We start from the raw sequence: 144,179 nt of genomic DNA on the forward strand, positions 1-144,179 counted from the left end.
CTTTGTGTTACTGCGGCCTGGGTTTGTTCTGGTTTTGTGTTGTTTTTTGGGGGATGGGCTAGGAGGTGTTGGGGCTTGGTTTTGATTTGGTTTGTTTGTTGGGGGTTATTCTTACTGTGAAATCATATTCCATAAACCTCAAGACAGCTTCTCTCTGCCCAAGTATAAAGATCTGACTATAAAGAGAGCACAGAGATCAGAGGTTGTGAAGAAATACAGTTCTTTTTCTAGTCAACAGGTTCTGGCAGGTTTCCAGTAAAACCTCAAAGACCGGCATAGCTGAAGGTAAACCAAATAACATGGGTGACAATACTGGGAAAGGTTTGAGTTTGCAAGGATCACTCAACAAACCACAGCTTCTGTCCTATTTAGCAGGACCCTTTCTCTAGGGTCCTGCTAAATAGGACCCTAGAGAAATAGAGTATTCGTTAAACAAAAACAACAACAAAAAAGAGATTATGTTAATTGGAACAAGAGTGATTGGAATGAACACCATGCTAGACACACATAGTAAAAAACACTGCAGCAGGTAAACCTGGCTATTGTGAACATTCTAATTTATGCATTTAAAAATAACCAATATAAGTCTGTATAGTTCTATTTTGAGCCAATAAGCATTGTCTTCTGATTATATATATTTACTAGTTTCAGGGAAAAAAAAAAATACTGTTTTACAGATCATCTGGAACCAACTATTTTTTCCTGAGCTTTCTATTTAAAAATTCTGTACTTAAAAAAAAAAGTAGATATAACAAAGGATTCCCTGATCTCATGTGAATTCAAGTCAATGTTCTGAGAACTTAAATTCTGATGAATTTATTTTTCCTAGTGATTCCTATTGAATTGGAGAAACAACCCACTACGCCCAACTTCAAAGATTCTTCAAGACATAGCAAAAGAAAGAAGGATACTATTCTGAATTACCTTAGCCCCAAACCTTTAAAACCATTTGCACGTTTCAGTACTGAGCCAAGTTGTCCCAGTGAGGATTCCATTGATAGAACTGAAAGTTAAATACAGCAACAAAAAGAAAAATCTGCACTCAGGTGGAAGAGCTTGCCACTGCCCTGCTGTTATCAATGGTGTGAGGTTTGACTTGGTAGGATTATTTTTTTCCCCACCAAGGAAGGTAGAATATTTCTAGAGAAATAGTCCTGCCCCACTTCATGTGGTGGTTCAGCTGTTTCGCACTCCCAATTGTCTCTGTCAGCTTTGCTCTCTAGCCCTGACTATGTAACAGCAGGGAGGGAGCTGCTGTGGTTTGACCCCAGCTGGAAGCTGAGCACCACACGGCAGTTTGCCCGCTCTCCCTGCAGTGGGATAGAAAAGGAAAGAGGGAACTGGAACTGTAAGAGCGAGAAAATTCATGGGTTGAGGCATAGACAGCTTAATAGGTAAAACAAAAGCCATGCACGCAAGCAAAGGAAAACATGGACTTCATTCCCCACTCCCCATGGGCCCACAGGTGCTCAGCCATCCCCAGGAAAGCAGGGCTCTGTCACCCACAATGGTTGCTTGGGAAGACCCTTATTTGCTGGGTATGACATCACACGGTACAGAATATGCCTTTGGTCAGCTGGGCTGAGCTGTCCTGCCTGTGTCCCCTCCCGATTCCTTGTGCACCTCCAGTCTCCTCGCTGGTGGGGTGGGGGGAGAAGCAGCACAGGCCTTGGCTCTCTGTAAGCACTGCTCAGCAGTAATGAAAACACCCCTGTGTTATCAGTGCCATGGTCAGCACAAGTCCAAAACTCAGCCCCATGGCAGCTGCTGTGAAGAGAATTAACTCCACCCCTGCAAAAAATAGCACAGGAGCAAAACATCAGGGTACCTTGCCACAGGATACCCTGGGGAGGACTATCCCACTTACAGAGCAGAGTCTGTAGCGGAGCATGGAAACCAACAGAAAAAGACTTGAGCTGCAATTCTCAGGGGTCGTAGCAGCAAGACTGAGACACAAGCATTGGATTTTGAGTTGAGGAAAAAAACCCAGGATTATACCTTTGGTCACCTGATTTTGTTTTGTTTGGAGTTTTTTTTTCATAAAATATCCTGAAGCAGCATGCTTTTTGGGGAGGTGGAAATTCATTGAAAACCCAATGGCCTCAGAATAATAACAGCAAAACAGTCTTAACTAACCCCAGTTAATCCCCCAAACATATAATAAATTGTTTGATGAACTTCCTCAAGGGTATGTAAAATTTTTCTGCCAATTTTGTTTGAAGGAAAAAGACGCTTTTGTATATTTCATACTATGTTATTTTTCAGTCATTTTTGCTCATAGTGTGGAAATACCAGTACTTCAGGCAAGCAAAAATAAGGAGACAGTTATTTTGTTGTTTCATTGCTACTTCTGCCTTGTAAAAGCCAAAATTTCTCAAGTCTCTTTGCAGACATGGAACTAGGCACATTTCCCACAAAAACCCTATCTTTTGTCACAGTTTTCTGAGGTGTTAACCAAAGGAAAAGAATATAGAAGATATATTTGTAATTTACCATAGTTTAAAAAAATTCACCTAAAAGGAGAAAATTGGGGTGGTTTAAGCAAATAAAACAAAACCAATCCCTGTAAAACAATGGGCTTAAGTTGTTTGTAGCTTCATTGTGAAATATTGTTCTTCTGAACTAAGAAAAAGGAAAATGGTAAGAATTAAGGTTTTCAGCTGCACGCTTCCCATGTTACTATGTTGATAGTTAATGGCACAGTATTACTATATCAGTTTGCAGTTAACTCTAGCTGTTGCTGCTAAGGTAAGCGTAGCAGGAGAAGTATGTTGAGGGAGATCAACATCCCTGCAAATAGCAACATTTAATATAACTTAATGCTTTAGCCCTGAAAATATTGCTCATTCCCATGTGCAACAATGGCAAATCAAGGTACTGTAAATATAGAACCTTGATTTGGGGGTTGGACTCAGTCTCTTTAGGTCCCTTCCAACTCCTACAATTCTGTGATCTCTAATAATCATTAATAAACCCCTGGACAGATACGGTGAACATACCTCTGAAACAAATTCAGAAAAGTCTGACCACATCCTGAGATTCAGGTAACTTTTGTTATTAGTGCACCTGTAATTCATCTGCAGCAGAGACACATTCATAGGCAGAGACACACATACATTCACAAATGTCCAAGTGGTTTGACTATACTGCAAATAAGCGCGACTGAAGCTTTCTGTGGGCACACCTACAGTAACTCTGGTATCAGTAACCACACAGCCACAGCAGCAGAGCTCAGCATGAACTGCAAAAGCCTGCCAACAAACCCCAGCTACCATACAGGGAAGAGATCATCTAGTCCAACCTCCCTGCTAAAGCAGGAGCAGCTATTGCACAGGATTGTGTCCACGTGTTTTTTTAATATCTCCAGAGATAAAAATTACTTGGCAACTTATTTTTAATATGGATGCTTTGAATTTGCTGGGCTCCCTTATATGTGAGGCTTTATGAAACTATTAAAAAAAGAATCCTAATTTTGTATTATCGATGAGATATATGGCATTATGTATAGATATCTATTCATTGGCTCCATAAGTCTCTAGGGTATATTGCACATCTACACAGTATATCTGACTGGTAGACCTGTTTTTTTTTTAAGCCAGAAAATGAGAAAAAGAGTCTGCATGAATCCAACAACTCTCAGTTGGATAAATTTCTCAGAGGTTTTTACAAAGGAATTTTCATTCCCACTATGAGTTGAGAGAAATGCATACCTCATTAAATTTTTGCCATATAAAAAAAAGTCCCCTCCCCTGTCCCTCAGATTTACCATACAGACAACTGCAGATTCAGGCAGGAAATGATATTTCAAACCCAAGTCATCTAGCTCTAGAAGGAGGAAAAAAGGGATGTAGAAAAAATGCATAGCCTGGAAGTTCAGTCCCTTGCTCAATCGCACTAGGGAAAGCTTCTACTATACATGAAGAAAGAAAATATAATCTCCATACAGTCCTGCTGGACCTGCATGCAGATCTTAGTTGAAGGCTGGTATTTCTACCTCCTCATTTTGTTTGTTTTTTTTTTTACCCGAAGTGCATGAAGAGGCTCTCACAGAACTGCATATCACCATGGAAGGCCACAGTAACCACAGGCTCAATGAGACCACTTCAGCATGAAGCTGTATGAAGCTACTGTCCCTCTGATGGGCACAGGATGGCACAGTTTTGCTAATTGTTTTTACATAAAAGGTTTCAGTGTCAACTCAATAAATCACTTCTCAGTGGTGGTATTTCAGCCATCATTCCTCTTTCAAGAATCTTTTCATTCAGGGCTGTTACCATATGGAGATCACCAATTAGCTTTTTTTCCATGTAGTTTCAGGACTGTGGTATGGCATAAAAACAATTTTTTCTCTTTTCAACTGCAGAAGGGTAAATACATCAAGAATGAACATTACTTTTGGCCTACCAGCCACTTATCTGGGATTATTTGGATTTTGTCAGCTGAAGTAGCAGCAAACCCAGAGCAAGAATGCAAACTTCTCCCTGTTTGCTCACCATGCTCAATGGGGCTTCCATTCGGAGAGAGAAATGTAGCTTCCTTGATCAAACTGTTCTTGGGAACAATGGAGCAGGCTGGAAGCTTCCCAATGAAGCCACATCCACACCAGCACAGCCCTCCTTGCTCCACTGAGCACCAAGCCAGCAAACATTTTGTCTGCAAGCCCACAGTGCAACCCCCTGTTTCAGGGGCAACACCACCTCCAGCACAGAGGCACATTTCACATAGCAGCCTACACCTTCTGCAGTACTCCCTCTACCCTGGACATCTTTGTGCTGCTGACCTGGCCTTGTACAGCTTTGTCCCCAGCCATCTCCATCCTCAGGCTAGCCAGACACCTGGAACACACTGCTGAAGGCAGCCACCCTTGCACCTCTCCCCAGGGCAGCCCAGGCCCTACAGCCCAGGGTGTCTCCTGAAAAGGCTGGTCCTAGAAGGGTCCTGTCAGCTTTTTTGTTTATTGAACTTAATCAAACACCGTGAGGCTTTGGCTGTTATCTTGTTGTAGGGTGGAAGCACTTTTGCTCAGTAGAATGGGAAAAGGCAGGTGTCTGGCTCAGGTCTGATCACAGAGTCAGAGTATCCTGAAGTGAAGGGACCCATAAGAATCACTGAGTCTGACTCCTGACTCCACACAGGCCCAGCCAAGACAGAGCACAGGACTGAGTGCAGTATCCAAACGCTTCTTGAACTCAGCCAAGCTCAGTGCTGTGACCACTTCCCTGGGGAGCCCGTTCCAGTGCCTGACCACCCACTCAATAGAAGAACCTCTTTCTAACATACAACCTAACCCTCTCCATCTCAACTTCATGCTGTTCCCTTGGGTTCTATCACTAGTCAACACAGATGAGGTGGGTGCCTGCTTCTTTGTTTCCCCCTTCATCAGGAAGCCATAGACAATGATGAGGTCTCCCCTCAGCATCCTCTTCTCCAGGATAAGCAAATCAAGGGACTTCACACACACCATGCAAAATTTTCCCCCCTACCCCAATTCAGCCTTGTTGTCACTTTGTATTTAGTGCCATGTCTTCTCCTTATAACTGGACAGCAAGTAAGTATCAGAAACAATACTAATACTACTTACTGATTTTGCAGTTAGCACCAACTGAATGGCCTGCCATGGTGGTATTTCTCCGGCGTTAGGCAGGACATGACAGCTCTTGTTTGTCAAGGAATGCGAATTGTGTGCTTGTACTATTTTTTCACTGTCCATCTGGTCAGTTTGAAGAGAACGGAATTTATTATTTTAATACCTAAAAACTGATTTCTGCCCACTGTCTTTGGGACAACATGAAAATACATCAGAAGGCAAGAAGGCAGCTGGCGAGTCACTCGTGATAAAATAAACCAAACAATCTGTAAATGCAACTGGATGTGAATTTTTGCACCTGTAAGCATCCTTTAGGATAAGTTAAATATGCTAGAAGGTGATTGACAATTTTCATCAGTCCTAAAGCCTGAATAATTTAAATGCAGGACTTCTCCTCTTCTAGTACAAAGTGCTGAGCACAGAATCCTAAACAAACAGAGTTGAATTTAAATCTGGTCTGCACAGAATCAGAAATGGAGGAAACAGTTTAACCCAAGCTGAGCCTTCAAACTCCATGTCGACAGTACCACCTGATTACTGGGAAAGCAACAGGAAAATCTTCCTCCACTGCAGAGAGAAAAATAGGATATGTTAAACTTGTCTGAAAAATCCAAGAACAACAAAAATCCAAAGTTGCATAACTGTACTAGTGCTAGAGCATGACTTGTGCTTGGCCTTAACTCTCATTACAGCAAAGTGCTGTGTTAGTGAGAGATGAGCCCAGGTCCTCATGTGTCCCAGTAGGCACTATCTTGCTGAAGAATTGAGTTAGAGCCTGATAAACCCTACTGTCATTTACAGAAAGCTTCAGAAGAGCTTCAGGACTACAGAAAATGCTTTAACTTTGGGAGGAACCTTCATGAATACAGGCAGGCCAGCTGTGCTTGGGGCTCTGTTGGTGCTGAAAAAGCTCATAGAGATCTGCTTCCTTCAATGTCCCAGATCATGCTACATTATACAAGCTGTTACTCTACCTCCATCAACCAGCTCTTTCCAAAAACCCCAGCATAAGACAATTTCATCGGCTCCTCCCATCAATATTCTCAGAACTGAATTTCCGTAATTTCTTCTGCAATTTAATCCTAGGGGTACTTTACATAGGCATTCTTAAAAATGGGCATCGCTGTCATTAATTCCACCAGTGGGATCTCTGGGATTTAACCATCTCCCTCTGTTTTGTTTTTTCATAAAACTGGGTCAACCCCCCCTCCCCTATCCAAGGCTTCAGAACACTGAGGTTTAATTTTGCCTTCTCTATCTTTTCTCATCTCTGCAAGAGCCTTGCAACTCTCACACTATTTTCTTACAGTCAAAACATCTCTGCCTCCAGCCCTCCCGTGCACAGTGCCAACAGTGATAAAGTCAGATTTCATTGGTCTTGTGCTGTGATTTAACACAAAACGCAGGTTGATGTAGCACTTTCTTTAAATTTAAATATGTCAGTAATGATTAACCCACCTACTTACTAGGCTAGGATTACACACTCAGTTTTGCACTTTACAACACCATGCTTAAATGTGGCCTATATTTTTGCAGCACAATCCTGACAGCTTTATACAAAACTGCATCTAGTACAGGCAGCTAGTCCTTCCATTAATGATGAAGACTAGAAACTTGCTGCTATGGGTGAGCTGTCCAAATAACCCTAATTGCTTTTTTTGCCAGAGGTCTGTCTCAGAAATAACTGACAGTCCCATTCCTGCCCCTTTCTTCCCTCATCCCCATCAAACTGACATTCTTTACAATCTAGATATGATTAGCTAGAAATAGCTAATTTCTACAGCTATGCTTCTGACAAGTGTTCCAAAGAGGATGTTTGCATTCATCCAGTTTCTCCTAGGAGAGTATTCAGTTTGCAGCTACTGAAGTGTTCTCCACTGTTGGGTGAGACTCCTCTCATAAAAGGGAATCTATTTCAACCAACTTAACCTCCAGTAAATAAGATATGAACTTTTACTGATACTCTGTGCAGACTACTAAATGTACACTTAAAGAGCATTCAGCTTTTCTTAGGAGCAAGATCAATAAGCCACTGATAAGTTAAAACCATACTAGTTGAGGATCAGTGTCCTCCTAAGGCATGATCACAAATAAAACTGTTTGGTGTTTGTGGCTTCTAGACAAAATATTCTCTTCTTCTGTCCTGATTTTCATAAGAACACATGAAAAAGCATGGTAAATTCTTAGGAGGATCACAATATGCCTCAATAAGAAAAGTGACTTACACATGTATCTCTAATAATTGAAATATCTCCAACATTAACTTTAAAGCACATATGTAAGGAATATAATTACTTCTTAAGTAACTATAATAACCAAAGTATGAAACATTTATCTGATTATGGGATTTCACTGAAGCCATTAAAGCTTCAGTGAAAAGGAGAACTTTTTCATTTTACAATGTATTGCTACATTTTTCTTCAGTTTTTAATCCAGATGCAATCTGGCATGAAAAAAACTGCTGGCTTCCCAGACTCAGTGTGATAAGCCAAATTCCACGCTGATTCAAACCCTGCTTCAGCAGGAGTATGTAGGCTTCAAAGACAGCATACAACAGTTGTCATTGTTGCGAAACTTCTGAAGAGACATGAATCACCACAGACAAAATAAAATTACAGATTACTAGGATTTCTTTTATGGAACAAGGATCTCACCCATTTCCATCTCTGCATTCATCTAATGCATGAGCTTTTCTGTTTTTCTTTCTGATAGTACATGAATTCACAGTGGTCAGTTCCTGCTTTCATGGCTACTGTATCAAACAATAACATTTCCATGCACATAGCCCATTTCACTGGAAATTTAACAAATAAAACAGACATTTTTTCTTCTGTATAATCCTAAGTGGAACCAATGCTTTCTGGTGCTCCCTTACTTTCATTCCTAATAATGAAAGGCACGGGGATTTGTTTGGGGTTTGGTGGTTTTGTTTGGGTTTGGGGGGGGAGGGAGGCAGGGGAAGGGTGGTATAGATGCGTGAGTGTTTTTAAAATTAACATTTCCATTTGTGCTGTCACAGTTGGTACTAAAATTCTTTGCTCTATTACAAATGCAACAGAACAAAAAAGCAGATTAGAAGTCACACTCTGCTTCTATTTAAACTATGAGACTGAGATACATTGTCACTAATGCCAACAGAATAACCCAGATACAGATGTACAAGAATAAAAGACTGAATAATCTAAATTTAAATTTGGAGCAGAAATCAGGTTTTCCTTCACATAAAAGGATCTGATACTATTGCAATTGGCAAAGGACGTTTAGCTAAATATGTATGGGTACAGATAAATATGTATATAGTCTATGTTCATAGCTGCAAAAATGTGTACAGAGATGAAACCTGTTTAAGGAGAGAGAGCAAGTGAGAAAATCAAATTGGAACCTGGAATACTTTCACAAAAATATTCTTTTAGATCATAAAATACTCTTTTATAGACACATATGCATGCAGGCAAACTTACTGAAATCTAGCTAATATTGCTTCTTTCAGCACCTGATGCAGCAGCAACATGTGCCTGTTTTGTCCAGGAAGATGATTTTCCCCAGTAAGTTAATGTTCTCAATTATAGTTTATCATAAAACACTGATGTTAATATTCACTCTGAGCAGAAGAATAGTTCTGATTATGTCATCATCCATTTCACTTCTCTCTACACATGGTCCACATTGGTTTATCGTGTTTGTTGCTGATTAACAGAGAACAAGTCTTGGGTATAGCAGTCTATATTAAGAGTATGTTTTATACCAACTAAACACATTTGAAGCAATTATTAAAAAAAATTAAAACAAGCTCAAAACTATGGTATTTCTAGTGTATATGAGAGAAAATACCAACAACAAGAGTTGAATCTTCCTTCAAATTCTTATATCTGGAGTCACATCACTCAGCTTAATCCTTAAAGCACCAGGACAAAAAACAAGGGCAAAGTGTAAAGTCCCATTTTGGGGGAGGGAGGGAGCGAGGGGATAAAAAGAAAGATGGTAATCCTCTGAAGTCCTAGAATAGTAATTCAACATCTGCTCAGATGATAGCGCGGAAGCTGATGCAGTTAGTGCACAACTATTACCCCTCTTTTTTCCTAACCTTCTCCATCATCTTGAGAAGCAACATCTTTTAGTGACTTTGAGAAGGAATCACTAACTTGCCCTTTTGCCAGTAGTCTAGGGCTGTCCATGGCAGGGGTATCGTTCTTACTAACCACCTCAGTAGAGGACTCAGCAGCAGAAGTCATAAAATGTGTCCTGGTGGCTCTTTATAATAGCCAAAAATGACAACAGTGGTAAGAGCTTGAACTTGTCATTCTTAACTGTCCTGTCTGACTACTGCTAAGTTTACATGTGCATGCTGGAAATGAAGAGGAAAGAAGTTAGCCCAAAAAGATGTAGAAAGGCAAGAATTCACAGAAAGTTGGAGAGTTAGTCTGATCAGATTTTGAACATTGAAGACTGTCTAAAAGCCACCATATAATTTAAAAAATAAGAATAGTGCCCCTTCCAAGAGGCAGTTCGTCTAAATTTAGAGGCTCACCATCCTAGTTGGAAAGAGTCCACTTGGCAATTAGATCTTCTATGACAAGGTGGTCTGCTTAATGGACAAGGGGAAGGCTGTGGATGTGTCTACCTGGACTTCAACAAAGCCTTTGACATGGTTTCTCACAGCATTCTGACTGAGAAACTGGCTGCCACTGGCCATGACAGGTGAACCCTCAGCTGGGTTAAAAACTGGCTGGATGGCTGGGCCCAAAGGGTGGTGGTGAATGGAACCAAATCCAGCTGGAGGCCGGTCACCAGTGGTGTCCCCCAGGGCTCAGTCCTGGGTCCAGTCTTACTCAACATCTTTATCAATGACCTCGATGAAGGGATTGAATGCTCCCTCAGTAAGTTTGGAGATGACACTAAACTAGGAGGAAGTGTTGATCTGCCTGAGGGTAGGGAGGCTCTTCAGAGGGATCTGAACAGACTGGACCGATGGGCTGAGGCCAACAGGATGAAGTTTAACAAGGCCAAGTGCAGAGTGCTGCACATGGGACATAACAACCCCGTGCAGTGCTACAGGCTTGGGGGAGGTTGGCTGGAGAACTGTCAGGCAGAGAAGGACCTGGGGGTATTGGTTGACTGCAGGCTGAATATGAGCCAGCAGTGTGCCCAGGCAGCCAAGAAGGCCGATGGCTTCTTGGCTTGTATCAAAACCAGTGTGGCCAGTAGGTCTAGGGAGGTGATTGTGCCCCCGTACTCGACATTGGTGAGGCCACACCTCAAGTACTGTGTCCAGTTCTGGGCTCCCCACCATAAGAAGGTCATTGAGGTCCTGGAGCAAGTGCAGAGAAGGGCAGCCAGGCTGGTGAAGGGGCTGGAGGGCAAATCATATGAGGAGTGGCTGAAGGAGCTGGGGCTGTTTAGCTTGGAGAAGAGGAGGCTGAGGGGAGACCTTATCACCACCTGAGGGGAAGTTGTAGAGAGGTGGGAGATGGTCTCTTCAGCCAGGTGACAGGAGATAGAACAAGGGGAAATGGCATGAAGCTGTGCAAGGGCAGGTTCAGATTGGACATTAGAAAAAAAAAAAAACATTATTGAAAGAGTTGTCAGGGCCTGGAACAGGCTGCCCAGGGAGGGGGTTGAGTCACCTTCCCTGGTTGTGTTCAAAAAAAGGGTAGATGAGGAGCTTAGGGATATGGTTTAGCTTAGGGTGGGAATGGTTGGACTTGATGATCTTCAAAGTTCTCTTCCAACCCTGTGATTCTGCGGTCTCCATCTCCATGTATGCTACATCACACTGAGGCTTTTACGTAGCACCCTTTGCACCTAAATTTCCAAATCAATTTGAAAAGCATTCTTTTGAACTCATACACAAAAAAGGCAGGAAAAAACATTAAGTGATCTATCCAAGGCAGCTTCTCAACCTGCATCTGTTTTCAGTGCAAACCGGTCAAGGCTGAGCACATCTACATGCAACACACAGACACAGATACCCAAGCTAGGCTTGAACATGCCACCAGCAACACTGCCAGCAAGATAAAGTTATCAGCACAATGCTCAAGGCAATGTTGAGAAACAGGGAATAGCAGCCCCTAGAGCACCACCCTAACATAGCCATGCTGACTAAACATGCAAGCAATGTTAGCTGTGGGCACGGTGCCCACAAACCTACCCATTCTTAGGCATAGCATTAATTTGCCTGTAGGTGGAGCTCAAGAATACCTTTATAGTTCCTGCATGTAGGATGAATAACCAAACTCTCTCACACACCCTTCTCTAGAAGCTTCACAAGCTTTACATCAGAAGCTAACACAGAAATTTTTAATAGAAATTACTATAGAGAATCAAAGCCACATAAGTGCATATTCAGAATCGTGCATATCTGACTGAAAAGATGGGCTGTTCTTACTTTGATTTAAAGTTATGGAGTATTGCATCATTACCCATCCTATTAATCTAATCATTGAAGCAACCATATCTTCCAGGAACACCTTTCTTCTCTTGTCCCCAGCTTGGCTCAAGCCCTTTCCTGTATGTCACTGAGGAACAGCCTACAAGCACGCCTCCCAAAAGACACGACAACCCAAGTGTTACCAGCCAAGTCTTTTTCATTTATCCTGATTTCACAGCAGCAAAACTGTGTTCTTCAGAGCGCCCTATGCCATGAGCACAGAGATAAGCATCTCATGTGTTTGTTTGATTCCCTGATATCAGATAAGAGGAGAGGCACTAGAAACATTAGCTGCTTCATATAACGTGCTCTGTCATTGAAAAGTCAGAATTTAATAATCCATTCTGTTATTAATTGCTAGTATTTAAATTTCTGTCAAATCTGAACAAGCTTCTTAATTTTTGTTTAATTGTCTACACATGCAACAAAAATCGTGAAATGTTAGGAGGCATCCCTATAGGAGTTCACAGATTATGTGGTAAATATTTCAAACGACAAATATTGAAATAAGTTTCTCTTAGTAATAAGAAAGTAGATCTCAAATTCTGCTCTGAGTTATACTCTCTGTCATCTCTTAAGAACAAAGCCAAGCACTGCTCCAAGTTACTCCTCTGCAATGCTATCTGAACGTAACTGGGAACAAAGTTTAATGAATGTGCTAAAACCGCAACTTCACAAGGTACATAAGCCAGGATCATATTTCCAAAGGCAGGATCAGCCAGCTGTAACCTAAAGGTATGCTGTGCATTGTCAGTCTCAAACTTCATAAGGCAAATATGGCCAGAGTGCTCCCACCTGAGAAAACTCAGCATTGATAAAATCCCTGTTAGCCTAGTAAACCTGTTTAAGATGCAAAGCCAATATGCAGCTGGCCCAATCCTGATTCCATTTAAAAACAGAGTTAATCTATATGAAAGCCACTAATGGATATAAAGTGATTCTGGATTTACACCAACACAAATAAGACCAACGTATGTCTCTTGCTGAGGATCTTGAAGGGCAGATGATTGCATCACATTTTTATCATAACGGAGTGCCTGAAATGACTCACTAAGCTAGTGTCCACTAGGGATTAGTGGGCACATGCATGATCACATTTGGATGGTGGATATGTTTGGGGATGTTATTTTAAGAAGTCCTTGAGAAAATTAGGAGCTAGACAAAAAGCAAAACTCTGGCACTTAAGCAAGTAAAACAGGAACAGGGATGTCCAGGAAGATCAGAACAGCAAGTACAATAGAAGCCAGCAGAGAACCACATCAAGATTAATAATTTTTTGTTTCTGACATTCCTATGAACAGTTTCTAATCATTTCACAGAAGTTACAGCATCATTGTAACAGGCTTCCCAGAGGAGCTGTGTTTGCCTCCTTCCCTGGCAGAGTTCAAAGGCAGGTTGCATGGGGCTTAGGGAAACCTGGTCTAGTGGAGGGTGTCCCTACCCATGGCAGAGAGGCTGGAATTAGATGACCTTTAACGTCCTTTACAACCTAAACAATTCTATCATCTGTGGCAAAAAAGGTTTAAAAATTAAGGAAGCCCAAGGTGCATATAACCACAGAACCAACCTCAGAAGGGTTTGATAAGCCATCCACGGCACACTAGCCAGTGTAAGGAAGAAATCCAAGAACCAACAGGGCAGAATTTGCCCTGTTTTAGGCTTTTCTTTTTGGTAGCAGTAAGCAGCCAAGCCAATGCCACCGAAAAGATAAACACACAGAGGAAAACAGTAAGGGTAATCGAAGAGTAAAAGGCAAAATTCTCTCTCCTGGCATTAAAAACAACACGGTGACATTCAAAACTGGGATTACAAAACAATCTTCAGAAAGTAGCATCCCTCAAACGGTACTCCCACAATTAGGCATCTGACCTCATCGCTGCTGGGATTTTGATGAGATTTCTCTGTGTGCAATTCACATAAATTTAAAAGTTAAGGGCCCAAATAAACACATATAGTGCTACTCTAAAATGTGTAAAGACCAGATTGCAAAGGAATTACATGCCCACCCTTTATAACAGAGTTGCATTTCATGACATTTTTGTATTAATTACCTGATTTTGAATTTTTGTTTTAAAGTCACTCCAGTTGCCAAAAATTCAAAACTAAGCTTATAAAAAGCTCCAAAATGTACATCAACCCATTACATGTTTCAAGTATATTACAGAAGAAAATAAGCCACACCAGTTCAGTAACAGATGCAAAACATATATAAAGCCTTTGACAGTCTCCCACAGTATTCTCCAGCTTGGACAAGTACACCCTTTGCTCAGTTAAAATCTGGCTGGATGGCCAGCCCCAGAGAATGGTGGTGAAGTTAAATCCAACTGACGACTGGTCACTAGTGGTGTTCCCCAGGGGTCGGTATCGGGGCCCATCCTCTTTAACTTTATTGATGATCTGGATGAGGGAATTGAGCATGCCCTCAGTAAGTTTGCAGACAACACCAAGTTGGGGGAAAACGTTGATCTGCTGGAGAGTAGGAAGGCTTTACAGACCTGGACAGATTGGGCAGAGGCCAATGGGATGAAGTTCAACATGGCTAAGTACTGGGTCCTGCACTTCAGTCATAACAACAGGCCTGGGCCAGGGTGGGTGGTAAGCTGTACAGAGGAAAAGGAGCTTGGGGTGTTGTTTGACATTTGCCTGAACATGAGCTGGCAGTGTGCAGATAACTAATGATAGGACAAAAGGGGAATGATTGCAAATTATGCCAGGGGAGGTTCAGTTTAGAAATTAGGAGAGATTTCTTCTCAGAAAGAGTGGTCAGGCATTGGAATGTGTTGCCCAGGGAGGCGGTGGAGTCACCGTCCCTTAGGGTGTTTAAGGAAAGGTTGGATGAGATACTGCCTATATTACTTACTAAACTATGTCCCTGGGTATGTGGACTGTTGGACTAGATCTTGGAGGCCCTTTCCAACCTTAATGATTCTCTGATTCTATAATTTTATAATAAAAATATTAAAATTATGGGAATACTGTGATATCTCTGTTGTCCCTGTCAATTAGTAGTAAGAACTCCAAGGGTTCTGATATTCTCTATGAGCTAGTTTGTGCATACCAGCACAAGATAACCAACAGACACAATAAAGGCTAAGGAGTGGGTACAGACAGTAGCAATAAGCATTAAAAGCAAGTAATAAACATCACATCAAGAGTGGAAGGGAGAGAAAAAAACCAAGAACAGAAGAGGACATTGGCAGAAAGTGAGCTTGGCACATTAGCTGAAATGCTATCCCCTACGTAATGCTAATGGGAGCACTTAACCGTATACCCCTTCCTCAAGCCTTGCTTTTCCTACTACGCAAGAGCAGCAGCAGGACTTCCATTAGCACAGGATGGGGTCCTCCTTAGCAGCTTTCACAAAATTTGAAACACATACTGATCACTCCACATTTGTGTCATGGAAAATTAAGTTTTCATGAGTCAAAATGGAGCAGCTCAAATCCCAGATCAGTTACCAGTAACTGAATTAACAAAGTATGAGTTAGCTCAAAATAAACAGCACCTCCCTCACTGGCTGCAAAAACTCCTGTGCAAAATTAATTCCACTGCAGTCTGTTTGCTACTTTGTTCACACGTTTTTGCCTCCATCTTTGTGCACTAAGATTGAACTGCACAGTCTGGTGAATATATGTTAAGTCATCCAAAGCAGTATGTTTCATGTGGATACTTTCTTTTTCTATAACACTTTCAGCAACATTAGTTTTTAGGAGCAAGAAAAAAAAGCAAAGCCAGGTATCATAGGCTGGGATGCTGGAAGCTCATGTTCAAGTGGCTGAGCTCTGTCTCAATGAGTGATACAGGATGCAAAAGCATTTTGAAAACCTGAGGTAGGGTACCTCATATCCTACCAGACAGCCTCTCACCACAGACCAAGTTACTTCTTTCTAAACCAATACTCACAGGCTTTCTGTTTGAAAAGGAAGATGAACTGACATTCAGACACCAAATCAGTGCAAAAAACCCTTAGTAACACTTCATTGTCCTCGTAGTATGACAGAAGGAATTTCACCTTGGGGATGAGGTAAAATGGCAGCAGCATCCCCCAGTCAGCCAGGGCCTGCCTTTGCATTGTAGGCATTGGCAGTTGCTCAGAGACTGACTCTTCCATCCTAATACTTTGCATGTCTCATGTTATGCCAAAACACCTAGATGAGGGTGTGGGTTTGGTCCTCCCAGGAAAGCTGTAAACCTTTGTTACCTTTTCATTATGCTGAAGAGAAAAAAATCATTGAAAATTAAGTGCCAGAATATTCCTCAATAAACAGCTGCAATTCATCCAGAAATTAGAGTTGGACATAAATTAATTGATGCCAATTACTACATTTTTACATCTTTTAAATTGCTAGGGGTAGCTGTAATTGTCCCTCAAAGCACCCTAACAACTAAGCACAATAAATCAAGTTAAACATACCGAGTGAGCTGCAGTATCAAGTGGCATTGTTCTAACGTTTACTGTAATAATAGTTTGAATGACAGGAACAACTGACCAGAAAAAAACAATGTGGAGTTGAATGGCCCTTGAATAGCAAAATAGCAGTTCACTTCATCACTGCTGACACATCACAGCCATCACTTCTATTTCATCCACTGTCCAACAGCAACTAGTTGGACAGACAGAGAAAGAGAAAAATAAACAAGGGAAAATTGAAATGATGGGTTGTGTCTGTCTCCCCCCATCCCCCCCCACCCCCCACCCCCCCCACCCCCAGTTCTGCAGAAGTCAGTTGCTCTAGGCAACACGTCATTTTATTTTCTTCAGGGAATACATTATTTTTAATCTAAACTAATTCAAACCAAAATCATTATAGCTTACTGGCTACCTAGCTACTCCATCTATCAAAACCGTAACTTTTCTGGTCTAGATGAACTGCATCAAACATGGTATGAGAGGCCAGGGGGCTAAGAGAGAAAAGAGGAAATGATTATATGCAAAGAATCTCCTACTACCCCGAGTTTTGAAGGAGGAAAAAACCAAAACCAATAGAAATTAAATTTTGCATTTGTAAAGCTTTGAGATTTATCACTGACATCTGGGATGAGGACTGAAAGGAGCAATGCACAAGGGTAAGGAAACAGACTGGAATTTACAGTTTGCTTTTTTTAAAGAAAGGAAGAAGAGAAGAATAAGCATTTAGAAGAGATCCCATTCTTGAAAATCTTAAACAACGGTCTCTAGTTTTGTTAACTTCTTCAGCTTCCAACATTTATCTGATGAAGTGCAATAGGGACACTTCCAGTGGTCAGCACACCAGTGCTTTATAGGATAAACTTGGATCATTTTTTCATTTATACATGAAGTGAGGATGAAAGGATCATTCACTAACAATGTAAAAAAAAAAATACCACATGCTGTATTTTTAAAAGCAAAGACACGAGATATTTTTAACCAAAATACTTTTGTTATGCTAACATGCCCACTAACAAAGGGGGAAAAAAACAACTGAAAAACAACCAACTAGCAAAATGAAAGCCCAGAACTAAATCAGGACCAGGTACCTGATCCACAAGCTTTGATGGAAAACCTTCTTAATGCTGTAAGTACACTCACAAACTTCACTGACAATTGTGGTTCTAAGCACCACTGAACATCAAGCTATTTTCAATTAGCAATAATTTATGAAAGGGGAGTTCGCAAGAGGTACTGAGTCCCTCAGACTCTAGCTGAATTCCAACATGTACCACTATCATGTATAATTTATCATAATGGGACTTTCTCCAGTGTCCAGCAGCAGGCAGCTGGAAGGGCTGCTGAACAAGTAGCCTCTAAGAAGTTTTTTGGCTACCACAGTTCCCTTGAACTGAAAGCTCCCCATGCTGCTGGCAAGGGCAGCAGAGGGGCTTTTCATTACTGTTTGATGTCATTTTGGCCTCTGAATTAAAGACTGAATTTGTGGTGTGGGGGCAGTATGAATTTCCTCTGAACTCAGAGTTGCGGTAAGATATTTAAGTAATTCCCCTGGAATAGAAGCCACTTTCTGCATGAGTTATTAAGTCTTTTCAAGTCACTTGTAGAACACAGCTGGAAGCAAAATCTGTCCTTCTGGGAGATATTTTAATTGCTATTGATGCTGGGAAAGACACTGAAACCTTCTGGGAAAACCAAAGGTAAAAGTCTACTGGGAAAGCCAACATGCACTGCATACAGACAGACAGACACACACAGTGCCTAATGAAAAGTCATTTGCAGCTACAGATAGCATTTGAAAACAAAATCAGAGGGGCAAAAATGATATAGTATAAAGTACAGAGTTTTCCTTAAATTATTCTCTTTTTTTTGATATAAATTATGTCTTAGAAAATTATAAAACCTTAGAAAGAAACAGAATAAAGAATCACTGGCTTTAATTTATAAAGATATTAATAAAACCAATTTTGCCTTAAGATAGTTTCTTCCAGTATTATACCCCGTAATTACAGACACGTATCCAACAGCAAAATTTTGCTGGAGTATTTGAGCCAAATCAAAGTACAAAGTAATTAGTCCTTTAAACTAGAGACCTTATTCAGCACCACTTGAACAGTCAAAACTCCTGCTGAAGCCCCAGGGACTTCTGCATAATTAAGACACAAATAAATCATCTCTGGAATTGCATCTGAAGAAATCTGGCTAGAGACAGGCTCTTTTGAATTATGGCACCTTGTCCAGTATTTATCACAATGATATGTTGCAAATCAGAATGTAAGGCTGGGTAGATATCATGGTTTAACCCAACAGGCACCTGGAACAACCACACAGACATTTGTTCACTTCCCCATTCTGAGTGGGAGAACTGAAAAGAAAAAAAAAGATCCCACAAACAAACAACACACCCAAAAACTTGTGAGTTGAGCTAAAACCATATTCATAGGGTAGAAAAGGAAGATAATACTAGTAGTAGTAATGAAATATACAAAACAAGTGATGGACAGCACAATTTCTCACCACCCAAACTGCATGTTACATAAGATGCTGAGCTGCCTGCCTCCTAACCAACTCCAAGTTGTGTAGAACATGACATCATACAGTATAGAATATACTTTTTAGCCCATTTGTATCAGCTTTTCTGGCTGTGTCCCCTCACCGATTCGTGGGTGCTCCCCACCTCATTGGCAGGACAGTATGAAAGGCTGAATAATCCTTGACTGCTTGGCAGCAACTGAAACATCAGTGTGTTGCTCTCATCCTAAAACCAAACCGTAGCATTAACTTGCAATATGTCAGTTTAAACATATGCATGGCCATATTTTACTTTATTTCTCTAACAAAATGTGTATATATGTGTACACACACAAAAACCTACGAGCCAGAGCATGTGATGAACTAGCCTAAAAAGGTCTGAGTACTTATGATAGATGCATCTTTCAATGAGTTTTATTGTGCCTGATTACACTTACATAATAAGGCAGCAATCAACTGGCAAAAATCCCTACTGCTGAGGCTAGATAATAAATAGAGCAAGGGGAAGCATGCGTGTCCGTTTCATGAAAACTAAAGTTTCCTAGGATGTGCTTAATAGCACTAAGAGAAAGTAGGATATGGAGATGAGCAAGGATTATGGAACAGAGAATGGAAGAAGCTCTAACCACATCAGAAATGTGACTAGAAAGGCCACCTTCAGTGTTATTTTATTCTAAGAGGCAACATCTCTGTCCTGCTGCCAACTAATACATTTCCTTTGAAGTTAATTATAGTAGTGCACATTACAAAAGATGTTGTTCTGCTGATGATGCTCATATCCATTTCCAAGAGCCATTTTTGTTCTCAAGTTTGCTTTGATAAAAAAGGGTTAGGTTAAAAAAAGAATAAGGTTTGAAACACTGACATGACTGGTTCACTTCTGCCTGGATTGCATTTATAAAAAACATTCTCCTGCCTTTCTTCTTAAAGCAAGCCATCAACTCAGTCTAACGGGACTCTTGGTTGCATTCAAAGTGTCAGTTTTGGTCAAATGCCATATTCTAGCAAGAAACAATTCATATTTGGAGTGTGGGACATAGCTTATTGCATGTCAGACTAGATATGCCCAAAAAGTACTTATCTGGAAGACTGTCATGCTCCTAACAGTGAAGATTAATTTATGCCTCTCTTCATGTAAAAACACCATGCACTTCAAGCAGGGTAGAAGCTACATACCTAGAACATTTACCAAAATGCTATGTTTTGCAGGAGAAGATAGCCAGAAGATTTACCAGAACCCCTGCATAAGCAAATGCTTCTGATGCTTATTTCTGGGTAAGGGAGTATACATATACCGACTCCACATCCAGAATTCCTACACCACTTGATGACAGAAGGATCAACTTGACAAGCAGCTGATACTGCACACACAGGAACTCAAATAACCATGGTAAGTTATATTAATGGAGTATAAGTTTACTAATAAAAATATCTAAATACAAGATTCCTTAATAGATATTAACCAGGCAGGTAACTTATCTAGGCCGACGGATGTAGGTGGTGGTGGTTAGGGTGGTGGTTGGACTTGATGATCTAAAGGGTCCCTTCCAACCAAGACAACAATATGACTCTATGATGTAACATGCTAATCAAAACCAGCATCTCCGTGCAAAACTGACTGTTAATTAAAGATTCATCATTAGGAGAAATGAACTCTTGAATAAGAGCACTGCTTGAAACCTCAAAATAAAAAATTTAGACAATATTAATATGAGTTAGGACAGCAGGTGCCAGTTGGGAATCTCTGCTTTGTTGAGCAAGATGCTGTACTGCGTGCATGTTAGTAAGAAAAAAACAAGTCTGACTTAGCCAAAGACTTTTTTCTTGCTGAAAGAAGAAAACAAATTAATCAGAGCTCCTGAGAATAAAAATGGCTGTGTTACAGGACAGAATTCCTCTTCGACTGCCCACAGAGACTGTGGAGTCTTCTTCTCTAGAGACATTCAAAACCCACCTGGACAAGTTTTTCTGTGATCTAATCTAAGTGATCCTGCTTGGGCAGGGGAGTTGGACTAGGTGATCTTTCAAAGTCCCTTCCAACCACTGACATTCTCTGCTTGGACAAATAACAAATCACAGAACAAAGACAAAAACTTTGAATAGGCACGTTTTAGAAACATTAACATTACACATTTTATTTTTGGGTTTCTAAGGAATAGTCATTAGCATGAACTCTCTCATATAAGGATAGCCTCCAGCAAAAAGACACTGTGGGCAGTTGAGACTGTAACTATTACAACTTCTCCAGCTATATCTGTTGTTAAATACAAGTCATCAATCCAGCACCAGATGAATTACCTGAGCCTTAAATACTGTTTAGCTGCAAAGTCCTCCAAGGATCTCCAATTAAAATAGATGATCCCTGGTGAGCACTAATGTGGAACTGCCTAGTTCCTTCCACTTTATTTAAAATGGTCATACACATGATGCACATGCAGAATAATAAGAAAAAATGAATAGTATGCCAGCAGCAGATGAAATTTAACAAAGTATGACTGTCATGGAGTAGTCCCAAATATAACATTTGAGAAAATTCCAGTTTTTTGTAGATGAAAAATCCATCTGTATATTATGTTTTATTGTGGTACAGTAGATGTAATCCAATACTGAATTTATTGGAATTGTTGAGGCAACAGAAAGATACAGTAGGAACTAAGCACTAAGGCTCAAAGGTGAAACATCTTTTTGATGCTGTGTGGCAAGCTTACTTAATAAAGCATGGCAACTTACCTGGTTTCAGTTCATATCACTCAGCATCAGACTTTGTACTGAGGCTAGTGATTCACCAGTAATACTAAAGACAGTCAGGAAAATTTATTTTTAGCACCTTCCGGCCTAGAAAGGGTGTACTCAATAGTCTTTTTAAGTCTGAGTCTTGTCCTTAGACCTTGAGGACAAAGACAGAACTAGCAAGGTATTGCTTTATCAGTCTAAAACAAGCAGTAAGATTTCAGAACAGAGAAGAAAATTAAGAAACTCAGGAAAGAGCAGAACACTTGCTCAGAAAAGAATGATAAACTATCCTATAAATGTCTTGCTATTTTCCTTTGTTGTGAACTTAGGAAAAAAAAAAATCAATTAGACAACAGACAGGAATTTTTAAATTACACTGTGACTTCAGAAACGCACACCTGGTTCTCCTTTGCCAAACTCACATTTACCAGAATTTCAGAGAAGATACTTGGAAAGAAAAAGACCTATTAGGACACTTGGAAGCCCTAGGTATTTTTTCAGCATCAAAGATTTATTTTTTCTTTTCCCCCTTTGGTAAGCTGAAACTGTGGTGTCCCAAGTATTTACCTGAGGGCTGAACATACTGAAAATCAATGAAAAAAATGGATACTTTGAGGTAAAAATCTTTTATGCTACTTTGTAGTTTTAAAAGAAAGGAGCTATGGCAATCACACTACAAATACACACTTTCATACAGGTATCTCTCAGATGTTGCCTCTGAAGTCTCATTGAAAATGAAAATGGAAAATGATTCAAACACGCTGTTTTCCTACTGTCACCCCAACTACTTACAAGCCCTTAGTCATCATATCCAGTGAACAAAAATTAAGCCAGCCCTCAGGCTGCTCTAACCTGAGCTGTGACAGTGAATCACAGACACATAACCATCTGTTGGATCTCGGGTTCCTCTGCTCACACTATTCCTGAGCTCTTGGAGAAGGTTACCTCCCAAACCAGCTTTTTCTAGGCACATACTTTGGCTCACGCAGAGCCTTTGATTTTCTACCTAGTCATCCCTGAGGACCATACACACCATTGTACTGAGGAATACTACAGTTTCAGAACTAGAAGGAGGTGGAAAACAACTCTTGCTTTCAGAAAAAGTATACATTTTCTCAGAATTGTGCAAAAGCCAGGGTGTGAAGCCTCAAGATCCAAAGCTTGTTTTAAAGCCGCAGGAAAAATTACCAGACTACAAATAGTTTTAAAGATAGCAGGTCTGTTTGTCAAGCTTTGTATAAATTTCAAACTTGGTTTTCACTGATCCTTGCTCATTTGTCAGCAAGAGTAAACTCCTTTTCAACATTCTAGCCACCCATCAATTCTGTAAAACTGTATTCCTTAGAGGATCAAACCCACTCCTGATTACTGGGAAAGCTAAAACCAAAATATGTCTCCATAGTTCATTTCCATCTCTCTTCTACCACAAGTACTCTCAATATAAATCTTAACTGCATCCAACCTAAAATACCACCACTGAATATATGACACTACATGACACTCTAGTCATGATCCTCCCTCCCAATAACAGATAGAAATAAAGGCAAAAAGTAACTAGGCCACGATATTTATGCTCTATTTGCCCTTTTTTTTACTGATGGCTCAGAGCTGTCATGGTATGAAACAGTCTACATACGAACATAGGTGCATCTGTGAGAGACTTCAGGAGTCAGCAAGCCAGAAGTGTAAGGGCACTGTCTCAGGATTATGGCAAATACTTTGCTCTTGTTGGGTAACATTAAAACAGAATAACTCCAGAGAGTGAAAGGGACTGTGCATGGGAGAGGGAGATGTTGAAAAAAAAATTATAGGGTAGTACGCTGTAGTACGTTACATATTTCAAACTCCTGCTACAGTTTTAAAGGCAAAGCTTAATGCTGCAAACAAACATTATAGAAATAAGTCAGTTTACCCTAAAATCACCCCAGAGAAGGAAGTATTTCTAGCCATATTTTACACATAAGGGACCCGAGAGCACAAGAATTAAGTCTCAAAACAACACTAATAGCAGCAATAGGAAATGATCCTTGACTTTAAATCAGCCTGTTGTGTCATGATTACTTTATCATCCTATTCTCCCATGAATAAGCCTGAATACTAGGAAGGGTTCAGAGGATTGTTAAATATTTTTAAAATAAAATTAGAAGCATGTTCATTCGTCACTTCTTGTTCACGCGACTGACTATATGAAAGTCTTACTTTCACATTGCATAGTGGAAGTGGTAAATAAAAAAACATGAGGCAATGGAAAACAACATCTGTACCATTACTGTGCATTAAACTTCATTAATGAAGTCAGATGTTATGAAAGCAAAGGCATAACAATACTAACCAACTCTAAAATGCATGTGCAGCGAGTACAATACGAAGCTGAGACTGCAGCTGAGATGATGGCATGATCTCATTTTTTAATCAGAGTTACTGATGTAACCCTACGAGCTTCAGTGGAGGGTGCTTGATTTCATACTTCCAGTCAATCAAAACAGAGTTTCAGCTACTAATAACATCAGCTCTCAGAATTATTTCTAAGCTGTTTATGAGCCTGCCAGGCATCAGCAAAAAGGTTTATTTTGGGGTGTAAAAATAAGCACATTTTCATGCAGGCGTACAGAATTTTAAAAGCAAAATACTAGAGTGAATCCTCAGCTGGAACAAGCTGTCCATTCATTTCAGTAGTTGCCTTCTCACATTTACATATTTCAAATTCACCCTGTCAGAGGCATTGGCAACTATTGCTTTTAACAGCCAAGCATCTCAAACTATTTTTTTTTTGTTTTATTGATCTTAAGAGCCCCACCTCCCCACCCCTACTCCCCCAAAACCCCCTGCCAAACAATCCACTGCACAAAACCAACACCCCATAGAAAGCCAGAATACTGGTATCTATGCATCCCATTATGCACCCAAGTTGCCATGCTCTGCCCCAGAAAGCAGAATAGCTAATTACAATATCTTGTGTATATTTTTTAAGGTCAAGGATCTCACCGTTCATACTTCTGTGACAAGGCGGGGGAGGGTAGGAAGACAAAAATAAATTTGGAAGTTTTCATGAGTACACAAGAAGAGGTAAAATTCCTTCATAAGTTGCCTGCTAAAATTGAGTACATCACAGTCCATAGTTTTTTTTTTTTTTTTAAAAAAAGTATGTTGTCCTATTTTTCAGTCATGCCCATTCTAGCTTAAATTTAGAATTGACCAGACACAAGCAAAAGCCCTGTTTCCCATTCTGGGAAGGATAAGCTTTTAATTTTGCTGCCTCTGTAGAAGTTCAGTACCCAAATGTCTTGCAGTACCACCTGAAGAGGCTAAGCCTGATGTTTTCACTTACTGTAATCCACTACTTACCTAAATTGAGCAAGAGCTTTAGAGATCACAGCTCTAAAATGCTTAAAATTGACCGTAACCAGCAACAGGCGAGATTCAACATCCTTAGGGCAGCAAAAACCCTTAGTGGAACTTCTGCTAAGTATTATTTACTTGAGGTCCAAGATCTCTTCTGACTCAAGCCTCAGGCAAGGGGACACTACCTGAAGAAGCTCCAAGTCACTGAGCCTTTCTAGAACTGAAAGGCCAGTGAGAACCTTTTGGTTGCAACTTGTCCATTCTCTAGAAGTATATTTTGTAGTACAAGGACAGAGATGCTTTGGGATTGGGAGAGAAGTTTGAGATACCACAGCCATTGTTCCTTTTGTTTACTAGAGGCAATTACAACTTTTTTAAATACAGTAATTTAAAAAACCCACTGTGATACATTTAAAACAAAGGGATTAATTAAAAATTCCTTAGTATGTAGATGTGTAAATATATCATTGCACTTAAAGTAGATCAACTAATATTTGAAATAAATCATTACCCAAAAAATGCAAATGAGTTTTCCACTGCAATAATATTTTAGTCACATTTTACAATATTTATAGCTGTTTCTGTACGTATCAACAAATACTTTTATGAGAACAAAGGTATCTAGATTAATTCCATGTTATTTAAGAGGGGTTTATGGTGTTTTCTAGATACCTATGCAATTTTAAAAGAGCACTTCTCTCTGGAAGCAGGAAAAGTAAACAGGAAAGATGAAGACAAATATCTTAACTTTCAGTTTTTCCACAAGAACCTTGTTGCCTATGTGTAGTCTGCAAGATGTAAAACTAAAGAAGATCCTGAAATTGGCCCAAAGGCATAATGTTTTACAATACTAGACAGGTGTTGTATTCAAGAGCAAATATACCCAAACGAAACTCCTCCCACCCCTCCCCCCCAATAAAACCCCCCATGAAGACAAATAGGTTTCTAATCCTTCTAACTCCAAAGATTATTTTCCCACCCACCCCCCAAATTCCACTAGTTTAAATGCAAACGGTAATTTTAATCAATTTGGCAGCACTTCATAAAACATAACCCAATTCCCAGGTGGTAAGAATTTAAAAAGCCCCCATTTCCTTTTAACAGCTATTAAAAAGAGTATATGGGCTGTCCTGGATGAATTGAAGTATCTGAAATTAACAACAAAAACACACAGCCATTTAATGTTTCCTTCTCTCTTTTCTACATCTTCAGTGTCTGAACCTTCTCACCCTCACAGTCCAGAGTCCAGGAAAAATCTTCTTTCAGCTACAGGACGTAGCACATGCACATGTACACAATCCAGTCAATGTGAACAATGGGTAAAAGTTCTAAGAAATCTCTGCACTCTCACTCTTGTCATCAGCATGATGTTTCTTTGGTTATCAGACTCTCTGATATTGCTACAAAACCGTATCTCTTGCGATCTGTGACTGCATGTCTCAGCTTCCCTATGAGCACCTTCATCTTCCTTCCAAAAAACACAAGCTGAACTTGCTATAGCAAGCCCAGAGATGAGACAGTCTGCTCATGAGCACCTAGGAACTTAGACCATGAAGTTTTTCCACATTAGCAACAATTAATTCTATCCAGCATATTTTGTCAAGTGTGATTAAACCCCAAACCAGTTGAAATCTTGCTATATAGCAATAGTAATTGCATTCAATAGCATTTGAAATTCATAATTTAAGTAAACACAGACTTAACACTTAGTCCACATATGAATTTTCCTTTTTTTATTCCATTTGTTTCTTTCATAGTGCCCCAGCATATCCAGCTAATTCCTGGGCACAGAAATTAAGCTTTGATCCTGTATTTCCAGTATTTCAGGTAATAGCAACTCTGAGATGAGGTCTTCTTTATACCATCCATTATAGCAGAAGTGTTAGAATTTATGTCAACATTTCATGCATAATAAAGTTTGCATTGCTCTCTGGCTGTAGGTTCCCCGTCCCCACCCTTTCTTTCTTTAATATACCCAAGTAGGTAGGAATACAAATAGATTGTTAGACTGCATGAGTGTGCACACAGCATCACAGTCATTTTTGTCCCTTTCAGATTTTTTGTAGTCAAATAGATAGGTCAAGAAGACATACAAGACTTTAGGAGGAGTAGTTAGGTTTACCAAAAATATCTTACCCTGATCAAGTTTTTGTTGCCCGAGTTTCAAAGTGAAGAGTCAGTGGGAATTGAATAGGAAGAAAAACCCAAGAGCCCTCAAAAGTGAAAGACCCTGCCTTCACCTAGGAGACCAGAAAACTTACCCAGCTCCTCTCTCAAAAAGGCAGCAGAGCAAGAGAATGTTTGATTCAGAAGCAAGACACAACAAGTTTTTCTGACCTTTCTCTGGGCCACACTACCTGCAAAGTGGTCTCTATGATTCTATGATTTTGCATGGACTTGAAATTAAAGCAACCAATATCTCCACTCATATGTGAGAGATACAGGTAGTCATGGTATCCAGAGTGGATATCTTTATTTTAGAACAAGACAATCAAATGATTTCTCATGAATGGTATTCTACTTTGAGTGAAATTTGCTACTCTTGCTACTGCTCATTGATAACTGAACAGAAGAAAGTATCAAAGAGATTTGGGTTCTGGTCATGGCATTGATCTTGCCAGGAAACAGACATCTTAAGGGCTGAAGGAAAATCTAGAATCTCTGTTGAGTCCTACATAAAACAACAGCTATCATCCAAAAGGTGGATATCTTACCAGGACAGCTGGTATTGTCTAAAAAGGCCATTCCTCCAACTCACATATGCATGTGCAAGTATGAAATAGTGTACATAACTTAAAGCATGCACAGGCCATATAGTACACAAAACTACTGTAAACAAAACCCTTAGCAACCCTTCAGTGAAATTAATTTCCTAATTCTTGTGTTCAGTCTCAATACACTGACAAGAATACCTTTCTCAGAAAACAACATGCCTGAGCAAAAAACCCTTTTTCCAAAGACACAGACTAAAGGCCTTGAAATGTTACAGATACCTACATGCTTCATTGTTCTAACAGCCCTCACTGTTGATAAAATACACCGCATTCCCAATCTGAACTTTCCTTCAGCTTCCAGACACTGGATCTTGCTTTTTCCTCATGATAGAAGGCTTGTTTTTGAGTACAAACTCTTTGTTGTAGGTATTCAGAGGCTTAAGCTAAAAGGCAGTTTCCAAAAAGATTGTGATACCAAACCATTGTTTCACAGAGTTGTTTATCTTAAGTCTTTTAATCAGTGTTACTTGCAAAGAATCACAACATCCCACAGGCCACACAAGGACCATTGTTTGATGTGTACCTCAAAAATCTTTCTCTTTCCAGATACAAATAAGCTTGCAAGGAACAACGTCTGATGGGTGAACATCAGAATGTCATTCTTTCACTGAATGGTTTGACTTCAAGAACAGTTCTGCACTAGGAAAAAGAAACTTGGTGGCACTACACACACTCTACCATACACTTCCCAGCCAGGAATCTGAACAATATCTTTGTGTATTTATCTGGTATTCATTTTGATTGTGTATCCTTGCTATCTCAGCATTTCTCTCAAAGCAGAGCATCTATGTACCAAGAGAGATGTCTTAAAAACCTACACAATACTAGATTTTATTTTCCTATTAAGCAGCAAAGCACTCTATATTTATATGCATGAGGATGCCAGGGACTTTATATATGCATAAGCTGAATATTCATCTGTTAAACATTGCCAGTAATCAAATCCTATACTTCCAACCCTAGCATACAAGACTGGCAAATGATTTTTTACCCCTGTTTTTAGGACACTAATTTTAGCACAATTCATTATTCGCTATTCTCAGTTATATACTGAAATCCTGTACTTCAAGACCACACTCTCTCAACTAAATCAGAAACTGGAAAATGAAGGAATTCCTTGCACGATTTGCCACTGAAATCTCAGGATTCTCACAACTTCTATCCAGATGTCTCTTACTATGTACCATCTTCTTCTCTGTATAAGGAATAGTCCTATGAACCATATGATGTCTCTCCATAAGGAAATAGAAAAGAAAAAATGTAACAGAAAAGGCATACTTACCATAACTCTACTTGAAAAATAACAAAGCTTGCAATAGAAACAAGTTTAATCAGTGACCAAAGATAGGGCAATAAGTGCTAGGCATCTCACTTCCCAAATCACAGAATAGTTTGGGTTTGAAGATACCTCAAAGATCATCTAGTTCCAGCCTCCCTGCCAGGGGCAGGGACACCCTCCATTAAACCATGTTGCTCAAAGCCCATCCAAGCTGGCCTTGAACACTACCAGGGAGGGGGCAACCACAGCTTCTCTGGGAAACCTGTGCCAGGGCCTCGCAATGCACTTAGTAGAATGTCTTCTTTATATCTAATCTAAACCAAACCTCCTTTAGGTTTGTTGTGGTTTCACCCCAACTGAGAGCAGAGATCCACACAGCTGCCTGCTCTTTAAAGGAAAAGAGGAGGGGGAGAAGTGTGTGTGGGGTTGAAGGGAAGGGAAGGGAAAAGGAAGGGGCAAATAACCCCAAAACCAAGAAACCAAAAACCAGTGGGTTGGGATAAGGATAGTTTATTAAAATAGCAGAAAGACACAATATAACAATGCTAACAGGACTTTAGAGCAAAAGATATATGAAACTGTTGATACACAATGCAGTTTCTCACCAAACCCACAACTCAGGCCATGCCACCCAGAGCCATCCCGCAACCTGACCATCCCCCAAACCACACGTCCTGGAGCCACCCCTGCTCCTCCTCCCATCAGCCCCCTTTATACTGGGCAGGATGTAATTGGCGTGGAATACTCTCTTTGGCCAGTTTGGGTCACCTGTCCTGGCTTCGCCCCTCCTTTCCCATGAATAGAGAAATACAAAGAGCTGAGAAAGTCCTTGACTGTCTGACAGCAACTAAAACCATCAGGGTGTTATCAGCACTGCTTTCATTTTAACTCTCAAACACAGCATTCCATCCACTGCTACAAAAGAAGTTAACTCCATCCTGACCAAAACCAGGACAAGGTTAAAATCTTTGTCCCTTGCCCTATTGCTACATGCCCTCCTAAACAGCCCCTCTCTAGCTTTCCTATAGAGCCTTTCACGTACCGGAAGGCCACTGTAAGGTTTCCATGCAACCTTCTCCAGGCTGAATAAACCCAACTCAGCCTTTCCTCATAGGGGTGGTGCTCCCTCTGATCACCTTTGTGGTCCTCCTCTGGACTGCCTCCAACAATTCAATACCTTTCTTGTACTAGGGACCCCAGACTGGGTCTCATGAGAGCAGAGGGGCAGAATCACCTCCCTTAACCTACTGGTCATGCTTCTTTTGATACAGCCCAGGATATGGTTGGCTTTCTGGGCTGCAGGCATGCTTTGCCAGCTCATGTTAAACGTCTCATCAACCAACACCCCCACATTCATCTCCTCAGGGCAGCTCTCAATCCATTCTTTTCCCAGCCTGTAGTCATGCTTGGGATTGTGCCAACCCATATGCAGGACCTTGCACTCAGCTTTGTTGAACTTTGTGAAGCACACACAGGCCCACCTCCCAAGCCTCTCAGGTTCCCTCTGGATGACATCCCTTCCCTGCAGGATGTCAACCACTCCACACATCTTGGCGTCTCTGGAAAGCTTGGGGAGGGTGCACTCATTCCCACTGCCCATGTTGCTGACAAATACATTAAATGGTGCTGGTTCAACACCGAGCCCTAAAGAAAAACACTCGTCACTGGTCTCCACTTGGACATTGAGCAATTGCCCACAATTCAACTGACATTCAACCAATTCCCTATCCACCAAGTGGTCCATCTGTCAAATCCACAACTCTCCAATTTAGACAAGGATCTGTAGTGCATTTGAATCACACCTAGCCTCACAGACCTAAACAAATGAAGTCCTCTTGCTTTTACTACTATCTGAAGGGGAAAAAAATACTGAGGAAGTTCTATAGTGCAGATGTGAAGTCTGACTTAGGCCATTGTATCTTGCATGGATGCACACATGCTCTGGACTGAGCCTCTGCAGCCTGAGACCTTGTCAATTATTTTTGCATGGGAAAAACATGCTGTGTTGTGCATGGGTATCATGCAGTACTCTGAAGCTGTGCCAGGCTGTGGATTCCCCTGTGACAGTCCAGCAGGCACTTCTGCCAGCACCAGTGCTCCTTGGCTCCCTTTTGAATGGAGCTGAAAAACATCGAAGCACCTTCCAGAAAAAAACCCCACAAACACTTCTGAGACCAAGATTGTTCTATATAATACAGAAGAGGTCATGTTTAAGAACTGCTGACATTGAGATGAGACTCAAGGCAGCGGTCACCAGCAAAACTACTTAGAATTAATCTGATGCCTTGAAAGTGATACCTTCAAGCTTTGATAAACTCTTTTAATTAAGATGTCTCTTCAAGTCTCTAAACAAATATCACTGAATGCCAATGTGTTAAACTTTCTCAGGGGTTCTGTTGGGGAACAGCAGACTGCAATCAAAATCTTAAACCAATCTTAGAAAGCAGAAAAATTCCTAATTAGTTTCTCCTACCTACTTCCAGTTTAAGTTATGATGAAAAGGTTTAACTTCCATCACCAATGCTATTTGCACTAAGGCATTTCTTGGTAGGAAAAATCTTTTTCTTCTAAGCAAAAAAAGAGAATAACTATCCAGTTATTCTTCAAAATAAGTGTATGAAGAGCACACTAAAAGCAGCTCAATGATCAAACAACATACGATCATAGAAAAAAATATGAAGATGAGGCACACAATTATGACTTACAGGAAACATTTCTCTGGTTGGAGTTTGTTTTAATGTTATAGTTCCTAGCAATCTTTCATCTGACTTTGTTTCCTAAGTTATTTCCTCCCATAGATATTTGTTCTCTTGCTGAAGATTAAAACAAACACTGTAACATTGTTTCCTTGCTTCAAGGAAAGCTGAATACAGGATTTATTCATGCTTTCATTTAGTGGACCCTTGTAATAGTTACCTTATTTTCTGTCTTTAAATTCAACTAATGGATGGCATTAGGACTGAACAGAACTTTTTTGGATGAAGACTGAGAATTAAATCTGTACAGCATTCAGTTTTGGTTTTAAGTTGGGGGCTTGGTTTCAATAGATACCTTGTGTTTTTTCTGAACTCTAAGATCACTGCTCTGTAAGTCCTGCAAAACTACTAACATCTTGCCATGTTCTCACTTCCCTTGAGCTGTGCAGTTAAAGACATTCTTGATTTAGGCTGGAAACCCAAGATAACATTTGGTGCAGGAGTACACACTAGAGGAAGCTGAATGCAGCTGAGCCTCTTACACTCACTAATCAAAGTGATAGCACATCCATAACGTTAACACAGCATCACTAGTATTAGCTGAGAGTATGATAGTGGCATCCTATAACTCGGCAAAATTAAAGTATTTTGTAGATATGCAACAGCTCAACTTTAGGGAGAGAGGCTCTGGTAGTTCAGATTGAACAACAACTTTACAGATGCTATGACTGCTGACACCTCAACATTTCTAGCCCTAATATCACCAAGCAAGGACAAGGACCCAGCTTAGAGTATATCTCCTCTCTCCGAGCATCCCACAGTCAGACTGCAGACGCAAGCACTCCTTAGGGAACTGAAATGATTCTCTGCCTGTTTCTCACCAATGCAGAAGTGCAGAAGAATATAAAACCAAATGAACAACAACAACAAAAAAAGATATGGGGCGGGGGGGAATGAGATTAAAGCTGCAGCTAAACTCAATTGAGAGGAAGCTGGTCCCTCTAAAAATTAAGCTTGTGCCTCCAGAGAAGAAAATAAACTGTTCAAAGAGAACTGACTCAGGACTCCCGTGGGGGAGAACGAACAAAAAACCCCTCCACCAAAAACGTGCATCTGAAAGCATGGTTACTTGAAGATGAAAAAAATGTATTAGAAACAAACAAAATATTTAGTTGGGAAGCTTTCAAATTTCTCCTGGAAGAGGAAGGTTATCCCCAGTGGCTGGACACACAGCCAAAACACAGCCTGGACTGTTGAGTGTCCACCTGTTGTGGGAGCTGGCTGCAGCCCTCTTAACACCATCCCTCCAGCTCAGGCATGAACCCTGATGCTGCTCCCTCCCTCCCCTCCCTGCCTCCTGTACACACCCCAGCCTCCTTCATGCTCACACCCCCAGGAAGACAGTTGGGCAGAGGCATCAGAAGGAACTGCAGCACTCTCAACTTCTGAAGGACCCCTGATGTGGGCAGGCACCCCAAATATCAGCCCTTCTGCAGGACAGTTTCTGTCACACCAGGACCTGTTGTGAGAGCCAGAGATTGCAGCTTTTGTACCATTCCTTGTAGAGTTCTTCATAAAGGCCCAGTCTTCCTCAAAACTAATAACTCTGTGCTTAGAGATTACCAAGAAAAGAGAGTCAACAGTCGTAACTGCCTCTATTAGCTTTTGTTCTCTTTTCAGAATCTCCTTTCTTTCTTTTCCCAACCCCCAGCCTAACAAGTCAGACAAACACATACAAACACCACATGTGGTATTTATATTTTCTGATACTACATAGGATGGTATCCTCAGATATCAAACACACATATTCATAAAATAGTAAAGTGTCTCACCTGACGGTTGCAGATATTTCACCTCCATAAATACATTGCAAAATCTCTAAATGGGTTAGTCAAATTAGGAAGACAGGAGGAACATCTCAGAAGACTTGTTGCTTATTGCTGGGAGTCTATGCACTACAGTGATGCTTTTATTTCTCTACTCTAGCGCACAGTCTAAATCCAACCTGGAACAAAACAATATCAGATTGGATATTTATGATCATAAACATCCACAGGGTCATATCCTCGACAGTACTAACCTGTAAGGAATGGCTTCCTGGGCAGTATCGTTCTTGAGCATTCCCTCTCATTAGTTGCTCTTTGTGATTATTAATGCCACACACAAGGGAGCTGTCTGCCAGCAGAATCTTACAAGTAGATGCTGTATTGCAGATAAACCTAAGAAACAGGTTCAGCCAGATAAACAGAAACAGGCAAACTCATCTCAGAAGGAACTTCCTCCGGATAAACTTTGCTCTCAATTTTCTGGTGTCATCTGGAGCAGCTTCCTTCCTGTAACAGGATTGCTCTGAGCAGGGACAGCACGACAGAGCAAGAATTTGCTTCCCTCAACAATGCAGTTACTTAATCAAGAAGTAGGACTCTGTCCCTACCACCAAAAGCATACTGTGACTGTGCAAATAGTTCAGCTGGGCTTGAGACATGTCCCCAAGAGTTTTAGCAATTAGTTGGCTAAGCCATGCCATGCGACTGTCCAGCGCTGCTGAGAGGGTGCCAGCCTCAGCTCTGCCACTTGGTATTTCCATCTGCTTACTTTAATAAGGGGAAAGTGGCTTTACCAATGGATTTTAAAGCTTGATTTGCAGTACTGCCTTGGGAGAAAGAGCTGGAAGTTTTCACAAACTGTTAGACAGCACTACAGTACAATAAACTCACTAAACAGCAGCCTGTCATTGAAGGTGGTTGCATTGATTATGTCGTCGAGGTAATTAAGAATACTGCACAGAGGGATTTGCTTGTAGTACATTTAAGATTTTAAATATTCACAAAGTATTCCCCCCTCTCCTTACCTGCCCAGATCTAATCAGTTTTATTGCTGTTCTTTATTACTTGTGAAGTGCTTTCCCTGTACTTGCTGCCTTCAGGATCCTTCCTAGCAGGGTGAAAACGGTATTCAATTTGGAAGGAGCATAAATAGGATCTTTTTCCAGGCTCCAGGGACAGAGTTTCTGGCAACCTCCTTACTCCATCGCTGCTCTATCCTGCTTCACGTCACCAGGCAGGGCCTCTCCCAACTGTGGTCTGACCCACACAGTCCTGGAAGAGACAGAGGACCATGCTGTGCTGGCCCCCCTATCAACAAGAGGGCATCATATGGAGAAGCATCACCCCTCTGGCCCTGGCAGGTGACAACTGCCCTGTCCTCCCCTTGTGAGCAGATCCAGGTGGGTGCAGCCTTACCAGGACATATGAACATGGATTTGGGCAGACAGCTGCCCCAACACTATAAATGATTGTCACCTCTTGTGCATTACAGTCCTACATATTCAGATCTCCCCACACACACTTTATTACTAGCACAGCTGACATAAGACTTTTCACTGTTAAACTCAATTAAGAAACCTGCATAAAGATAACAGTTCTATATAAAGATATTCAAAGCTTTGATCTCTTGGTCATTTTTGCTGGATATAAGACATCATTTTCAACCCAACATTTTAGTCAGCTTGTAGAACTTCAGTTTCCAAAAAGAGAGGTTTATAGGCTTCCATAAACCCAGGTGCTCAGTCCAAGCCTGAAGAAACAAAACCTTAATTTTCTTAATTAAATAATCAAACAAATAAATGATCAGGCATCAGAGGTTTTAGATGCCTGTAAAAGGGCTATTAGAACCTATGAAAGTGTTTTATTTTTATCTTTAAAAATAAAGGGCTCTTACTGGGTTCAAAAGCTTTTTCTTCAAAAATATTTAAAGGTGCTTAGAGTAACATCAAACAAGCTTTATTTCTTGCAGCAGTAGACTGTCAGCCAATGCTGCATACAGATGCTGTGCTTGAGGACATGGTCTAGAGGTGGACTAGGCAGGGTTAGGCTGAAGTTGGACTCAATCTTAAAGCCTCTTCCAACTGAAGTCATTCAAGGATTCTATGCTGCAGAGCACAGAGACTTTGCAATGCCACCCAGGAGAGCAGAGCCTGTGGCAGAGACACTGGTGAAGCAGCCAGTAGGAAAGATTCAAGCAGGGAGCAGAGGTTTGCTTTAGCTTTCGAGAAAAGGATATTCACTACTTCAACTCAGGGGTGGAGCTCACTTACAGCATACTGTATGTATTTCTGCACCTATGGTTGTAAACCAGACCTGGGATAATTCAAAATAACCTGACAAGATCAGGGTTTTTTCCCTGCAGCTGTTGCTTTTGCTCATTGTTCCACACGAAGCCTTTAATTCTTGCAGTGCTAATTGAAAGGTGGGGGGAAGTCTGTCAAAAAGCTAATCACTCCAAACAGATGAATGCCACAATAAATTAACTAGTACTTAAAGTACTCATTCTCTGACAGCCTGTCACACACCAATACAGGATACACACCTGACTGCAGTAGACTGAAAAAATGTAAGCCTGAAATTTTCTTTTGACACAAGCAATTCCCTGGTATTTTCACGTTTCAGAGGTTCTCAGCACAACAGAGGGGGAAATAACTACCCTGTATTCTTCATCAGAAGATTAAGCAATCTGCTTTTTCACAAGCCAGATACAATATATATCCATGCTGTTCCTCTTCTGGATCACATATTGTCAAAGACACACAGGATGACGGTCTCTTTTTCCTTCATCCTTTTATTTTCCTATAGTACCCATCTTCAGACCCCTTCATTGTCTCCACCTCCTTCTGCTCCCCTTGACAATGCTTGGTCGCCTCCTCTCCTCACTGACAGATGCCTCACCTTGGTCTCAAGAGAAATCTTCAGTTTACCCTCTAACCTGTGGTTCCATCTTGCAGTAGAGGCTTGTGATTTTCCCTTCTTTATCTCTTCCACCTCCACCCATTTAGGGAGTGGGGGGGGGGAGGGGGAGCTGTTTAACTGCTGCTATTTATAGGGTTCTTTTCTATAGAAAAGAGTCCTGCCCCTTTTCTTTGTGGCCAGAGGAGACAGCAAACATTTTTGAGTGGTCATTGGAGAAGATATCAAGAGTTTCACCCCTCTTCTGTCTGTCAAATTGCATCTGTGAGCTGTTTTCAGCCCCAGGCATAAAACAAAAGACATTTCTTGTAGATCTGGAGGGACAGTAGACTGGTTAATAAGAGTGTAACTCAGTACATTTACCACATGCTGTATAAAAATAACTACATCAAACACCTGACTTGTGTGAATGCTATACTGAGTTATGCTTCTTGAAAACGTAGTATTTTATCCATGATTTCTTTAGAACAAAAGGCCCCCAAAACTAAGAAGTCCACATCATTTTTGACTCTCACATAATCAGTTCCTGAGAGTAGGCACTATCTACACACCCAGCTATTTGTGACCTCAAGATCCTTCCAAATACCCTTGAGTAAACAGTCCCACCCTAAAGCATGAAATTTTGGCTTGAAATGCCAGAGAACTTGCAGGGTTCTTCATAAAAACTTTGGTATATTGAACATACTACAATAAAGTTCCATTGTCTCCAACCGGAGTGTTTTCCAGGTCTATCCTGTTTATACATTTTGAGTTTTTCTTTTTTATTTATGTAGTTTGACAATTAAATCAGCTTCCAAAAAAACCCAAACAAGCAGACATTTTTCTGAAAAGGATTGAAACCAAGAAATGAGTATGACAACTGTCCCACTGCTCCCTGTCAGATGCATTCTTGCTGTCACTGCCATACATCCCTCCCCTTTTACTATCAGGCCTCCCCAAATCTCTTGTGCATCTTTCAGTGTAGTTCCATAAAAACAACTCTGAATAGGTGTCATCTCTGACCAGCCAGTGTGAAACAGGCTCTGCAAGGTTCTGCTTCTCTAAATTGCTGTAAGATGTTCTCAGGTCTCAGTCATTACAAATCTTCCTTTAAACTCACTTATGGCCAAAGATTCCAAAAAAAGATGTATATACACACACATACCTGTCTTACCCCCGTACATCCAGTGATGTTAGAGCACCTCAGTGACCCATGAATTTTCCCTGTCTTGGCTTCACGTACATAATACAGATACCAGCAATATTCCTCTCCCTTTTCAGCACTGGAACAAGCTGCAATGCTTGGTTTTATTTGCTTCCCTGTTCGTAAAAACGACAGTAGCACATGAAATCTACTAAAACGAAAAACCGAGGTCTCTTTCTAAGGTTCTGCCCAAATTAGATAATGGGCATCTTCCAATTTGAAGGCCATACACAAAGAACAGAGCAGCAACAGGGGAAACAAAACAGCATTTCTGGGCAAGTGCTAAGCTGAATATCATTAATGCCAGCAACCCATCAGAAAACATTCAAAAGCAGAGTTGTTTGTCGCTCAAATGTTACTTTTCTATTGTGGTTCAATAAGTCTTTCAAAGGGCCTGACAGCCGCACAGAGCGGATTAGCATGGAAGTTAGTTTCACTTGAAAGACAACCACAGAAGTTTAATCTGCACAAGAGACTCGTGCACCTTCACGTTTCAGAACAAGAGGCTAAACATAGAACAGAGAGCAGGAAAGCATGCTCCCTCAACAGAGAGCAGGAGTTTCGGATTAGGGAAAGTTATTTGCCCTACAGCTAACGCCACTTGGCTGAAAAGTAATAGGTGCATGAATTAAACACATTGCAGCACCATTTTAGCATGGTAACAGTGATGGCAGTACCCAAACTGCCTTGGTAGTTTCCATAGTCCTTTATCATGATAGCTCGCTCTGATTAGAGAGGAGTGTGCAGTGTATCCTGCTGCTGCCTCAGAAGTTAGAGATAGTTTCTAAGCTAAGTGTATCTATCACTGGCTTTTTATCATTTAGTTCTTCTCATAAGCTCTTTTAAAGCAAAAATAAATTATGAAAATTTTTTAAACAAGTTTAGTGCTCCCATCCAAAAAAACCCAAACTAAACACTTCGAAGGGCAAGTAAGCATTCAGCTAAAAAAAAAAATAAATAGAAAGAGCAAAACCAAAAGCAAAACGCTTTATTTAACTGGGACCAATCTGGGAGAAAAATCTTACTTCAAACTGTTATTTCAATGTTTTAATCCCTGTTTCAGGTGAAGAATTTAGTTAGGTGGGGGGGACATACATAAAAATTTGCAAAGCTGACCTATGTCAATCTTTTCTGCCTGTGACTGTCAACACTTCATGGCAGAAATCTTCTTCCTTCTTCCGTATGTCACTAAAATTGATGACAGACCCTGTTATTGCTATGCATTTTGCATTTCTAAGATTCTGGTCTGAATAATGTCACCACAACACCAGCAATTCTCACACAGAAAAGTTGTGGAGAAAGGAGAACTGAGGCCTTCGCTGCTACCCATAGTGCCCCACCAGTGGGATGGCAGGGGGGACAAGAAGTTTGGGGAGTACACAGCTAGGACCTCTGACCCCAACTGACCAAAGGGACGTTCTGTATCCTATGACATCATGCATAGCATATAAGGTCTCAAGGAAGAGGAAGGATTGGGGGGGGGGGGGGGGAGGGTAGTACGTGTGGTGCATACAGGCCCACAGAATTCAGTTACTCTAAACTGCCTTTACCTCAATCAATGTGTTCTCACTTTCACTCTTCCTATTCTCTCCCCCATGCCATGACTGTGTGGTGCTTAGTTGCCAGCCAGGGGCTAAACCACAACAGTTGTAATAGATAGTACGGGCTTCACATCAGTGGCTGGTTTATCTATAAGAGACAAGAAAGACCAAGAATAGGACAACAAGGAGGAATATGGATTCACGCTGAAAGAGGGTAGGTTTAGATTAGATGTTAGGAAGAAATTCTTTACTATGGGGGTGGGGAGACACCGGCACAGGTGTAAAGATTGACACTACCAATAAATCCCGGTTGAGCTGGAATACATTGGAAGTTATTTCTCTCTATTCAGAAAGGCTAGAAATTGCAAATAAAAAAAAGGAGAGAAATGTAGATCTCTGAGTTGGCAACTTAACCTCCTAGTTCCAACATCTCTAGTTGTGACCATTTCCCTTTCAGAGGCAAAGAAGCACTGTGGCAAGAAGAGAAAATCCTGGGGAACACCATTACACTAACGTATCACCATCAGGCTTCAGTTTTGGAAAATATACTGTAATACAGTACATCTAGTGCCGGTGGGTAGTATTTTAGTGCAGCTCTTACACATTAAGTATGTAAGCAAAGTAGGTATTACCCTGTTTTATGTATGCTTTTCACAGCAGATTGATTGTTATTGAACTCAGATTTTCCCAGAAAGCAACAATAAGCAGCACAAGAAAGAGTCCGGAAGACTTCAACACATGTTCTGATGTTTCTCTTGATTTAGGTACATATTACAGTTCAATGCAACCATTTACCTGCTATCAAGTGGATACTGTCAATTAATATTACAGACACACTGCTATGTGTACCAGCTAAAGACCACTCCTTCCCCTTTCCCCTACTTAACTTGCCCCCCTGGGGAGCTTGAACAAAAGGACAGCAGTATTTTCAATCAGATCAACAGATTTTCACATGAATAATCATCACTGTATTGCTAAATAAGTCTCAGGTATTCTGTCCGTTGCTACATCCTTCAGATACATCCTTATCCAGGCACATAAAGCACCCTGGATTGATATAAAATTAGTAATACCATATTCCATACCTTCTAGGTCCCCAAGCCTTATGATACTGAACTGAGACTGTTAGAGTGCCCCAAGAGAAATGGTTGCCTATCTTCTCTTCCAGGTGATGGACATTTTCCAAGTAGCTTTGAAAAAACTTAAATATTAATGCAGTCATTCCCTTAATACAAACTTTCTTAGTGGCAAAATGCTGATCAGCCTTTGTGCATCACACCCTCTAGAAAACATAAACATTTTATGTTCTGCTGCTTAAGGAAAAAAGAACAAACCTTTTTTGTCACCGGTATACACAAACAGGAGATGGAAGTTAAAAGGGGGACATTTAGATACAGGGTATATATCAGTGCCTCTTACAACGACTTAACGATCAACTAATATTTTATGGCTTGGGACCATTTTCCAGCACGATTCTCTTTTTCCTAATAGCATCTATTTGCAAACAGTACTTTAAACATTAAACTGCCTCACACACATATTCCATTCCTTCAGCCCTTTCTATAGGCCAAACATATTCTTTATTGGCTACAGATTGCAATTAAAGCCATACCTATAGCTAATTAGGCAGTTGCCACGGTTCCCTAAATGAATTCTTATCTGGAAGCTACTCTTCAGTAGTTTAACTGCGCATACAAATGAACAGATTATACCCCCTTTGGCCAAACTATATTCTGTCTACAACAACATTGTAAGCATGTGCTCCACACTTTGGCTGTGACACAGTACATACCACACTTGTTTTTACAGTCTTGACATAGGATGATAACATATATCACATCTGGCAACAACAGACTAAGTAACAAATTGCGTATCACAGAACTGGACCCATGATGGGCACTGACCTACCTGCAAATGAGTAAAAGTTCTGCCATTGTGTGACACCATCTGCTCAGGATCAGACCTCAAGTGACTTCAGGGGGCACAGGCCTGGCCACCACTTAATTTTCTATGACTGGTCCTTGGAAACAAATGTCAAGGACACGACAGCTATGTATCACCTCTGCCCAAGAACTACTACTTTTCTCAAGAGAGAGGCATACTCTTATTGTTTTTCCTATATTCCAGGACACTACGAGCCCTATTGTCTCCTACACACTGGAACCAGGGTAACTCTAGGGGCTGCAGAAGACTCAATTGGAGAGCAAGTGCAGATTCACATCCCTTATATAGAAGCATTCACTAGGACGGTGCAGAACACTTAAGTAAAAATCAAGATCAGAATATTTGCTGGTATGCAACGTGCTTCCTGGGCTACTGAAAGGCTGTCCCACTCCTCTGTTTTTCCCAAAGGCATACCACTGCTGACACAGCACGTCACAGCTGAGAAGCTTATGGTATTCCTTTCATTTCACTTAGAGGCACGCTATGCAATGCGGCAACCCTAACTGCAAAATACCATCACAGATCCCATACATCCATCAAGCGTATAGTGTTACTGGGCTACTTACAATTGCAGCAGCCATGAAAAGGCTAAGAAGCCGGGGGAGGGAAGAATATTCACGTGTCTGTACTTTTTAGGTCGCGCATATGGTGGATTATCTGTGTTTGGCACGTGAACTTTCATGAGAAGGTTACTTATTTCACACTTGCAGTTATGTTAAGCACACTTGTTTCTTGCGCCTACTAAAGAATTGTTTAAAAATCCCCTTCCTGATTAGGCAGCCAAACTGAGACATAGGGAGCTTATATAGAAAGCTTCAGATCGAGAACACTCAGGTTAAACACGGGTCATACACAAGCTACACACAAAGACCAACAACTGCAAAGCCAAATCTCTCTTTAGAGCCACATGAAAACCCTCATCTTGCCGTAACTCAGTGATGAAACTATGAGCATTGCTGGTTCTTTAAGTGTGTTTGTTCAAAGCCCAGCACCCAATGAGGAATGCCCTGCTGCTCTTACTAAATCCTGGCAAAGTTTTCCACAAAAGGCAGCACTTTTCTAACTCAGTTGTCAGGGATAATAGAATAGGATAGCTCAGATTATGAAAGACATCCAAACCAACTAAAACCCTTTCCTGCCAAACTGCCCACCCAGCTGATGCACAACACACAGACAACTTTAGGTGTAAGACATATTCAATACATTCACCTCAGAGTATCCACTTGAGGCTTCCTCTGCTATTTACAGATGGCAACAAGCGCAACCAGGTGAAGCAGAATTGCACATTGTGTTCCACAGATACCAACACTCCACCGCAGCTGGTACTGCTGGGGAAAGCCTCAGTGAATTTGTAACATCAGAGGCAACAGGAAGCTGGCTAGTTTTGTTAGACCCCATCCCCATGATAACACCTCTTCTTATTCCACAAGTTTCCTGCTTCTTATGAAGGAAGCCCCTGTTGGGTTTCTGCCGGTATCACTTCCCACATAGGCAGCTGTTGCTGTACCAAAATCCTCCAAGGAGCAAGGAAGAGAAGGTGGCAAGGTGAGAAGAGCTTCAGATCCACAGGATAAGGATTGCTGCAACGAATTGTGTGGGCAAGAAGTTTTACCAAATCCAAAGCTGAACACATTTTAACAGTGTGACCTGTCCTGCAGCCTAAAACAGGAGTCAAAACCTTTTCATACCCCTGATCCTGAAGAGAGCACTTATGACACCCAGAGAAATAAAAGCTTTATTTTTTTTACTCCCATGACATTCAGTTGAGACTGGGAACACCTACCACCTTGACCTGCCTCACCTACAGATACCCCATCCCCAAAGCCGATAGCCAACTGGCTGGCAGCTAGTGGGAGAAATGCTACAACGTAAAGGAAAGGAAAAAAGTCACAGGTAAAAGCAGAAAGACTAGGAAGTGAAAAAGAAAGAGGAATGTAAGAAAGAGAGAGCATAGAGATGTGGAAAACACCAGTTTTTAATTTTAGTTTTTAATCAGACTGTTCAGGCTCTGCAAGCACCACATTGATAGTTTCTACATTGGATAAGGGTGAATTTTTAAGGGGCCTCAAATATATTTGCTTTGACATATGAAACAGAACTTTTGCAAAAAGCTCATTTCCCTTTAATACTAGTGACCAATTGTGGTTACTACAACATGTGAAAGCTTCACAGGACTTGCACCTTTTCCCTCACAGAAAGTCTTCAGATAAAACACTGACAGATTTGGCAGCAATCTGTGTTCTCAAACATAGCCCGTACTCACTGTAGCCTACAATTAAAACCGTTTCAGTGTCATTGAAAACATTCAAATGAAGCACAGATCAGTGAAGAATTGCTTGCTCACAGGGCTTCTACCATCCAGAAGAAACAAGCCAAGTGAGAGACAGTACCATTCAATCCTGATAGCAGTATGCAAGTAGGGCTTTGATTGTGGTGCTCTTCAAAAGTGGCACATGAGAAAAGCTGCTGAGACTTTAAATGCTGCATATTCACAGATTTCAACAGCTTCTCTACAGAACATCATTAATAAAACCACTCAAACTATTAGAAACTTCCTGTCACCCAGCAGCAGCAGCCCTGAGAAGCAGCATGCACCTCCACTATTTAGAAAGAAAAATCACATGCTTATTTAGCCATAAGAAAAAATAATCCGTTTATAACCCAAATCTTTTTTTTTTCTTTTAAGGTATCAAATATAATCATTAAAGCTTAGTTGTCTTCAATTATTTTCAGAGCAAAAGATGACCCACAGCCAACCAAAGTAATATTTTTTTTACAGCAATGATCAAATAAGTGTTACATTTGATATATAATTTGTGCCACTACATAAAAGAATCTTGTAGGGCCCACACATGCTCACTTCCAAGCTTTGGAAACATTTATGAAGGGGTAGTAAAAAACATCTCATGCTTCAGTTCAACTCTGTCTGTTTTCATAGAGTCACAGAACAGCAGGAGTTGGAAAAGACCTCTGGAGAACATGTAGTCCAACCCTCCTACCAGATTAGGATCACCTAGAACAGGTTACACAGTATCACTTTCAGATAACTCCAAAGGAGGAGACACCATAACCTCTCTGGACCTACTGTACCAGTGCTCTGTCACCCCCAGAGTAAAGAAGTTTTTCCTCATTATGATACGGAGGAGCTCTCTCTCCCACAAGTCTTAAGCAAACATTTAACTTCAGCACCCCTGCTCTGGTTTGGTTACATGAACTCTAGATCAGAGTATCAATCTCTTCAATTCCTTGAACTGAACAGCGTGCTGAACATTAGGTACTTAACCAAAAACAACTCCACAAGAAAGTAAATTCCCATGTATCTTAGAAAAGTATGTGCTACAAAGCATACTGATCAATTCCCTGAAAAAACTAGTTATTTTCTTATATGCTGGAAAACATATATAAGAAGTGTTGTGAGTTTGAAATTAGGTGAGGTACCCATACAAAAAGGTTAGCAGAAACCTTAAAAAGCAGCAATATAACATAACCTGCCATGTGATTTTGTTGATAAATGAGACTATCTGTAAGAGACAAAAAAACTTTAAGGCTGGGCTACTAGGACTGCAATGTGAAAATATCAGCAGGTTTTTTATGTAGGTGTCATAATTGGCACTTATATAAAATATTTATTTAATAATAGTTTGTGTCCCAGCTTTTTAAGGGTAAGCTTTCAATAAACAGTGTGTTATTTCAGCAGCAAATAACACATCTGAAAATAAATCAGCAAGATATATTTGGAGATAAAACAAAACTAATGAGATTGATGAATTAATTTTAACTACTGTCTAAATAAATATCATCAGTTCCATAGATGGGTTTCTTTTTTCCAGACATCTGCAAGTGACTAGTAGCACTGACAGGACACTGAAACTAACAGACAACAAAGCTGGTCTAAATGGTCATTCATAAATCCCTGTTACAGTGATGAGTCTTATTTAAGAGGTTAATCTTACTACCATCCTCGCTCCTGTACATCTGGCTTCGGCAGATTACTGCCAACAAAAATTGCTTTTTCACAATAACGTTCTGTGCAATTTAGTCTTTGCCACTCACAAATCTCCACAGGTCATAAAGAGAAACCATCTTTAGCTTTAAATGATTAATTGGATACTCAAAGTAGCACTTCATGTGAAATATTTAGTAGCTGCATAGGACAACCATGACAAGTGCTGTGTTCAGTCTTACATACACCTCTATAAACAGCGGCCATGACTATTGTCTTCTTCTCAGATTTGAAAGTTTAGTGAGTTCAACAGCTTCCCAGCAATACAACAATCCAGTGAGATTCAGTCAACGAAATCCAGCATAAAGAATCCTGTGTAAATTAGGATTTTTTTTCTCTCTCTACATTTACAAGGATTCCTCCTCAAAACACATAATGTTTCCTTGTGATCAAACGGTACATTGATAAGCACCTGAAACTCCCATCTGGCAGAGTAAATATAAGAACAAGCTCTTCACTCACATGGATTTGTATCTCAGAGAGGGACAGTCCCTGAGGCCCCAAAGTACCGCATTTAGATGTACACTTAAGTCACATGTTAAAATTCTGCAGCAGCCTAAAAGAGCTATAGTTTGACATTATCTGGAACCACCTATTTTATTGTATTCAATTTGAGCCGACATTCACAAGGTCTCCCTAAAACACTAGCTAGAGATTCTGAATCATTTGTCATGATTTGCATTTCTGGATTTAGCATAGGCTAAAAGACTTCTCCCCACCCCCCCAAACAGAAAGAGTAGCCTTTATCTTGTGCAATAGACTCTTTCTTCTTCTTTGTCCACCACTGGAGCTGCAGCAGCTGATAGGGCCAGCTTTCTGGAAGCTCTAGGGAAGCTTTGATTTATCCCAGCATGGATAAAATGCACATACCAAAAAAGGATAGGCTTTTTCCATCTACAAAATATTCTACATGAACCTCGCTAACTCAGCACTGAAGAGACATGCTGCTGTGTCTCATAGGTGCTGGCTGCAGCGAAGCCCCTTTGGAGCTCTCCGAATCCACCCTCCAGTCATCTCTAATCTGTGTGACAGGAACAGTCTGGCACTAAGCACAAAATCACTTCACACAAAACACCTCTCCCTAATCTATTCTGAGCACTTGATCTGGTCCACAGACTATTTCTGCTCATCCTTCCATACTTTTTTAGTGCCCTAACAGCCTGTGACACGTAAGAAGCATAGGTGTACTTAGTATATGTGCAAAGTCTGTAATTTGATGCGCACTTATTCTGAATAATCAATATCAATCCAGTCACCTAAGAAGTGTTCCTGAATATATCCTTCTAATTATGCACCAGACTGCAATTCCATGCTACCCTGACACCACACTGACAGCATAATCCTCTCCATGGCAGCATACGGTGTAATCACAGGTTCTGAAAATGCTAAGTGCAGGCAATACCCGAGCAGATGCTTAGGAGTGTAGTATGCATAACAAGTGTGCAAAAGTACAAAAGAAAGAGAGGACTGGGCATTCCACAAGCATGGAATTTTAAGTTACTGAAGCATAAATTCAGCATTTCCTGCAGTCACTCGCTACAAGGAGTGTCTGCAGTCACTCATCTGTCTTCCCTAACAAGGGTAAGTATTTCTTCATTGTTTGGGGAAAGCAGCACTGTATGAATAATTGATTTTTTTAAACAATTGGTATGATGTACAAGTCCACATAATTAAATTTCCCTTTGTCGAAGCACACCACCAGTAAGTGATTCCTGAAAGGGATTGAAAAAAATAACACAGCATCAAAACTTAACTGGCATTATAATGTCAAAAACCCCACAGCATATTATAGAATTCCCCCCGCCCCAGGTCACAGATACTTACTGCTTATCAATCCCCTCTTCCCTCACCCAGCCCTAATCATAAGTAAGTGTTATCATCTGTTAGAGTCCACGTACAAATCACATGAAATAAAGGCAAACAAAAATTTTGTCATCTAAATCCTACCCCAACTGGAGTCAGTAGCAAGACTCCTATGGACTTCAAAGGCAGCAGGATTTGGCAGGGGTTAAGCGTTCCAAATGGCATTCAAACAACAGATGGACATTTGCTCTAGTTCAAAGGCAGGAGACGTAGCTCATGCCTTATGTTAAAATTTTATCCCAGCTTATATAATTGCAGAAAAAAACACTACTTCTAGAAGTAGGGGACAGGATACGAGAGCGCCTTGCACAAGGCACCATCCATCTAATCTCAAATTGTGCTGAAAGTCAGCTTACTAGGATGAGGAGAAAATAAAACCAAACAGTAAAAGGCAGCTGTACGTGGTCAGGGGATGACTACACTCAGCATCAACCCAGCTGTCCACAGCAGATGCTGGGGAGCAAAGATACATCTCTCCATCCAATGTTTTAGTTCACTCCAGTCATGAATTTATGTTCAATATTTCACTCACACTATGGAAAGATGTGCACATGTACACACTAAGTTTATCATTAAAAGACTTAATTCTGTGAATTTATAAGGCCCTTACTATTCTACAAAGAATCCCATGAGGTTTATTAACAGCCATTAATTAAAAAATTTAAAATGTGTTAACTTTATTAGCAAAAATTTATGAAGAAGCATATTCATGTCCAACTGAATTGGGAAATTCAGACATTTAAGCAAAAGCAGTAACTTCTTGCTGCTCCTTTAATCCCCTGGCACCTCCCCAATTTATCCCATGTTGATAGCTTTCCTACACAATCTGAAAAAAATTGTTCATTGATTTTTTTGTTATGTTTCCTCCAAACAACACTCATATACAATCATGTCTATTCAAAACTGAAATCTTAAGATATCCCCCATCCTGTAGAAAGCAACGTCATGGCCACAAATTCCACCCCAGAGACAGAAAATCACAGAATCACAAATGCCATACTAAATAGAAAAGGTTTTGTTTCCTTAAGAGTGGGTTAAATGCACTGAGCCAAGACTAAAAGCAGTGTTAAAGAACCCAGTAAAGCTCTGGAAAACAAATTTACGTGAAACCCAGCCAACTTGCCACCACCCATGGGCAGAGCACCCAGACACTGGACTACATGGGCTATGGGTGCAGCAGCATCTGTGCTGGCTCCAGGCAGAGCCAGCTTGGACTCTGCAGTCGAATAACCAGGCTCCTATGGTGAGTGCCCAACTGGCACAGGTATTACCTCACCAACATCTCGTCTCCCTCACACTTTTACTGTGTGTTTTTACAGTGCTATTTGCATATGTTTTGTATTATCTGTATTTGTTCCTTTCCACAGCTACCCAGTATCATTGTCTCTCTCTGCTCTGCCTCCTGCCACCACAGATAACCGGGAGCCCCTTGCATAAATGAAGTTTCATTTGGAAAGCAGTGGGGGTAGGGTTGAAGAAACGTCTGTAACATCTCCATGAAACAAACACACTCTACTGAAGTTGAGGGAACCATTCAGTGAGCATAATGCAAACTTCAAGCCATCCTTTGCTCCGATAGTCACATCGGCTTTGCCGTGTTCTCTTTTGTAAGCCTATTCTCATATTCCCGATGCATGGAAGCCAGTTCAAAAGATACTTCAGGCTTTCAGAGAGTAGCCCAAACTGCTTCAGAGTCACCATTCAGCATCTTGCCAGAAAGAATAAAACAAAAGGGTCCTTTTGTTCTGGGTACCTCCGACTGAGCAATGACTTCGCTTTACAAGTGCCTAGTTCACATTCTCTCCGAGCACACACAGTTTGGAACCAAAGTGCTCTACAAACAAGAGAGTTATTAAAGGCTCTTTGGCAAAGTGACAGATCTATGCAAGCAGCCCTGACAGCAAAATGTTTCACCAGCAATTTGACGATTACACTTCAGAACTGAGGGTTAATGGAAGTTTTCATTCATAAATAGCTACTCTAGCCGTTTTTCTTCTAATGCTGTATTCCCAAAGTGTAAATTGAAGATTAGTATTAGAGTTTTATTATGCAATAATTTTCCTGCCCTTGTAGGTACAGTCTGTCTTACACAAGCCGTCCAATGAGCTGTCTAATGAAATCATTGTTACCCTAAAGCTCATACTCTTGAGCTTAATATAAGATGAATCTAAGCAACCATTTGCTCTAGAAGCTGTCCCACACCTCAGCTGGACTCTCTCTAGTAGAAAGACAGATGTGTTACAGCGGCTTAAGATCTTTTAACACTGGTGGTTAACTGCAGTGAGAGCACTCATATTTCCTGCATAACATTGCATCACTGCCTCTGCAAAGAAAGTCAAACATAAGGCTGTGTAGATAACATATTTCTTGTCATCCCTCTGAAGAAACCTTAACAAGGATGCGCAAAACTTCACAAAGCTTTTGTATGAATTCAGATCAAATGAAAGATTCTACCAAATCTAAATTTAAGTATAGGAGTATTAGCATTTTGAAATAAGTGAAGGATCCATATAAATACAAAAGTAGAAAGCAGTAGTCATTCCCTTTTATCCAATATCCCACTGTGCAGAGCATTTCCTTAGCCCAAGGTAGGTTAAGCCCATTATATCCCAGGAGAATGGCTCCCTGCATATCAGCTTTTCAAGGGTGGCATAAAACTCAAGACAGAGTTCCTAATTTTTGTATTATACATGCACTGGAGCAGATGTGTAAAATCAAAGTCTTCATCCTCTCAGACAACATAAACAGTTGCTGTCTTGCTTGATAAATATCCCATTTTTCAATGCAATAGAGATGCAAAATGGGAAAGAAAACCACAGCCAAGAGCATCTTTTCCTTGAAGTACTAAGAAGTCAGAAGACCAACACATATTCAGACTTTCCAGGCACAAGAGGCATTTCAGCTAATGTCTTCTGTACCTCAGACAAAAGCAGTATCCCAAATGTTTTTTCTCCCCATAAACCTAAACAAAACCCCCCAAATTCCAATTCCACTAATAGGATAGACCTGGAATTTTTTGGGCCAAGCTTATTACACCAATTCAGTCCAGATGCACAAGTAACACACAATCACCAAATATAGGAACTCCTGAATTTATTTTGCACTTATTTGGTCAAATATCAGCAATATTTCTTCTCTGAACCCTTTTCAATCAGCAGTTGAAGAACAGAGTATTCCACATCTTACACTGTCTGTCATATTACTATTATTATTTTTAAAAAGTCTTGAAGTTCAAAGATGGAAAATTACAGTTCTACAAATTCTATAAAACCACCATTACATTTTTAATGTTCATTCAGGGAAAGCAAGTGAAACTGGAAGGAGATTTGCAGGAGCAGAGGCATTCGCAAGTGGCAATGAAAATGGATTTTATATTGAGAATGCTAAGTTTAATGCTAGGGCTTCTGCAGAGGAATGAGAGAAGTAACTTAGAGGCAAAACTGAGCAAACCAATTTCCATCCATTAGGGGTTAGGCCAAGTGCTAAAGCACAGAAGAGAGTAAAGGTTAGTCTGTAATGGCTTTATAGAGATATAGTACTTTTCCTACTTTTGCTTCCTATTCTGTCCTCAGCAAATGAATTTTTCATTGCTCTAACTTCCACATGTCTGTACTTACCATCTTTTACACATCACTTGGAAAAATCTCAGTCCTGGACTAACAGTTACACTTGCAATACAACAAAGTAAGGCTATTCAATTCCTACTCTACTATTGTTCAAGTACCAGAATATAGTTTCATGACAACCAATTTTTTTCATAATTAGAACTGAATCCACTAGTGATATTTATGCCCTTGTCGTGGTTTTACCCCGGCTGTGAGCCAAGATCCATGCAGCTGCCTGCTCTTTAAAGGAAAAGAGCAGGGGAAGAGGGAAGGGAGGGGGGGGATGAGAGGCAAGGGAAGGGAAAAGGAAGGGGCAAATAACCCCAAAACCAAGAAACTAAGAGGCCTGTGGGTTGGGAAAAGGATAGTTTACTAAAATAGCAGAAAGATAAAATATAACAATGGTAACAGGACTTTAGAGCAAAAAACCATGAAGCTGTTGATACACAATGCAGTTTCTCACCGAACCCACAACTCAGGTCGTGCCACCCAGAGCCATCCTGGAACCTAACCATCCCCCCAAAAACAGTGCGTCCCAGAGCCGCCCCTGTTCTTCCTCCCATCAGCCCCCTGATATCCTGGGCAGGATGTAATTGACGTGGAATACTCTCTGTGGTCAGTTGGGTCACCTGTCTTGGCTTCACCCCTCCTTTCTCATGAAGAGCTGAGAAAGTCCTTGACTGTCTGACAGCAACTAAAACCATCAGGGTGTTGTCAGCACTACTCCCATTTTAACTCCCAAACACAGCATTCCATCCACTGCTACAAATGAAGTTAACTCCATCCTGACCAAAACCAGGACAGCCCTTTAGTTCTTCCAAAGTGCCCTGAGGAACTAAAGGAGAACCAGTGTGGTCTAGACCAAGAGCTTTTGTCAGAGGAAAGCAAGCCATAAAAAAAAAAAAGTCTTCCATATATCAGGTACAAGCATCAAGTAGCAGTGATGGTACAAAGCACAGAAGCGTAAGAGCAGTTTACATTGATTGTTCTGTGTCACTTGCCCATGCTAGAGTATACATTGTGCTGTACAAGGGGGAAAACCAGGAAATTGTGCCCATTGTAGGTGATTCATGTACTGTTCTGAAACCTGTATTTGACCTCATGTACTCAATTTGTTCTCTGGAGCACCACACTAGGAAGCCCGCCCTCTTTGAATCCCACCTCCAGCAGGAATGAAAGGAACATGACTGAACAGCAAGCTGTCTGAAGAGTGAAAATTTTTTGTGTATTTGAGGTGATGTTACAGGCCTTGGGTCCTCCTATCCATCACAGGATACCACTAAACCTAAACAACACATTTTGAAAAGATGAAGAGACTATTTTACACTTTGATTTTGTTTCATTTCTCCTGTTCCTTCATGACACATAAGAAATACTGGAAAAGAGGAGGCTGTCCAGACTAGGGCCAACATAGATGTACAAATACCTTATGTAAAATACTGAGTGAAAGAAAAAAAAAACCAAAAAAAGAACCTAAAGAAGTTAGTGCGTTGAAAAAAGGCCTCATTATTTTAGTGGTCAGATTCAACACAGCAGCGATGAGGAAACATGTGGAAAAAAAATCCCAGAGGATCTAAGAAAGATAAAATCAATCAACACTAATGATAACAGTGTGTCTGATGGTGAAGGGGAACAATTTTACCCTTTTGGGCTCTGCTCATTTTGAGCTCACAAATAATCTGGGTCTCTGCAATAATTACCTGCTCCTGAAACTATGTGCATCCTGTGTGTGAGGGGAGGAAACACGAAGATGGATGGAAGAGAAAAAAGTCAATGAAAACTCCCATGTTTCTTCCGTTTCAGCAACAAGCCAAAATCTGGTTCTTTTTAAACTGAAACTTTTTTCCAATTTCAAATTAAATACAAAGGTGTAATTAAATTGGTTATCACAGATTATGACAGGTTTTTGAAACACCAGATTGTTTTGATAATACTTGTAAAATTCCCTTCCACAAAATGAGAGTGTACAGCACTGGAGAGACATACCCTCCCTCCTGTTAGAAACAGGATTTCGTATACCCTTATATAGTGTACCTATGCTAATGTGCAGATTATCTTCAGCATATCAGTATAAAAATGAGATATTACTTATCCTGAACCACCTGTTGATTTGGATCCACTTCCACAGAGTTGTTTGGCCAAAACACATCCATGTAACAAGACGCAGCTATCCACAGTGGAGGGACATTGGGAACACGACGTGAAGCAGCATGCCTGCCGCTCGGGATGCGTGAAAGCAACATGGCACTTCAGGAACCCTTGCAATGTTTGTGACCTTGGCCACTGCACCAAAAAGCGTATCATCAGACACAGCACGAGAAGAGTTCATGCAGCTGTTTGGCTTAAACAGGTTGTCCCCTTATTTAACCCTGTACAGCCTCACAACAGCAAGGCACGCGCCCTCTCAGCCACAGAGACCAGCTATTGTCATTCTGCCCACACTGAGCTTCCCTGCACACTTGCCACCAGGACAGACAGCTGCAGGAATCACCTTATAGCCACCCAGCACCACGCCCCACACTCAAGCTAAAGAAAGCCTTCAGGAGAAAGGCATCATACAGGTTCATTCACCACTGGTCACAGAGTTACATTTCTTGACCTTACTCCCCACCCCTACATTTGAACTAACATAAAATAACGTTAAGCACATTTTCCTCCAGGTAGGCATCTTCACTGTAAGAAGTTGTGTGCCTTGGCAGGTCATGGCTGTCTTACACACAGCTCCTCCACACTCAGTCAGCCCTCCTCCAGGTCCACAAATATTTTTGCCTTTCAAAGGGGTTAGCTTTAGTCATTGCCATCAGCTGTACCTTTTCCCTTCAGTCTTATGCCCAGTAAAACCCATTATTTAAAGTTTTATGTTACAGGAAATACTGCATTAAGAACCACTTGAAACAAAGACCACAAGAAGTATAAAATGTAAAAAAAAAGTTAAATGTTTAAATCTACATGCATATATGGAAGAAGGAGACAGCACTAACTACTTTCCTGAGCAGCAGTTGTACCAAGCTTTTTACCCTCAATCTATAGTAGAAAAAACAATTTTAAAGCCACGGCTTTGGATGTCACCTGTGCCACTGACTGGTCCTTCTGAGTAGGGCCCCGTGGTGCTCCCAGGATGGAGAGATGAAGGCCTGATGTGCTTGTAGGATATTATGAGGGCTCTGATGGCACAGTCACTGGATTTGGTGCCACTGCAATACCTGCCCTGGCTGACAGCCCCCTCACCTCTTCTATTCTGATGACATCTTCTTGCTCAGTCATGCTCCAGCAGATGCTGCCCCACATCCCCATGTGTGCACAACTTCACGTGCGTACAAACATGAGCTCACACTGCAAGTCCAAAACAGCATGTAAGGGGCAGACCAAAATCCTTAGGGTCAAACACCACCAAGTTCCCAATTAATTGGAAATGGTTTGTGTTTGGCTGTTTCCAAAAACATATTTGCTTTAGTCCGTGATGCTTTCTAATCTTCCCCTTCAAACCACAGAAGCAAATATTATTTATTACGCCAAAATTCCTGCCTGTTATTGGCATGACTTCACTGAGTTTTTCTTCAGAAGTGTTGTCCAGCTAACAATTATAATACAAAATTTAAGGTTATCTAACTCTAGGAAGTCATCACCACAGGAGATGAGATGCAAATAAATAAAAAAAAAAATATAGATCTGAATTCTTCAATCTACCATCTATTTGTTTATTATAACACAATTTAACAGCCTGTCAAAACCAAAACAATCAGATTTCTAATAATTAACAAGCAGGGCTTGGGTTTTTTTGTTTGGTTTTGGTAGGGGGTTTTGTTTGGTTTTGTTCGGATTTTTTATTTAAAAAAAAAAAATCACATCACTAAATTATTGCAGTTCCCCTGATGAAAGAAGTTTATCAAAGACTGAATATTTTTAGAGACTGTTAGGTCAGGAAAAGAGCACACAAAAGCCTTACCCACCCCACCCCCCAAACCCCCACCCATGAATAGGTACCTTCATTAGCTGTACATCATAGAGCTTTCTGAATCAAATTTCAAAAAATAAAGTTTTATGGCATATAAGCAACACAAACTTGTAAATCTCCCAATGCTGAGAAATTTTTTGCATTCATTGGAGGACACAGGACTCATTAGTGGCAGTGTTTCAACAATCCACTTCAAAAAACAAAATTTAAAGAGAAAAAAAAAGCCCTGCCGTTGTTCTGAAATGGTTACTATCCCTATTAAATATAATTCTTTAAAAATGGGGCAACTGTGGTAACACACTGAACAATGGATCCCTGGCTCTTCCCTCGTCTCCCCCTGCCAAGCATCAAATATTGAGGAGCAGCTTTTGTTTAAATTGCTCATTTATTGCTGAGTTGTTTACTGACCTCTTAAATTTGATATTACAACATGCTGCTGTGGTAAAACTGCAGGCACAGACAAAACAGCTTCTCCCCCCAGCTCTCCTTGGATAAGGAGCACAATTCACTGGAACACCACCCCTGTTCTGTATTTTTAGATGAGGAACAGCTACACTGGGCTAGAAATGAATCATAATGAGGCACAGTGCTCTACTTGAAGGGTAGCTGCCTTCAAGTACATCAATCTGCCAATTACAGTTGCAGAAACACATTCAAGACCAAGACACATGAAAGCCTATAACAAAGAGGAAACAAGGAGACCTCATTGACCCATTGCCACTTCTGCAACTCAGGTGGTGGGCACACTTAGAGGTAACAAGTAGGGCAGGAGGGTCAGATCAACCCAGTGCTGTTTATCTCTCTTGGAGAAAGAGTATGTCATGATGAAGACAGGAGTGCCTTTTACTGTAAAGTTTGTCCAGTTCTTTTATATACTCGTGAATGCTAGGAAGCACCAACATTCCCTATTATTATTTTAAACCAAAGGTGTGATCTGTGCTGTGTATACAGGATGAATTATTAAAACACTTGAAAGTGGACTTGGATTCAGGCTGGCCAGCCTCAGCTTAGGCCCTGGGAAAATGATGGGGCAACTTGTCTTGGAAATACTTCAAACACACATGAAAAGACAAGAAAGTGGTTAGGAGCAATTAGTGTGGATTTATGAAGGAGAAATAATACTCAACCAACCTCATCAACTTCTACAATAATGTGACCAACTTCTTAGGTTTAGTTGGAGCAGTGAACGGTGTTTACCTCAACTTTAGTAAAAAGTTTTCAATACTGCCTCCTGTAACATCCTCAGACAAGCAGACAAAGCACAGTTTAGATGAGTAGGCAGTGAGGTAAGACTGGAAACTGGCTGAACTGTCAGGTTATGATCCGCGACATATATCTCAACTGGAAGAAAGTCACTAGTGGTATACACCAGGTGTTCATACTAGGAACAGTACCATTTTACATCTTCATTAATAACCTTGATGAAGAGGCTGAGTGCACTCAGCAAGTTTATAGACAATATGAATGTAGAAAGAGTTACTGATAGACCAGATTGGTGTGCTGCCATTCAGCAGGACATGGACAGGCTGGAGAAATGGGTGGGGGTGAATGTCATTAACTTCAACAAGAGGCAGTATAAAGTCACACATCTGGTAGGGGGAATAACCCCAAACACCAGTGCATGCTGGGGACCAACCAGCTGGAAAACACCTTTATAGAGGACAGCCTTGTGGTCCCACAGCTGACCATAAGACAAAAATGCACCTCATGGCAAAGGAGTTCAACAGTATGCCAGGCTGCATTAAAAGTATTGTCAGCAGATCCTTGGAAACCTTCACTAGCTGACCTCAAAAAGTTCCTTCAATTGTCAACAACTACATGAGATTGTGTGAATGGAGGTCTAACTTGTATCAGCATAAGTTTACTGATTTACTTCAAATACCACAAGAACCTAGAGTTTTAATTCAGAGATTAGGCCCAGACTGGGAGAGCAGGAGGACTCTATGGTCACCTCATTAGCCACACTGAACACATCAACGTTAGAAGCAAGTCACAGGAGTTACCTCCAAGGAATGCCAGTTAAGACCACGTTGAAACCAAGTCAAGACTTTGCTCAGTTCTTAAATAAACAAGAGTGAACATTCAAAGTCTAATCCACATCATAGGAACAGAATCATTTCCAGAAATATTTCCAAATACTTCACTGCTAAAACCAGTAAAATACTACAGAATCAGCATTTTTCGTTTTCTTCATAGTGCTGTTTTTTCTTATAGTCTGCAAGTATCCAAGGTAAAATTTGTCAAGAACTTCACAGTAACATTGTTATACTCCCTAAAATGATTTGAAATTACTTTTCTGGAAATTGTGATTTGCAGTGTTATGAAACTGATACTTTTCTCCCTGTTTGAGATGGAAACAAATACTCTGTACTTCAGTAAGAAAGTTATTGTGGTGCCATGAAACACATGAAAACATATACCTGCTGGAACAGAGGTAAAGAAAGGATGATACATCCCTGCTGTGAATTGAAATCCCACTGAATCCCAGCCCCATTCTTGTGCTCAGAGGGGAGATATCAGGCTGCTAATTTAGGGCTAAGCCCTTCAATAGGAACAAGGAAGGAAAAAGATGGGGGTCAAAGCCAGGCTCTCTTTTCTGTGTGTGTGAGGAACACATGCTTGTTCTTTACTACACAGCCTATAACTAGCTTACTAGAGAAGTAATTGAGTGATATGGTTATAAAAGAGTCAAATACACATGCAGAGATGACAGTATGAAACTTATTTTCCCTGCAGCCTATGTTAAATACTGTATCTTAAAATTACTGTTAAGCCCACCTAATTTTTCAAGAAATGATGGTATATCTGACTGACATAGAGCAGACAGCTCTGATCTCTGCAGGTGCACATCTGACTAGAGCAGATACAGATACTGCCAGGGAGAGGAAGGAAGAATCCAGGCATAGCTGCTCAGCTCTACAAATTCCCCAAGTGAAGTAAATGATTAATAGAATCACTTGATAGCTGAATAACAGCACCCCGCTCCACATGACATCTTGCCTTAAACAATGCACTAGGAAGCAGCAAAAACGTAGTGTAGAATTGTTCAGTTTACTGGGGGAACACTGACTTCAAAAATTAAGTTCAGGTTAACCTTTATCAATAGAGGCATTTGGTTCCAGAAGTACTCACATTATTCCCTTACAAGGTAGCAAGGGGACATGGCTTCAAAGTTTACTTGAGTAGGAATTATTAGTAAAATAAGATACTCACTGAATTTTCCACAGACAATCTTTATTTCTTCATTATCAAGACAGAAGGAAAGAGAGAAAATTTCAAAGATATATTTGAGTATGGACTGTTTAGCTTACCCCTAGGAAACAAAGCATTGTTATAAAACATCATCTGTGGATCTGAAGATGCAGGATGAAAGGGATAAAAAGAGCCTTCCAATCTTCAGTTTAACAAAGTTAATAGACACTTCCACATCTACCTGAGACTATTTTTATTGGACTGTGTTTTTTAGGAAGATGTTTACAATTAAGTCAAAGAAGGTTACATATGTGTTCAAAGATAAATCAGGACTAAGTCCTTCATCCCTGATGCCTTAAACACAAATCTTCTCTGTAGCAGCAATAACAGAAGGGAAAAAGCCCACATCACAAGAAAAGCACTGAACTAACATTAGACTGTTTTCCCCCCACAAAACGTGTAACAAAGAAGTTGGGCTTCATTTGAGAGTTCTCACACACATTGCATTATACAGTGGTAATAGGCTAAAAATAAGTTACTATGCGCATGTGGTAGGGGAAAAAGATCTGCCGCGCACAAGCACAGAACAGATCTTTCTGGGGGGGGATAGGTTTTAAGCCATACAGGGTAGAAACAGTTCTAAACTTAAACCGAATAGTAATCTGTATTACCAATACATGATGGAAACATCTGGATTCCAGCTCTCATGCTTGAAGGGTATCAGAACTAGTATTGAACATCAAGGGTTGTACTGAGTCTTATGAAGAAACCATTTAAAAAAAGATGATCCTATTACACTTTCAGTTGTGCACGCACAGATCTAAAGTAACAGTTGACATTGATATTATTTTGTACATTCAAGACTTAGAGAAGAATGGTAGAACACAGCTATACTTCCATATATCTTTCATAGATTTTTTTGTATCACCTGGGTTGGAAGAGACCCTTTAGATTGAGCCCAACCATGTAGTTAAGAGATGCTTTATTAAAAGCCTACGAATGTACAGACAGGAACAGCTATTTCACAGTCTTAGAAGATTTAATAACTGTGTGCTAACACTTGTTACATTTATCTCAGAAGATTCCCAGGAAATATAATAATGCCAGAAGGAAAGTGAGAAAATACTATAATTGTTTTCTTTGATATTTAAGAACAAAGAGAAACGCGAACTATCTAATGGAACCCCAAAGTATACCATGTAATATCTATTAACCCCGCCCCCAAAGACCATACCCCACCCCAAAAACACCCACTTCACACCCAAATGCAACCTGTCTATATACTTTGTAAGAATTGCTCCATTATCTAAGGCCGCAATGGAGCTACTTGTTTCTCCTTATGTCTTGTTCCAGAGTCTTCCTGGAAATCCGTAATAAAGGTTAATGGTTTTTCTATCATCTAAACTGCTCATTGAAAAGATAAAAGATGTGGTAGTGTGGACACAAATTGCATCTTAAAAAGATAATTCCATAAGCATTATAAAACCGGGCTTACATTTCCTTAGTGGAGGGAAACCAACAGGGATTAGTTTGAGAAGAGATCCTAGACTGTTTCTGTGGACTAAGTAAACAGCTAACCTACTCTCAACACAAGCTCTCACTTTAGGTCTGCTGACTGGCACTGAGCAAGCCTTTAATAGTTACAGAACATTAGAATCACATGGATATCTTTGAAAAATGCAAAACAAACAAGCCCTGTCAGTGAGAATGAGTCCAAGTCACAGTCAGCTTTGGAAGTTTCCACATAAAACCATTTTTGTTGATATACCATAACATTTAGGAGTTCGAGTGACAGGCCAAGACTTCACCATACTCCAGGCTGTATAAACATGAAACAAAGATGCCACAACTTCACAGGCATCCTTTGTAGATGAAAGCTTTACACTCCGGCTGCAGTTCAGCAGTTTAAAAAAAAAAGAACACAAACCCAACCACACAGCTGGTTGCTCACTGGGGGACAGGCTCAAAAAGGAAAAAATAGTAGAACTTGTGCATTGAGCTAAAGACAGTTTAATAGGCAAAAAAAAAAATGACAATAGTAATGATAGAAAAATATACAAAACAAGTGATGCATAGTACTATTGTTCACCACCTGGAGCCAATTCTCAGCCCCACTTCCCAGGCAACCCCCAGTTATATACAGACCATGATGTCATAAGGTATGGAATACCCCTTTGGCCTGTTTGGGTCGGCTCTCCTGGCTGTGTCCCCTCCCAGCTTCTTGGCCCTCCACCTTCCCATTGGCAGACCAGTACAAGAAGCTGAAGAGTCACAACCAAAGACATCAGTGTGTTGTCAACATTAATCTCATCCTAAGCCAAAAGCACAGCACTAACCAGCTACTAGAAAGAATTAACTCTCTCTCTGCTAAAACCAGGACAACTCCCAACTTTAAGAGCAAAAGGTGGCTGGCTCTTGGTCCTACATCACAGGATCAGAGGTTGCCTTCCTCTGTTTATCCGTTTCTGTCCAGCAGTTAAGTAACACTCCTAAAAATGAGGTTCTGAAATGAACAAGTATGTGATCAGATCATGCAACTCAGAAGGACTTTTTGAACAACATTATGAACTAAAGTAATCAAGGTCACTAGGGTCATGAAGACATGGCACTCCAAAAATATTTTTTACATGAAGAATGGCACACTGTTTCATTCAGCAGAATCCCAGTACTAGCGTGTCCCTTCCTGGTACAGGGAAGCATTGCAGTTTGTTTGCAGAGGTACGGTTTTGGCTGGTGTAGGAGAAGGCACGCAGAGGTTGTAAGCCTCTATAACACATATTTGACCTGCACTGACACCTACATATGCACCAAATGAGGGCATCCATAGTTCAGAATTTCACATATTCAGAAGTTTGGAGGGAGTCTTTTTTATTGTCTTAGTTGTATATTTTTAATTTCTATAGCATTCTACCAATGGTCAGACTACTACTGCAGCCCGTGTCACACAAATAAACAAATTCTCCATAAAAAGCTATAGAACAGCTGCAAAATGTAGTCTTGTATGGTAATAGGAAGGAGAAGAAGGCGAGAAACATTCTGTTCACATATTTTAAATTTCATTCAAGGTATTTTTTACAGTTTGACTAGCTTTTCACTGCACTTTGACAATTTCATTAAAATTTCAATCAGCAAAAAACCAAGTCAGCTGATTGTTTGAGTCTATCCAAAGTAGACCTTAAGGTTCAAATGTAACAAAATATTTTAGCAATTTTTACATTCTTTACTCAGAGTTATTCTTGGATACTACAGTAGCATATGTAAGACTAAGAAAAACAACTTCAAATAGAGTTGTAGAAAAGTTATCAAAAACACATGCAGAGAGATTGCAGTCTAAAGGATCAGATAAAACAAAGCAAACAAGACACATACTAGTCCAGTAGCAGAGAAGTTCACAAATCCATTCCTGGTGTCCTGGCTCAATATGCCTCCAAGTCTTCCATTTGATCTCTACTTCCCCTATACCCTTGGTCCCACCACATAGGGTATCCCAATCCACTTATCAAGTGGAGACAAGAAGCTGGAGTGCTTCGTGTCAGTTTTGCTCTTGCTTTCTCCATCCTTCCCTTATTCCTACCATACCGAGTCTCGTAATAGCTATGTCAGAGACTTTGCCTAGATCACCCCTTGAGAGTATCCCTGTATCCCTGTCACCCAGCACAACTGGAACAACGGAAGCGGTTCCAGTTGTGGTTCCAGTTCATGGTTTAAAAACTCCTTTAATGGAATCCTACACCAAAGCTCCTCCCAGTATCAGCTACTGCAGGTGCCACACAGAGGTAGTAGAGCAACATACTGCAGGAGATCCAAAAAGCTGACAGCGATAAGGAGATTTGTGGAGGAAAACAGTAGATGAAATGGAAAGACTTCCCACTTTCTCCCCTCTCCCCTGAGCCCAATCCAGTCATGATCATTCATTTATGGCAGATGACTCTCTGCCACTAAATTCACTGGGACCTCACAGCTAAGTTATTTTTTACCCCTCCATGTACCATCCAAAAGATGGAAGTCCAACAGATTGTATGGGTCAGTCTTGTAATATAAATATGGTCCTTTGACTTGCTGCTAGAAAGAATAGTTGTAGAGGCTTCTATATAACACACCCTACACACTCAGCAGCACTAATCCAATATATTGTATTTAAACATTTTTCCTCAAAGTATGCAAGATCTAGGGAAAAAAGTGTATTTGTGTTCCAATAATCTACTTTTTAACATTTTCAGACATGGGATTACCTTGGTTACAACAAGCAAATAGCACATACATTTTCCTGAGGAAATGCTATTCTTGCTAGGAAGTTTTGATAGATAGATCCCATACTCCAATCCACCTTGAAGAGATTATTCTTCCTACATACTGTCAAATTTTATTTGATGTATTAAAGTCTATAAATTGAGCTATGACTGTAGGTAAAAATAGTCTTTCACATGGTGCACTCTCAAACATCAGAGAGTATCCACAGTAGTTCCACAAATGACAATTAAAGCAAAAAAAAAAAACCCACTTAGCTACTCTATGTAATCCTGCTCTGGCAGGGTGGTTGGACTAGATGATCTTCTGAGGTCCTTTTCAACCTCTAACACTCTGTGATTCTGAAAACTTGTGTTCCAGATAGATTTTAAATTTTGTAGTAAGAAAAAAGTTACAACACTAATTATCTAATGAACATTCTTAACAAGGAGCTCTTGCTGTTCTCAGCTGATGTACAGTTTACTACTTTTAATTCTGTTTTAAAAGTTAAATCACCCTTAAAGCACCAGCCTGGATATAAAAGAAATAAATCTTCTGGGTTTTAAGTTTATTTGCAACATAATGGGTTGGGGAAGAAAACACAAAAAGTAGGGGATTAACACTAGTTCATATTTTCAAACAAATAAACCAACCCAATTAGGATACTGTCAGAATTTCATCATATAGTCTAATCAAACTATACTGTTGCCTACAACAGTTGTCTAATATTAGACAATTCATTGGTCTTATAACCACAAAGTTCTGGGTAGAAGTTTTGGAATAAATATTCTGTCAAACATGCTGTTTTCTAGAAGTTGAAATCCTTATGTAATATGATAATACCTTGTCCAAAAATTTTGGTGGCTCCAAAACTCAAAAAATCTCAAAGCCCAGTTTAACCAACTGGTACCAATACTGAAATTCAACTTTCTAACACAAAATTTTGTACTGTCTGAACAAGCCAAGAACAGAAAAAAAAAAAATAAAAAAAATCAATCCACAAGAAAGAAGCAGAACATGTGATTTTGGTGAAACTCCTAGAAGACCAAAGAAAGGAGCTCACACGGTCAGACTCAGGACATTACTTTAAGTTTTCCAAAGACTACAGATTTATCAGACTGCATATCACACCTGTATTTTTGTGTCTGTGCGTATGGTCACACTAACACTTAAAATACATGTAACCTGTGGAGATTTAAAATTTTAATAAAAGCTACATGTTCAAAATGAAGCCGTATTTTCACACCTATAGGAGTGCATCCCAATGTATGTATTTCAGATTTGAGAATATTCTATTACATTTTACATATAAGTGCTGCCTGGATTTTTAGTTGATTTTACACATATTAGTCGGATTTTTGGTAATTGCAATACAAGAAGCTCAAATTGGTTGCATTTAGTAATGCAAACAGGAGGTGGAGCCCCTTTTGTAACACCATAGGACAAGGGGTTACTGATGAGGCTTGATTTAAATAAACCAAGGAAAGCATTTCACCTTTGCTGTTCATGAGTGTCTCACCAATCAGTGATTATAAGTTGGGCTCACACTGAGTAGGATGATCTAGGTGAGACCTAGTTTTATAAACACACCCTATAACTTCACTAATAGACTCTGCTTCCCTTCAAGAATTAAGTGCCCTAAAAGCCAGCAAAATAATGCATTATTGTAGGTCTGGAAAGGGCATCAAGGTCAACACCTTATCACTAAGTACAAAGGTGCTCTTCTAAAGGTTGATGGTGAACCTTAGACTGCAAAAAGAGATGATACTGGAGGAGAAGAGATAAATAAACACCAGCATTATTGTCCTGTGAAGCTCCAACCCTTACAATACTTAGAATTAAAACAGGCATTATTCCCAAGGTTAAAAAATATATGCTCAAAATAGCACTATGAAATCCCTAAACAGGTGGTTTCAATGAACCAACAAAAACAGTTGCTTGCCAGAAAACTGTAAAGCTTTCATTCCATGAAAGCAGGTGTAACCAAGTGAGGAAAGAAAAAAAAAAAGAGACTGGGGGGAAGCTGTCATCATTCATAACTGACTTACAAAAGCCTTCAAGTTAGCTGTCAGTGTAGGCTGTAGCTGTGCTCAGGATTGCACTGACCCATGTGCAGGACCTTGCACTTGTCCTTGTTGGACTTCATGCAGTTCACACAGGCCCACCTCTCAGAGCCCCTCTGGATGGCACCCTTTCCCTGCAGTGGGTCAACCACAACCACACAGCTTCATGCCATCGGCAAACTTGGGGAGGGTGCACTCAATCCCACTGTCCATGTCACTGACAAAAGTGTTAAACAGCACTGGTTCCAGTACTGACCCCTGAGGAATACCACTTGCTGATTTTCACTTGGACATTGAGCCATTGACTGCAACTGAGTCCCACTATCCAGTCAATTCCTTATCCATCGAGTGGTCCATCTATCAAACCCCTGTCCATCCAATTTAGAGACAACGTCTTGCAGGACAGTGTCAAATGCTTTACACAAGTCCAGACAGATGACATCTATCTCTCTTCCCTTATCCACCAAGGCTGTAACACTGTCATAAAACCCACCAAATTTTTCAGACACTATTTGCCCTAAGGGAATCCTTGTCAGCAGTCACTGATCACCCCCTTATTTTCTATATGTCTGAGCATAGTTTCCAGAAGAGTCTGCTCCATGATCTTGCCCATCAGAGATGAGACTAGCTGGCCTATAGTTCCTAGGGTCTTCCTTTTTAGCTCTTTTTAAAAAAACAGGGGTTATGTTTCCCCTTTTTCAGTCTGTATGAACTTAATTAACAACTAGATCCTACAGAAGGTCCATAAGGTCCATCTACTATTAGATGAGCCACAGTGCTCTAAAATTAATTCTTCAACCCGTACAACCATAGGAGCAGCTGCCAAGATAAGGGTGTAGAGAAATTCTACAGTGACATCAAAAGGCTCTGGCAACTGCTTCTCAATGGAACACAGACTCCAGACAGCATCACTCAGTTCTGCCCCCCAAACAGCACAACTGCACAGCGAAGTCCATGCAAGCCAAGCCAAACAGCAGAGTGACTTGAGAGTAAGACTGATTTAGTAATAAAATTAGTTTTGTCCTTTCATACACCATCAAGGTGATATACAGGCATCATGGCAGATGCAAACTAGGTAGATGGTATTATCATTTCAAGAAGTGCAATTCCACCATGAAAGTAAGCAAACCAATATTTCAAAGCCTATAAAGTGGAAACACACAAAAGCAATACACTTAATTTTCTGCCTTGACAGAAAAATCTCTAAGTGAGATTTCCATTTACACACAATGGTGTGAACAAGACATAACACCTAAACTAAACCTCTTCTGATGTTTTCCCCACAGTGTTTTGTTCCCTTTATCTTTTACAGCAATAACAGTCTTTCCATTCAGTTTGTATACATGTACCCCCAAACCCAAGTGTTTGCCCTATGCAGAACACCAGCTCACGCAGTGTCTTTGGTCTCTCTTGGCTGAATTAGTTCCTCTTATGTATCTCACCTCTCTGTATCTGAGCAGCTCTGAATAGATACTGTCTGCAGACAAAGGAACATGTTTTCCTTTTCCCCAGCAAAGCTGAAAGTGCTTCCCCAGCCTATACCACCCTCCAGCCCAGAACTAGTAGTCCCTGCTTTAAGGGCCAGTCATTCTGGGTGAGGAATCCCACTTTGGATAAACCTAAGCACATTTTTAATCGTGGGAAGTGTCATCAACTCTCATGATCATCACTGATCACCAGTGTACATTTTGAAGAAGCCAGATTTTGATAACCATGTACGAGCTTTGAGTAGATTTCCCAATACACTCCTTACAAGGCTTGTGGACAACCGTGAAACATTTCCAGATAGACTGTAACAAATAATTCTGAATTACTGTCATTCAGCAAGCCTTTACAGACATTGTTGCCTCCTTAGAAAAAAGATTGACTGAGAACATTTAATCAATACAAGCCCAAGCTGATCCTTGGCTTTAGCATGAGATTGAAAATTGGCCTTCAAGCATTTTGAACAGTTCTGTACCTCTTTCAAGGTCCTCATAGCACTAGCCAACCTTGAATTTTTTCCAAATCCTCATGATATTACTTGAATATTAACTAGTAGGTCAGATTACAGAAAGCGTTATTCAAGTGAAGCCACTAACAAGAAAGTTTCACACTGTCTGAGGTCCTTTTGTCTGCCTTCCTATTCTTTGGCAGCAGCCAAGAAGTCCCACTGCACTATCCAATGTCTAACAACTTTAAGTAGCTGAAAAAAAAAAAAGCATCTTAGTCCAAGAGACTCCTGCTTTGCCAACAGTAAACTACTGCATTCAAGTCTTGGAGACAGTTCAAGGGTCTGTGTGTTTTACAGAACTAAGTGCAGAATCAGCCCTCCATGTCTATTCCAGAAACATTCAGAAAATAGGTCCATTTTTTACAACACCAAGTTACAGCTTTTTTCCTTGTCATTTCATGACATACATTAAGAACTCAGAAGCAGTACCATTATATTCCAGAAGTACATTCCCATTACATACACAAGGACATGTATTTATACCCAGTAACAAAAATTCTCACTATAAACCAGGAGCTAATCTGCCAGTCAGGAGGAATAGGATTTTCTGATCAAATTCAGAAATTCTCATCAGCACAAGACACTTTAGGATTCCATGACTCTCAGAGATTGAGGCTGTAATTCCTTTCTTCCTAAATTATCTGACATATTTTAGGCAGATCAATCTCACCCTAGTGCTCCCCATTTCTTTCCATTGGATATACAGACAGCCCAAGGTGACTAGTTCAGACACTGGATACAAAGCTAGGGGAGATTCATCTTATGTGAGACACATACAAGTTACCAATAAGCAGTCTGAGTAAATGTGCTGGTTTTGGCTGGGATAGAGTTAGTTTTCATAGCAGCTTATGTGGAGCTGTGTTTTGAATATACATCGGAAACAGTATTGTTACAGAGGTGTTTTCATTGCTGCTAAGCGGTGCTTACACAGAGCCAAGGACTTTCCTGCTTCTCATCCCACCCCATCAGCATGTAGGCTGGGGGTGCATAAGCTGTTGAGAGGGGACACATCCAGGACAAGTGACCAAACCATTCCATACCATACAATGTCATGCTCAGCATGTAAGGGGCTGGGAGAAGACAGCCAGCCATTACAAGTGATGGAGCCCTGCTTTCCTGGAGATGGCTAAGCACCTGACTGCCCATGAAAAGTAGCAAATTAATTCCTTGCACATGGAGCTTTCATTTTACCTACTAAACACTTAACACACAAGTTCCGTCACTTTCACTCTTCCAATTTTATCCCCCACCCTAACCAGGTAGGAAGTGAGCAAACAACTGTGTGGTGCTCAGCTGCCAACCAGAGCAAAGCCACAACAGTAGGAGGACCTAGGACAAATGGGAAAGCATCAATCCTTGAGAAATATTATTTGAATTACTTAGTGACCATAGTATTTACACAAAGCGAAGAACAATTAGAAAATAGACAGAACACCTAATCAAAATAGCAAAAAAACCAACAAAACCCACCTCCTTACCCTGCTGACACAGAAAGACACTTTGTAAAGGCTTCATTTTGTTTACTCTCACAAAAACAAAGCCTGAGAAACTTTCACAGTCAACAGAATGGCAATACCATTTAAGCCAAATAACAGTACTGGCAGCAAAACCAATGTGTATAAACTGGCTTTGAACAGTTTTTTCTTGGCCAAAAATTAGAACGCTTCTAATTTTCACAGGAGCTCAGATGGAGAACAACCAGCATATAACAAGGCAAAGAACCCTGGTAAATTGAAGATGGACTATGACCAGCCTTCTCAAAGGGATTTATGTACTACAGCAGCTGTGATGGCAAAAGGAAAAACAAGATGACTCCGAAAGCCCTTTCTAATCCTACACTCCAAATTTAAGCCTCTACTTAATAGCAGAGGCCACACTGACAAAGAACAAACAGCACCAGTGTTCATACAATTTAAGATACAACTTGAAATCTCTCCCCTTCTTCCCCTCTCTCACCAACCTCAACTCTCTCCCTTCAACTGACCTTAAGCTACTAGCGCCAGACTAAGCAGCCCTATTGTTTTCTTCCAGTAGATCACCTCCACCCTAACACTAAAGAAAGAAAACTTATAACTCACTTGCTTCATTACCACAGAGCAGACACTAAATAGCTACATAAAAGAAAATAATTTCAATTCACCCCACCAATACCCTTACAAAATTGCATTTCAAGTCTGAAAGATAAGACAAATACATCCCTCTCATAAAACACCACCTTTAGGAGACCAAAGATTATTTCATGTATTTATCATTACTAACTACAAGATATAATCTTACCTCCTTTTTCAAGACAAGTTTATCTCCCCAACACAGTTTGCTTGCTTTCCCCACTGTAGCACAGCTCCACAAAAAAGATAAACTCTAGTACCAACTGGTAGGTACCAGTTAAGCACTGGCTGTGATGAGAAAACAGCTTTCACTTGGGCCTTCCAAGAAAGCTCTCCTCCTTTTTGGGAGGATAATTGGATATCAGAATTAAGAATGTGATTCAGTAGCACCTGTGGATGTGGCACTGACACTCAGAAAAATGGATCCCTGAGACATTTCCTAAGGAAGTCTGCAAGCATTTTATGAGAGTATATATTACCAAAGTAAAAGAACAGGCACATAAAGCAGCTGCAATGTCCGCGCTGAGGTGTGAACTACCGTAACAGCAGAAACATTTCTGAAAAAAAAAAAAAAGAACATTTATAAGCAACATTTTAAAAACAAAACTCAGACCAAATCCCCTCTCGGAAGAGGCACACCTCATTTTCAAATCCGATGTGGCTAGCTCAGGAGGGGGGTGCTAAGTCACTGCCCACTCCCCACTACACCACTTTACACTCAGGAGGGGAGAGGCCAGGACTTGAGGCACCTGTGGCTGCATGAAACCTGCATGTCAGGGAGATGCATGTGCAAGGGCTGCTGGCAACAAGCTGTAGATGGTCCGTGCAGTGAAGAGTGTGGGTAATGGAAGAGCGGCCCTGGAAAGGAGACGCGGTTGTGCCAGTTGGAGGGAAAGCCGGTAAAGAAGAGAAAAAGCAGTAAAGAACGAGGTGGAGGGTCTTGGAGGGATGCAAATTTGTGCCTTGTTCAGCAGGGAGGTGGCAGGGCGTGCTTTGTAATGTTAAGGAAGGTGTAGACAAAGATGCCTCCACAGACAGACAGACTCCTGCACAGCAGGAGTTCGACAGGGAGGGACAACCCTTTCTATAGGAAAGTTGTGGTTCTTGTGTTAATGAAAAGTCCTGAAACCTGAGGCCTCTGTGGCCTCAGCCATCGAGAGGGTATAAATTTGCTCAGTTGTTATTAAAGTTGTCTTCCATCCATCACAATAGGAGCCCTTGCCTTTCAATACCCCACGAAAAAGGGGTAAGTAGCTCAGCGATCTCTGGCAGGAAAGAGAGGGATGGGTCCAGGGAAATGTGGGTTGGTGCTGGTGGGAGCAGGGGAGTTTTGGGTAGTGTGTAATGTTAAAGTGATGGGTACTGCAAAGTACTGCCTATTCTTGCTGATCCCAGATTGGTTTCGGGGTACAAAGTCCCGTATTGTTCAGCTAAACTCTGTGATGGAAAAAATACAACCGTTCAGTCCTTGTAGATGGAGCCTGGACTTAGTGATCTTGTGGGAAGGTGGTGGAGGACAATTTCCATGAGATGTTATTGAAAGGGGAGCGGTATTTGCATAAATAACCTTTCACCTGATTAAGGACTAAGAGACTCATGGGGGCAAGTCACTGAATCTAGGCAACGTATTGAAAAAGTAAAGAAAATAGGACACAAAATTAAGTAGCTTCATATGGTCCCCTCAGAGCTTGAAGGTGGTCTGAAACTCAATGGAGACTGTTCAAGGGAACCCCATTATGAAGAAAGAACACGATGTTATAAATCAGAAAGGACAAGTAAAGTATCCCCTCCAAAATGCTGCTGTTCCTGGTGAGGAGGTATGTACTGGCAATATAATTTATTTTTGAACTAAACATTTTTTCAAAAATATACGGTTTAAAGTTTTCTGATGCTAAAAGGAATCATTGCTGCTCTTAGCCAAGCTCTTCCCCACTAATTGCCACACAGCTTCTATTAGCCAACTTCCCCAGCCTCTCCAGCTTCTACAGTGATTTGAAACCCTGATAATGTTTTTCATTTTGTTTCTTCTGTAGACAGAAGCAAAAGCATTTCCTTTCCAACAGCATGACACAGGCTACAGACAGCCTGACGCCAAAGCTTTCTGCAGATCAATATATTTAATGCATTTGAAGTCAGTAAAATCTCTCAGCCTAGTCTAGGGTTGCCTGAGGAAAAAGAAAGCCAAGAGGCTAGAGAGCCGTGTGGATATGGATTTAATATTCAATTTGCTTACTTAAGGAACTCTCAATTTTAACAGAAACCCATTTAAGTTGCCTTGGGTTGTAATTTAGAGTATTTTTCTCAGAAGGCTTTGGTGAGTATGGAGAAAAAGTTAATGCAGTGAGTCAGATACTTTCAAATACAAGTGGTCAGAACGTATGAGTAAAGACAAAAGAATGAATAATTCCCAATGACTCTGGGAAAAATTAATGTTACCTATAGCATCACACCAATTCTTTCTTCTCATCTCCCAGATTTATTTTGTTCACTTGCATATTGCTCCAGCCACTCTGGCCTTTCCCACAGACGTTCCTCTTGTACAGAAGATACCTGTCATTTTCATTAACCTTCAACTGTTATTGCTCCAAAAATTCTTTCTTGCCCATCAATGAAGTTTTACTGCCTCTTAAACACAAAAGCCAGAGGCAATCACACAAGTGAGGAAGTTGGTCGTTCTCCTATCAAACCCATCAGAATTGTTCTGCTTCCATTCAGCCTCAAAAATTCCTCAGGGATTCCAATTCATTCTTCCCCACTCCCAATCCAGAAAACTGTGTACCAAGAGAAAAGGAATAAGCCACAAACAGCTGCCATACTTTTCAGTCTTATCTTGTATCCATCAAAAAACATTATTATGTATTAGTCTAGACTGTAAAACTCTGTAATACAGAGTAATACAAAAACATGTAATTGCAACCTTGCTGCTAAATAATGGTACCTCAAGATCACTATTTGTCTTGAAACACAGAAGCGTTTTTATTGCTTGCAATTGGAAAAGCAGCTTAATAAACTTCAGCTCTATGTGCAACCTTGGGCTGCCAGAAAGAGTGAATAAATTAACATATTCCACCTTAATATAGTATTAACTATGATGCTCAAACACACATTGTTTTAAATGCAAATATTAATTATTTCATGCTAACATTTCAGCAAGAATGAATGCAATTATTTTATCAAAGCAGATGCAGTGGGAGGTAGTCAAGGCGAGGTAGCTGTTACTGGTTTGTGGGAAATAAATTGAGTCTTTCAGTCATTTTTTCTTTTATGGATTAGGTGGTTAGAAAGAAAAATGTTGCCTTTCTGTTACATCAAAAGGTCTGACTATGAAGTTCCAGACCATTTGCACTGCTTTCCTGAATACTAACAGTCCTGGTTAACTCAATAATATTTACGAAGTCTTTACAATAATTTTTATAGGGTTTTTATTGAAAATCTGGAAAGTGGGAATCAGTGTGTATCACACAATCATTAAATTTAACATGATTTATTTCTCTCTCTGAGTGCATCTCATTCTGCTACAAATCTTCATCCTGGTACATTATGTTGCTGGAAGAAAGCAGGGCCTCTACCACAAATTGCAGGACAGTATGACTCCAGCAGCTCTTGGGAATGGCATTTTATTCCTCTGCAGCAAATATATGAGGGCAGCATGTGAATTATATCATCTGGGTTCATCACAGCAGATCAGGGGAGAATTAAAGGCACAGCTTCGGTGCCTGCGTTTTGCGCAGTGTTGTCTTGTATTTGAAATGGTAGAAACCAGCTGCGGGCTTTGCACCTTTGGGCCACATCTTCCTAATGCAGTACCAGAGGTGTTGGGTAGCAGCCCAGCTTACTGCGTGTTCCTGCTTACCAAGTTAAATTGCAGATGCACTGCTTCAGCCAGAAGCTTTATGTGATGCCTATCAAAGTTCTTAAAGAACTGGCTAAAGAAAGTGACCAACCCTCTCAGAAAACTGTCCACATGCTGATTCTGAGGCCTTTCATGGCTTGAGGCTCTTGTAATGGGAAAGTTTATTCTTAAAGCAAGTAAGAGATAAAGATTTGCACATGCATCCACATCACCATGCTAACTCTCCTCTGCATAAACTTCTCATTGAACCAACTCTTCCTGGCTGCTTGACCCCACTTTTCAGTAATGCATAATCAAATGCATGCATTTCAGAAAACAAGCTCCATTTCCCTTGTGTCTGCTCTTCCTTGTATTCTATCAAAAGTAGGTTTTGCCCTTAATTTTCTGTAGAAACAGCTGTAATGCCACATAAGAACTGCATGCTAAAAAGGCAGAAAGATGTACGATGAGATACAAAAAAAGGACCTCTTCTGACTTGACAGGACTCATATCTGAGCAACAAAGCTTCTGTTTTGAACTTGTTTTCTCAGAGATCTCGGCTGTAATTTTTGTACCCCCACACCAGAGGCCTCAAACTTTGCACACAATTCCCCAGGCCATGAATATGTCTACTCTGTCTCTTCAATTTAAATATAGCATACATAACGCTGTGCCATCTAGAGAGTCTAACCAATACTAAGTCAGACAGATGACAGAAAATAATGTTCTTCCTGCAAAGTTGTATTCTTTTATATGCCAGCAGTGTAGGTAAGAACTCCAGTATAGTCGATAGGCTTGTGGACCAGGGGCCAAATTCCTCTCTGCTGTATATTGGAACGGCTCAACCAGTTGACTTCAAATAACCCTTGCCATTTCATTCCGGCAAAGAGTTTGCCCCAAGGGTCTTGCTAAGACTTTTGATCGTAAACACTAAAAGGGTAGTAATCCTCAAGCTCAAATGAATTTACACACTAGGTTTCTATGGCTCAGAAAAAGCAAAAGCTGTTCAGTCCGCTGTGAAAAGAAGGCATTTGTCTGATAAAGGAAAAAGAAAACCAACCAGAGTGTTGTCAAAATAAGAGTGTATATGAGGGTTCCAAAATACAAATAATTCACTCCTGAGCATGGACAAAAGTAAATATTATGGATGGTCAGACACAACAATAATCTTCTGGAAGTTTCTCATGAGGAAGGCAGATGCCCCACTCTTTAAACTCCACACAAGGGAAGCCTGGTTAAAACACTGCATCATTCACCTCACTGTGAGGTGATCTTCACCTGCACCCCCTGGTGCAAAACTAGAAATACAGACAACCCCAACCCATCCTAAAGGGTATCTGATAATACACTCTTTTTTTGTACTCATAAAATGAGTTACACTAGGAGACTTTCAGCAACAGCAAGAACAAAATAAGAGAGTACACAATACTGATGAAGACCTGGATTTGCTATACATATTTAATTATTATTCTGAAGGAGTGGTAGTGATGAACTTAGGTTAGTCAGAGCTGAAGTAAGCTGTTAGGAAATTTTGAGACCTCTGATCCAAATGGGTACTCTAATGACAGGGAAAAATGTCAGGCAGCCAATTAAAGGTCTGATGATTGAGGAGTAATAGGAATTTCTCATACAGATTGCTAGATTTAAAACTAGCTATTATCACTCAAGTAAAAATCGCAAAGTTTCACATGAAAAATTCCTTCCCTAAAACAAAACCACATTTGCTCAAAAAGCTGCAATATAATTCCCCCAAAAAAATATTAAGAAAGGCAGCACTGGAGTTATGCCTTCTTATAACTTTCTAGAACATCATGTTCTTCAAAAAAGAAAAAACAGCTTAAAAAATATTAAGTCAATGAAAATCTTGTCCAAAAGACAAAGAGACATACTACAGAAAGACAAAACAGAATTCCTTTTCTACATAACCATTTTTCAAGAAAACTCACTTTTATGCTCTTTTATTCTTCTCCAGTTCCATAGAGATCTCTTCTTAGAAGTTTCAACTATAATTGTTGCAGAGAAGTAAACCAAAATGGCCCAATATTTTCAGTGAGACCAAGAATAACAAGAAACACGGTCACTTTATGCAACGGTATCGAGAATGTAGATTACAATACTTTCAACAGAGCATAATTGAATGGTATTAAACAATGCTGTGAACTGTCAGTAAGTAAATCTATGAGTCATATTTAGGTTAAACGATGAAGACAAGACAATGTATTTTTTCTGGTCAGGTTAACAGCTCTTGGTGAATTTAACATAGGTGTGAATTCAAACTCCCAACCAGAAATAAAACCCAAGCTATTTAATCCTGCAATAGTCTGGAAGAGAACCACAATTCTTCTGTGAAATGACTCTCAGAGAGGAATCTTAGTTCCATATGTCAGTAGAAGAGATCTTATTTCTTTAGCTGGGTTCTTGATCAAGAGGAAGTTAGGATCACCTGCAAATTTATGTGTATGTATATGAAAACGGCCACCAGAAAACACTTGTTCAGTGATTGCTGAAGCTCATTGCTCACTTTGTCTTTCAATTTCAAGTCCTACAAATATCTCCACCTTGGCAACAAGATGGGCATCTCAAATTCAGGAGTCCCTGTGATCCTGAAATAACACCTAAACCCCAAAATCTTAGCCTGCTCAGCGTACACCTACCAGACACAGGCAAATTCTTAGAAAAATACTCCTGTTTTCTAGGGTGCAGCTGAAAGAGGTCATATCCTGTATTACACAAGCATACAACTAGAGCACTCGTTTTGCTGTGAGTGAATCTCCTTTCCAGGCTCTCCCCACCTGAGGTGGACACCTGCTTTCCAGCAGAACTACAAGCTGGTCTGGATAACAGGAGTGGAGTGTGGCCCACTAGTCCCACTACAGCCCTGCCAAAATGAAGTAAGATGCAAATTTCATACAACTGGCAAAAAGCTTTGCAGAAGGATAGCACAGCCCAGTAGCTAGGCAACTTGGAGAGGGAAAGAAGAGCCCTGGGGATCACACAAGTCGTGAGTTTCCACATCTCTGCTGGACTGCAAGGGTGACAATGGAGCCTGATGAGTCCTTTTAAAAAAACCCTGCTATGTGGACCTACCTCTGGAGAAGACCCTGGACTCTGCAGCCTGCAGGCACTGAGCCATGGGCTATTTCAAGGCAGTTTCTGTTGCATTTGTAGGTTTCCACCCAATCCTTGCGTGCACTACAGAGGGAGATCGTGTGTCCCAGCACTATGTCTTTATTGAGCCTTACTGGGACTGACTACTGAAGACACCTGTTTCAGCTCTAAATATGACAACAGAGAAGCAGAGACTACATTCTGACCTTTGTTCTTACACACAACGCATTTCTGGCCCACCATTGTAAACACGTCCCAATTCTCCCACCAACTGCAGTGAGAAGTGAATTGCATCTTCTATGTTTTGATTTAACTCTCCTCTGGACTTTGCAGCTGAGGAAAAAATGTTGTCCTTGTGATAAATTTCCTTAGCATAAGATTACAGACACTAACAACAATGAAGAAAAGAAAAAACACTAGAAAAAAGTGCATTACTTAGACAAAATAATGGAAACCATAAATCACAGCAGTGACAGGATTAAATGTGAAACCTTTAATTATACATTTAATCATTTACCAACTTCTTATTTTCCCTGTAGTAATGTTCATGAAGCTTCAATAAGATTTGGGTTTGAGGATGACAGTATTTTACACGTGAATTGCAAAAGTAATACACATAGAAAAGATTTAAGAATAAAAATAATCTTAACTTTAATCTTCAACTATGTTGACACCTTTCCTGAACACCTTTATTGTTCTCAGTCATGCTGGCCCTCACTTAATGGCATCACTGTGTCAATGAATAGAAAGCCCACCTCAGTTTCACAGATATTACATAAAATAAAGTAGAACTAAGGGGGAAATAAGTGGTGGTTCAGAAAGTACAACACTGTATTAAAACAAGGGAGTTCAACTACTTTGTGGAAGAAGACGCCGAGTTATTTTTGAAGTATGGACAAAGCTGTGCCCACAGGCTGTATGTGCTCCACTGCCTTTTCCACAAGGAGGCAAGAAGCATCTGCTAGAGCAGAAAAGAGACTCCCCAGCCCTTGAGCCCCTTTCCTTATGAATCCCAAATTCTAGCAACAGAGACCAGGGGTGTTGCTTTTGACATCAGGTTCAAAGTGAACAAAAGAATAATCCCATTTCCATAAAAACTCTGTGCACCAGCATAATCTTTCAGCATAGCCAGAATAGTGTTTACTGAAGACTAACAACATCAAAACAGCAAAATTCCTCCTGTTTTAACTGGAGAGCAAGGCAAAGTCCAGACAGCCTTCGTGCTTCCACAGGTCCCCTCAAATATTGTGCAGTAGGAAAAAGCAGACTTTCATCAAAGTCAAAACACTGCTTGTATTCTAAGAAAAACAGCCTGATATTATATTAAACACGTCATCTGGTAGGAGCTGTAAAGGCACTAACACTGGTAGATATTGCTTTGCATATCAGAGAGCTGTCGGCAGGAAAGTACCTGTCCTCTGGAGCAACCTTTGGTTTTTTCTATCATGTTGCAGGCTCTGGAAAATTGCCTTGAGGTTCCTAGCTGGGGTGAGCTGTCACACAGCTAAAACCATAATTCAGCTGCTCTACATTTTCTTTTAAAAAAGGGAAGTGGCCACTGGACACGGGTTGCAGTAAAGATGGGTTTGTTCTACTTAACGCATGTTTTGTTGCCCCAGCTCAGAAGACAGAAGGAGATGAGTCCTTGAAAATGTTTAGGGTGCAGAATTGTGCAGGACCAAATACAGTGGGGAAGCACACACTCGGAGCTTCAGCCATCCCACTTGTAGAGGGAAACATTTTTATTGTCTTCTATAGAGACACAAACCTCCAGATGAAGGACTTTGAGATAATCTTCAGGTTTTGTTTGGATTTTCTGCCATGTTAGCCATCTGTTTTTATTTGGATCATCTTTTTGAAAAATAAATCATCCCCTGTCATGGGACTTTGAATCTGTTGGACTGGTTTATTGATACTTAACAGGACAGACCTCCTGGCTCAGTGCTATGAACTGCTCCAGACTTTTCTGTGGTCTCTGCCTCCACCAATTTTTGGAACAAGCAAACCCAGAAAGAAAAGTTGATTGTATAATTAGGTTCTGACTATCACATAAGTTGACTACACATTTGCTTCCCTGCCAGGTAATTTTTTCCACTGCATTTTGTAAGCAAGAGAGAATTACCTAGGGAAAACAGGGAACACAGGCCTAGATCTCTAGGAGTTGAAGTACAGTCAGCAGTGGGAAAATTAGTTTCTTTCCTTTCTTTCCTCTTTTTAATCTCCTTTTTAATCATGAGGAGTTCGGACTGATTTGGTAATAGCTATTTCTGTTTCACCCACCCAATTTGAAAAGTGCCTCAACAGCACAACATGCATTAAAAACCCCCACGATACAGAACTGCCTAGTCTATTAAATCCATGTCCAAGGCTTAAACTGAAAATACAGAAGGTGTTTGGCTTAGTAATTCTGAATGCATGTGGGGCACGAGTGTCGGAGACCTGGAAGCAGGAAACATTCCTGTCTTTTTCTTCAAAGTTACGGGAGAGGAAATTCCTGAGGCAGCGCTTAAATCAGGATCACTCATTGCGTACCTGACAACGCAGGACTGAGATGCCAGGACATTTACTCACCCTGCCAGCAAGATGATCTGTAGGTCTTTGGAGTTTTTCTCTCTTTCCTTTCTCTAGTCCACTCATGCATCAGGTCCCTTAGAGATATGGGACAGCCAAGTGAATTTACGTTTCTTGCTCTGGCAGTAAGATGGTTTCCTGTGACAGAGAGGATATAGAGACCAAATGTGGCATATGAAGGTGCTGGAAGAATAATTTCCAATAATGCTATAATTCAAATAGTTTTACCTCCTGCCTTCAACAGTAGCCAACATTGAGGGAAAAAAAAAATAACCAAAAGATGCTTTCCAAATAAATAATCTGGGGGGATCATTGCTTAGTAAGTGACAGAATCATTTGTGCTACCCTATTTAGTTGTAGAGAAAGAAAATGTGTGGAGAGAGTTTATGGTGTTTTACTCAATAGTTTCTTATATCAATCAGTTCTGCTAGTTAACTGAGGACATTTCAAAGATTTTCTTTCATGTGTTAAACACATTTAATTTTAAAGTTTCTATCAAACTGTTCAGGTAAAACAGGAATGACCATGATCCTTTCTGAAATACTCATGCAGTCCTATCATTCTATGCATATTCTTTCCTGTACTTTCTCTAAATTTATTCTACCTCTTTTACACTCCAGCATGTCTTCCTTAAAGATTATTCATTGGTTTAGTGGGTTTTTTAGAATACCTATAGACTTCTCATCTTTAAGGATGAACTGGTCAGACCTAAATACATTTCAGAATGGGGAGCGAGTATTTCTGTTCCCCTCTTTTTGTCCCTGTGCCACCAAGTGAGCTGAGCAAGTGCAGTCCAAAGTCAAGCATGATAATCATCTATGGCACTTTTCTGCTCAGTTTCCTTTACAACATCAGTGCATCGAGTAGAGAAGTGGAAGAGGAGAATTCAGAAGACACACACACACAACTCTCAAGCTGTACGACCACTGGGCTGCCACAGGTCAAGTGGAGAAAAGCAAACATGCAGACCTCAAAACATACTGCACTTAATAACATTATTAAAAGCAGAAACAGACAAATATCTAGCTTTAAGGATTTCAGATCTACCCTGAATATTTTTTTCTGATTTAACAACTGAACAGGCAAGAGACTGGAATAATTCAGAAAAAAGAAACCAACCAAGAATGGAAAATTATTTCAATAGTCTCATAAAACCTAAAATACAAAGGGTTTTCACTAGGGGTAACTTTGGAGGTCAATTTGGAAACTTCTTTTCAGATATTTTTCTATTAAAGGTCACAGGTATCAAAATCTATCATCTCACTTTAGATCAATTATAAAGATACTATAAATAAAGCATCCTATGTAGCACCTTGTCATTGATTCCCACTTCAGTTAATCAGACACAAGAAATTCTTAAAATAAACAGCAGTATTCCCTACTTACTGCACTTAAAATGGAGTCAGGAGTCCTGTACTTTATTTTAAGATATTCATTGTAATTGCTCAATGCGAAAACTATTTTATTACTGTTTAGATGAACACAACTACTATATCAAAATACAGTGGAACTATGACGACAATAATTCATAATTTACCAATTTAGCACTAAACAAATGAAGTAATTCTGCTGAATTATTTTTTAGTAATAGAAATATTATAACCTCCAAGCAGCTGTGTTAGCATTTACTGTTCCTAGAAGGAATATGATATCTTCTATGACAATTATAAATACATCAATATATCTTTCTTGGATAAAACCAAAGTATACAATCAGAAAACACAGTGTCTATTCCACTGAAGCTGTCAGAGAACTCTCAGTGACTGTTGCAATGTTCTGGCTGAAAAACAAATAAACAAACAAACCAGGAAAAAGTAAAAAAACTTGGCAACTTCTGAACAAACACTTAAAATCTGTAGTAAATTAACTCACATACAAACTAAAAATTGTGTTAAAAAAAGAAAACTTTGTAGAAATACCATATTTTGCTATCTTTGAGATATATAATATATATCTTGGTGAAAAAAGATTTGCAGGTTTGAAGATGGAAGGGTGGGAAATAAGAAAGATGACCTGAAAAATCCAAACATTTGATCAGTTTTTTGACAGCTGAAAATGAAATGTCTCCTGAAATCCAAGACAGCAGAGGGGCCCAGAAAAGCAAGTTGCTTGCTGAGGACAGCCTCCCCAGTGCACAGGGACTTTCCAGCTTGCCATGTGGAAAGTCACTCAGGCACACCGGAAGGGCAAAGTGGACAGAGGATGGAGAGGCTGGGAGGGTTATTTGGGAGCAGTGCAGAACTTCCTTGTTCTGACCTGCTTGGATGAAGTTGGGAAGTCAGAGCTCGACTTGAAATTGCTGAAGGACAGGAACCTAATGAACTTCTAGGGAAACATCAGCAGTAAAAGGCAGAATGAGGAAGAGGTAGCTGGGAGGAAAAAAGTCACATTTTAGCTCTTATTTAATAATTCTCTTTAAAAAATGATGCTGGATTTGAATAGAAAATACTGTGAAAATAGAATAGAAAATACTGGGTAAAACTGTTAGACCACTACTAATTGCATATTTTTTATCTTTCATTCTTTATTATCAATATTATTTTTAAGCTATTCACTCTGTTCTGCTTTTTTCCTTTTACTGAATTAATGCAGACCGATAAAAGATTAACTGAGAACCTAGTTCTCATCAAATTGATGACTGATCTAGGTAAGCTCCAAGTCTAAGTAGGTACTGGAAGTCATTAACAAAGTTTGGTAGGCAGCTTTCCCTGTGCCAGATACATGTTCACAGTTGACACCATAATAAATGGAAATAAATAGGACGCTGACATCTTGCTTTCATTTCAGTTGATGTTTCCCTGGCCAGAAAGTTTCCCATGTACCATGGGATGGCACCAGAGCATAGGCACTATCAATTTTATGGGTGCCTACTCCATCTACTTCTCTTTCTTTGCCTCTTCATGTTCACCAAAAAAAAAAAAAAAAAACCAAAACCCAAAAACTTTATCACCATATACTTTTCAAGCCTGAGTAAGCAGCTTAATTATTGAGACAAAATACCATTGATTTTAAAGTGTCTGAACAAATGAAATTCAGGCTTGCTGACCTCATTGAGAAGGACAGGTAACCTTCTAGGGGAATTTCCAATTGTATTACTTACAGGTCTTGCTCCTTTCTTTTATTTCAGGGGCATTTAATACAACACGGCACAACTTCTGGTATTGCACACACAGGGCTTCTTTTGAAATCAGAGAAGACTTTGCTCAAGATTCAGACCATTAGCTTCTCCTGAATTCAAGAGCAACCTATGTGCACCCAAAGACAATATATGGATCAGGGAAGCTGACAGAAGTGATAAAAAAATAGAATGGCAAGCTCAATTAAGCATCCACTAAAATAAACAGGATCATATACATCTATGAATGTGCTCCCCTTAAACAAGAAGTAAATTCCACACTCTGTTGTTGGCTTCTTCTTACTGATAAATTCCAATTTCTCTAAAGTCATTCCACAGGGTCATTTTCCAACCAGCCATGCCTTTTTTTTTCTTCAGTCTTTCTAAGAGTAAGAATTTAGACAATGGTCAATCATCTTCTCCATCATTCACATTTAGCACAGTAGGCATGCTACAAAATAGAAACCCTATATACTACATTTACTAAATGTAGATAGGAAGCAACTTCCCAGGCTATATATGGACCATAGTTATTATGTTATTTTCTATAGTAGTTAAATACCAGTGAGTTGCAGATCCAACAGATACCCAAAAATGGCTACCCAAAAAGCCCTCAAATTAAGTACTTGGCTAATAATACGTAATTCTGCATGGCCCTATACTTTATGTTTTGAACAATATGTATACTATACTTATGTAGAAGAAACCAGTATTTAAAACTCTTACATTTATCATAAAAATAGATTTTATTACAGAAAACAGTGCCTTTCCATAAGAGAGTTACAATTGATTAAATAGGATGGCTTGTCCTAAAACACTTACATGATTGCATGCAAAGAAAACAGATGGTCTGTGTAACAGTAATTTGATTTCTTCCAGTAAACATTACTCATGATACAGAAAATGCTTATGTTGATCTCCTCCAGAATGATGTGTGCGCTTTGCTTTTCTCTTTAAATGAAGCCTGTAATTCTGTTCAAGAAACAGCAAGGCAGCTCTGGTTTCCCAACAAATCAAATAAAATCAGGTAGTCTAATGCATCATTCCTCACTTAAGAGCCTGACAACACAGAGATTGATTTTAACTTTTCACTCTCCCAGAAGCACTTAACATAATGCCATGCTCCTTTCTCGTTTACCTCTTCTATTATGCTGCTTCTTACCAACAGAATAACACCATTTTTACGTTCATCGCTTCCTCAGAGAAGCGGCACAAGCCAAAATACAACGGCTACTCTCTTCCGATTGCACCTAACATTCTTCTCCTTTATATAACTGAGGGTGTGTAAGAGGGGAAAAACAGTCTTACTGATAAGTCCCCATCTGAGCACCTCAAATTTTGTTCTGTCTCTTGAGTCACACCAAGAATGCTGCTCAGAACTTCAGCACCCAAATTCTCCTGAAATGACTACTGAAGTTCTATGTTTCCCAAACACTGGATGAAATGTCATCTACCTTTGTAAGGTGGACAGCCCTCATGAGGTCATCTAAATCACTGAAGTGCTTGGGACCAAATTGTGCATGGGAACTTGGTCACTTGCCCCCATAGTGCGGGCTGGTAAAGGACTCATGTTGCCTTTTACAGATCTTTTGCATAGGGTGTGTACAGGCAGATCTTTCTCAAAGGCACAAATGTAACCCCTAAGAGTGCACCCTTAAATATGGCCCTAATTTTTACAGGGGCCTCACAGTGGGGTATGTTCCATCATCTGCAAGTAATAATATTCCTGCTGGGATGTAACCCTATTTGTCATTATCTTGTCTGGTTTGATTACCGTCGCTTCACCTGACTGGCCTGGACTTCCCCCAGCCAAATGAAGTAAGGGCACAATCCTATTAAATGCCTGCTGGGAACACCCTAAGCTGCCGCTCTTGTCGGTGGGAATTAAGGGTTCTCCGCACATTGTAACAGGTACTCAGACCCTTGAGAAATTGGGCTCTTAATTAGATATTCCCTTATGACATTGTGTGATTATTTAATGTTCTGACAAGACGCCTCAGCAATCTCACAGGCCCTGAATTAACTTTCCTAGAAGAGCTCTTTGCCAACTGCAATTCTGTGAAACCTTTGTCATGCTTGGCCATGGAAGCAAATTGCATTTCATGGAGCATATGAAATAATTTACCCAATAAATTGGCTGAATTATATATAACACGAACTACTGGCCAGGCTTGAGATGTCCAGTTTTAAATAGCTATTCTTTCTTTGTCCCTTTCCTAATCCCTTGCATGTACCCTCCCCTCCACCCTTCCATGCACACTTTATTGTCCCACTTGCTGACAGCTCAGCAGCAGCAGAAGTCCTTGTGGCGATGTGGGATGATTCATCACACAGTCTACATAAGGCAGATTAATTCTGCCAGAGGAGTCCCTTATTATAAATTTCCCTTTCTCCTGTCTGGCTCATCTGCATTATACTATTTGGTACTCACACGTAAATTTCCAACTCAAGCCTATCCATCCAGGGGCTGCTGAAGTTTTTTAATCTATATTGAAAAGTTTAGCCAAGCCCCAGCAGAGTAAACATTTCTGCCTTGCAGCTGATGCCATGTTTTCAAGCACATTAATGAAAGCTACAACAAGCATGGGGAAAAAAAAAAAGTGCCAATAAACAGAAGAGTGCTGAATGACATCGAATGCCACAAAGCAAATGCACACAACATCTTTTTATCATTCCCTATGCATAGAAGCTTTAGGCACAATCACCTCAGGGGAAAAGGGCATAACATCAAATGTTTTCCATAGGATTTTAGCAACAATGCCACTCTGATTACTAAGCCCTGGTTCAAGTGTGTAAAATTATGGTGCTTAGCAACCAATATTCATCACCCCTCCACTTTGTAGAAATGGAAGCTAGAGAAGGAGCATTTGGACCATTTACCCTCCTAGGATACCCAAATACCCACCTCAGACCCAAAGACTGCAGTCAGAGTGTATCAGCTATAGGCAACTTAAATGCATGCTATACATAGAAATTAAAAGAGACAATGACTGTCTCATGAGAGGTATTAAAATATACTCAAAAGGTTGTATTCTTAGGAAGAGCTTTATTAAACTTCGAACTTCTCCATCCCTGCTGGGTTGCAACACACTTCCTGAGACCACTATGCAGAAATCACAGCACTTGCACGCTCTCTACTAAGGCTTGTAGTTCCTACGCTTGCAGCTGCTTTTCAAAAGGTGTATTCAGCTCCACTTATCTGTGGTCACAATTTCTACGAAGTTTAACTCAAAATTTCACAGGCATGGAGTCTCTCTCAGCCCCCTTCCTGCCCTGCTCTTGCTTTACCTTTTTACCTACTAGGGAGGCTTTTTTCATCTTTTTACTGTTAACAACATTTCCATCAAATACATATTTTTTTTGTGAGCCTTCAACATAACCTTAAATTGTGTCTCACAAGCATCATCAAATCCACTTCCACAATGAGAAATGTAACTTCAGATAAATCATTTTACCAACTAGTTTCAACTCAAAAAATCCCCACCAGTTCCTTGAGTGCTTTATGCATTCTGGAAAGCATCTGCTTTGCCAGGAGTGGATTAAATAACACTACCTCTATTATTCTAATAGTGCGGGAGATCATATAAAATATTTATACCGTGAACAGCAGGCAAAATGCCTATTGTAAATTACGGTCCAGAAGCTCAGCAAGATCTTATATTGATAGAAAAATACCTCATTTAAAATAATTGGGCAATTTTAGTTATTCTACAAATCTCAAATCTTTTTGCTGTTTCCCCCTTGGGAACGTGATCTATTTTAGTAAGTACTATTTTCCATGTTCAAGGGTTTCCTGTGTACTACTAGAAACATCTCAACCACATCATCCTGAATCACAGGGCCAGCATAGAGGTAACTATGAAAAACATACAAATGCTGTCAGTGCTGATTAATGTTCTGCCTGAGCTTCTTCATTGTGTTACACAGGGCACCAGGCAGTTTTAGTACATAGCTATGAAGAAATTTGCTTAAGGCTCAATTTTCAGCTGACTTCCACATTTGCAAAGAGTTTGTGTGTGCAGTTATTTGCAAAGACTGTATGCACAAATTCCCATCAACATGGTAAGTGTGCACCAATCTGCATGTGCAAGAATGATGTTTCTATAAACCAAATATCTCATCTTCTCAGAGCTGTATTCTTGATTTTATCGGGGTTACTCCTATTCACTATGTGGGTATGAAGTTCTAATTTAAAGGGCGCTTTTCTTACAACATGGCAAACGTTACTCTTTCCCCACGTTTCACAACTATGCAGTGCAGGATGGATTAGTTTCTGCAACCAGCTAAATGCAGCGTGTGAATGCTTGTGCTGTTTTGTACAGGTTCAGGACAGCACAGCATGGGGAAGAAGGACATGAGCCATCCCTGTGCAGAATTTACCCTGAGCAGCAGCATTTTCCATCAGTCTGAAGCCAGTGAGGGCTGCTCACTTCATCACTGAAACTTTGTCTCACCCTGATGATGCTTTGTTGATCATCATCAGCAAGTAGAGGAATGAGAACATGGGCAGAGGGAAGACAAAGTTACACACAACCCGACTGCAGCACCCATGCAGCCTCTCACATGCTATAGGCAGGGAAGCTCTTTAAAGGCGGGCATCTCACTTCAGAGGTAAAGCCAGCTGTCAGGCAGATGTCCAAGATAAAGATATTTTTAGTGGCCTTGGACAATCTCTGCAGATGGTCACAGGTGGTTCTCTCCACACTCAGACTCAGAGACTACTCTGTCACCCTTGCACCCAGCTCAGATTAAATCGCACACGATTTCCCTGACAAAACCAGCCACACCATGCTGTTGATATGCCAGGTTTTATGTGTTTTTATCAGCACCTCCCAGTGCAGTGTCCTCCAGCAGTCTCTCCTGGGGGCTACCACCCCCTTTTTGGAAGGGAGCTCCCTCAGAGCAGCTCGCAGCCCTCTGCCTACCAACCCCTTCTGCCCAGGCTGTTGCAGCCAGGTTGTTGCAGCCACTGAGACCCAGGGCCGTCAGAGGAGTAAATGGTCCGTCCTTTCACCTTTCTGGACTGTGCAAAGGACTTAGATGCCCAGTATTCGCTGCTTCAGCAGATCCAAAAACATTAAGTAAATCCCGATCAAAATTAGGACGATTTTCCGAAAAAAAAACCCACCCCACAACCACAACCCAATGAAGTTATTGTACCCTGCCCTGTGACTTGCTAATTTCCGTCCCTTCAGCCAACATTCAAAGCTGCAGCAACTTCAGATGGAAAAGTCAGCCTTGAATGCATTTAAACTGCACACATTTCCCTTAGTGTTTACACAGACACCATGCTGACTCTCTGCTCACATTTATAAGAAAACCCCCTCATTGGTCTCATTTCTTCCCACTTTCTCAGCCTGACCACCTTTCCTCTGCACTCCCACTGGTCTTTTTCTCATTTTACTGTCCCCAGAAGAGCAAAAGAATACAGCTAAAAAAGTGAACAAGTAAGCACTCATCCCATGTATTAGGCTTTCAAATGATTTTTCAACAGAGATTTAACAGATGCTTTACTAGTGGAAGGTGAAGCATTCAGCCAAATACCGTGTTCTCTATCTCACTGCTTTAATGATACTAAATTTTCTTAAATAAAATAGTATAAATACTCAGAAAAAGTAAGCTCCTTTTTTTTTTTACAGTTACCATCAACTATAAAAATGCAGATTTTTTTTTTAAAAATTATTATTCAATAAATACTTTCAGTAATATACTGCATCAAAAGAACCATGGACAGCTGTTCCACGAAAGTGATTCTGCCCCTCTGCTCTGCTCTTATGAGACCTCACCTGGAATACTGTGTCCAGTTTTGGTGTCCCCAACATAAGAAGGATATGGAACTGTTGGAACAGGTCCAGTGGAGGGTCATGAAGATGATTAGAGCGTTGGAGCATCTCTCCTGTGAAGACAGGCTGAGAGAGTTGGGGTTGTTCATCCTGGACAAGAGGAGGCTCCAGGAGACATTATAGCAGCCTTCCAGTACCTGAAGGGGCCTACAGGAAAGCTGGGGAGGGACCTTTAGAAGGGCAGGGAGTGATAGGACAAGGGGGAAAAAAATCTTCACTACAAGGGTAGTGAGGCACTGGAACAGGTTGTCCAGGGAGGTAGTGGCTGCCTTCTCCCTGGAGGTGTTCAAGGCCAGGTTGGATAGGGCCTTGAGCATCCTGGTCTAGTGAGAGGTGTCCCTGCCCATATCAGGTGGGGTGGAACTTGACAATTTTTAAGTTGCCTTCCAACCCAAACCATTCTATGAGTCTAGGATTCTATGATTCTCTCACCGTGTGGAAATAAACATAGCATCAGACTTCCTGTCGACTATTTCAAAGTGCCTACCCCAGAGAGTCAACAACTGATATGGCTGAATCCTATGTAAGAATTGCATTAAGCCTGAAATTTAAAGCACATTCCAAATAACAAAGTCTGATATTGATGAAGGGAAAATATTTCAGGTAACCCAAGAGGATCCAGTTCCAATTATCCCACAAGAGGATCACACTTATATGTGAAGCTGAGCTTTTATATTGAACAGTCTTGCTGCCATTTGTATGCTCTGCAGAGCAAGGAGTCAGATACAACTTCAAGTCAAGCCAGGAGTTCAGCTACTTAGGAGTTTATCTTAAGGTGACAATGAGGATTGAATTTTTGCATCCTCTTTTTTGGAGGCTTGATCAACAAACTCAAAGAAGCAAATACAAACAAAACATTTGAGTAAGAACTCTTTGTCAGACACAGAGAGAAAACCTATTGTGCTTCTCATGTCCTTGCCCTAAGATCTTCAGTGACAACATGTCAACAAGCAGGATTCTATTCATATGATCCTTTCTCCCCAGCAAAATACATACCAGGTTTCCCAATACTGATTTTAATATTAAAACATGTTCAGAGAGAGTCTTTTTCAGGTTCTCACTAAAGGTCTTGTTTGGCTCTACAGTTTGTCACTGCTGACATGATTATTAATCAGAGCTCCTTTAAAAACAGTGAATAGATAATAATATCTGGAAAACTAGGACATTAAAAGTTTGATTCATATAGCACATCTCTCTCATATCATACATTATGCATAGCTGTACTGTATTTTGAAGGAAACTGCTGTGACGTGTTTTCAGTGGGAGAAATACACATGACTACCAAGTCTACAGCATATTAAACGACAGGATTCTGATCTCCGGAAGATCTGCAGATAATTAGGCAAACTGCCATACAGGATCATTTTGACCCAAAAAAATGAAATATTTTTGGACTGATAATGAAACACTTGGCTACCATACTACCATGGAGGTATTTCATGGGAGTTACAGTTTCAGTGGCTCAGCAGCCCAGTGTGAAGGATATTTAGTTTTCCTGAAACTCCAGTTTTCCATGTGAAGACTATATCATTGGAAATAGTCAAACTCCACTTGGCATACAATAAAACCCCACAGATGCCTACCTTTATCATGTTAGTTTTGCTTTCAAAAGCAAAGCTCATTATTGACAAATCAGTATTGACTCTGATCTCTTCAACTGTTATGTAGGTAAGTTTTCATCCCTATCATATCTTTGACAGTCCTAACATCATATCCCCACTTTAATGATGTGACTGACTCTAAAGATTCATAAATTCATTACTACCGTACATATCAAGGTTAAAAGAGGGAGAATTCCCTTATCAGTATGAAGGACTCGTACAGTTTGCAACAATCCTAGATGAAATTACCCTTTTGTCTTTCAATAGGCAGAAATCTCCTGCAGTAGCAAATGTTCATAATGGACTGTTTCATCTCTGCAATCATCTGAAAAGCATTGAATTTAATTAAAGCTTTAGGACAAAGCGATCTCTCCTTTAACAATTAAATATTTATGTTAACACACATATCACTTAATTGGTATAACATATCAAAGAGTATTAATTGATTGTGGGGAGTGTAAAGATTGAAAAAAAAGGTCTAGCACAGGTTTAAAAGTCTTTTCTGCATTAAACACTAAATAAAAATTGCAAGGCAAAGGCAGAGCATTAAGGATATAAGCAAGAATTAAGACAACTGAGATTTTAATGATCATTAGCTCTATGCTATCGCAAATGCTAACTGTACAAGCTGTATGACATGTCACCAGAAATGCTGTGTTCACAGAAGCCGCATTAACTAATGCTGGAAGTGAGAGAAAGAACAGGAGCAGAGATTAGAGAGATCCTAGGCTCAACAGTAGGTCTGTGTATTCTTGGTCATTAATCACTGCTGAACACTTGATTCCAGAGCTGTACCAAAGAAGCTGTAAGTGGCATAATACTATCTGTGTCAACATGAACTCTATAACGAAACAATATCTACAGCCTACATCATCCTGATGAAGATCAAAAGAATGTTTCACATTTTATTCAATTATCTGGCAGAGAGAGACAGAATTTAAATATGTGAAAGACACACTAATTGGAAACATCCTTTTCAGATTTTTTTCTGCCTTTCTCCTAGGGAATTAGAACATATCTGTGAAGGGGAGGAGGTGAGAATTTGTCTGAATAGTTGCTAAAATTACCTTAAATGTGCAGTTACAGGCCATCTCTTCAGCTAACAAGCACTTACTGATACCATTTTATTTAGTAAGACTACTTAGTATTTAGTAAGAATTCTACACTAACAAGCAGCTCAATGGGGAACATTCAAGCAACTTCATGGGGAAAAAAATCAGAAATTAGCCTCTTATATACTACTTTTTTGAGGTCTTACAGGCTCTGCTGTTAAAGGCACATTTTTTTTTATTTTTCTATCAAAGGTCAGAAAAAAACCCCAAGTATTAGCAGGCTTAGACATTCAGTACCAATTCAAGGGACTAGTTCTGGCACAAATATGTGTGATCATCATGTTATACAGCCATTTGGAAGTGTAAAAGCTGCTCATTGAAGTTGCAAATATTAGCAAATAAAGCCTGTTTAAGCTATAGTGTTAACACTTTAAAATGGCATGAACAGATGCTGCTACCAAATGTAGTCCTGGATCTCTCTGTTAATGTTGCTGCCTTTTTGAGTTTAACCCTTCTTTCCAGAAACACTGGTGTCAACATCAGAGAGAACACAGGTAAGGGAATAAAGCAGTGGGGTGGAAGGAGGACAAGATCTTTTCCTTCACTGGCAAGTAACAAGTATAAAGTCCTTGATGTCATCTTCATGTTCTTTCCTAAAAGCAGAAAAGGATACAGGAGAGATAATATCTCAACCCCACACCAGAAGGACTCTTCACTCTACATCGCAGCACTAGCTGGGAATGCAGTCTGTGGACTCTCTCCAGAGTTTATTTAAAAATATTTTGTCAATATCTAGTCTTCATCTCAAATGTCAGTGAGTTTGGAAAAGCTTGCTCCTTACACATATCCTGATGACTACTACACTTACAAGGACTTGTATAGGAGCCGTGGTTCTTTCCAACGCAGTTCTGTGCACATCCATTTGGCAATTTGCAGTGAATTCCTCTCACCATGATTACCTTCAGAATAGATTACATGCTGTTCATCAGTTTTCTAGGGCTGCGTTTTACAGTTAGGAACAACAATTGGTTCCCTCAGGGCCTTTAGAAACCAAGGAACTAGACGTTAAAGAATTATTCAGCAAATTTCAATCCCAGAAGGATGGAGCAGTTGATGGTTTTCTTCAGAAGTGTAACATGAAATGGATGTACTAGATCACAACATACAGTCCGTTACTCTACTTTTGACAATAGCCAACAGATACTCATGGTGAAAAAAAAAAAAGAAATAAAGTCAAGTAAAGAAATTTCAGTAATCATTGTGTTTGGGACTTTCTGAGAGCTGAGACTTTCTGAGCTGAGACTGTTTTGCCCTTAATTAATTTTGAACATTTTAAAGTATATTTTTAAAATTTATATTGAAATTTTACATACTTTCAGAATCTAAGATAGTGTAGAAAGATAAGTTTTTCCTTATGTATTAAGAATTCCAAAACTTCTTTTGATTACTTCTTGCATTGTAACACTGAACACTTGTTTTTGTTTAACATTACCATTTCATATTCATGCCATATCCAGTCTCATTTGTCTCTTTTCAAAGCTGAAAAACTAGGCATTAAAACAATACATAATATTCAGTGTTGATAAATTTACAAGACTGTCTGGAAGGGGAAATACCCTTTTACTGTCCCAATACACTGCTGGCTCTGATTTAGCTATTGCTGTTAAGGAAACAGATCTCATCACCATGGACAGTTTTGTGAAAACATCCAGCCAGCTCCAGTAGTGGTCAAAAAGTCAAATATAATATTGATAACAAGTAAAGGAACAGAGAATAAGACAGAAAAGAAATAACAAAAAAATACATGCTATAAGCATAATCAAATATAATTATTGATTTAATTTCATATTATTTGCTATTATGTTCTTGTGCAAAAATAGCCTGGGTCCATATGTTCACTGATGCACGCAGTTCTGCTCCACACTCCGTGAGAAAGAATAGAGTAAAACACAACAAGGTATATGTTATACACTGCACCACACAGAGATCTCAACTGGCTGGAAGACTGAGCCAACATGAATTGAACAATGTACAACAAAGATAATTGTAACATCCTGGGATGTTACATCTAGGATGGAATAATCCGAAGCAGCAGTGCAGACCATGGACTGACTGGATTGGGTGTGCACCCTTGCAGCAATGAAACCAATCTGAGGCCTTGATTGCATCAACCAAAACAAATCCAACAGATAAAAAACAGTCACTGTTTCATTTGGCATTTGTTAGGTCATACATAGAATAATTTCTGCAGTTTTGGATCCCCACTTCAAAAGAGAGAATGGAGATGGTCCAGTGAAGGGTCATCAAGTTAATTAGTGTGTTGGACACCTTGATGCATGTTGAAAGATTGAAGTAATTCAGTTTGCTCAGCGCAAAGATGAGAAGGGTCAGAGGGGAGTTTAATCACATTCTATCAATACTTAAAAGATAATTATAAAGAAGATGGAGGTACTATTTTCAGAAGGACACAATGATAGGACAAGAAGCAATGGGAGTCAATTGCTTAAAAAGGAAATTTCATCAGTCTACATGAAAAAGTTCTTCACTGTGAGAACAACCAAACATTGGAACAGATTGTCCAGAGAAGTAGTGGGATCTCCCTTGCTGGAAGTAAAACAGGACTTGCCTTGCTGGGCCAATGGGTAACTAATCCAAAAGCCCGCTGTCAACTGTAGGTGGGCTCAGATGATCTCCAGAGGTCCCTTCTAATCTAGATTTTTCCCTGCTTCTACACAGGAGGGCAGCAGGCACAATGAAATTTCTGAAACAGCTTCCACGGCAGACTAGCACACTTTTACAAGGAAAAAGAAATAACAGAGGACAGAAAGGAAGAAGAAGGAGGTTTACAGCATTATGAAAGACCTAAAGAAGTGAAGTATGGAGGAGATATTCAATGTCTTTCACAGGACAGGAAAGAGGGAATATAAAATGTAATTTTCAAAGAGAAGACTTGGGAAAACTGAAGTACCTTTACCAATAAAACATATCTGACATGTGAAACTCACTGACATAACTTGGGGGTATGAAAAGAATACAGGGAGTCAAAAGGGTATGCTGAAATTAGTCCATCAAGGAGTGTTAATAGAACAGATGAAAAAACAAACTCTGGACAGGAAGTCACTGAGCACCAAGGTGACTGAACATGGGAGCGTATACCATGTCAAGCAAGGATCACAGCATGTACTCATGCCTTTTTGGAAAGGATCTTCCATATTTGGAAAACTATAATTCATGGGAGAATAAGAATGTTTTACCTAAAAAAATTCTCAACAAAAATAAATTCTGATGCCTTCACTGCCATGTCTGAAGCAGGAGGTAATTCACCATCTCAGAGGTTCTTTTTTCTTATTCTTTCTTTCTTTTCTGTTCTTTTTTTTTTTTTTTTTTTTTTTTAAGATTTCCACTAAAAAGCTTAATTCTTCTCCTGAGGACAAAATTAAATCCTGCAAAATATACCAAGTTCCTAAGCTTTTGGATAGCTGACTACATAGCAACCAACATTTGGCCTATTTTTCTTTTTTAACTGATGCTGGGAGCACTGAGATGGAAGAAGGATCATGCATATGATTATAGCAACAGTGGGAATTCTCCTGGCTTTACAAATGAAAACCATGGCTTACCACAGGGAAGCCACAGAACGCCTTAAGGCCCCAACTGTATCTGCCTGTCTAAACCTGCTGTGCAGCAGGATTTGTTTCTTAAAATTCACAATTTACATCTTTTTGCCAGAAGGGAAGTTGCAAATTCTCCTATTAAAAAAAAAAAAAAAAAACAGAAGAAGAAGAAGAAGAAGTGTAAATTTTATCAGTAGCCTATGGCAAGTATTTATTTATTTCTTCTAACTGAAAGACTCCAAGGGAAACCTGACTCATTTAAAAGTGAAAGATGAGCTCACATGCATTTTCTTGGTAGCATTCTCAGAACATGATGCTGCAAATTCTGCCCCATCACAGTGGAGCTCTGGATAGTTCCTTTTCCCTGTCACACTTACTCGGAGGTAGCTAAGGGTAAGTTGCCCCACCAAACACAGACGGGTAATGGAACAGGAAAAGGCAGAACATATTGGGAAGAATGTCAGAATGCCAACTAGTTTTATTTCAGCCATAATTTCCTATTCCAAATGTTATGAACTAATGCAAGGCAGACATATCAAAATCTCTTTAGGTTTTTATGTGTTACTAGCATTAGAGGGCCAAATGCTAAAATTGTTACGTCTTCAAACAAAATATTTTTTCTGATAGACCCAAATGTCACTGCTGTTTTTTGCTGTGATAAGGTACCAAAACCAAAAGGCAGTGTTCTAGCATGATACAGATTTTGAGCTGTATTCACAGGCACTGTGGCCCATAATTTTAACTGATATTAAGGGTGTGCATTAAATCCATTGTGTCAAAATATTGATAAGATTAAAACATCCAGATTTGAGTAACTTACAGCACATGACTCAAATACTTGCTTCCCAAAATAAAATTTCTTTCTACTTTGCTTTTCAAAACTTCTTCAAAAATCAGAGTCCTGCTCATATATGACTCTCATTTATCAGATCTATTGTAAAATATAATTTCATTTTTCTGTGATTCTTGAATGGATTCGGTTCTGTTTGCATAAAAATCTCAGTATATTCAATAAGGAAATGAAATTTTCTTTTGCAGATGGTGGTAAGCAATCGGCCAAAAGTGCTGAAATCTGCTTTATTCCAAGCCACTACATTAATTTCCTATTGCAATGATTTGTAAACTGTAATTTATCAATTTGTTTTGACTTGTGACAGTCAGTTGTGTTCTTCAGCAGAGAAATTCTCTGTGTTGCCTTGGTGTCACCATAGAAAAGATATATTTCTGTTTTCTGGTGTGTTCGGACAAATTAGCAGGCCAAGGAACCAGAATAAGAATATCTACTAGATTATTTGGATTTTAAATACAAAGAAAATAAGAAAGCCATCCAAACCAACTTTTGTAGTTCTGTGTGGCGAGTTTCTGGTCGAGGAGGGGGGCTGCAGGGGTGGCTTCTGCAAGAAGCAGCCAGAAGCTCTCTGCAGGCCCCACACAGCAAACACCAGCCAGCTCAAGGCCAGAGTCGCTGCTGACCAAGGCTGACCCATCAGCGATGGTCACAGCACCTCTGGGAATCACATTTAGGAGAAAAAACCTACAAGCAGCTGCTTTTTGCCACCAGAGAAGGGAGTGAGAAGATGTAAGGAACTGTGCAGGCACCAAGGACAGGGAAGGGGGTCAAGATGAGGCACCCCAGGTGCCGGAGAGAGATGTCCCTGCAGCCCATGGAGAAGTCCATGGTGGAGCGGGTGTCCCCCCGCAGCCCATGGAAAAGGCCGAGACCCCACCTGCAGCCCATGGAGAGGTCCCAGGCTGGAGCAGGTGGAGACATACAGGAGACACTGTGATCCGTGTTGGAGCAAGCCTCTGCCAGCACTTGCAGCCCATGGAGAGAGATAGAGACACAGAGATGAGTGAGAGAGAGAGAGAGACCCATGCTGAAGCAGGTTTGCTGGGGCAGCTTGTGACCCCGTGGGGGACCAAGCTGGAGCACTCTGGGCCTGAGGGACTGAGAGACATTCTGTGATTTGTGACTGCACCCCATAGAAGTGACCCATGCTGGGGCAGCTAGTGAATAGCTGAAGCCCCGTGGGAAAGGACTCGCATTTCAGAAGTTCATGAAAGACTGTCTCCCGTGCGTGAGACCCCATGGTGCAGCAGGGGAAGGGTGTGAGGAATGCACCCCCTGGGGGCTAAGAAGGAAAACAGCTCAGAAGGAAAACAACTCATGAGGAACTGATCCAAATCACCATTTCCTCATTCCCTGCCCCTCACCGTGCCATAATGAGGGGGAAGAAGGGAGCGAAATCATGACTAAAGTGAAGTCTGCGAAGAAGGGAGGAGTGGGGGGAGGTGCTTTAAGATCTGGTAGCACTTCTCATTGCCTGACCCTGGTTTCACTGTGTATGCAGTGCAGTGTCATAAATTAGAGTTTTCTTTTCATTCTTCTGTGCTGAGTCTGTTTTGCTCGTGATGCTGATTGCAGAATGATCTCTCCCTGTCCTTATCTCGACTCCTGAGCCTCTCAATATATATTTTCTCCCCTGTCCAGCTGAAAAAGGGAGTGATACTGCGACTTTGGTGGGCATCTGGCCTCCTGCCAGCATGAAAACACCACGCTTACCCACTTGAACAATGATGTTAATCTGGTGAGATTTAAAGAGGAAGTAGTCAATTTCAAGTTATGTGGAAGATCGCGAAGGATTGGTGTGAGGTAATGGATTTTACAAGATTTCAAAAACAAATCTAGGAGACGAAACCTTAGGCTCATTAGATTTAATAACATTATTTGAATGCATTCACTGTTTTAAGATATTCCTCTCATTTATGAGAAATAACAAATAAAACTACAAGGCAATGTTAGAACTCCTAGATAAATAAACTCTTTAGATCAGTGAAGAGAATAATTAATCTAAAGTAGCAATCCATTTAAATGGATCACAAGCTACTCTTTAAATACTCCTTTTTTCTATTTTTTTCAGCATAGATAAGTCAGATTATTATTATTATTGAATTTTAAATTATATCTTTGGCCCCATTTTGTTGCTATTTGGAATACATTTGACAAAGTGGAAAAGGTTTGTCGATCTGTTCTGTCGAGATGATGAGCTATTATAAACAGATAATCAATGAGTTTCAGATATGGTTGTCAACTTCTTAAACATGAAAAGGAAATAAAACTTTGGAAAAGAACAGAACTGATGTTTTTATCCTGCTAACCTAACTGAAGTTGATTTTTCAATCACTATGAATACAAAAAATACAAAATAAAACTACAGTGCTCTACAGCTACCGCATTTCAAAAACCCCAAGGTGCACCTTTTTGTCAGAAAGCTTTTAAAATCCATCTACACTGCAGTAATGGAAGCATGCAGCAATTAATCACAAGCTAATTTTTTAAATGGAAGGCCTAGAGGATAAAATACTGATTCCTTCACCGACATAAACCCCACAGAAGCATCAGCAAGTGGCAACCACAAGATTCAAAAGCTACAGAATGTTACAGTATCTCGTAATTTTCTCCCAGGCTGGGAATCTGTGCAAGGCACAAGTACTTATGAGTCAGCAGATCGTTTGCATGTTACCCCAGAAGATGCAAAAAATTGTTATTTTTGTTTGGGTTTAGGGGTGCTTTTAAGAAGTCTAAAAAGGGAAAATTATAATCAGGCTTGATTACTCTAAAGCAACAGGTACATTCAGATTATACACAAATCAGTTTATCAGACCTGAAGTGAAAGCACGGTTTATGCCTCATATTTCTAGGTATTTTACTTCTACCAATCACCTAGGACAGGTCCGACTCACCCTTGCACAGAACTCCATAGTAACTTAACCTGACCTGTTTGTAACTCAGTCTCCTGACATTCCTTAAGGGATTTCAGGTTAGTCTATAGGTTTTCAAACATGATAAGGTAAATCCCCCACTATCTCCATAAATCACAGGAACAGATGAAATAAATGGACTGAGTTGAATCTCAGCTGATTCCTGAGTTGGTACTTCACAGTTTCTAGCACAATTTATTCCAGTCTTGCTGCACAGCAAGAAGTGACCATATGAAACAAAGTGATGGCACGCTGTCTGGGAGTGTAACAATTTCTCCAAACCTGGAAGAGAAAATAGCTCTGTTTCCCAGATCTCCCAGGCCAGAAACCATTAGCTGTTTGACTGTGCTTTTTCTTCAGCACTTCCCTTCTCTGGCAATTTGATGTTGAATTAAGACAACAGGCTAACCTAGTCAGAGCTATCAAAATCATGAACAGACTCAGACTGCTCCCTGAGATACTAATAAATTTTTTTCCAGTCAGATTTTCCAGCCTGCCAGGCCTAACTGTCTTTTCATACCATACAATATTACTATATCCTGGTTAAAAATACTTTTTTGGTTATCAAACCTTATAACAAATAATGTAATTCCCTGGGGTGTAAACCCCTGTGGTTCCTCACCCAAATCACATCATGCCATGCTCTCTAAGCCAACGCCTGATTTTTGCCTCAAATTCCATTCTTCCCTTCTTCCATGGGCTGAAGTTATTCCCTCCTCCTAGAACTGAGAGAGAGGAAAAAAGAGTTCCTTTTCTTTCTTTCCATGTTAAGAGATACAGGAGAGCAGAGTACAGGCTAACCTGTGGTTCTAGGATGTATAGAAAACAGTTTTGTTGAATAATTTTAATAAAAACACCATTTATTTTGTCCTAAGCACCTCACACCCTACTAAGAGGTTTATATTAATGATTATGAGGAAGAGAGAAATTTGTCTTCTTTTGAAGACATACCTAAGTAGATTTACTTTTCCACTGAGAAACAAGCAACACACCGAACAGTAGACCTGCTTCTGATAAGGCTATTGCCATAATCACCTTCCTCTGTCCTAAAACTCACTAAAGCTAGAACTGACATCAACACTGAGAGAGAGAATTAGTCTTTAAATGGAAAAAAAAAAGGGCTATGTGAAGCTAAAAGCAGCAAAATTGATAAAAATTTTGTGGACCACAAAAAATTACTGGAAACAACTGACTGCCCTGCAGACACTGATGCAAAATGGTGCAGCATGATAGAGTTGGATTTACTATTTTTCAATGTTATGTGCCCACTGCCCAAAACCTGTCTGTTGCTCTCCATTAAAGTTGATGAGATGGATCAAAAAAGAAAGAGAAGTAGAGTTTAATTTTAAATATTCCATTCCAAAATGGAAAAAAAGGAACAATACATCATCTGCAGTATAGAAGTGAAAAAACCACAACTTGCTGAACAGAATCTTCAGAATTATTCTTCTAAGACGTGAACACTAAAAATGTGAGTGTCCTGAAACTTCCTCAAACTGCTTGTGAATTGTTATTGAGCTAAAACCTCACTGAGGTTTCAAGATGGAAGGAAGTCAAGAGAAGATGCCAGGATTGAGCCCCATCAGATATATTTAAAAGGATATGATGAAGCCAGTGTTTCTAACAATAACTGCAATAAAATTGTAACAAAGACAGAGCAGAGGATTGTTAACTTTCCAGTGCAGTAACACACACAGGAGTTTTGCTTGTCTAAATAATATTCTTCACTTTGTGTACAAGAGACTACTGCAACTTTAAGCCTTCATATTTAGCAGGATGTATAGTTTTCACATGGAAAGTGTTGTGATCTTGTGTCATTTTAGAATCTTATTTCAGTTTGGATTTTATTTCCTGCTTGCAAATCCAGAACAGCACTTTCATGTTGTTTGACAAAACTATGAAAGTGCTTGCACATATATCAACTCCTCTTCATTAAGAGGAGCTTTCACATCAGCATTCCTCTGCCTCCATAAGAACAGATGCCATGCTATTTTACAATATGTAATTCTAATTTATCAACATCAGTGATGCTGAATTACACAAGTAATTGTTGGCAAATATAAACAATTTATTTAAAGGATGCTCCCAGTGCTACGCTTTTAATTCCTTCCTAAAAAAACCCACCAAAAAAACCCCAACACAAAACCAACAAAAATAAACTGTGGACTCAAAATCAGTCTATCATTCCATTTTGGAACAGGAGGAGAAGGGGTATTGCTTTTGGATTGTCATTTAATTTCAACATTGAAGTAATTTAGGTCTCAATGCCACTTTCACTAGAGTCACTGGAAGTTCCAGTAAAGACTTTGGAAGGAGAAAAACTAATTATCTATGACTGAGATGGGACAGGATCAGATTTCCAGACTTAGATTCTTTGTTCGTCACGAATACAAGTTGAAAAAGGTCTGCTCCTCAGAGCACTTCCATTGTTAAACAACATAAAATGACCTGTGCATACTTCTTGTAAACAGGAAAATATCAAATATTTATTTATGTTATTATCTTTGCACCCTCTTTTCTCTCATCAGCTTTGTTTCAGAGACAAAGAAACAAAGTGTCAATTGGCGTTGTATTATGTCTTGGAAAGGAAAATCTTGGAATCACAATTTCTGGTGAAATGGGAATTACCATTTCTGAGGAGTTCTAGGGAGGAATAACTGCCATGAATGCTTTGTCTTGGGCTGATAGTGCCAGTCACTTACGTTGGGGAAATAAACTCTTTATCTTTCCTAGACAGACAGAATTTCTTATAGAAATCCCCCCAAAACCTTCATCTGAAAAGAGTCGCTTTTCCCCACAAGTGGTAGACTAGTTGTCCATTCAACGTTAAGCTTGAAATCAAGATTCCCTTTTTGCTTTTGCCAAGCTCTGGATGACTTTCATGTACAGCACAAAAGAGGCCAGCAGTCTAATATGTTTGGTGTCTGTCCCCCCAGGCCCTTTGCTTAAATTCATTCCCTATGTCAAGGACAGTTAAAAAAGCGTGCCCAGGAAATCCATCTTTCCTATCTCTAAGGCTACCATTTTATTTTCTCATATGAGACTCATTACTTCATGTACTGTCTTTAACTTCTCATATACAAAGGGCAACAAAACCCTCTGCCTCATATTTTGTTGCACGTATGTACTTGCTGAATAACTCCAGGAGGGTTCATCAGCTGCACCGATAGCCTTTCCGAACCACGACAGCAGGAGGACAAGTGCGTCTCACTTCAGCTGTTTCTTCTCTGAGGCTCTTCATAGAAGATGGAACTAGATTTTTGCCTCATAGCATCCTATAGTAAAAATGCCAGTTTGGAATTCTGCAAAACACACGGCTCAGCCCAGCCGATCAGTCACATCCACAGGGCAGGGTGAATCAAGGACATTCTGTGGCGCGTTTTTGATCTAAGAGCCAGAAGGGATTTACAAGTAACCACACAGTAAACAGTTTTTGCAAACTATTTCATAAATGTTATTTGCAAAGAAATTCACACATGATAGTATTTAGGAATGTGACTTCTGATGCTATGAATATATTGGGAGACATGTAGTTGGACATTTTTGTTGTGAGATGTGATATTGATTGCGTACACAGGCCTTTATATTAATTTCAGATTGCAGACACTTGTACAGCTGTGTATGCAATGAAAGTGATTTTTTATATCCTCCGTGGATTACTGATAACTATGCAAATAAGTGACATTATTGTAATGTTTTTGTTTGTCTTTTGATTGCAATCAATTGTTTATCTTTTTCATTGTCTGTTGCAGCAGCGCATACTAGACCTGATAAATGTTTCCATCCAGTAACAGGCAACATCCACTGTAGGTAGATTTAATTTGCGCTGTCAGAAGCAATACTGCACCAAGTGAAAGATCCCTCCGTGCATTTTTGAAGCATGGTAATGAATGCTATGCAGCTGAGATTAAGAACAAGCTCTGTACATATCACTTCTTCAATCAGTTCTTTTAATTTTGTAAAAAAAACATTGTTTTAAGGACTTAACTTTTAATATGAATAATTCACTTTATATTTACTAATGGGTACATTTCCATTGACATACAGACTACCTGGAAAAGTAAACAATACATTGAGGGAAAAGATTTACAGAACTTGCCTTGAGCCCATGACTTACCTACTTTCCCTCGGTAAGTCTCCAATTTAAAAAGGAAATAATTTTCCAAGTCTTCATGCTTACCTGTTATATTTTCTTTCTTTCTACTGGATTTTTCATTATTCCAAAAAGAATTAATTGCATGACATTAATTAAACTAATACTTGGGCAAATATCTTTCCTATCTTTGAAGAAGCATTCGGATTTTTTTTTCTTTTTTATATCTAAATGGTATATTAGTTCCTAACTTAGCAGGGAGTGAAACTTGTGACTTGTGTTGTGCATGAATATGTTTGGAAACTCTTGCAGATACTAGCCCCAGAAAACAGTAGTGCAAAGCTTGCTTTCTTCCTCAGTAAAAGTGGAAGGTGATTTCATCCAAGTATGTTGCAACTATCTGCAGCACTGCTTGTCACCACATCTTACGGGTAGCACAGAGGCTAATTTTCATGTCTTTATGTCAGGCTTCTTCATGTGGTAGCCCATGAGCCAAGCTTTGTCCACGAGAGATTGCCATTGACTTAGATCACTGCTTACACCTTGCACAAAACCAATGTTGGAAGAACCTATGGAGACACTCTAAACAGTCATACATTTCGAGGCTCAGCCTCTGGCCTACATAGTGCATATTTTCTCTCCCATCTGCCTGTCTTCCAGAAACAGTAAGAATCCTGCACTATGCTCTCTTACAAGTCAATTTTCCTGCTTCAGCCCTGTTCTCCAATCACTTTGTTATGTGAGTGATGCCACCTTAAATTCTCTAGCACGAACACACAAGAGTGTTGCTTACACCCTCTGTCTGCTTCCATTTATGTCACATCTGAATCCTACCAATTGTATCTGTTAAGTTCTATGTGCTATTCTGGGAATATCCCCTACTTAGCAGAGTTCAAGCAGCCTGCTGTAAAGTATCTCTCTGTAATACATGACTTCTGCCATTTTTTACCTTTACAGGTAACTTAGTGAAGAAAGATCTAAGCAGCACAGAAAAAAAAAAGCAATTGTACTCTGTCATCCATGAGGGTAACAGTGCATAAAGAAAGCATTGAGGATTTCTGGAAGTGCCCGACCTAGCTGCCACAGAGAATGGGAAATGCATGGCCAAATCCAGTTAATCTAGTCCAGCTTCACACAGTTCTCTTCTGTATGACTATGAGTCACCAGCTTTGAAAATACCACAGGAGGAATTAATGAATCATTTACTGTAGGACTTCATTTACCATCCCTTTGTCCTCTGATGTTATTACATGCTATGCTGAGAGGCAAGGGAAATGCTTCCTTCCTGGAGCATTGTTTTTAATGAGTGGTGTGTTTGTGGTTTAACAGTATGTTTTGACTAATTAATTCAAGAGGAAAAGAAAAGTTTTCAGGTTTTAATATCATATCTTTCGAATCATTATTCTTCAACCATAAAGAGTCAGGCTTGTGTGTTTTTTCCTTACCTCTCTGTGTCTCCTTGTCAATTTTACATTTGACTGCTTTGTTTTGTTTTCATTTTGACAGCTGTTGTATTTATATGACTGTGTGTGTATGTATGCGTGTGTGTATGTATTTCTATATAAAAGTAAATACTGTACTTAATACTTGTGTTCTTAGCCTACATTGCCAAATTATCAACATAGGATTTTTAAAATAGCATGGTATTTCAGATGTTCTTGAATAGAATTCTTAGTCACAACGGAGGCATTTTTCTGGCTCTATTAGTCTTGTCACTTGTGTAAAGAGATGGTATCTTCAACATGCCACGTGGAGGAGGGGTTTACTAATTATTAGTAGGTATTTGATAAAAACAGTCAGGCTTTTTCCTAAGTCCTAATTTTACATGTTTTAAAACTCCAGAAGCCAAATATAGACTCATTAGATCACCATTTAATGAAAGTATAGTATTTGTATGAGCGCATTGAGTCAGCATTTTACATTCCCAAGCACAAAGGAGAAATATTTTCTGCTGATGTCCACAGAGACTCTTGAGGCTACCGTTTGTCCTGTGGAGGATCTTTCTTCCATCAGAAAGTGCTTCATATTTTTCACTGGTCTGTGATTGCCAAGACCACAGCAAGTATGGGACCCAGCCACTGGCATTATTTATCCTGAAGGGACAGAATGACAACTGGGTAGATTATGCTTGAATCTGAGTGCTTTGACATGCAAAGAGGCATCGACCTTTCAATGGTAAGAACTGGTACATAATGCAGCTATTTGTTTTAGAAAATGGTGAGATGGTACGTCAGCTGCTTTGATCCTGTGGCTCACTGATATCAGGGTCACCTGCTCAATCATTTAAAACCTTTTGTAGACACCTTAGTTTCTAAGTAAAGATCTTTTTGTGCAAGCTGTCATCAAATCTGATCTCATACAGTTAGTAGTAGGTTCACAGACCAAGGTCACGTTTTACATTTGAAGGATAAGATGTAGAGGGATAGTAAGACATTACATTTAATGAGATGGGCCCAGTAGGGCAATTAGGAGTTGACTATAGAGCACATATTTCCTCCAGGTTACATGAGTGTTTCTATAGAGGTTTGAAAAGCAGCAGTGCCAGGGAAATGAATGCACAAAGAATGAAAAGAATCATGTGGAAGATTTTCAAAGAACCAGAAGAAACTTGGGAGCCTATTCACTGGAAACATCAACTCAGTGAAAATCAGAGAGACACAGGGGCCTGATTCATCTTTCCTTCTTTAAAAACTTCCCGTGATAATGCAAAAAAAAAAAACCCCACCTGAATGTCCAGAAGACTCACTACTTAATTGAATGAAAAAATCTACTTGGAAGAAAGAAAATAATTCTCTGGACTTTGTCAGTAAATGATTTTCTGTGGGAAATATTTTAAATTCACAATGATGAAAATGATGCCTGGCCTTATAATCTTGTAGAAAATAAAATTGTCTGTGACAACACCTTCTGAAAACTGTAAGTGCAAATGCCTGTAGTCACACTAGCTAGAGAACAGACTGCAGCTGGGCTTCTTCAAAAGGAAGGTTTTGAGTGGCATGTGAAGAGTTATGGAAAAGCACTGCATTATTCTGGTATAGCAAAGAACCTGCCTTTCAAAGATTTTCAGTGTTTATCTTCTGATGCATAACTAAACTGCTCCCTTCAAGAAATGATACTGACTTTAGACAGAAATACAGTCTTAGAAAATAACAACTTATAAGAAAAGCTATGTATCAAGCTATCATATTGAGAGCATCAATAGCCAAGTCACATAGGTAAAGAAGCCTGCTGGGAAGGATTTCAGCACAGGATTGCTCCAGCAACAAGAATTTCTCATACAGAAGATAAACCAGAGAAGACTTTGGTTCAAAATACAGTAGCAAGCACGTGCACTGTGAAGCATGGCCTCTGTGTTACAGATTACCCTTATTATAGGAACATCTGACTCTATATCTTTGACACTGGTATAGTTTTAGAGAGAAATCATTCCACATCCCTAAATTACCATCTAGATGAACAGAATGCCTGTTCTGCATGAGTAACTCTACCCCTCAAAATCTTGGAAATTGTGACATTTCAAAGAGAGTTTTCAGTGTGGGATACTCCTTCTCTCCACAAAAGAGTAATTTTTTGAGAAGCACAGGTAGTATAAAAATCAGATTGCCTGAATGAAAGAATCCCATTGTAGCAAAGATGAATTGGATCAAGACTTCTGCACAGGCTCACCTTTTATGGAATTGCTAGTAGGGGACCTCAGCTATTCTGAAGAAACAGTTCCAAAAGCCGTTGAATGAATTTCTAAGATATAAAGCAAAAAAAAAAGAAAGTGGGGAGGGGGGTAGGGTTGGAAGATGGGAAAGTGGTGAGTAGAAGGTACTCCTCTGCCCTCGGAATTAATCTTAAAATATAGATGGTGCATTATGTACTAGGAGAATGTACAATAAGTGGAAGAACTTCAGCAGGTATATTTATCTGCAATGTCCTTTCAGTCATGTAAATACAAACACCATAAACATATATATATATGCATACCAGAAGGAAATACATAAAGAGAAGCCTTTTTCCTTTTAAGAGTTCCTTTTCTGGGGGGAGATCCAACAAGGTAGAGGAGCTCAAGATTACTTTTTCTTTGACATGTGGTGGGAAAATAATGCCTGTCACTAAAAGGAACTGAATATTTTCACTGAATTCACCTTTGAATGAGGACATGACTGAATTACCAGCTGTTACCTAACCAAAAAATCTCAGAGGGAGAAAAACCTCATCACCCTTTCACTAAACATGTGAGGCAAAGTATATTCAGGCAATAAATGTAGCTCCATGACAGGTTTGTTGTACTGGTAGCCACCTCAAGAATATTATTATCTCTTCAAGAGGCTGAAGTTTCAGTAACATATAAGGTACTTCTGGGAGAAAAGGGGAGAGGCGTTATCACAGTGTACAAAGCATCAAAAGTAAGACAATAGGAAAAGTTCTTGGCACCGTGTCGATTGTGCAGGATTTTGTTAGCTGATACACGCTTGACTGACAAGACCTTTTCCTTCCTGAAGCCTGTGGGTTTTGGAAAGCTTAAATTGCTCCATACTTTTCAATGGAGCAGGTTGGAGTGAATCCTCTTTGTTCTGCCACTCAGCGCTTGGGTGGGCAGAGAGCAGCTTTCACAACTCCCTATGATTTTGAATAATTATTTAGATGTTCCTATTGCTTCCTGCTCAAAGTGATTACAGACTGCAGCATATCACTGTTGAGGGCTGAAGGCTACCAAAAAGACCTGAGAGGGGACAAGAATAGAGGTGGTGGGTTTTCTGTACTGTCACCTGTAAGAGAGAGAATGACCCTTTCCATCTCATATGCGTTCCAGGGGAAAAAAAAAATCCATTGTGATTAACTTGTTAAGTGGAAAATTTGCCATCTCTTCTCTGTGTAATTCAATATGGATGTTTTATAAAATGAGACTTCAGATTTCACTCTGAAGAAAAATACATCCTTTGTTTGACAGTCCCATGCAGATCAAGTAAAGTGTTCTTCTAAGTCCTGGACTTCTCAGGTAATGAACACTGCACAATGAGGTCTGTGAGGAACAAATGCTATATGCCACAACAAAGGTACAAATCACTTAGCCATGTGAAGAGGCAAAAGGGGCAGTGCATATTGATCAAGCATTCCTAGAACTGTTCTTAAACAAAGAAGAATTGATTTGGCTCCCACTTACTGTGGCTTACAGGAACAAAGCTACAGAATTTGAGTCCTCAGCTACCCCAGAGGCACACAACAAAAGTCATCCTGGCTTACAAGCACTGTCCTCGAACTATTGCTTTTCTGTATGTGCCTTTCAAGGCACCAGTTCTACTCAGTAGAAATGCAGGTTGTCTTTTCAGCCTGTCCTCGTCCCAGCCCCACTGTATCAGCACACCTATATGTGGGCATTTCTCCGTTTTGGCTCCTATTTCTGAACAAAACAAAACAAAAAAAATCTGACAGCATTTTTCCCAAGCAGTCACAATGCCCAAATAGGCCAGTTGCCAGTGGTTACCCTGGCAGGATTTAAGAGTGATCTTTTACCATTTTACCTTATGGCACCATTTCATGTTGTGGTCCACCAGGTGGAAAAAGTGTAACTTCCCGAGCAACACAAATCTGCAGGGCTATGAACTGCTATTTCCCAACCACAGACCTCTGGATATTTTCCTCCGATGAGCTCTGTTACTACCTGCATATTGCTTTCGAAGTGGAGGACAACGCATAGCACAGATTTAAAATTATTCAGCAAGGCTAAAGAACATCTTTAAGGCACTTACTTAGAGTTATAAACAAATAAATATTGTCTCCTCAGTTTTCTACTTGGACTAGAACCTAGCTGATTTACACCCATCAAGCAGCATACTTCTCCTATAAATTGAGATAATTTATAAAATAACATTTTTCAGCCAGAGTAGCTTCCCAAATGCAGGTCCTGGGTTTTAGCCATTGTATAGTCCTCCCTGTTCCTCACTCCAGAGACTTACTCCTAGAAGAAAGGACTGGTTCCGTTGTCTTCGACAGAACTCTAATGTCATTCAATGCAGGCTATTCAGATCTGACCATAGAAGAGATTTTCACAGAATTGCAGTGGTGACAGTTGCCATTATTGGTTTATTGGCTTGTACATTACCCAGATCTGGGGCCTTTATAGTGTTGTTTCCACTAAAGTAAGAAACAGGTTATTAGCATTTTGGGAAACTGTAATTCTGCTTACACACACAAAGGGAAAAAAAAATAATCTAAAAGGCAAGTCTTGTTTCCCTGAATGCAGGAGAAAGGAGGACGAAAAACAATCAGGATTTTCTTCTGATCAGGTTTTCTGTTACAACAAGCCCTGTGCCCAAGAAATCCTCCTTCTTCCTTCTTCTCAGGGTCTCACTCACAGATTCCCAGACCAGGTCCTTTTACAGCCCTCAGCTGGCATTTGTGCCACCACACACAAGGGTGGTTTCTCTCTTGCTCAGACCAAGCCATCACAAGGAGCACTGCCTAGCTGCCCAGAGGCCGTTTATTCCTGCCTCCACTGAAGAGCACCAGTTTGTACACATGCAGAGTTGCACTAGTGCCCTTGGATCTGTGACGGTTGCCTGATGGCTGGCATCCAGCCATGAAGTCCCTCCAAGGTTACCCTCTAGCTGCCCACATCTCCTTGGATCACTTGCACAATCCTAAAAAATTATCAAAATGAAACGCCTGCTTTTGAAACACATGCTATTCACCTTTGCCCCCGAGAGAGAGAGAGAGAGAGAGAGTACGTTCCCTGGTTTCCAAGACACTTCTGGTTTTGTTTATCTTAGCAACTCCTCACATATTCTGCTAGTTCTTTCTTCTAGTTGCATAACCTAGTTGCCTGATACAATTCAGTTTTAGACACATAGTCCTGTCATTAAATATTATATTTTATTATATCAAAGACTTTGCCATCTGTACCTATAGTATTTACTGCCCAAATGAATACTTCATTCTTTCATTCTTTGTTTTATCATGTTACTCTTCAGTATATATTTGCTTATTTTTTGTGTGTCACAGAAAGCACCAGGGACCCCAGAAAATTCCATCTATATTTTTGTCAACAGTTTTTGCCCTGCCATGTTCACACACCGATATAAAAAATAACATAAAATTTATCAATTAAATTATTTTAAGTGAATTAATTTTTTTTATTTGCTACATGAATAATATAGCAAGGTGAGGTTCACATGTGGAGGTTTTGATGTCTAGTTTCCATCAAATGATTTTGCATGCATTTGAAATTTTCTTAAATTGGAAAAAACCCAAACCCTTTTATCTTAGCTTCACCCTTTCCCTATGTTGTACTACATTATTAAACAATTGATAGCAATGGGAATCGCTAAAATCACTGGAACTGATAGCCTAGAGAGGTTGTGGGCTCTCCCTCTGTGGAGACATTCAAAATCCAACTGGGCAACCTGCTCTAGCTGAGCCTGCTTGAGCAGGAGGGTTGAACTGCATGATCCCAAGAGCTTCCCTCCACCTCCATCATTCTGTGATTCCATGAAATAAAAGTATGTATGTTTATCAATGTAAGCCAAGTAAGTCCTTCAGTACTTCCTTTATTTTACTTTTTTATAATGACATAATGACACAAAACTCCATTTGCACTTAAAATTAGGCAAGTGATTAACTAATTTGATATATCCTTGTATTTCATTGGAGACATTTAACCTGGTTCATTTTGCTGATGCATGGAAAAATCCCAAACTATAATAGCCCCTTCAAAAATAAATCTTTTTAGCTGCACATTAAACATGATCAATAATTAAATACAGAAAAAAGTATTAAATTTACCAATAATGTATGAGTGCCTATATATAGACACAGGCTCAGAAAAGCACCTAATTGTAAAGATACACATTTTGTATCATACTGCACTGTGTGGCTGCAATCAACAGAAAGAAAAAATAATTAATTTGGAGGGAACTTAAATAGCTTGGACTAGACACTGAAAGCTGGGTGAGATAAATCCATCATTAACATACTGTGGCCCTGTAGCACTTCTAAATATTTACAGAATGGGCTGGATTCCGTGACTCATATACTGAGCTGTAGTTGTGCAACAGGACCCATTTCACTGGAGAAGACGCCTGAGCAAGTAAAGGCAGCTTGGTTAGCAGGTAGGGACCCCCAGTGGCCTGTCCCATTCCCGGAGCTGTCCAAACACAAACCGATACATGCTGCAGAACTTAGTGGAAATGCCTTCTGCTTCTCTATGGATTACCATTGGAGTTGAATAATTTGCCCATCTAGCAGCACAGAAGTGGGAGGACACAGTAATAGAAATTATCCTTGGATTATTATTTGTACTGTAATTACCGAGGCTCTCATTTGCTTCTTGTTTTATTAGTAGAAACCAGCACTGCAGTTACAGTGTTAAAAAAAAAGAAGTCTTCCCTAAATGGAGGCTTTCAAGCAGTAAACCTAGTATCTTCATCAGTGCCAGTGGTATAAATACCAGCAAGAGTGACAGCTAATCCACATGCACTCAGAAGCAAAAATGAAAAGGCCAGTTACACGTGCTTGTTAGTGCTAGTCTCATCCACACCTACTAGCTTGCAACACGTTCAGGCAATCAGGCAGTAATGAAATGAGTAGGGGGAGGACAAGAACAGGACAGCAAAGAGATAGAACACTAGCAAAAAAAAATCATTCTCCATTCACGTAAATGGGAATGTGAAATTTTAAATGGAGCTTAAAAAGGTGTCTTAAATAATTTCAGTACCAAATATCTCTCTGTAATACATCATCATCTCAGGATCATTGCTAGTTGGGTTTTCGGTAATCCATTAGCTCCTTTTCTACCTCCTTTTCCACCTTCCCTTTCCTAGTCCCCATGATTGTCAACATTTCTGTCTTGGAAATATCAGAACAAATAGAGGAGGGACTGAAACAAAAGAATCACACAGAAGAGATTGTTTTGGCAGGAATATGCCTTACTAATCTAGCACGCACAAGGTATTACTGACTTGTATTCCATTAAAAAATATTAGCAGAGTGAAAAAGCATCCTGTGCCAAATCCAAGGGCTGCTGAGCTCCCAGTGAATTTCTCTCTCACAGCCTTCACCTTGTAGTTTCACTCAGCAAAATGAGATTTAAAAAGGAGAGGCTGTAGCTTTTGTTTGCTTAATAACAACTTTAAAAAAAGGCAATATGCGTATGTAGCCAGTGTGCTCAGTAATTTGATCAGCCCAGCTCGACTGATGTATGTGTTCTCCCAAACTGATTTCAGTTACAGGGCATCTATGCATCAAAGGGGAGCTTTGCTATCCTCTCTAACAGCCGTGGGATGAAAGTAAGTATAGATAACACAGTTTTACACAAATACATAAACAAGGCACCTAATTCCTTTAAGCTCCTTGAAAAATCCCACCTGAACATATACCTATGGAAGAATCTTTCCATTATTGTATTTGAGGGATCCCCTGATTTTTCCACTGAGGTTTCTGAGTTTGCTCAAGGTAGAAGATATGGCCCTGAAGTTTTGTAGGCACAAAGCTTGAAGTGTTTCAGAAGTACCACTGTCACAAACTATGCCATGATGTCAATGCTCACAAAGAAAGATCAGCATGTTGGTGTTTACAAAATGAAAGAAACCCCCTGTCTTTGGTGAATTTGTCAGCGAAAACATCATCGCATTAGCACATTGGTCAAGCAGGCTATTATTTTCAGGCTATATAATAATAATATATTATTATCCTTCAAATCCTCATACATTTTTTGAGTAATATCACACAGGTAAGACGGAAAATTAAGGAAATATTTAGGTAAAGCCATACTGTATCATTAACGTCTGACATTTTGTACAAAAGAGAAGCTGGTCAGGAGTACATATATGCTGAGTATGATATTTAGACTGGCAGGTAGTGGGAGAAAAAACTGTCATCTTATTCAGGTTTATCCCTTAAATTCCCATGTTTATAAGCATGATGAACACACAAATTTTCTATTGCAAAAGGTCTGTTAAAGTTGCTTTTTTGAAGACTTTTCAAACTTCTGGGAAATATTGTTTTGCATAGGTATTACATTCTTTTCAGTTACTCCTGGAGAGTGCACTCCACAGCCTTAAAGGAGATGATATTCCTCTAGCTATTTATGAAGACTATACAAAAGATTTTTGTGGGATTAAATTTGCTCACCAAACAAGCAGAATTGATGACAGCTGAAAAACTGCTAGTCAGCCTTTCCTGCATAGAAACAACAAAAAACTACAAATGAAATAAAAAGAAAAAAATAAAGAGGAAAGAAGACATTAATTATACAACCGAATTTCAGCACTATCCTTATTCTACTCTTGGCCAATGTCTCAGGAACAGATGAACAACAGAGACTTAAGGCACAACTGTCAGCTGGTTGAACCCTCTCATTTCCCACTTCTCCTGGATGTTAATCTTCCCGTAGCAACTCGGCCTGTTCTGTAGAGGCTCCAGTTGACAGCCTGGTGTATTAATGCAACAGCAGCAGAAGCAGCTACGTTGGACCGTGATTTGTGGTGGCTGAGAAGCTGATACAGGCTCCCTTCTGTTATTTCTGCTACGGGGCCCTTGTCCACCGGAGGATGGATTGCACAGACTGCAGCATGCTATAACCTTTTGCACTGCTGAAGCAAGATTCAGCAGAGCTTGATCCACTTGTGACCTTATTAGATTTGTCATTTTAAGCATTCAAACCTACCTCCGGACCAATTGTATCTAGTAGTTTGCAATGCTACCCTCCAAAAAGAAGAAAAGCCTTCAGCCTTGAGGAAGCCACTGTCTGTTGGCAAAGGCTTGAGCAAGTACTGAGAAATAGGCTGTGCTTTGCTCTCTCACAGCGTCTCAAGGAGCTGTGTTTCCTTGAACATGTTATAGCTTGTTGCTGGCACAGATCAGCATGAAATACGCTCCTCAGAAAGCAAAAAAGAAGCACAAGATGAACTAAGCTGACAGGACACTTCAAATTCCCACTGACTGAAATTTCTCCAAATCTCTACCAAACTCACTGACCCACTGACACCACCAGCATCAACTACTTTTAAGCTCCTAGCATCCTCTTTTCTTCAGCCATCCAACTGTTTATTTTTAAAGGGCTATTTTGATGGATTTGTTTCTTATAATTTGTTTCTTATCTATGTTCATTAAAGACTATGCACATTCAGTGAAATAAAATACAAAACAAAATACTGTAAACACCAGGAAGGCTGTGTGCATATCAATGTGCTATTTTATTGTTAGACAGAATAAAAGACCAGCCCACTGAGAAAAATAAAGATATTCTTCAAAATGTCACAGTGATTTTTCCAAGAGAAAATTTTCAATGAACTGTATGAGCATCATGTGATGTCTAACTGCTGTACAAGAAAAGGCAAAGGGGAAAAAAAAAGATTTTTTTTTTTAATATGATTTGATTATTCTCAATGGCCCACATGAGGACATAATATTAGAAAGACATTGGATTTTTTTTTTTCAACATAAAACAAATGCTATGTTGCAAAAATAATCAACATCTAGCTATGCTGCAGAGGAACCTACAGTAGTATGGCCATCTGTTTTAATTGAAAGGTACTTTTGGGTACTGCGCTACTGAGAATTCATGGAACAACTGAGTATATTGAAAAGCAAAAATGAGCCAAAGGATGATAACAAATCTCCTACATTTTGTGAAAATGTTTATGCTCTTTGAGGTATCATGTCCTGTTGGTTAAATAGCACAGCAGCCTTCCTTCACTATATGCTAAGAATTACTTTCTTTTTGGCTGATTTTTCCACAGGTCAGCAGGAATAAAGAGGTTTATCATTCAGTACTTTTTTTCTTTCCTGTCTGTTTCCAAAGTAGTTCAATGGCCATGTAGCCATGCCACACACAAAAACTTGAGAAACAAAACATAAACCTGCTTGTCTGATTTAGTGGCTCAGGGAATATTTTTGAGGTTTAATTCAAAAAGGAAAATAAAACCTTCATATTTCATCTTCTACTGTCTTTTAAATAATTCAATCTCTCAAGCATCATATTCCACTCACTTGCTCTAATCCATTCATTTACTTTTCTTATTTTTATTGCTTATGAATGTAATGATCATGAACTAAGCCATTACGAAAGCCCTGGTGAATGAAACTCACTGTTTAGGTTTTCTATCAGCATCGAGTCCAACATTCTCTTTTTATCCATGCTGGACACATCAAAGGCAATGACAGCAACAGATTGCTCTACCGCTGTGACGAGTCCAAATCCAGCAAGAACTGGATCTGTTTCAGTTATGCCTTTTGGTGTCATTCACCAAACAATGTACCATTTATATATGAAAAGTAACGGTAGATTCTTCCTAATTATACTATTTATAGCCATTTGCTAGATGTAAACACTAGGGACCGATTCCAGCAAATCAGGTAACGCCAAAGCAAAGAAGAATGAGGCTTCCACCTCTAAGCCCTGGAGAATTCAGGCCTCAGAGCACACAAGATGTGCAGAGGTCCTAGCAAGCAGTCTACCAAAGGAATGAATTAGCACTAGGCATAACCCCTTTTCTATGATCTGGATAGCTCCTTAGTGTTAGGAACTGGAAGAACCACGTCAGGTACCACAGGACCATTTTTCAGAAGAGCTCAGCACCTCACATTTTGTGCTCCTGGAGTCCACAGCAGCTTCATCCCTCTCAGTTAACAGTCAGAGGACTTCATTCTGCTGACATTTCAGCCACTATGAACACACTGAAACCTGCTCCCCTCTTTCTGAGGGGAGAACAAAGCTCACTTATACATGTTTCAGCTCAAAAGTATTATTTTGCCTTAGGTATGGAATACATTTTCAGGGGCTGAGGGCAGCCATGACATTGATCAGGTGCTATATTGAAGAAAAGAAAACCTAACCCTCATCTAGTATTGAAGAGGTGCATGCCACAGCAGGCAGTGCTAATGGGAAGCATGGATGGTGCATGTCCAACCCAGAAATAGCAGCAGAAAGGTGAACATTTTCAGCTATTAGACTATTTGCCCTCACTAAAACATTTTTATATGCCCACAAGCTATGTTCAACAGGAAAGGTACGCTCTCCCCAGGATTTTGCCAGCATGACCAGCCATTTGATATTTGTGAGGCTATCTACCTCCTGCTTTTGTTGAGAGAAAAATTATCGCTTACATTACTAATTTGATTTAAAATCAAAAGGCTTTGTGTAACATTACTGTACTCAAACTGTCTTAATTGCAAGTCTTTTGATGCAGTACAATCTGTGAGAGTGCTTCAAAAGGTAAATGATGAAGAACATCTATCAGATTTTAAGAACTAGAAGCCTACAGTGTCTAGCTGGTGTAGGCTTTCCATTAACACTTGATAGATAAATGAAGTTTCAAAGTCTTCTTTGCCCTGGTCAGAGGACACATCATATTTACATTTAAATAATCCTGAATGGGAACTTTACTTGCACAGAAAAAACAGTCCCCCAGTGAACATAAATAATGTTTGCAATATATATTCTTGAGAGGTGGCCTAGAAAGCAACACAATGGAGGGCAGAAGGAAAAGCAGTGCAACTGTCAAAGGTGTGCAGCAGTTGTATCCTCATCTAGATGACAACACTTACGTCTTTCCCTCCATTTAAGTCTAAGAATAAAAAAGGGTATGGCTACCAAACAGATCTCTCAGAGTCCTCTCACCAGTGCTATAGATCTCACCTTATCCTGTGCTCGCATAAGAGAGAACCTTATCTTGGTAGATGGCTTGACATATCTTGTAAAATCAGTCCCCGACTGACCAAAGACACTAGATACCTGGTAAGGTCACTGCACATACTTATGGTGCTGGAGTGAATCACTATCCTCACAGGAATACACACCATGGGACAGCAGGAAAATCTTGTGCTGATGGTGTCATACAGAGCATGAAAGGATTACATTAGGAGTGGGAAATGACTGGCAAGAAAACCACCTTCTTGCACAAGGGACAAATTAAACTGGTAGCAAACTAATGCAAATTGTTACATCTTGTTCCAACATTGTAGGAATTAATTGTCACGTACAAAAAGAAGCAGCTACTGTGGACATGCAGGCCAAACCTTACCACAGTGAACACTCATTGAGGGAACTGTATCTCAGTGATGGTGATTTTCACGTGTATATAAGAGCTGGACTCCAAATGTGATTTAGTACCTCAAAGATGCATGAATAGTTATGTGCCACTGAAATCTGCCAACTTTTTCTTCCCTGTGGATGCAGCATGGAAGCTTAATTTCAAGTGAATTTGCATTAATGGAAGATCTTTAATTAACTCAAGATGGGGAAGCTTTCACATCTCAGCTGAGCAAGACATGTGAGAGAAGTGTAAATCCAGGGATCTCATTTCAAGCCCAGTGACTCATTGAGTTGCAACACAATGAGAATAAAGATTTACTTGCTCTTGCACACTTTCATCTTTCCTATTTTTTTCTCTTCTTCTTTTTTTTTCCTCTCATACCTATCTCCAAGGTAATCCGGACACATTGCTACCAGCACTGCCATTAATGGCCTGTTGAAAACTCTGGCCAATGAAATGATAGACAGGGAGATACTTGGTGAACCCTAATGAAATAAATTATTGTTATTATCCAGACATGAATAACTCTTCTCTGCAACTTGTACTTGAACCCTTATGTCCCTCTGTGCCGCCTAGCAAATAAATGGCCTCCTAAAAGCAAATACCTAGTAGGATGTATGGAAACCAAATTATATCCTATGTAAGGTGTATTATCTCTCTAAACTTTCAAGGTGATGTGTGCTCAGGTGTATTGAGAAGTCTTATAAAATGAGCTTCCACACATCCTATAGATCTGGCAATACAGCAGGTCTCAAACATTTACATCTTTTTTGTTCATTCATGATGAAGCCGTGAACTACATTGTCAGTAGTGCACTTCTTTTCTATATGATCTTCTTCCTGAGAGTCCATGTAGAATGAAGAGGTCTCTTAAGAATGATTATTTGCAAATAGGAAAGAGCTCAAAATGTTAGAAAACTGTTGTATTAAGCATCTAAAATTATCAATAGTGGGTAAATAAATAACATTAAATGCCTTTTATATTTGGCAATCTGGGACCACATCTTTCCTGTTTCTTCAAAACTTCTTCAAACCTCTCATACTGGTATGAGAGGACAGACCTCACTGCTGGTACCTGTCCCCAGCCACCAGAAATCACTATGCTTCCACAGAAGTTAAATTATCTTCTCAGTCAGCAGTTACACTCGGCAACTATGTCTCAGAAGTAGCAAAGAGGTCAGTTGTTCTCCAAAATCCAACCACAGGAAGACTGCAGCACACATAAAGAAATGATGTAGGCATTCGACTGCCCAAGCCAGTCCCTATTCTAGGTCCTGCACACTTTGGAGACAATATTCCTTTGGAAATATCTAGGACTTTGTTTGGCATTTTGGCAATACCGTGTGCTGACTCAAAGCAATTTTCAAAAGGCAGCACAGGCATACATATTCTTCTTTACAAGACATGAAGAACATCCGCAGTGATTTAGTTGCGAGGGCAGTTCCAACAGTTCTCACACACAAGCAGCCTCAGATGGAGGTTAAGATATAAACTGTCCATTACTGATTGAATGCAATTTTAGTCACTGGTTTGTCTGTTTCTGGGTTACCTGCTGCAAGATGAGACACAAGTCAGTAAGCAGATTCATGCAAAAAGTAACCACGTCTAACAAATGAATTGGACAACTGGTCTTTTTGTTTGTGCTCTCAATTTGATGTGGCCTAAGGTTGCCAATGCAAGCAAGGACTAATAAAATGCAAGATTTAACATTTAATTAATCGGAGCCATATGGTACTTCTGTTAATGAAATGGTGAACTCAAGCTTAGGGGAAAAAATTTAAAAATCAAAACAATCTACTCATCCATCTATAGAAACTGAATGACAATTATCTGGGCACAACACCCTGACTCCAAATATATCATAATACCCTTGTGCATTTGTCTCAACAAAGGAGTCACACATGTCTCTGTGGAGCAGTCCCAGACTCCAGCTCTGTATTGGCATTACACTTGACAAAATACCATTTGAGAGAAGCAGTTTAAAGAATGTGTAGAGAGAAACTGTGCAGAGTAGCACTCCAGATTTTTACTATTGAGGAAGAAGTTCAATATACCTTCAGCAATAGATGCAGAAAAAACAAAGAACAAAATTCTTTTCCTGAAGATAGAACGAGGAGAAAAACTAGCCCACAGCCAAAGCCGAGGGGACTGTTTGGAAGCCTGATGTGAAATGCATCATTTTCAAACAATCCAGAGTCAATCGGAATATTATTCTGTAGATACTGTGCTAATAAATATTCTGATTGATCTTTTTAATGCAAACATTGTGCTAATAGAGAAAGAACATGCTGTTACTTCAAGTCTGGAGCACTTTCCATTAGCTATCTGATCACGGGTGGAGGATTTATTGAATAATAAATTGCCTACTGGCTTGCAAAAGATCAATATGTCCTTATTAGTGTCTCAAAATTTTGCAATACAATAATTAGGCTTTTAGTGGAACAGAGACATTTTTCTGCATTCTGCAAAGTGTCAGCTAATGATTTTGTGAAGTTCTGGTTATTCTCAGTTGCAGTATATTCTTGTTAAGATCCATCAGACTTAGTCTTACAAGTCCTGATGAGTCAAAAATGTCCTCCATGGGAAATTCTGACTGAGTAGAGCATGCAGAATTAAGACTGCATGCAGTGTATTACAGTGAATATTATTTGTCTCATACATAACCAGAAGAAACAAAAACTTCTCATAAAAATCTAAGATACCTCAGTCTCTTAAAATTAAAGTATTTCTCCGTGTCTGTCTGCCAGGGAATAAAATGGCACATTACATGGTGCCTGCATGAACTGAATAGGTCTAAAAGAAATGTATTAGCCAACAGACATAATGTGGGCCATAAATCTAGCTACCCCATATATTTTAGTGAATGGTCCTTTCAAAAGACCCAAAAGGGCAAAATGTATACTTAGATTAGAGGTATAAATAAATTTAGCACACAAGAGATACCACTCTAGTATTACAAACATGAAAACATAAACCACAACTTAGTTCCAAAGTTCTTTTGCAAAACCCGGCTATAGATGACTTCAGCTCCTACAAGGATTTATTTTAGAGATGCTGGTAAATGATGAACTGATGCATAAGGACAAGACGTAGCTGATTTAAGAAAATGCAGCTTACGTCTTCGTCTAAAGATATAGAGAGCATTCATAAGCATATCCTGACTCAGAAAGTCTTTCTTCTGATATAACATAAACCTAAATAATTGAGAATATTCAGGCTCAGTCAGTAATTAATTGCCTTGTAGGGGGTGGAAAACCTCCTCCCGTTCCAATTTCAGCCAGAAAAGAACAGCAACTGGTGGTCTGAAGACAATCCCTGCAGGAATCCTTCTTGTACCTTTAAATCAGAGGCTGTGGTCACTTCTAACTGAGGTGCACTGGACCACTCTGTTGTGACAAAAAAAAACCCACTCTGTTCAGCCCCTGTCTAGGTTACAAGTAGCTACAACTCATGTCAACAGTCTGCGATTTTGATAAAAGAATTCTATGCATGCTGACACCACATCTATCCCAAACTTATCTAACCCCATCCTTCCACCTTGATTCCATATCTCCATTGTGTAATTTGCAAACTATTAAAGGTTAAAGGAGGGTGCATCTCTTTTCCTAATTACTGAACTCTAGAACATACTACACACACTCACAGAGGCATGTGTTTCTGTGTAGATGATTTTCTTTCCTGAATCTTCCTCTCTCCCCTAGGTTTTCTACTGATATTGTAAGGACACCATATAATACCTAAATAACATGACTGGGTACGCAGTGCATGCAAATTAAAAGCCCTGGAATCTTTTGCCGTCTTTGACCTCCACATCACACAACTTCTCCAGGGCTTATTTTCTCTAAAGATAAAATGTCATTCTTAGTAACGTTCCTATTAAAGTGGTCTGACAGCTACAGATGAATCACGCTATTTAAACAGTGAAACACAAGGAATGAGCTGTAGAAACATGAACAATACAGGAAAATGATGGGCATGACACACACAATATGAATAAACTACTGGAAGATCAGAGTAAGTGGGCAAAACTGGTTGGTATCCAATACAAATGGGGTTGCAGGATAATCAAGGAAAGGATAGAAGAATATATTGTTACAGCTGGTTTTATTTACAGAGATGAGACTGTGGCTTTGACTAGGTAAAAAGTCAATTCTGATACTAAGAAAAATAAGCTAATCTTATAAAATACATGCCGTTTGGCATGAATCTAAATTAATCCTCCGGCAATGAATGCCATGAGGCTATTCTTTACAGCTTTATTATTTCCCCATTTTGTCAAAACCAGGTCAAATAAATAGACCATCCACTGTACACGTCATATCTGTAAGTAAAAGATCTGAATTACCATTTAAAACAAATGCTCTGGTTTGCTTTTAACACAAGATTTGTTTCTAACTGTTCTGTTTTCACCTTTAAAGCCTTAAGCTAGGTGGGGTAGTAGTAGTCTGTGTAACATCTACAGCATTAACTCCTACCCATTTATCCATTACATGGCATATTTAAAACAGCTTGTTCTTAAGTGCCGTTTCTGGCAGAGTACGGGAGTAACCACCAGAAAGGGTCCAGCCCAGCACTCCAATAACTCTGGAGAATTTATTTCTGTGGAATATCCACAGAAAAGTGCAGGTTTCATCCCACATGAATGATTATCAGCGGCGATTTGTTTTGAACAAATCATGACTTGTTCTTGTGTTGTATCTGACATAGGCGCCGTATAGTATGTTACCAATACGCGTTGTCCACTATCTGGCAGGCCAAAAGCAAATAACAAATCCTAACCTGTCACCATTACCAAGGCTGAATGCTCAAAAAGGCAGGGAAGTTTCCTGCAAAATCTTTTAAACTGGATTCAAAGTCAGTCTGGATGCCTTTTTCTTTTCTCCTGTTTCTTTGTCTTGTGTAAAAACTCAAGTAGAATTATTATTTTTATTATTTTTTAGCAAGAATAAATTTTGCTTTCCTACTTTTTTCCTTTTAAAATTCAGGATTTTATCTTAGTAAAGTACAATGACAAGGCAACACATAAAAAAAAGCACAGCATGAGGCAAATAGAAGAATTTTTTGTTGTTGTTAGACACAAAAATTCGTTTCTTTAAAAAATCCTACAACTCGCATGACTGACATTTGGAGAAGAGATTTTTTTTGTTAACAATTTTGTCTCTCAATCCAAAGTGTGAAAACTTGCCACATACATTGTTAAGATTTCCAGTAAGTACACTAAAAATAAGAATTAGAACAGGTGTTTCTGGCATATCTTATTTTTAAATGGTGGAGAAAAAAAGTAACATTTCTAAGATTCCTTCCAATCTTTCTTATTCATTGCAAAAGAACAAAGAAAAGGAAAAAGGTTGAATGGTTAAAAAATCACCTGATGGTCACCTTGTGCTAAGTGAGCATTTACAGAGACAGTAAATGCATTTTTTCTGTTGTCGTGGAAATGGATACAGAAGACCTTGGATTTCATGTGACCTCCCATTCTTAGAGTAACAGATACAGCAGAATCAAGCTCTTTATTGTAATTGCCAATATCTGAATATTCTGTAAAATAAAATAATTCCAGCAGGTTCTTTTATTTATAACAGGTGATATTTAAAGTGGAAATATAAATAAATGGCCCAATTTATCCTGTTCATAATTAATTTCTAATGTACACAATCTAATAGTTGAAAACAGGGAAAATTACTGCTTGAAGTTATTAAGTTGTTCATCAGTCCATAAGAATTCCATTTGAAGTCTCGCTTTCCATCACTGCTTGTCCCAGAAAGTAGTTATCAGCCAACCTGCCGGTGTACATATGCGACTACACAAACTGATTGTGCATCAGAAGAGCACATCTTTCCTTTGCCCTACATCATAGAATTTTTCCTTGTTGCCAGCTTATCCCCAAACAATAAACAGTAGCCACCTTAGCCACCTCCACAAAGTCCAGATGCTCTTGCCTGTGGAGACCAAATTAAGTTCTTACACCTACTGCTTTCTAAGGTGAAAGCAATGTTTCCCTTGTGATGCTTTATGTCAGGGCAAGGAAAACACATGCCCATGGCTTTAGTTGTTCTGTTAATGCTGGAATTTTTTCCATCCACGGCCGTGATGTTTTCCAGTGAAGTCTTTTGAAATATCTATGCCATATCTATCGACCTAAGGAATGCCTTCTGGAAGATGTAGTGGCAACTCCTTAAAATCACTATTATGCAATAACAGATCCCAGCCTTCTGAAAGTTGGTGCAGGCTTTGGCATGGGCTTGAATAAGGCCAGGACTGTATTCAACTTCTCAGTTTCACAGAGTATCCATATAAAGCTTGTCTATTTAAGTCTGAACAGAGATTCGCATGTCAAAGTGTACACTGAAATAACTCCCCAAAGTCATTGTTATACTAAAACTACTGAGTCAATGTTGATTCAAAAAAGGATCAAGAAAATCAGACAAAATTAATTAGATATTCAGCCTTTGCCTGCACAAAATGACACCACCACCCACTGTCACCACTGCGAGTCGGTACAAATACTCAGTAGATTTGGTCTATGCCCATTTCTGTGGCAAAATGCCAAGCTATGTATTAAAGCAGTCTCTTAATTCTGCAATGCATGTACTATCATCCCACCCAAATCAGATGGAAGGAAAACATGATCAGCGATTCTCATCTTAATGCTTCAGCCTTCGAGCATCTACTTAGGGGAAAGGAATTACAGGCACTTCTGAAGCCACTGTAGTACTGAGGTCAGCTTTACAATGAGTCGTTGAGACCAATGACCAGGGCTTGGGGAAAAAAATAAAATTGAAATTCCTTATTTGATAAAACGGAATTACTTTAAAAGGCCTGGACAATACCTTTGATATTTCAGCTGAATGACTGAAAATGTAAAAAAATCTGTGGTTGTTTCTTCATTTTTGCCTCCTTTTATTACCTTGTTCTTGTCTGATGAAAGGAAGAGACAGAGTAAATGGGAAAGAGACTTGAACAAAAGCCGTCATTGTTATTTCTAATTGAAAAACTGAAGAATTTTAAGGATCTGCAAGTTTAAAACAAGCACATGAGAATGCACTGCAAATCAAACTTACCACTTTATTAACTGCACACAACCATGAGTGAAAAATTCATCGTCTAGTCCCATACCGATAATATACAGTGACTGCAATTAAACTTGACACTTGGCTGTAGCCCCACACATTGAAAAAATGACTGGCAATGTGATATGTTTGAAATGCCAGGCTGTAAGCACTATTTCTGGCTGCAGGTTATTCTTCCATATCCAGCTATAATAGTTTTCATCTATAAACTTAAGCCTTCCAGGCTACATATTCATAACCTTTAAAAATCTCCTTGGCCTAAAAGTAGTTTTCTCCAAAGCTTCTGCTTCACAAAGGAAGATGGAAGGGTTGGATGCTTCAGGTCTGAGATGCCTCGAATCAGTAACATCATAGCTTTTCATGCCACCAGCTTACTACAGATACATATAGCTTGCCCATGTGTGAATGCATCCATATGTATTTAAACCTGCATTTCTTGCCTGCTCGGCAGCATTTTTCTTTAGAGGTTTATGTCAATATCTTTGGCAAAATTCCCCCTCCTTCCCACTGTTTTGCAGTATGCTATGAAACTGTTACCTACTGCCCATCTGTAACGTGGCTGAATTTGAGCAAAATTGTGAGCATGGACTGAGCAATGTAAAGCAATAAGCGTGCCAGAAATTTGCAAAATGGTATATAAATTAATGATATTGTTCTGCATTTTCATTTACTAAGCCACATGATCCCATTTCCGTGAGTAGAAAAGCCTAAACATTGCTTTATGGCAACTATGGGTGATCTGCTATTCATTGCTTCTTTATATCGCTGATCCTCCACATTTACTTTGCTCTTCAGATCTGGTTGAGAACATGTCCATGTCAAATCTTCTGCTGCTTTCTGACATATATAAAATTATATTTCCCCCCCCCCTAGATGTGATTTAGCGTCATGTGCGTGCTCCTATGCACAACACTAGAGCTTTGTTATGAAGCTGAAAAGACTTACAGGCAAAAGATAGAACAATTTGTGAGCTGAGTGAATCAGACGTAAATACTTCAAACAGAGGTTCCCAAGCCATGCTTAAACTTCAACTCTGAAAAGTTTTGGGTTCTTTTTTGATGTGCAGTGAAAGAGAAAAAACCCACATGTTTGTTGTCTACAAGGAATGCTGCATATATTGCTGATGGCACTGCAAAGGAACTGACCTTGTGCCAGCAGGAGTAATTTTTTGTAAAATAAATAAGCCTAGTGTAACCTTAACAAACAGGCTGCTGCATGAGGCTCTGCATGGTAGAGACTATTCTTCCACAGCCTCCTACAAGGACCACCCAAATTCTGTCTGATAAACACCTGTCAGAAAATATCTACAATTCATGCAAAATTACTCAAGGCTACATTATTAATTCCCAAGAACACCTAGTGCTGTTAGAAACCTCCCGGTTTTCATAACGTTATCCAGATATTATAGATAATAACTTGATCCAGATCCCATATCAAAGAACAAAATGGTGCTAGAGATCAAATTACTCCCAGGGAATAATTTTATCCTGTTCAAGGCAATTAATAGGTTTCCCCCATTTGGTTTCAGTGGCTGTGCTTTCACCTGCAGAAATGTAATGATTGCAACGGTCAGAATACAATGGAATTTGATTTTAATAATTATTACTGTTAGCCTCCAGTCTGTCACTCTACATATTTAAAAAAAATTAATAGTTCCTACCTCTGTATATAAGATCATGAGTTCAGACTGTAAGTAATTTGTTTTATTTTTTATCTTTTCAGTAGCACTCTTTTGCCTATATTTTGTGTACAATTTAGTCATGCTAGTTAGAGGAGTATCCACACACACACACAAAAAAACCCAAAACCAAAACCCAAAACTTTCTTTGGCATTTAAATTCCTAGTCAAAATCTCCACCCCTTGGTAAGAATTTGTTTCCATGGAAGAATACGAGTTGGAGGCTTTCTGAGATGCAATGATCATTTCAGTTGCATGAACAAAGTAGAATTTACCCGAATCATTCTGTGTGACAGTATTTCAGCATTTATTTTAGGAAGACTAACAACAGGGAACCATGTCCCTGATGCAGTAACAGATGCACTACATACAAATTAGGGAAGGTTAAACAAATGTATATAGGAATAATCAGTATTATTCCCTACTGTAGGAATTACAACATGGACAAGTAATAGGTTACCAATTCCACTAAATATTCCAGTAACAGAAGGAACTTGTTCAGCAATAAAATAAGCCAGAATGTGGTTCATAGATAAAGCAACTTTAATACAATAACTGCTATATTATACATCAGATTTATTTAGTTTAATAGTAAACATCTTTATACAATACACCTACTGGAATTGTTTTCATTTTAGCTTCCCCTTGAGTTCCTCAGTAAGGATAACACTACTGAATGATAAACTCTGCAAAACACAATATAAAGCACAGATTTGGATCACAACATGCCCTGAATTAAAGCTCTCTGCTGAATGCAATATGCAGAATCCCCTGTTTATTTTCTCGACAGACATGTACCCTATGTATGCATCTGAGTGGCATCCCATCTGCATTGAATCCTGTCAATGTGTGATAGTAACTCCACAAAATTTGAGAAATGCTGGAGGATGGGACCAGCTGCTTTTTTATTTTAGGCCCCCCCAAAAAGGTGACCTTTTGCCGAGAGACCTGCGCTGCTCTCCAGCGAGTTTGTGTTGTGGGACTCAGTGCTGGGCAGCAATGTGAACCCACCAGGCAAACGGGTGGCCGAGAACCTGCGAAGGACCTGCCTGAAACCAACCAGGCACTGGGTTAGATTTGGTCCCTGTCCCTCACCGATACTGACCTTACAGTCTTTGTCAGAGGGGGCTGGTACAGTCTCCTCTGAAGTGAACATGCAAACTGGCTACACACGTGCACCTCTGGCTGTGGTGATCCGGGGATACCTCTGCATAATTCACAAGCAATGTCTTCTTCAGTTTTTGTCCTTTCTCTGTAAATATAAAAGTTTTGAAAGGAATAGCTCCTTCCTGAGTAAGAGCTATCAGCTCTGCATTTTACAAATTCCCACATAGGCACTACTCATTTTGAAGGGTAAGAGCATATGGCGTGGAACAGGGGATAAAATCGGCAGGTTTGAAAATTATTTCATGTTTCCTTGGCTATTCGTCATGCCATTACATTTATTCGCCACAAACTTGTAGTCATCCTTCTTTGTCGTTCTGGGCTGCTCACAGATGTCACAATTTATTTAACATTCTACAATGATCTCGACAGTGCACATACACATCTGACAATTTCAATATGAATACTGGGGAAATATTATATTGCATTCCACAGACCAATATGAAATGAAAAACAAATAATTCATTTTCATCAAATTAAGAAAGGTGTTCAAGCTAAACTGCTACTGTTATATTCACAAAGTACAGTGAAACTGCCTACTGAAAAGAGCAGGTTGCAAAAGTAATCAAAACAGATGCAATGAGTTACAGTACTTGGGGGAGAGGAAAAAAAGGATTCGTAAGATCATTTAAACATATAGCTATTAGTACCATTTCTTGCTTTTGATAACCGGATCATTCAAAATCACTGAATAGTGCTAGATTACAGTTCTGAAGGAGAACACACCACCCTCAGCAAGGTTTTTCCATCTGTTTCCAGCTTCTGGTCTTTTCTGAGTCAGTTTTCAATACTTCGTATCTCCAACTCCAGTCAATATCCAGGGGCAACATTAACATAGCAAGTGATAAAACTGATTAGAAAAAAATGGGCAGGGTGGGTAAATACATTAGGAGTGAATGGGAGAAGCCATGGGGAACCAAGTTGCTTTTGTTATACATGCCATGGGAGCTAGGACCATACACTAGGGAGGAACTTATATAGCCAGCTCACATTAATGCAGCACTAGTGGCTAATGGACATGAAACAGGATTAAATCCATATTGTAATGGCACTGAAAAGGGAAAAGAAGGAGTAATAAAGAAAGAAAAATCATAAAAAGGAACAGTCATCTCCTCTCAAACAATTTTAAACCTCAATCCATCTTGTGCTGAAGTAGGTTGATTTGCCATTGGTTTTAATGGGAGCAGCACCCATTGGCACCAAGCAGTTTTACAATATTTATTACATAAGCCTCCATAATGTGTTCCCAGATAAAGGGACTACCCAAAAAACCCCTACAAATATCCACTAAGAGGAGGGCTTCTATTAGTGCCTGGTGTACAAAACCCAGCTCGGTTCTCATGTTGTCTAAAAGGCAATGGTCAGGGCCCTCGATTCAACAGCTGTTTCCATCCCTCCTTTCAATAACAAATGCTTGGGATACCTCACATCTAAGGAGGCTGCTGTCAAGTGAAAAGAACCGTCAACAGAACCCTTCCCATGTTACTCCCGTAGTTACTTAGGTGTTCATTCAGACTTGATGCTCCAGTACTTTCCAATATACTTAACGTTGATCAAGAAAACTCCTCTGTCTGGACGAACAAGACTATGACTGAGCTTAAAATTTTAGTAAATGTGAAATTACTGGTAGAATGACAGTTCAGGCCCATCTTTTCCTCCTTGTTGGCGAAAAGTTAATTTTTCCAAATTTCACCAGTTGTGAATGAGAATTCACAGACTGGAGTTGCAGTGCATGGAATTTACAGGACAATTTCTAGAGTGCTTTCAAACTGTAAGAAAGGAGCAGTGCATTTGCAGTGTATTCCCAGTAGGTACAAGAGCTACTGTTTACAAGAGCACTCAACACTGGAAGTGCCTGATATTTTACTTCCACAGCCCAGTAAAATATTTGAGTGCCACCCACAAACAATTAGGACCTTGAATCAACTGAAATCCTGCTGCTCTACCTTAGGAAAGCCTGGGGACACAGCATTTTTGACTATAGCTTCTTAATGTCAGCCTGAAATCCCAAAGATAATCTACTAAACCTAAAGGTAGCGACCTAATGGCAATAAAAGGAACAAAGGCCTGCTTTTCTCTGTAGTGTGGCATCAAATGTAGTATTGAAACAGAGGGGACAGAAACAGGAGACACTTCTAGGACGAAGAGGAGCATTACTACCCCAAGTTATGAAGCACTCTCATTTTAGCCAAGCAGTTTTACTGAGCTCTGGGTTGATCCCACTTAGGTAATCCCCTTTCTTGATAGATAGACAGCAAGGGCATCTTTTTTCATAGAATCACAGAATGGTTTGGGTTGGAAAGGACCTTAAAGATCATCAAGTTCTAATACCTCTTCCATAGCCAGGGACAGTCTCCACTAGAGAATGTTGCTCAAAAGCCCTTTTAAAAATCTTTAGTATTTAATTTTTAAAATATTTTTAATGCGGCTACCAGAAAAACTGATAGGTTATTCCCCCAAAAGGCTTGAGATGGGAACTGTCAAAGACAAGTCTTAGCCTTGGTTAGGGGAGCACCTTATGAGACAAAAACAACAGCATATAGCCCCATGGTTCATCTGTTCTCCTAGGACTAGGAGTCTCCTTGTCCTGCTAAACCCCACAGATGTCTGCAAAAGCCCTTGTTGTTCACATAAGAGAATGACAAAGTGGAAAAACAAGTCTAAAATTAAATAGCTGGATATCAACTAGTCCAGAACTTATAAATTATTCCACAAAATATTTGGAAATAGGACTTTGATACAATGTGAAGTTTCTGGTATCAAGGTGATGGCAAGGTTGCTGGATTCAAATTTACTTTTGGCTTAGAGTTTTGTAATGACTGACATGACAAAATGCAAACACTAGCTAAAAGTAAGCAAAAAAGAATCCAAAAATTCAAGCAATGAGTAGACAAGATCACGAACAAATGTGATTGGAGAACTAATATCAGAATTATCAGGCTTGTCATGCCATTGGATATTGGTTCGTGATTGCTGGCTAATGGACACAAAGCTGCTGTCTTCAAGTGCTTTGAAGATTTGGGAAAGCTCTTGTTTTGGGAATGTTTCTACAGAAAAAGCATCAGGTTATCCAGGATGTTTAAGGAATTTGCTGCTGTCTCCCTGACCTGAAGCTGTACCTCCAGCCTGGGTACATAAGCGCATGACTACTTCCACTGATGGGGCTGGACTCCTGAGATGTACCAGGAATGATAATCTATGGCTTCTATAAATACACTCACCACCCTGTTCTCCTGTCCTGCCCAGTATATTTTACTGCTGAATCTTTCTCTTTTTGCCCTCTAAACAGTGCCTGGTTTGGCACACTCTGAGAAATGCGTCCTCGCTTTGTTTTGTTATAAAAAGGTAAGTGAAAACCAACACTCTTCCATCTGATTCTCAGCCACAGAGACAGTGTTAAATTTTCCTCAGCTGAAAATCACACTTACTATACTGCCATCGTACCCACCATATTCTGAGACCTCCTGCCAAAATGCAACTCTGACTCACAAGACCAGAACATAAATATTTCTGTTCTTTAATTTTCATAACACACTTTAAAAAGCCTTCTCTCCCCGCCCCCACCCCCACCCATATACAGTTCCACAACCTATCAAAGAAGCAAAGGTTTAATCTGTCACACTAAACACTTAGGTTAGATTTATGAGTAGCCTACTCAGTCACTTTACGGGAACAAAGAACTGCAGGAAAGGACAGTCTCACCCCTCAAATCACTGCATTTGGAGAAGTCCCTCAGATGGCTGACAGCTGCTCCCCCTTTGGGGAATGGTGTCAGCAGCTGTGACACTGACTTCTTCTATAACAAGATCTGGTGCAGCCACACTTTTGCTCTAAGTAAGCTTTTTGAGTATGAGAAGAACCTGTACCTAGCAGCACAAACTCCACACACGCTGAAAACAGAGCTACGACCCTGAACTGAGCCTCCACGCTTCTGTGATGAGACTGCAGTGACTATTCAAGACAGCTATTTAAAATTCACTCAAGTATCTTCATGCAACGCTAAGATCTATAGCACAGATGTGTACTGAGGTCTGCACAGAGATCATGCTCTTTCTTACAGGTAAAGCTGCTCAACAGAAATCCATTTTTTTCACCTTTGAGTAAATAGCTATTTAAAATCATTAGAAACCACCCTAGATTATAGGCATAATCTGCTTGCTTTTTACAGGAAGGACTCCCAAATGCAGTACACAGGAGACACCAGTCTTCCTTACCATTGAAGGCAGCCCAGAAAACATGGGTAAAAAAAACCCACATGGTTGAGATGCAGCAATAAACAGCTTTTTAAAAAAATATATAAGGCAGGGAAAAATTTGCACATCAGGCAAGGTATTCCATCACCCTTCAGCTTTTATACTACCGTAATGCTAGAAACTACTGAGCTACTCCTGAGCTATGTTGATATGACTGAGCTCAGCATCAGGTGCTTATAAAGAGAAGACATTAATGCTCTCTATTTAAACTAAAATAAGATAGTAGTTTTAATATTAAAAAAAATAATAATCCCCAAACAAACTACCCTTATGTTTCAACAGTACACAATAAATACCTTACCAGGTCAGTGTATTTTAAATTTAGAATGGAGACATGTTCACTAATGGATAAAGGTCACCGTATACCATCCCAGAATCACTGATTTATGGATTAGTTGACATTGGAAAGGACCTCTGGAGGTGATCTGGTCTATCCCCTGCTCAAGCAGGGCCACCTAGAGCAGGCTGCCTAGGAATAATGCAGATGGCTTTTGAAGATCTTTGTTACTAGATGTTGCATTATTTTATTCTGTAACATATATGTGTGTATATATATCATTTTGCTGACTGACAGAAAAGAAGAAAATTATCTCTGAAGCTCCTAAGTACTTGCTTATTAAAATTCTCAGTCTGGGTGGATATCTTAAATTATACCTGCAAGTGAATATTAGAGTTCGCAAAACTGTGTAAACGAGAATGAGAATGCTTATCCAACAGACAATTTGGATATTGCTGCTCATTTGTAAATGAAATCTCAACTGCACAAATTGACTATTTTAAAGTTTTTGCTAACCTAGCCAAGAAACTTTGAATTTTAAAAAAGTAATAATAATTTAAAAAAATGGTGGTGGCTAGTTGTTAGAACAGAGAATTTCAATACCCACTCCTTTTAATAAGCAATATTTAAACAGACCTGCAAGTCCACTGCAAGGGGAGGACATAAATTAAAAACTGAATAAATAGAACAAAACATGGTTGGGGCAGGACTTGTCAGTAAAATTACAAATTAAAAATATGAATAGTCAGTGTTGAGCCTTTCTGTCTTGTCTAATACGTGAGATGATGTGTTTTAAAACATTACTGATTTTTCTATGATCTAAATATAAAATCACAGTCTGGCCATGGAAAAGGAAGTCACTGGCTGTCACCATTCTCCATCAGATGCAGCTCTGATGCTTATCTATTCTATATAGTGTTTCTTTAAATGTTCTACTCCAGCATAGGAAGCAATTACAGCTACTAATGATGCCGTTCTCTGCAGGAGCTGCAAGTCTATAAAGGAGCCTGATAAAGAGTTGGGCTGAGATAGCACTGCAAACAGACTGCTTGCTGCTCCACCAATCTGCTGCCGTATGCTGTACCCCTCTCTCAGGAACCGCACTGCATCTTACACATCCTGCTGGAAGTACTTCGTGCCATCAGCTATGTAAAACTAGGCGATCATTTTACGACTGCTCCCTTTAAAACACTTAATTCCTCATGTTTAGCCTGGGAGCAAAAGCTCACGGTAAAGATTTTGGGGTTCGTGCCTCCTTGGTATCTGGTCCATATGCAGACAGATGACAGTGCCAGGGTGGTGAAAGAAAAAAAACCAATTAAGACCATCCCCTAAATGAATTATTTTTGTTAAAGCATGTGTTTATAGCTGTCGAAGGTCCGAGTTAAGTCGCACACTTTCACAGGACTCCACGACACGGGGCTGCAGTACCATCTCCTGAGATTAATGGTGGGGCACAGAGCTGATTCTCAGCACCAAAGCTGCAGTCTCTCTGAGAAAGAAAATATCATCTCCTTTTCCCAAGCTTTTGCATTTCAATGCTATCTTGTCCCAGTTACACTCAAATGTGTTAGGCACGCAATAAGAAATATGGAGTTGTCGAAACTTTTATTTTGAGATGGGCAGGATGGCAATTCGAAGTCAGGTTTAAAATAGAAAGCGTGCTGATTCCTTCAGAGTGAAAGCATTCCTTTGACTGTAACAGAGATTGCTCTTATCTGAGCAAACCCCACTGCTAAAGAGCCAAATTATGCCATCGGTTTAAAGCAGACTCCCTAGTGAGATCAATGGAGAGGTCTGCTTAAAAAACAGTGTTTCAACATGGCAAAGATACTTAATACAATGAGTCTCCCATCTAAGCAGCAAATCCCCTAACAGGGTGTTCCCGGAAAGGTACTGGCAGTTCAAAATCAATGAGGTGGAGTGCCGAAGGAGAATGGGAAGATGCTGACTGGCTTGTGAAGTGAGTTGTTTCTGAGCAGTGGTGCGGTGGCCTTCCAGCTGCCAGCCTAAAAGTCCTCGCTTCAGGACAGAAGATCTCTTGCAAGTGGTGTTCTGTGGTAGATGTTGAACAATACATACAGTGGCTGTGGTTTAAGGAAGGAGGAAGGGAAGGGAAGGGAAGGGAAGGGAAGGGAAGGGAAGGGAAGGGAAGGGAAGGGAAGGGAAGGGAAGGGAAGGGAAGGGAAGGGAAGGGAAGGGAAGGGAAGGGAAGGGAAGGGAAGGGAAGGGAAGGGAAGGGAAGGGAAGGGAAGGGAAGGGAAGGGAAGGGAAGGGAAGGGAAGGGAAGGGAAGGGAAGGGAAGGGAAGGGAAGGGAAGGGAAGGGAAGGGAAGGGAAGGGAAGGGAAGGGAAGGGAAGGGAAGGGAAGGGAAGGGAAGGGAAGGGAAGGGAAGGGAAGAAGCTATTCCCTCTCAGCTGTCATCCAAGTTTAATGGAGACAGAGACACTTCTCCAAAGGACTATGCCAGCCACCTGGTTACATTTCCGCTCTACACGATAACCTAGAAGCACAGGGTGGTGTAATTTAAGCAGTGTAAAATACCCTGTCCTAATTTCTCCTTCTGCCAAAGAGAGGGGAAGGGAATGAGACACAGCCTTCCACACTTTCATCAGACGCTCTGCTTAATTTCAACTGAGTATCTATGGAAAGCAGTAATCAAGAAGAAAAAAAAAAAGAAAGAAAAGGGCAATTCATTACAATGAATCCAGCTTCTGAAGAACCCCCTGGTTATTTTCCTGGACTACATGCCACCCCAGACTACTGCTATAACTACACAGCACAAGTAAACCACAAAATAAGAGATGAACGCGCTGGACCTTTGTCTCTTTAGATACAGCAGTGATCTTGCCTTTGAAATTTTCTGGATGGAAACAGAACTCAAAATAAAATCTCTCTTCTCATAGATTTCTAGTCGATAGCCTTGAATGAGACCTCCAAAGGTAGCTTCTCTTGACCCTGTCTTATTGCCTCACCTCCCCTTATCTTACGCTCTTCAGCACTCACAACAGAGTGTGTTCAGTATTCAGCTCTTACACTGTTAGAAAAGATTTTTTTTTTACTTCAGGATACAGGATTTAATTTATGTCATTATTCTCAGTGTTTCTTTTACAAGATAATTTAATGATTCAGCAAGTAAGAGACTCTGTTCCACTATATGTCACAAAGAGTAATATTAGCTATTATTGTTCGTGATACGTTAGGACGTTATCTTACTGGATGTACCTAATTCAAAATCAAGCTACCGTCTCTCAGGAATTCTGCAGATCTTTTCTAAACATAAGAAAATAAGTAAGAATGCTTCCTAAATCAGTTTCAATCCAGTAAAACATACATCTGGAACTTAGGCTATGTCTGGTAACTTTTTACTTGCTTTTCATTTTATATATCCATTTTAGAATTGTTCTTTAATTCTTTTTAAATAATAGAAAATGTGATAAAACTAAGATACTAAAATTTAATTTTAGCCACCTAGAAGCATCAAAAGATACCTTGGTTAAAATTTGTCACACTTTACAATTATCTATGCTACCTTCAAGTTGATGATGATGAAGATGATGATGATGATAATAACAACCATCAAAACCAGAAAAAGTCTATTCATTTTTTAAAATTAAGATGAGTTAGTGGGTTAGTGTTGAAGAAGAATTTTGCTAAGAATTGATTTTATTCACACATTTTAAAGCCTATGGTATAGTATACAAAGTAATAAAAAGACCGTTTTTTCCTCCCTTCCTGTGACATCAGTTCACCCAGTAACACCAGACCAAGGCTTTTACAAACACCATAATCTTCATGTTGAAACTAGCTGGATTTTTTTCTGACCGTATGGAAAGCGTTCGCAGAAACCCATTCCTCTGATAGCTAGGAATCTTTGTTTCCTGTTCACACCCAATTTTTCTTTGTGCCAATGTATTTCCCTTAGTTCGATCTTCTCAAATGTTTACCTTCTTTATGTTATAACACAGAATAATAATGTCTGCTCTCAGCCTTTGTTTTTCCAGACTAAAAAGCCAGGCTCTTTAAACCTTTGCATAGAAAATAAGAAAATAGCTTTTTTTTTTTTTTCTGCCACTTAGCCTAATATCTCTTCCAGACAGATTCAGTTGTATTTATGAGGCTCTAAACGCATAACCTTGCGATTCTCATTGTTAAATTCCATTCCACTGATATTACTTCACCCCTTAAGCCCTGAAGATGATCCCATTTTCCTTCTATATTCTGATCTTTCTATTTATTGTTAGTCCCCATTTTTTTTTCTTTTTCTAAATTCACTAATACAGTAGGATAGACATTTAGAACATTCCTTAATAGTACCTGTCATCATTTTAAGAGGCATCTATTTCTGCAAAAAGAAACATGTACATGCTTTGCTAGAAATTTTAGCAGTGCTTAGATACCTAACTTGGTATACTAAATTCTGTGACTGTTTTACTTTTGTATTCCCATTATGGGTCTATCAGCTTCTTTGAACACTTAATGCATCCTTATAGTCTGACAGGTTGCCATCTGAAGTTTCTCTACAAACAAATTTTTTGAGAGTGATCTTACATAGATCTAAGCCATTAAAGAGTGATCAACATTCTATCTGCAGATCTGACCCTGAATATCTCGAAAACCTTCTTTGTCTGAATATTTTCTGAAATATCTTTTGTCCTGCATTCAAGTACATTGTGTCAATTTTTCCCATCACCGGTGTGTTTCTCAACCAGGTCATCCAAGACTTAACATGCAGTTTTCAGATGATTAACCTGTACCATAATATGCAGTGACCAGAAATATAAAGATTAGTTCTCTCTTCAATGTATGTGCTCTGAACAGACAAGCCTTCCTTGAACACTCATGCAAATGGAAGGAGTTACCACAGCTACCACTCCAAAGCAAGGCGATCCCTGACCCAACAGGACCACAGCAGACAAGACAGTATCTCTTCTGCAACTGAAAGAATGACCCTCTTTTCCCCTCTACATTCTCAGGATTATTCTGAGACTAGAAATTGAGTGCCTTTGCTTTTAGGCATCAGAGTGGTACATCAGTCTTTGACTTGCTAAATGAGTTCTAGATTTAATGCGAAAGACAATTCGTTTTACCCAGCAAACATGTATTTTCGTTCCATTAGGAAAGAAATTGCCTGAATTGCCCCTCAATAGAAATATACTTAGCTAACCTATCCAAAACCCGAAGGGAAAACAATCAAAGATTAAAACAGGGGATCTTGGATTCCTATCAATATGTTTCTTGTTAGTACTAGTGTTATTCTGATGGTCATATCTCCATAAACTCTCGTCTGTGAAGACTGCTAAGGCCCAAGCTGCCACCAAAGCCTGCAACTGTGATAAAATATTGGCTTTTCACCACCTTTGAATCTACCACATCAGAATTGTTTCATGCATTTTCATTCATCATCTGTTCTTCACTTAAAGACCCGTGTGACACAGTGACAGACTTTTGAAATGCAATGAATTTTCATACATTATTATTCACCTTTCTGTTTGTGTCAAAGTGCATTTATTAGGGATGCTGACAAATTGCACTCTTGGAATTACATCATCATTGAGTTTTCAGGAGACATTTTTAAAGGCTCACTAAAAGATGAGGGGGTTAAACTGCTACTTGTCTTTTTGGCAACGAGAATTTATTTTGCTTTTCATCTGGCTGATAAACAAAAATGGTTTGGAACTGGTTGACTCCTGGGCAGGAAGAGTTGTCACTACAAGGGTGCTTGCACCTGTATTACAGTCATGGCATTTGTCTTTCATAACAAGCCTTCAGCACCCTTCAAGGCAGGAATGAAGAATGTTTCTTCTATTTAATCCTATCTCTATTTTCTTGGCCATAGCTTTGACTGATAGGAATTTGAGAGGATAGCAGTGGTAGGAGGAGGGGAAAGCATACAAAGGGGGAGGTCTATTTGTTCTAATTTTCTACTCTGTATTGACTGTATCTGGTCTGCAACCTTTTTTGCATGTTTGTAATTTTGTTTGTAAAACACTGATGAAAACAAAAAATGCCTCTGATATGTAACAGCAAGAGGGAAAAAAATTACAAAAGTTCTTATTTTCTTGGACAGTTTCTGAGGAAGATTTTCTTATACACTGTGTTTATGTTTTGGTTTTCCTTTTATTTTTTCTTCTGATAATCCAGTTCCAGTCCTCTGTAATGTTATATACTTGACCTGGATTTTATTCCTCTTTCTGTGGTGTCAACTCTAGAGGCTACAAGCAATACAGTTTAAAAGAAAAAATAATAATAAGTCGTACCAATCAAGCATACCAAACCAATCTAGGTTTCAATCTTTTCAGCTCATGTGAGCAAAGGAAGGTTGTGTATGACCAGGACCTCAGCAGAGGCCCTCAGAGAAGAAAAGGAAAGGAGATGTATGTACCATCATTATGCATCCCAAAGGAGATGTTCTTTGCTCTGCATATTCTTCCTGCAGTTTTGGCAAAACTGCTTTTTCTTTGCCTCTCTGTTTCCTCATTAAAAAAATGAAAAGAATAACCCATCCCCAAAACAGTAACAAAAACCCATAGTTTGCAACCTCCTCCTTCAATTTCAATGAAAAATGAATAGATCACATAGGCAGCATATAGGCAACAATAAGCTAACAGTATCTACAATACCTCTGACTCAGCCACACTGGAGAACTGCTGCATGAACTTCAGTTAGGTAGTTCTGATTGATAGATAAGGTTCCCCTATGGAATGTGGAAACATATAGGGTCCCCCAGAAGATTCAGAACAACATTTTGCATGAAGCTTCTCATCCTCTTTTTTTTTGTTTCCCCAGTAACTGAAGAGACAACCCAAATGCAGACAGCAGCAATGCTCTTCTGTCTGCATATGTATCAGAACAGCATTTCCCTTATCACTCAGTTCCCACTGATCATCACTAGTCTTTTGGGGCAGCTCTCACAAAGGATATTCCACCCTAGTGATCAAGGAACCTCCTTCCAGTCTATAAGGTAACTCCTGAAAGACAACTGGCCTTTGATATCACTGAAAGGAAAAGGATAGCAAACTGCCACCAGCCTGGCCCTAATACATGATTTAAAACAGAAGCAAAAAAAATGCCATGCTCAATCAATCTGTTTATGCCTCTAGCTTGAAGGAGCCTGCAGCTCCAGGGAAGATGGAGAGTTAAGAAAAACATCTGATTAGAGCTGCAGAAACCATGAGCTGGTGCCTATTTTTAAGATCAGTATATCTCAAGCAAATAAAGGAACTCCTGGGAGCCCAGCATCTTTGTAAATAGAGACATTAATCTAGAAGCTTAATTATGAATTTGGAGTCTGCCATGGGCACATAGTTCCAAATCTGCTGGCCTGCACACTGCTTCAGCATTTCTAACTCCTTTTTTAGGTGGAAGCATGTGTAAAATCAGGTGACAACAATTACATTATTCAAACACACTACTACACATGTGTAAATGAGTTCTGGCAGGACAGTAGACAGACATTTGGAAATCCAGAGCTTAAAATGTAACAGCACGACTCAGCCATTTAGAAAAGGAATTTTCATTTGCTATCATTATCCATGGGTACTTGCCAACAGTCACTTGATAAAAATCTGAGGTACTAATGTATACATAGCTTGATTTAGAAAACCTAGCAAGTCATTAACCCCAAGCAATATATGCTTATCTTTGCTGGTGATGCTGTCAGTGTTTAATTTCCTGTAGATCATAAATTCAATAGGGAGTTGACAGTGCTGCATGGAGTAAGCAGGAGAAAAATCCCCTTTTTAATATCTCGTCCTATTGATCATTTTCTTTACTAGCAAACCTCTCTGTAAGCCATTTGGACAGTAAGATCATTCCCGAAAAGTGTCAAGAGGCATATGATTCATAGTCTCTCTCTGGTCAAAATAAATGGGCGAAGGAAAGGAAAGGAAAGGGGGTTTCTTTTCTCTCATCCCCCCTTCTCAGATTCCATGAGTTCTCCAGTATTTTTTTCTTATGTGCAAGTCCTACATTATTCTGAAGGATGTATCTCTTTATGACATTATTTTCTCTGAGAAATCAGCTTACTATTTTGATTTCTCCTTCACTACTGGGAATTTAATGCAATATTTTTGGTTCTTTTTATTATTTAGACTGCTATCCAGTCACTTCCACACTGCGTATATTAATGGACAGTTGGATACACAACAATATTATGTAAGACCTGATCCTGTTCTCAAATAATCAGATGTCTACCACCAAGATGAGGAACAATCCAGACAGATGGTGCCTGAGCAAGTCTATAGAGGTGAACAGAAGTCACTCCATTGACTCAGCCCCCAGGAGGCATGAGCTGCAGCCTCCTATCAAACGTGCTCCATCAAAATATTAGGGAACGGTCCATATGTCTAATGCTCTTGTGCTGGAGATCTCGAAACTGGCATATGGCTTAACTTGCAGAATGAATTCCAGTTTTGCACAAAGTTATTTATGTATATCCTGTAAAGTCTGGCAACTTTGGAGCAAATAGCTTTAGAGTAACTTATTTTAGACTTTTAGATTAAGCAATGTGCATCAGTCCTCTCAAATCCATATTCCACTGGGAACTGCCTGACTACTTTTGAGTTGAGATATCTGTCAACTGAAAGCAAACATCAAATAAAAAAATGCTGTGGTCAGAGACATCAGAAGTATTGTCACATTCCTACTGGGCTAGTTTATAAACCTATGAATAGTTTATATTTAGCAACATATGTAGTTTTAAAATTTATATAGAACAGCACTACTACTGCAGCAGTCTACTTCTGTAGTCAGTACCATACACAAAAGATCTCTCAGGTTTTGGAGAAGCTCTTATGCTAAAGGTTAGCATCGCTAACAGTCAAAGGCTTGCAGCTAAAGTAAAACTCTGTGGATGGCAACAATCAGCTGTTCTCCATGGGCAAGTTAGCACCATGTAGCCTTATTAGCTATTCTATATTCTTCGTGTTGTGCGAAATGAAAATCTTAGTAGAAATTCATTGAGAGGATGGTTGGACCACTATGTACCGTGCTACAAAAGCCTACAGTCCAATTATACTCCTGGGGAGAAAAACGTGTATTACAAGCTTCTGTGGAAGGACAGCAGTGTTTAACCAAGAGCAATTCTTACTGCATCATCCCACTGTGATTAGTAGTTACAAAACTTTTAGACAGGATCCAGATTTTCACTGTAGGAACAGAACTGCTATAATGATCTAACCTGAGGAGAATATCCTGCAGGGAAGCCCAAATCTGCCTCTGGAGCTATGGATATGATGTTGACGAGAATGTTATACCATTGACTAGAACCAGAGTCATCAAAACATCTTTTTCATCTGAGTGAACACCATAACCATATTTTTAATACAAAACAACTGGTTCTTGCAACTTCAGAGCAGTCACAGGATGCCTGTTGCAAATATCATGAGCAATGTCTTGGATAGTTTTGCATGGATTTTGCATGCATTCCATTCCAGTTCTACACCACCCATTCCAGTTCTACAAGCTGGTATAAATTGAGTAACGACACTAATTGGAAAACATAGACAAATAATATCCATATGTGCATCTAAGAAGAGAGAAAAACTTCTAAAAGATACATCATTTTGGGGCTTTTCCATGAGAACTCCCAAAAGCAAATGTGTAAATGATCCACAGGAACCCAAATATCAGATAATCTGGAAGGAAAAAAAAGATCTCCTTGGAAGACAACGTATTGGGATATCTTCAGAGTGTATTTTCCCCCGAAAATATTACTTCAGCAAGCATTAACATATATTTATTTTCAAAAGGGAAACATTCAGGAGCCAGTCTAAAAATGAAGAACACAATTTCAGAATTCCCAAAAGCTCTTTAAGGAAAAAAGGGCAATTCCTATTTATGTTGCCAAGCTGCTGTAGTCGGGAAATGAAAATCGCAAACCTTGCTGCTGCTGTAGCTAGGGGTAGGGGAATCATCCCATTTAGAAATGCTTCTTGTAGACAAGTGCACAAGACTACAGATCTAGGGTTGCTGTTTTCAAAGGAACAGTGGAGCTAAGGGAGTACGGTCTATGGGAACCCTTCCGCTTGGAAACGGTTGTGAAGCTGCCTGGAAATGAAGGACAGGGTATGTCAGCCAGGGAAATGTCTTTGTCTGAGGACTCTTCAATAACAAAAAACCCCAAAGCCATACAGGACTGAAAAACATCGATTGTGTAATCCCTATTCACCATTAGTCCTATTCATCTGCCCATGATGATGGTGGATTGAGTGTACTGCCCTCCTCAGCGACTCATCACAGATGGCTGGTTATGAAAGAGCTCTGCTTGACTGCCACAAGCCCCACTGTCCTCTGAATCATGAATGAAGACAACAAGAAGCTTCAGAATCCCAGAAGCTAGAGGAGATAACCTCTAGCATGACAGATCACAAGGGAAAAGATTTACTGCCACAGCAACAGAAACATGTGCAGAAAGAGTGATAAAAATTAAGGTAGGAGTGATGCTGCCCCTTGGTTTGTTAGAAAAGTCATATCCCTCATTTTTTAAACTGATAGCTTAGGAGATACCTTTCTGCATGGCAATTTGTTTTGGTTTAGGGTGCTTTCTTTTCTTCTGTTGTTTTAAGACAGCAAGGTATGAAAAATGGATGTTACATAAGGAAAAACATCTTATCGTGGGTCCTACAGCATTTCTTACAAACATTTTAAAGCCTAAAGCAGTCATGAAAACTTAGAAGGGACCATCTTAATACACATTAATACAGAACAACTGAATCACTAGTGTCAAATAACCCACAAATCCTTCATGAGCAATAACATATTAATTTAGGACAACAAACCTAGCTGACTTTAATTACAAGACAACACCACCAGCCTGCACCCATGATAAATGGTAGGTCAGGATAACTGTGTTCTCCTATTATCTGTTTGGGTTTTTTTATTTCTCTTCATCCAGCCTATGAAAAAAGTCACCAATGCTCCACCTGGCTCCTTACATTCAACTAGTTTGTAGGTTGTGCAAACAATGCAAGTTGAAATAAGTAACATCATAACAAAAAGAGGAATAGTGGTAGAACATGAGTAAACCAATATATTTTAAGAGAATCTCTGTGCAACATGTCCTCTACCTGGTGCAACATGCATCCATTTCTTTTACTTGTGTGCGGTTCCCAAACCTGAAACTTTTGTATGTAAAAATAGAATTCTCCTTATCCTATGCAGAATAATTGCCTCTTAATAAAACTAAAACATGGATCTCATATGATTGTTCTTGATTTATATGAGTGGTTTTGGAACATCAGGGAGTGTTTTTTTCTCCACAGATTTGGAATGAATTTTTTTTTTTTGTTAATACAGTTGTAACTTCGCTATTCTTTATTTCTTTTGAAAGTGTCTATTGCTAAAATGAACTGTTTGAACTTCTCGCTTATTTTATGTGTCCATTTGTTTTAGGATCAACAAGTTATATTAGTAATGCTCTCTCATCTACAAAAGAATTTTTTAAGAAAAAGTTTGTTCTGAACTGGTAGTTTAAAAGCTAAAGACTCCGTAAATTAGAACACACACACAAGTGTCTTCCAGCTATTAAAAAATTATCTGACCCATTATTGCTTTATGCACTTCTGGTAAAACTGTAATTCATATGTCTAGGGCTTTCTTTTGTCCATAATCACCAAGAAACAAGTGAAATGGAAACTGAATATCATATCGAAGGGATGGCAAGTACCTCCTTTAATTAAATTAATATTGTCTTTATTAATTGAATATTTTTTTTAAATGGCTACTCTTTCCATAAAGAATGCTGACTCTTTAGTCTAATAATGATTTTTTTTTTTTTAAATTTCAGAGAACTGCACCCCTGTCAACCCATCAGCTTATTATTATTGATTCACGGACATCACTGAACATAAGCTAAAAAAAACTATATTCAAACTTATTAAAACTTCATCAAGCTATATTACACTATTATGATATTTAAAGTTTTTATGTAGCACGAGATACCTAACCCCCCACCTCATGGCTCTGTTTGCACTATGCATGAGGCCTGAAGCATGTCTGCAGCTTTCATGCGAACAGCAATAAGGATGACATTATGGGATATATTCGCTGGGAGTAGATGCTTGTGCCACTTGCACAGATTCCAGTAAGCCTCTTTTCACACTCTCCTACGCTCCAAGATGGGTCACTTAGCTGGAAATGTCCCTGACAAAAATGTGGGTTTCTGTCCATATGATGAACTAAATAAACATACTGAAATGTAAATAAAATCTTTCTGGATGTTTTGAAGAAAAGGGAAAAAATAAGCATCAATGCATTATGAACACTTCTTTTAGGGCTTCTTTAGCATAAAAATAGCAGTGAAAGACCAGTAAGGCCTGGAGGAGGAATGATGCTTTCTGAGCTCAATGATTCTGGCTTGTCTAGGGGTACTGAAAAGAGGCAAGACACTGCAGAAATCTCTGACAGACTCGGGGGCCAGCCAAGGTTTTAAACAGAGCAGTCAGTATGTCTATTATTACAACCTCTCAGCATGGTCTCTCTGCTTATCCATGGGCTTCAGGACTGCTGCACAGCTTCAGCTTACTCCACAAAAGCTTGTGTGAGGCAGCAATTAAGTGACTCATGGAAAAGTTCAGCAAAAGATACAGAAGATACAGGTTCAAAAATTAAAACTCTCAGTCACAAAGGGAATACGTATTTTTCTATATCCCCTATGTGGTCAAATTATAATGAAATAATTGCTTTTTAAAATATCTGAGAAGATCTAAATTAAGTATTTATCTTTACCTTCACGTTTTACCTTCCAATGTACATGTGTGTTTGACTGGTTTGTCTGGAGTGAGACTACCTCTGAGCAAGCATGGCATTTTGCTCTGAAGGCCAGACATCCTGAGTAAGCGGTAGTGTCAGGTTTCCAACCCATTTGCAGAAAAGAAGACGTGATCTCTGTCTATCTGAGGCTCATGCTCGATGGAATTACCAAAATACATGTTGATAAAAGGCTACGATTGTTCCTGAAGCATGTTGCTCTGAGTAACCTGTGCCTGCTCGGTGGAGGGTTTTTACATCAGGAACAATTAGTACCAGAAAACCAACAGCAATGACTATTGTGTATCACTCAGCAGCTCTGGACCTTGTCCACCTGAGAAACCAGCACAGCCTGCTCCCTGGTCTGCAGTCAGCCAGGACAAACTTAGCTAGCAGTGGGCCTTCCTAGCATCACATTTCCAAGAAACAGCCTCCCCACCACTCATGGCAGCCTTCAGGAAAGCTAAATGTCAGAAGGTGGCTGAAGCTGAGGTATGTGTCTCCATCCCTTTGAAGAGCCTCCTTCATGACCATACTTGATGAACCATAACTGTCTGTTTTATAGGGACTCATCTGCACCTCACATGGACACTTCTAACTAAGCCTTGAACTCGAGCTCCTGGGATCTCACTAGAGCTTTTCTACATATGTTTTACAAAATCAGTATTTACATATTAAAAAAGAACATTTTTCTCTCATGAATGCAAAAGCATCACAACAGGAACACACATTGCTTCCTGCTGCTGCATGGAATATCTCCTTGAGCACTTTAAAATACAGTTGGTCTAGCCACTTAATGACAACTTAACGAAATATCATAAAGGACTACTTTTCACAAAAGAAATTTGAAAGCAAACTAGCTCAAGATTGTACATATTTCACATATAATCAATGTAATTTTTTGACTAATTCTGGCTGGTGCTGCTAGACAAATTCAATAAACATTAATGGCTCTCATTTTTTTATTACACTGGTCTCAGTCCTAAATGAAGCCAAGTTCACTACCTGTTTTCTCAGTAATTTGGCCTGGGTTTCCGGCTCCTCATCTATTATTAGAAAATCTCTGTCATGCAGACAGAGCTAAAGTTTAACAAAATTTAGCTTATATGATGCACCTAAGCAATTCACTCAGGAGATACTACATAAAGCTATTAGATGCTTTCTGTACATAAAGCTTTTTATTTCATATTCATCTGAATCTTGATCCTCTTCATTAAAAACCAAAAAAATAAAAAGGAAAACTTTTCTGAACTTCTTAATGTCTTATTTTGAAGACAGCTCCAGTTTCTGTGCTGTTTACATTTGCAGTTCTAATTGTGACTTTGATTAATGCAGTTTGTAACTTTTGCAAATTGCCATGATATGTGTGCTAATTACCTGTTGAAGACACAATAGCACTTGAATACTTTCCCTGTGTAGGTACAGAAAAACTAAATCTTTCCTTTGCTTCCCCACTGAGTAATTTATTTCAATTGTATAAGCATTTTATAATTTCAAAATTATAATTTATTACTTCATAGAATAAATAATATTAAAATAATCACACTATTTAATAATACTATATTATTATTTACCCCCACTAATACAGTACAATATTCTCTTTATGTTTTATGATTAAAAACATTTATTTGAAAGATGGTGAATCTTAAAGTGGTACAAAGAACCACTGTGTAAGCTTTTGCTAAATAGTATCTTTAAAAAGGCATTTCTGTTATAAGCCTCATCGGTTTCCATTTCACACAGTACAAGAAAAACCAAAGACCTTCTGAGCATCATCCCCCAGCTGTCATGCAGGCTGGGGGGTGGCATTACCGATCATGCAGGGCAAAGTTGGTTTTACAGAGAATGAAACAGAAGAAGTAAAGGTTTAACAGGGACATATTTACTTTCCTCCCTAGTAAGGAATCTGCTGAAAAGATAGCTAGAGCACCTGGCCCCTTCATTCCCCAAGGTAAATTGGCCACCGATCTTGAACGCACATGGTTGTCTTGAGCTTCAAAATACCATATGATGTCTTTAAACCATACAGCAATTTGTGTTTTCTAGTTTAAAGGTCACTAAAAAAGACTAACTCATAGATTAGGTTTAGAAATCACTGCTGAAGTAGCTATTTACTGTAGTTCTGCAAACCAGTGTCCTTGCCAGCACTTAAGAACTTCCCATTCTACCCATACATAAC

Source organism: Gallinula chloropus, assembly GCF_964237585.1.
Source record: "Gallinula chloropus genome assembly, chromosome: 2".
Lineage (NCBI taxonomy): Eukaryota > Metazoa > Chordata > Aves > Gruiformes > Rallidae > Gallinula > Gallinula chloropus.